This window comes from Malus sylvestris, chromosome 7 (genome assembly GCF_916048215.2).
Source record: "Malus sylvestris chromosome 7, drMalSylv7.2, whole genome shotgun sequence".
Taxonomy (NCBI): domain Eukaryota; kingdom Viridiplantae; phylum Streptophyta; class Magnoliopsida; order Rosales; family Rosaceae; genus Malus; species Malus sylvestris.
In genome coordinates this window covers 20326465-20430568 of record NC_062266.1, presented here as the reverse complement: position 1 = coordinate 20430568, position 104104 = coordinate 20326465, and the positions used below count along the sequence as shown (strand labels likewise).

Below are 104104 nucleotides of genomic sequence, written 5' to 3'. Positions count from 1 at the left end.
AACCCTAACTAAGCAATGAAAATGAAAAATGAATTTAGATTTTAGTTTTGAAAGCTTAAGTAACTTAAAATGCAAGACAAGATAAAAATGAATAATAGATTAATTCAGAAACGATGGGAATGGAGCTAGGGATACCGAATTCACCATTACAAGCCAATTCCATAAAAATTAAGTCAAAATGCATTCAACTCACCAATCTGCAACTAGGGTTCGTTTTACTCATTTATGATCATCCATTTGATGTGTGGTTGTGATCAAGTACTCCTAATATGCAACCTAGTTGTGATGTTCAACTTAGATTACCAAATAAGAATCCATTAAGAACAAGAAAACTTCAAAGAACCAAAGAAATCACATGGCATGATGTATGCATAGCAGTTTCTTCATTCATTCACATGTTTACCAAGATTAAGCATGATGTGTACTATAACCTTGATTAAATAATTCACATGCAACCCTAATGGTGATCAAACATTAAGATTAACAAACAAATTAAATTATAAAATCAGTGAATGAAACAAGAACACAAATTGGTAGTTTGAATACTTTAACTTAATAACATAGAATAGTTTTGCAAGGCTACATTGAAATCCCCAGCTATGAACTTAATTACACAACATGATTACAGAATATATAAATATCATGAACAACATGAGTGAAATTAAAGTTCATAGAAGAAACCCCTTTAAAGCAATTATGATGTTGAACTTCTCCAAGAACAATGCGAATGCATGGTTTCTTTGGTGGCTGCAGATGGTGAATGGAAATAGGGTTTTGTTTCTGGAAGAAAGGCTAAAGAAAGAGAAGAGAGAGAGCTCTGGGTGACCCCAAGGGGAAGCTTATGTAAAAGTGGCTGAAACTCTCTGTTTTATAAGGTTAAAGAAGTTGTTATAGAATACCAAGACATCCCAGTAATAGAGCATTTATTTTAGACGTTTTTTTTATGTTACTAGTCTCTTTAAAGGGCCATATTCATCACCATATTCAATTTCCACTTTTAATTCTTTGTCTACATCAACATCCTTATTCAATTCTCCACTTTTAGCATCATTTTGCCTTATTTATCCTCAACCGAGCTCCAAAATACGATTAGCTTCACACTAACACAAAAGAGAGTAAAATACAACCAGTTTAACTCAAAAATATCACAAAGGGAATAGGAATGGATGGTATAAATGTATGAAATGTATGAGTTATGGATCTGGCCGTGGCTCGTTTCAGAATCGAAGAATTCTTCCTACACCCGCTACTGCTTTTCCTCGCTCTTCCTATCTTCCCAACCATATTGCGGTTGCTTCTTTATCTTCTAGATATCGTAACATTGGTTCTTTTTCTAATGGTAATAACTATTGTGGTGATCTTTGTCATTCTACTATAAACTGATTCAAGTCTCCTTTCTCCGAAGGCTGATATCCGTCTTCACAATCTCATGTTATAATGGCTGCCTCTCCTGCGGGCAATGAACAGTCTCCTACATGATATGCCGACATTGGTGCATCGTCACACATTACCAATGATTTAGCTAATTTGGGCCTCTCCACGGAATACACTGGTTAAGATCAAGTCGTTGTTGGTAATGGTGCAGGTTTGTCTATTAAGCATATTGGTTCCGGTTCTGCGTCTAAATTTCCATTAAATTATGTGTTGCATTGTCCTTCTGCTTCCGTTAATCTACTTAGCGTTCATCGATTTTGTTGTGATAATCATTGCTACTTCATTTTCACTCCTACTGATTTTTTTGTGAACGCTCTATCCATAGGGTAGACGTTTTTCCATGGCAAGAGTGAGAATGGATAAGTTTGGACAAATGCGTAAAAACTGAAAGGTCCAGTTATTTCTGCATGCAAGCACTTTAATACTGTTATTTGGTGGTTTTCTTTTTTGGCTATTAATCAACTTTCTAGTTTTTAGGACTACGATTAGCAAAGATAGGGAGAAATATCGTATGGGGGATTTGAATATGTTAAATGTGCCAAGGCTACAGAGTTTCTGGTAGATAAACCAAAACCTTTGTATTGTGTGACTCTCTGAATATATGAAATTTAGTAAGTTTTGATTTTTTTTTAATGGAATCCTTCATTTTGATTCCGCTTTACTTGAAACCTCCAACCAGTTTAGTTATTTCCTATTTTCATAGTACGTTTAGGTTAGATCTTGGATTGAAGAAGTAATTCCTGGTGTTAGCAGCCATGAAATCTCATATATAATTGGGCTTGATAGCCTGAAGGCAACCAGTCTCAGTGACAATGCTTCATCTCGGATGGTTAGTGACATTAGGTTACGTATGGATGCCAACAATGAAGAATCAAGAAACCAGAAATGTAGAGAGATAAAGCTTCAAAACAAATATATGAAATACTTCACTTTCTTATTACTTTCTTCACTTTGTCATAAATACATCCATATGGTATTTATAGCTTATACCATCCTTTATATTTGTAACAAACACTTTACCTCAACTAATCATAATATGACACTTGTCATAATCCTAACCATTCTGTTTTACACTAAGTACATGTTACAACCTATCATCCCCCTCAATCCCATGCTTGGAGTAACCAAGCATGAGATTGGAACAAAAATAGTTAAATTGAGGAGGACACAAGCCTTTGGTTAATATATCTGCATACTGATCAGCAAAAGTAACAAACTGTAGTTGAATGGTGCCTTGTTGAACTCTTTCATGAACAAAATGACAATCGATTTCAATGTGCTTAGCTTTAGAATGAAGAACTGGATTAGTGGCAAGAGTCATGGCTGAGATGTTATCACAGAGTAGCAAGGGAGCATCAAAACAGGGTACATGTAAATCTCAAAGAAGCTGTTGTAGTGGCCATTACTCTATACTCAGCCTCAGTAGAGAATCTACTAACAATATGCTGCTTTTTAGAACTCCAAGATATTGGATTAGACCCCAGAAAAATAACAAAGCCAGTGGTAGACCTCCTATCATTAAGATCACCAGCCCAATCAGCATATGTATAAGCTTTTACAGACATAGAACCTGGTCTAAAACACAAACCCAAACCAGAAGTACCTTTGAGATACCTCATGATTCTCTTAACTGCAGTAAAGTGAGATTCAAGAGATTGATGCATAAATTGGCATACCTGATTAACAAAAAATGCTATATCAGGTCGAGTAAAGGTTAAGTACTGCAATGCTCCAACTAAACTTCGATAATAACTTGGATCTGTTACTAGAGGACTGCTATGATTCAAGAGTTTCTGATTGGGATGGCAGGGGGTATGACAAGGCTTACAGTCAACCATATTTGCTTTCTGTAGGAGCTCCTAATTATACTTTGTTTGATGAACAAACAATCCTTGAGTGTCATATTGAATTTGTAACCCGAGAAAAAAATGCAGAATTCCAAGATCCTTCATATCAAATTCTTGAGTTAGTTGAGATATCACAGTTTGTACCACACCTTTATTACTCCCAGTAAGTATGATATCATCAACATAAAGTAAGAGCACAATGACATCACTACTAGTTTGTTTCACAAAAAGAGAAGAATTTGCATAAGATGACTTGAATCTCAAGGAAAATAAGAACTTGGTAAATCTTTCATTCCAAGCTCAAGGAGCTTGTTTAAGACCATAGAGTGATCTCTGTAGTTTGCAAACATAATCAGGGTGGTCAACATCCATAAAACCCTGAGGTTAAAACATGTATACTTATTTTTCAAGAAATCCATGTAGAAAGGCATTCTTGACATCCAATTGTTTGAGTTTCCAACCATTAGTAGCAGCAAAAGACAGAACTAGTCTAACAGTGGTTGGTTTAACCACTGGACTAAATGTCTCATAGTAATCAAGACTAGCCTCTTGAGAAAACCCTTTAGCTACCAATCTAGCTTTATACCTTACCACAGACCCATCAGAGTTCTTTTTAGTCTTATAGATCCACTTACACCCAACCAGATTCTTATTTGGAGGAAGAGGAACAAGTGTCCATGTGTGCTATTAAATCAAGGCTAACATTTCCTCTTGCATGGCATGTTGCCATTGAGGAGACTTAGAAGCAGAAGAAAAAGTCTGTGGTTCATGAAGAGAATGTGATTTAGTATGAACTTGAACTGTGAAGGCTGTCTTTTTTCCTTACAATACCAGACTTGGATCTGGTTTGAATTGGATGACAGCTAAGATTAGAAACATGAATTGATTGAAGATTGTCAACCTGAGATGTGCTTGCATCTAGATTCAACTCTGTATAGTTAGATGGTCACTCAGTTGATGGAGAATTGGTAGATGCTTGATGAGAGACAAGGTCACTAATGTTATTTGTTGTTGCAGGAGACAAGGAATGGGAACAACTGCAGGATGTGAAAAGGTGTTTGGATGTACCACAGAAGATTCAAAAGTTGTACCAGAGGATGATGGGGTACTAATTAATTAGGAATGCGAACCAGAAAAACTATTAGGTAAAAAAGAACATGTCTAGAGACAATGAGTTTATTTGTGCTAAGGGAAAAACAAATATAACCCTTGTATTATGAAGCATACCCCCAAAAAATACATTATGTGGCTTTGGGATCTAATTTGTTATGTCTATAAGGTTTCATTGAAGGATAACCAACACAACCAAAGACCTTTAAGTGATCAAGTCAAGGTAAAGCATGAAAAAGAAGTTCAAAGGGTGATTTCATATGAAGAACAAGTGTTGGCATCCTATTGATTAGATATGAGGTAGTAGCACAAACATGAAACCAAAATTGAGAAGACAATGATGCTTTTTGAAGAAGGGTAATTGCAGTTTCTAGCAAATACCTATTTTTTCTCTTTGCCAACCCATTTTGTTCAGGAGTATAAGGGCAAGAGATTTGATGAACAATACCTTTACCCTTAGAAAGTTTGTGAAAGCTATACTGACATATTCTCCCCCACCATCACTTTGGAAAGTTTTAATAGAAGTGGCAAACTGAGTGTTAACATAAGCAAGAAACTGAGCAAAGATATTTAACACTGCAACTTTATTCATGATTGGAAATATCCAAGTATACCTTGTACACTCGTCAACAAATGACACATAATACCTAAACCCTTCTAAGGAACTAACTGGAGCAGGGCCCCATACATCTGAATGAATTACTTCAAAAGGAATAACAAATTTTGAAGCAACACTAGGGAATGGTAATTTGGAAAACTTGCCTTGCAAGCAAGCAATACAAGTTGTTGAATCCGTATTACATGAAATAGAAATAGATGAGTTCTTAAGTGCTGCAATAGGAATATGATTGGTAGGATGCCCTAGTCTACAATGCCATAGTTCAGAGGACACTTTTTGACCAAGAAAAGCAACTGGTGAGGACACATGTGATCTAGAAGACTTGAAAAATGGAATTGGGTAGATAGCATTATTACTTAGTCCACACTTTCCTTGTGACCTTGTCCTGTATACAAATAGAGAATTCATCAATAATACATTGACATGTATTGTCCTTACACAACTGATACATTAACAATAAATCTTGAGACAACTGAGGCACATGTAAGACAAAGTTGAGTTGAAAAGTATAAGATTTAGTTGGAATTGAAGTTTTGCCAACATGAGCAATACTTAAACCTTCACCACCAGCACCAGTGACTGTCTCAATAAAGGGATATGGAGCTGCAACTTGGAGATTAGTGATATCTGAAGTCATGTGATTGGTAGCACCTGAATCAACCAACCAATACTTTTGTTGAGGTGCATTTGGCGACCCATTAGTCCTTACTTGCATAGCCATTGGTTGTGAAACCTGATATGGAGTAGGAGATATGACTTGAGGAGTATGAAATGGATTTCCAAAAGCATGGTACATAACCGAACTACCAGATGGTTGATGAAACTGTGGAGAACCATTCAATGGAAACTGTGGAGCATTAGAATTGTTTATGTCAAAGCAGGTGGCAGTAGTGTGCCCTTTCCTGTGACAAATCTAGCATCCATTCTAAAAATAGTTTAAGGCAAAGTGACCCTTCCTATCACAAATTTGACGTATTTGAAAAGGATTATATCATTGTCCAATGCTTGTTTGTCCACTTGAAAAACTTTGTGAATTGTTGCTCCCAAACGGTTGTGCATTCTGAGATGACTGAGATTCAGAATAAAATTTCTTGCCCTTGTTTTTAGGCTTGAAATTGTTGCCGCGAAAGTTGTTGAATGAGCCAGATGCATACTGTGAAGAAAATGCAAAGGGTGCAAAAGACATATTTGGCATATATGGCATTGGATTATGAAAACCTTGCATTTGCATTGGTGAAAACCCTGGCTACATTGGTGAAAAACCTGGCATATTCATGGGTTGAAATAAAAAAATATTGCTTGAACCAAGCATTCTAGTTGTGGATGTTGTACCAGATGATGACCCTTGGTCATATACATTTCCATTACCCTGAACATTTATAGCAGCCATGAATGGAATTTGCTTATTAACTTCCTCTAGAGTGGATTCTTCAGCTTTCAACTTTGATCGAAGTTCTTTTAAAGACACCAAGTTTTCTCGACCACAAATCACTGCTTTGATAGTGTTGTACTCTGATGGCAAGCCGCTTAGAGCAATTATAGCAATATCCTCATCTGAGATAGATACTCCCACAGCAACCAATTGATCTCTGGACTCCTTAATTCTTTGAAGATATTTATCTATAGATTCAGGCCCCTTCTTAATATTCTGCAAATCTATCTTCATTTGAACAATGCTAGTTCTAGTAATGCTAGCAAACCTTTCACGAAGATTATTCCACATTTCCTTGGAACTCTAACATCCAATTATGCATGATAATGCAAAAGGAGATAATGTAGCAGCAATGAGTGTCATTAGGGCCTTATCATGAATCATCCAGATTTTATAAGCATCAGAAATTGACTCAGTGTCATTAACATCACCATCCGCAGAATATGAGTCTTCAAACTTGTCAGGACATGGAACTGTACCATTAACAAATCCAACTATACCATTTCCCTCCAAAAGAAAATTTATTTGAAAACTCCAAGTTACATAATTGGAATCATCAAGTTTAACAGTGACAATATTCCCCACACTTGGAATTGGAGATGAAATCGATGACTGTGTGAGAGCTAACCGAATAGGGTTGACCATTATGCAAAGAGTAATTACTTCAACACCAAGTAATCTTAACAAATTCAATCAAACACTTCGAAAACAATTCAACTACTGAACTCCAGAAGTAACGAAGCAAGATATAGACAGTCTTGGCAACCACAACAACAATTCAAGAATTCAAAATCGAGAAATCGAAATCAAGAATCAAAAAGTCACAATCAACAGAAAGAATGTTATAGGAAGAACACCTCACAATTGTCGAAGAGACAATCAACAACAACGACGTGAAACACCAACTTAAAAAATCCCCAAATCTGAGGGTTTACGCACCGACGACAATCAACAACAACGATGGGGAACACCAACTTCAAAAAACCCCAAATCTTAGGGTTTGTGCACCGACTACAACTCGAATCACAACCACACCGACCGACGAGCAAAGAGCAATACTACAACAACAACATGAAGCAGATAGGTGAGCGGAAGCGAAATGATCATCAATCAATGGCGGCGGCCATGACCTGCGAAGATACCATGTCAACAATGAAGAATCAAGAAACCAGAAATGTAGAGAGATAAAGCTTCAAAACAAATATCTTAAATACTTCACTTTCTTATTACTTTCTTCACTTTGTCATAAATACATCCTTATGGTATTTATAGCTTATACCATCCCTTACATTTGTAACTAACACTACCTCAACTAATCATAATATGACACTTGTCATAATCCTAACCATTTTGTTTTACACTAAGCACATGTTACAACCTATCAATGGACGGGTTATTCAAGCTAAAGGAACATGCAGTCCAATTCATTAGAGAGTTTACTGCTTTGTATACAAATGGACCAACTGGCGGCGGTGGTATCAGGTAGCTTTCCCATCAGCTTTTCCATAAATTTTCCTCCCAAATTAGCATTTTGTTGCTTAAGAAAACTGAACTTTGCCTTTCTTGTTTTTATGGCTCGGCACCTTTTAAATCATATGTTACATGACCATACTGGTTTAATCAATGCAGCACCAGACACAAGAAAGAGATCATCCTTGATAATTATTTGGTATTCTCTTGTTCTCTCCTCACCTCCACAATTCTTAATCCTTTTGGTTTTCTCTTTGACAACCTATTTGATGAACTTGAAACTTTGACCATAAGTAGCGTATTGTCGTCATTAGTTTTTGACCCATTTCCCCTTTTTTTCGTGTTGATCTTTTTTTCTTATTGCATCCCTTGAAGTTAACTTAAAAATTTATTCCAACCAAAATTGTAATAGTTTTGACTGATAAGATCAGGTTCTCAATGAAAATGGTGACATATTTTTGAATACGTGGCAGACACGAAGAACTTCTGAAAACAAAATAATTTGTCTGATTGGAATGGTACCAGGCCTGTAGTTTATAGGTTGATTTAGTTATAAAGATTGAACGTTTGTGATAGAAAATAGTCATAAAAAAGTGAAGAACACAGGGAGAGGAGAATACTGCATATATTGTTTAATGAAATTGAAGAACATTTACAAAGTTAAAACCCTAACTCAGTCAATTGCTCAGATCCTACATTTTAGGGATCAAGGACACATCTCCAGCCATTTAGGCTATCAGAGGCTACGATCCTTCCACTTGGGAGAGGATTGAAAGACACAGTACAACTCCAAAGGATAAGAATACCAGTTGTACTACTTACTAAAAAAAGAAAGAAAAACTAGTTGTCGCAATTTAAAGTTTAATGGCTATTTCTAAAAATAGTAAGTTCTTCACTTCCTTCGATTTCAACATTCTCTTCAATTTCAGCTGCAGGGTAATCATCTATATTGGATTTCAAGCTAGTATGCAGCTTAAATCTCAACAGAAAAAATAGTTTGTCTGATCTTTTAGGTCAAGTGTGAACACGTACTCTGGCAGACTATAGTAAAGCACACCAAAGTAACATAATCAAGTAATTTAGGAATCCGACTTGAAGGTGGCACAAATATCTGCCCTTATTATGAGTCTGCAGACTGTAGTAAAGCACACCAAAGTAACATAATCAATTCTTCTACAAATTTGGATAACCGATTTTTTGGAAGTGCAAAATCTCATGCTCCATCTGGTTGGAAGATTCCACACTATGATGTAGTACATATCCAGGCTGGAGACAAAGGAAATGACTTGAATTTTTCCATCATCCTCATTTTCCTCCATATGTAATGAGGTTAAAGTCGATTGTAACACCTCAGTGGGTCAAGCAAGTAGTCTCGGCCCTCCTAAACTCCTCTTTGTTCCTCGACATGGATACCATCAACGAAAGAGACAAATAGGTCCAAAAAAATGTAAAGGTCGCAATTTATGAAGTTAGGGGAATCCGATCATTAAACGTTGTGGTTCGAGACATTCTTGACAGTGGTGTAAACTGCTCGAGAAGGATTGACCGGCACGAAAAAACCATCTTAGATCTCATACTGTGCCAGCAAATTTTGTTGCCTCCATGGTTGGGTCGTTCAAATACTCATATAGCATGATTTTCTCTAATGGGGCGAGTTATGATGTAATTCTTGTTATGTGAAATATTTTTATTCTCAGAAGGGTAAATCGTCAAAATGGTCCCTGAGATTTGCTTAACTTATCACTTTGGTCTCTGAGATTCCACATTGATAAAAGTGGTCCCTAAGATTGTCCACCATCCATCATTTTGGTCATTCCGTTAAAAACTCCGTTTAAGTGTCCTGGAGCTCTTGGCCGAAAGTTTGGGCAATTTTCAAAGCTTCGTAACTCAATCGTTTATTAACCAAATTCCCTCAAAGTTGACTGGTCCGAGTGAAAACTTGAAAACTCGCCGGAAACTAGGTAAACTTTAAAAGTTCATAACTTCTTCAATACTCAACGAAATCAAGTGATTCAAAAAAAAAAAATCATACTTCTCGACAAGAAGAAGAGAATGGTACCTTTTTGATTGCTAAATCGGCCGGAAAATGGCTCGAAAATGGCTAACTCAAGACCAAAACAGCCACTTTCGAGCTGTTTTCCAGCCAAACCAAGATGATTTAGCCATAAAAAAAGGTACCATTCTCTTTGTCTCGTTGAGAAGTATGATTTTCATTTTTGTATCACTTGATTTCGTTGAGTATTGAAGAAGTTATGAACGTTTAAAGTTTACCCTGTTTCCGGCAAGTTTTCAAGTTTTCACTCGGACCAGTCAACTTTGAGGCTATTTTCCGGCAATCTCCGGCAACCATTGGGCTTTGAAATAGGTATAATCTTATTTTACACCTTCCTATCTTCATTTTGATATATTATGGGTCGAATTTGGTTAAGAAACAATTGAGTTACGAAGCTTTGAAAATTGCTCAAACTTCCGGCCAAGAGCTCCAGGACACTTAACGGAGTTTTTAACGGAATGACCAAAATGATGGATGATGGACAATCTCAGGGACCACTTTTATCGATTTGGAATCTTAGGGACCAAAGTGATGAGTTATGCAAATCTCAGGGACCATTTTGGCGATTTACCCTTCTCAGAATTCCTGGTTTTGATGATTTGTAAGCTATGTTTTATTCAGATATAGCCCTATAGGAAAAGAAAAGGTCAATGTAATCCAACTTCCTGCAACAAATGTACTGTTTGACAAATGTAAACAATTTCATATCGGAAAATTGACAAAAGAAGAAACAACATATGGTAACTGGTTTTGCAACTAATTATACTCATATATTTTATAATAAAATCTCATACCTGATGCGCTACCAAATAACAATACACAAGTTGAGAACAACATCAAGGCAATTAGTATGGGGCGCTGAAAATTTTTGACTTGTACTTATTTGTATTGATTATATTCTGGAAATAAGTGTAATTTTAAAACAACCCATATTTTCCAGCTAAGATTATCATTCAATCGTTGTTTTTCTTCTGGCCAGGGCCACCTAATTGCTTGAACACTATCTTTTGCCATTACTAATCAGATGGTTGGCCCAAACAAATTTGCAATTTCCTGCATTGGACAATTAAGAAAAATACTATTTTTAACCAACATAACTACCAAACACCAAATAGCTAAACATTTGGTTATCATTTTGTTATCTCAAATTTTTATGTGTTTTTTCTCTTGAAAAGGTCAGATCACCAACCTTGTTTTACTCCAATCCAGTCGGATAACTTCCACAATTAGGGCAATAAATTACTCCATTCACTTGTCCTCCGTTTAGCAGCATTTGCAAAATCCATTATAATCTGATATAAATTAGGTTTTGTTTAGATAGATCAGAAACTTTACTCAATCCCCTTTTGGAATTGTCTGAGGTAACAGTAGCAAGCACGGTGCTCCCCTTGTTGAACTTGTCTCTGATCCCTCAGGCACCTGAGTTGAAGACAAAGACCGCATAATTTTTCGGGGTTTTTTGTTTCAATCTGTTAGAATAAGGAGAACAATGGCGTTTACAGGAACTTTGGATAAATGCAAGGCCTGTGATAAGACTGTTTATGTAACTGAAATGTTGTCCCTTGAAGGAGTACCTTATCATAAATCCTGCTTCAAATGCAGCCACTGCAAGGGATTTCTCTCGGTACATACATCTCTCGCTTTTCACCTTTTACCTTTGTCTAGGTTTGCAACAGATGTGTCTAAGCTTTCTTCAGTTTTGGGGACGATTCTCAACCATTGATTGATTTGTAAAACTCATGTCAATGGTGGACAATCGCTCATGCATGTGTTGTTTTAACTTGCGTATACACGTTATATATATGACTCAGAAGTTAGACCTAACAAAGAAAGATGAATTTAGCATAATTTCAATGCTAAAGAGTCATGAACATTTCAAAGTTAATTTGATAACTATAATTGAGTCTTCATTTATTTGAAAGACCATAAAACTTGGTTAAATATTTCCAAATATGAAAATGATTAAGAAACATACATAATTTTGACAGATGAGCACCTATTCCTCCATGGATGGAATCCTCTACTGTAAACCTCATTTCGAGCAACTTTTCAAGGAATCTGGGAATTTCAGTAAGAATTTCGGTGAGACATTTTTTTTCCTAGCTTTAATTATTATATTTTATAATTATTCTGCAGCACTAAGCAACTACTTTTTCTCTTTGTTTCCCTTCTGTTTGCTAATAGTATTTTGTTTTCTAATGAATTTTTGCAGCAAAATCTGCTGAGAAGCAGGGTGAACAACTGGTATGAATAAATTGTCACATTCAAATAAGGTTGAAATTCTGATTTTACATTTTGGATATAATGTCAACCACTGGATTCTGATCGAGTGATTTCCGCCTAAGGAATTTCGTGATCTGATCAACGGGGACCAAGTGATCAAAACTCTCTATATATATGTACATACACATATATATATATATATATATATGTACATACATACATACATACATACATACATGCATACATATATATAGATATATTTGCTCTTAAAATGCAGTACTGTAAACAACTGAACTGTGATGATGTTCTACAGAATAGGGTCCCCAGCAAGCTCTCTGCCTTGTTTTCTGGAACCCAAGACAAGTGTGCAACTTGCTCAAAGACAGTCTATCCGCTGGAGAAGGTGAGTAATATAATTCAGGGGATTAATTTGATTTCAATGAGCCTTTTTTTTTTCTTTGACAAACTATAGTTCTATTCCATTAAAATTCATATAAATTACGGAGAGGGGATTCAAACTAGGGTGCAGTGGGTGGAACACATTGTTCTATATAGCCAATTTAATTTCAACGAGCCATTGAAAAATATAACATTTTCCAAGATTGCATATGAGCAGTTACCAAGTTTATGATCATGTTGGATAGCTAGCAGATACATAAATATTAATAGACACTACTTGACTTCTTACATACGAGGAACCATTCCTTTTTTTCTGTAAATCCACAATCCGACACAAAAACAAACGTAACTCATTGAAATAAAAAAAAACAAAACTTGTACACTAACGTTAGACGTGAAAGGTAAGACTTATGGATTTGTGATGGTAATTTAAACAGGTGACATTGGAGGGAGAAAGTTACCACAAGTCATGCTTCAGGTGTGCTCATGGGGGCTGTGCCCTTACACATTCATCGTATGCAGCTCTTGATGGAGTCCTTTACTGCAAGCACCATTTTTCTCAGCTCTTCCTAGAGAAAGGGAACTACAGCCATGTCCTCCAGGCTGCTGCAAATAGGAAAAATGCCACATCTGCCGAAGCAACTGAGGAGGCAGCTGCCGCTGCCAGCGCCGCCCCCAAGGAGGCACAACCAGAACCAGAACCAGAAACAGAACCTAAGGACCAGACTGACCAGCCACCTGAGGAATCTTAAAAATGTTTTGCGCTACATCTCTTCTCTTGCCTTTCAGAGTGACGGGGAAACTTCATTTTTGTTCTTTTGAGTGCAAAACCCTCGTCATCTTGTTCAAATATATGTATAACTTGTTCACATATTACTTTCAGACCGTCAGCTGATTTTGGTTGGTTGTGTTTAAAATCACATGGATATTAATTGTATCCCTTTTTTTTCAATTTTCTTGAGAAATTAATGTGGGAAACTTGACAATTGTAACAGTTCGAATAAGTATTCAGTTCATGATTGTTAAGAATTCGGGGATTCAAAGAAGTCCTATATTCACTTTTTGGTAAATTACACGAAACTACCTCAACTATGGGTCGAACGACACTATCATACCTTATCTTTTAAAAATGACAATGTCATATCTCATCTTACGAATTTGCTCCAATGTCAAACCTCTGTCAGTTTTTCTGTTAATTTCTCTGTTAAATGATGACGTGGCTAGAGAAGGGGCTCACTCACTAATCCAACTGGATTAAAAAATAACAAAATATATTTTTAATAATACAATATTAAAAAATTAAAAAACTAAACAAATAAAAAATGTCCTAGGGATGCGGGCCTTCCTTTTCGTCCACCCACACCAACCCTTTTTCTTTTTCCCTTCGGTAGCCACCAAACTCTTCCCCACCCGTCCCCCCAACCTTCCTCCATCACCCTCTCTCTCCTCTCTATCTCTCCTGTCGTGCCACGTCTCACTCATCCCCCCACTCTCTTGGACACTCTCTCTTCTCTATATCTTCTCCCGCATCTCTCTCTCACTCTAACTCTCTCTTCTCTTTGCAACCACCGGCATCAAGGCTAGAGTCCACCAACTCGCCATCTTTCTCTATCCCTCTTGTTAGTCTTTCTCTCTCACACTCTTTCTACTCCACCAAACCACCAACTCACCACCCTCTCTCTCCAATTTGTAATGGGATTTTGGGTTTTGGGATGTAGATTGCAGGTTGTCCAAAAGGGAGCGAAAACAGAACAACCAAATTGGACCTGACAGCAATCGAATCACAATTTGAAAACATACATGTTACCGGATTGCAGACCACGGGGTCCCAATCGTAATCGTGCACGAGCTAACACAAGGAGGCAACAAGGTTAGAAGCCCGGGGTGGCAACAATGGGTCGTGGCGAAATGCGGGGAAGGATTGAGGGTTTGGGGGGGGAGAGTTGAAAGATGGGCTTGGGAGGTGGAAAGATAGGGGGAGGGAGGTGGGGATCTTGGAAGAGGAGAGCAGCGGAGAGAGGGAGGAGAAAAAGGGTCTGAAGGCGAAGAGAGCGGATGAGAGAGGTGGGAAGGAGATAAGGGTTTTGATGGCCGAAAGGAGGGTGGTGAGAAATGGAGTTGCGTTTTGGAGGTGGAGAAGTGGGTTGAGTTCTAGGAGGAGGACGATGCGCTGCGTTTCGCTGTAGTTAGCGATTGGGTCGTCGGAGCTTTGATCGGCCATCGCATTTGGAGGGATGGGTGAGCTGTCGAAGAGAAGAAGAAAAAGGGTTGGTGCGAGTGGAGGAAAGGTTAGGCCTGCATCCTAGGCCATTTTTTATTTGTTTATTTTTTAATTTTTATTTATTTTTATTTTTTTAATATTTAATTATTAAAAATATATTTTGTTATTTTTTAATCCAGTTGGATTAGTTAGTGGGTCCCGTCTCTAGCCACGTCAGCATTTAACAGAGAAATTAACAGAAAAACTAATGGAGGTTTGACATTGGAACAAAATCGTAAGATGAGGTATGACATTGTCATTTTTAAAGGAAGCAACAAAAACTCCCCCTAATGTTAGAACCATTAACTAGAATGGAAGCTGATCCCCATGCAAAAGGTGTAACGGGTGCACAGTCAACGTTGCATCCCAGGCAAATAAAACAAGGGAAATAATAAAAATTAAATCTAAATGTAATTAATACATTAAAATAGGAATAACAAGATAAAATACACATCAAAATATAACTAATAAATGAGATGACTAAAATTGGATTTTAATCTTACACACGGTTATAGTCTAAAACTCATATTTTTTAAGGATTAAAATGAAGTTTTCTAAAAACTTAACCTTCAAAATATGCATGTATAAGTCATAAGTAATTGGTAGAATTACGTAGAATTGTTAAGGTGGCGGCAAAAACCTAGTTTACAACTTGATTCTTAAATTCTTTTATGTTTCTTTGTTGTTGCCGATTTCTTTAATATTTTTAGTTAAATTCATCTTTCTTATTTTAGGTCTTAAAATTAACCTTTTCAAAAACTTTGCTTTAATTAATTAATTAAGATTTGATTTTATTATAAATTGTTTTAACAGTCCATGTGGAGAACGACCTTAAATCCTATCAACCTTCACTTAGTTTGAATGTATAAACGTGATTCTACTCAATATATATTTAATTATGTGTAAGAAAGAATGGAAATTTTACTGTGTATATTATACTTGGGATGTTGAATATGTTGGATTTAAACTCAAAAGTTCAACCCTAATTGGTTTGCATAGTTATATCCAAGAAACATTAGAGCTGGAGTTCTATTTGGTGAGCTATTCCTTGTGCTTCAGTAGTAGTGATGACCGATTTAATTACTCAGGCAATAAGGGATTCTTGTAATGAAAGTAATCTTATGGGCTTTAGTATTCTAGTTATAGGCTTATTAGGGTTTCTTGAATACGTTTGTGGGTAGGATTCTAAAAGCATTGAGCACTATATATAAGGTGGAGGTCCATGTGCATAGTGCTAACACCATCACAAAACCTAGAACTCCCCCTCAGTTCGTGATCAAGGAGCAGTGGTGCATAGAAGAGCTTTCACCAACCCTTGTCCTCGTGTTTGTGTTTTCTCTGCAAGTCCAAGACGTCTTCTCATAAGTGATTAAAGTGATAAGAATAACCTATTTTACTTTCGGGTTAGATACTATGATGGGTTAAGTGATGGGATTTTCTATGCTATTAATTCCAATAGTGGTAGTCCTTACAATAATAGAACTACAGATGTTAATTAGGGAACCCGCCAACGTGGTTGTGAATGATATACCAGATCCTATATGGATTATATGTGTAGGGAAGGATTTATTGTATTTGCACTACTATGGAACCATTTATTAGTGTCGCTATAGTAACCGACAAGAAACGTATATTACTGTCGGATATTAAGCAAAATCCGATAGAAAATAGATGCAATGACGGATATAATAAGCAACAAAATTGCCAATGTCAAGAAATGAATTTTCCGACAGAAATTGTGTCGGATATAACCGACAGAAAATATATTAATAATGAATCAATAAGAGCATTCTCTATCTAATAAAACCGACAGAAAATACTCTAAAACCGATAGAACTTGTGTCGGATATAACCGATAGAGAATTTATTAATAATGAATAAATAAGAGCATTCTCTGTCGGATAAAACCGACAGAAAATATATTAATAATAAATAAAAAAAACCACTTTCAAGAATAAAACTCGTTGGTTACGATCAAGAATAATGACCGATTCAGTCAATCTATTCTACAGAGTCCCCCCCAAAATTTATTTATTTTATTATTAATTTGAACCTGATTAACTACTAATAAATTTTTTTTGAAATAAAACACAAAGGTGATGAGATTTGGGTATAGCCACACAATGAGCTAGTCATAATTAGTAGAACAAAACTCGTCGGTTATGAACTTACTACTTACAATATTCGAATCTAAGATCTTTCACTTGCAAATAGAGAATCATACAACTAAACCATAGTAGTAAGTGACATTTGAAAAAAAAAATTAAATAATTTAATGTCAAATGATAAAGTTACGAATTTGATAAATGGATCATTTGAAATCCATATATTTCTTCAATACATTTTTTTTTCACGCAAATACAATTTTTTTTGGGTATTTATAACATTATATATAAGCAATTTAACTATAAAATCCCTAAATATCTTTTGAAAAAAGGACTATAATGAACAAATAAATCCCTAAATATCTATGAAATCCCAATAAGATGGAGCCTTTACTAATATCTTCCAAAATATGAATTATTCATATCCAACAAAAACATAAATTAAATCATACGTGGAAGTATGTGGAAGGACTTACAGCGCTTTGCTTGTCTCTGTGCTCAAGGGCTTGCATAGCTTCTGCCTTGTTCATCCATGGTGATTAAAGCGAGAAGGAGAAGGGGAGAAGAGAAGGAGAAGGAAATGCGGAGAGGAGAAAAGGGGGAAGGAAGGGGGAAGGGAGAAGGCACCGGCGCAAGGAAGAGATTGAGGGGTTTTATTTTGAAAAATTTTCATTATTGTCGGTTAAAAATGACAAAAACATTTTTTTAAAATAAACACGACAGAAAATTTTCATTACTGTCGGTTACAACCGACAGAAAAAATGGCAACAAAAATCCCCCCAAAAGTTTGTTACAAGTTTAAAAAATAAAATAATAATTGTTTGGTTTAATAAATAACATGTATTTAAATAGAATACGTTTTTAAAAATTAAATAAATAATTGTTTGGTTTAATAGATAATAACTCATGTAAAATATGCAATAAAGAAACAAAAAGAATAAATAATTGTTTGGTTTAATAGATAATAACCCATGTAAAATATACAATAAAGAAACAAAAAGATAATTGTACAATGAAAATGTCATCACACAAACTAAATATTGTCTAATCAATACTTGAAAAACATAAATAAAAATTTAGCACAAATTACTTTTCCCACTTCAAAATTTAGGCAAATTTAACGGAGATATGCATTCTACAAAACTAGTTTCCATGATCTAACCGTCAAACTTGTTTGTAGATACTACAAGATCACATATGTAAAAAATCACAAAAAAAAAAAGAAAAATTCATAGATTAGGTAACGGAACAAAAGTTTTCAACGATTATAAACAAAAAATCACAATTTAACGTTTATTTTAGCTCCGGTTTTAATGATTTTTTTACAGCTACACTCATCGACCCTATAAGAATGCAATGAACGAATTTGATCTTCAATTTAAAATATTTGCACTTGTGGATACCACAAAATCTTATTTTATACTTAATGAAAGTATAATATTAACTCTAAGTGTTTGTTTAATCTACCATTTTGACACGATATGCATTCTATGAAACTTTTTTCAACGATCTAACCGTCAAACTTATTTGTACACAATCCGAGATTGCATATGTAAAAAATCGTAAAAAAAAAACATTTAGAGATTACGTAACGGAACAAAAGTTTTCAACGGTTATAAACGAAAAATCACAATTTAACGGTTATTTTAGCTCCAATTTTAATGATTTTTTATAGCTACACTCCTCGACCCTATAAGAATGTAATGAATAAATTTAATCTTCAATTTAAAATATTTACACTAGTGGATACCACAAAATATTATTTTATACTTAATGGAAGGATAACATTAACTCTCAAGTGTTTATTTAATCTACCGTTTTGATGCGATACACATTCTACAAAACTTTTTTTAATGATCTAACCGTCAAACTTGTTTGTACACACTCCGAGATTGCATACGTAAAAAATCACAAAAAACAAACATTCAAAGATTAGTTAACGGAACAAAAATTTTCGACGGTTATAAAAGAAAATTCACAATTTAACGGTTATTTTAGCTCCGATTTTAATGATTTTTTTTTACAGCTACACTCCTCGACCCTATAAGAATGTAATGAATAAATTTGATATTCAATTAACATATTTACACTAGTAAATACCACAAAATCTTATTTTATACTTAATGGAAGTATAACATTAACTCTTAAGTGTTTATTTAATCTACCATTTTGACGCGATACACATTCTACGAAACTTTTTTCAATAATCTAACTATCAAACTTATTTGTACACACTCTGAGATCGTATACGTAAAAAATCACAAAAAACAAACATTTAGAGATTAGGTAACAGAACAAAAGTTTTCAACAGTTATAAATGAAAAACCACAATTTAACAGTTATTTTAGCTCCGATTTTGATGATTTTTTACAGCTACACTCCTCGACCCTATAAGAATGCAATGAATGAATTTGATCTTCAAAAATATTTACACTAGTGGATAAATCTTATTTTATACTTAATGGAAGTATAACATTAACTCTTAAGTGTTTGTTAAATCTATCAATTTGATAGGATATGCATTCTATGAAACTAGTTTCAACGATCCAACCGTCAAATATGGTTGTATATACTTCGAGATAGCATGTGTAAAAAATCGCAAAAAAAAAAAAAAAAAAATTCAAAATTTAGATAACGTGACCATGAGTGAAAAAAAAAGAAACATTCAGAGATTATTCAGGTAGCCGCCCAAAATTTTTCTTTGTTCATGTCGGTTATAACCGCCAAAATACTAAAATAATAACCCCCAGAAACTAAAATAATAAAATAGTCAATTTATGTCGGTTATAACCGCCACCATTAACTTAAAAACCATCGGAATATGTTAAAAATATTTATAAAAAAAAGAAGGAAATACTGGCTGTTATAATAATTTTATGGTTGTTGCATCCGACACTAAATATCCTACAGGAATTTATGTCGGATATAACCGACATGGTTTCATTGTTATTCGACACTAACTGAATGATGTGTCGGATATCTTTTATCCGACATAATGGCTTATTAAACTGCCACCATCATCTGACACCTAAAGGTAATATTGTAGTAGTGTTGGCGTATTTATTTTTCACATCTCATTGCACTATAGTAATGGACTTAATGGTGCAATGAACACATTCCATTTAGGTTATCAAAGTAGTTACCATTTTTATTTTGCCTTTGTTTTATGTGAAGTGATTTCATTCTTTTTATTTTCTCACACATCTCTTTTTGGTTCTAGCCATCAGATTGTAACAATACCTACAAATCCATTCCATTTAAGTTATCAAAGTACTTACCAATTTTTATTTTGTCTTTGTTTTATGTGAAGTGAATTTCACACACACTTTTTAACTTCTCACACATTTTTTTGTTTCTAAACATCGGATTGAATATGTCAAACAAAGTGTGTAAAAGGCTTAAACATATTTGTGTTTATTATTTTAGAAAACTTCATTTTAATCCTTAAAAAAAGATGAGTTTTAGACTATAACCTTCTATAAGATTAAAATCCAATTTTAGTCCCTAGTACATTTAATCATCTCATTTATTAGTTATATTTTGATGTTATATTTATCTTTTTATTCTTATTTTAATGTATTAATTATATTTAAATTTAATTTTTATTTCATTTATCATAATATATTTTAATTCTACATTTAGGCAACTAATTTTTTATTTTTTAATATATAGTTTGATAACAATTTTGTATGTTCTTCATTTAGGTACATTAATACATTTGAATATTTCGGTATATCCATCGATACATACATATAGGTACATTAATTCATCGATATAAACATATACATGCTTTTTGGTACGTATATTATGGTACACACATTTGAGTTTATTTTTTTATTTTTTAGTACAACGATATATTTTACTTTAAGGTCGGGGGGAGAGGGGTTCGGCTAAGCCACACAATAGACAACTTAATTTGGTATCGAATTCGCCATCCACGAGATTCGAACCTAATACCTCACATTTGAGTATTGACGTTTAGGTACATTAATTCAATATACTATATTTCAGTACATACATTTCAGTACGAATATTTTGGTACATACATTTCAGTATTGACATTTAGGTACATTAATTTAATATAATACATTTCGATACATACATTTAGATTCATTATAATATATTTCGGTACAATCATGTAGCTACAAATATTTCAGTACAAAAAAGTCAATTTTATATATATCAGCTGACACACCCTGACCTGGAATGTCCATTAGGACTCCGAATCGAGCTGTGTTGGCCGACACCTAGAAGGTAACAAAGCCATAAAGTATAGTGATGTGGAAAATGTGAATAAATTTAAACCTAATAATGTCTAAAGACAAGGGTGCGCTGTGAGCGGGAATGAACCCATTTCACACGCGACGTCAAAGCATAAGTAAAGTACAGTAGTGTGGGTAAGGATCATACCCTCAAAGATAGCCACCTATACTGCGATTCGCCAAGAATCCTCGTCGATACGAACTTTCAGCAGCTAAAACCTGGAGGGACGAAAAACAGAAAACATGAGTGGGCAAAAACAAAGCTTTTTGAAACCATTTCTCTTTCAAAAAATAATAAACCCTCACCGTAAAACCCGTATAATTTCCCAGAAAATAATAATACATATATATATAGAAATCATGCTCGAGAGTAGTGAAAACCAAGTATATGCCATGTCAAGTATCTTAGTAATAAAATAAGTAAGCCAGGTGAAATGAATCAATGTGAAATGATATGCCAGCCGGAGTCACCTAACGTGACTTGTACGGCTGAACCTATAGCTCATCTAGCAATTCCTGCACACAAGTCGGGACCACTTAATGTGGTCTGTACGACAGGCTGGGTGTAAATAGATACGCTCAAGTGCTACGATCACGTGAAGGATGTGCGAAGTATCGCAAGTCACCTATGAGTTAGAACCACCTAATGTGGTTTGTACGACAGGCTGGCACTTGCCTTGGATCTAAGGTGAGCGTGTGGTGCAGGAGGTGAACGATCACGTGAAGGCTAGACCTTGGCCTCGGGGCGAAGCACTAACACCGGAGTGCAGGATAATGCGCTCTAAATGCATCTAAACATAACCTTACCCACTGCAATTACTATCATCAATATGTACTCACCTGAAACTTACCTGGGCGTCCACAGCGACTTGCAATAATATGCATATTTATACTAAAGCATATGCTAAAATGCAATGCAATTGACATGACATTTAAAAACGTAAATCCATTTAAAACAATTTCTTGGAAAATGTAAAGCATATATATATATATATATATAACCAAAATAACATCTCAGAGCAATTATCAAACCACATCCCAGAATCCTTATCAATATAACTCGTAATTTACGTTAAAACACATCCCTAAGGGCGTTTTAGAATGATTTGAGACCCATTGACCAAAAGTCAACCGTCGGTCAAAGATCAACAGTAGGGTCTACAACCCTACGTAACTCGATCTGGAAAATCTGCACCTTGGATTTCTAATCCGTAACTTCCAAAGATCCACATTATGCTTCTAAAACATCATTCTAAAGTTTCATTACGATCCAACAAGTGGATCTCCGCCAATTGCAAATTCAAGAGTCGGTCAACGTTTTATTTTATGAACTTACAATTCTAATTCGGGAAGATGCCGAGCATCGGATTCCTGATCCGTAAGTTCCTATGCTCTTAAATATTACGTACTATAACGTATTGAATTTTGGTGACGATTCAACGGTCAAATTGTCGATTGCTATAATAATCCAGCGGCGGACCTTAATGGAACTACGTTCAAACGATGGAAATTCTTCAGTCAGATCTCACAAATGGAATCAGGGTATTCAAATTTAACCTAGGAAGGTCAAGGGACGTCTCGATCCACACGCTGCCTTGACTCGTTGGAAAAATCAACTATTTCAAAAAATTACCAAATTTTATAGACAAGTAGATCTCAGTAAAAGGAACAATTTTCATACCAGTGGCCAAGTCCAATTTGGCCGAGAAACACCTCAATTTCACAAAAACCTGTCGGAACCCTAGGTTTGGGTGTGCTTTGATTCTCCTTCCTCGGTGTTCCACCACCCCTACAACTGATTAGACTTTGTTATAGAGCTCAAGGGAAATCTAATGGTGGTGGAGATCGACAGGATTTCATTCAAAAATGGCGAATCACCGGCAATGATGTCGTCAGCATCGTGCTTCTTCTTTCATGAAATTAACTCAAAGGCCCTCAAATTTGAGCTAAGATGGTAGATAGGGAGTTGTGGAATAGCTTTTGGGTGATGGAATGGTAAATTTTAACTAAAAAATGGTGGAAATCGGCCGGAATCAAACCAGGTCACCGTCAGGTACACGGGTCGGCGGGTGAGCTCGTTTCCCCCTTTTCTTTCCTCTCTCCTTTCCCTTCATTTTCCCTCTTTCTGATTCGTCTGTTCCTTTCTCTCTCCTCTCCTCATTCCTCCATTTCTCTGCCCTGTTCCTCCTTTATTTCCTATCTCCACCGCCCATCACCATTTTCTTTAATCTGGGCCACACACGTGGCTCTATCAGATTTTGCTCAAAAAATCTGGAGCATTCTAGAAAATAATAAATTTACAATTTTTCCCTTGACTTCATTCGTTAATAACTCCAAATCGCGTTTCGTTTGCGGCCACGCGTCTGTAGCGACGAGTACTATGAGGATACACCAAGAAAACGAACCTTACGTGTCATGACAAGACAATCAACACAAGTCAATGCATTCGCCTCGAAGGGCATTTTCGAAATTTCACATTTTAAAATTATAAAAACCGTAGTTTTTGGGGACGGGTTGTTACATTGGCACAATCATTTTTGTACACATACGTATTTAGATATTTTTTTATCACAAATTTCTTTTAATATTTTCTCATTTATGTTCATTTATAAATAAAGAACTAAATATGTGCATATTAATAAAATTAAAATTTAATGTGAAGAGATTAAATAAAAATACACATTAAATAAAAAAAAATTGAATATAAATTTTGATAAAAGTTCACTTCAAGGGATTAAATTGAATATGTAATCTAGCACCAGATTTTTTTTTTTTTGAATTTTAATCTTTTGCAAGGACTAATGTTCAAAAACCCCTTAGGTTTTCCTAAAGTATGCTCCATTTGGACCCCCAATTTAGAACGTATATGACACATGCAACCTGTCTATGGTATTTAGATCAAATCTAAACATGCAAGACTCATTAAGTTTTGTAAAAACCCTTTGAAAAACCATGCAACCATTAAGACGTGGTATTCATCTTAAGTGAAATTACAATTTAACCACAAGAAGCCTTCGTCAATTTCAAGGACCGCCCTCCAATCAAAATTGCGTCAAATTACTTTTCTAAATATCCTAATGGTCCCGAATCAACAAGACACTTAGATAGTTTAAAACAGTGATTAACAATTCAAAACATGCATGCATAATATTAAAAGAAAATTGAAAAGAAACTACATATTCTTACTAAGGCTCGTGGCCTCAACCTAATAAAAGAGATTAGTTACGCATATTCTTAATTAAAACCCAAAGGAATTTTATTGAAATAGAAAAAGATTGAAAACACCTTGAATGTAAAAGTCACTTTGGCTGAATTCCTTTCTCGAAAATCGATAGAGAAGAAGAAGATTAGGGCCGGCCAAAAGGCTTATTATACTACTTAGATTGTCAAATTCTTCCTAGAAAAGGTCTTAGAACAAAGTTAGGAAACAAAATAAATTAAGAGAAACTATGAAACATAATCCATAGTTGACAAGGAGAATCTGCCAGCAGAGAAAACATCCATGTTTTGGACCCTAGACAGCTTCAAAACAAGCCCAAAATATCTTATTTAAAAGCTGAAGACATTCTCAACATATCTCCAGAAGGGTCCGAACCCAAAATAGACCATCTTGGACATCAAAAAGTTCAAATAAGCCCAAAGACGTCACTTTGGCTACACTGCACGCTGGACCTTTATTTCATTTTTGTAAATGTTCGGTAGAAAAATCTAAAACTTGTACACGAACAATGTGAGAGACCCACGAATATCCTTCGATTGGAATCACTCCAAAATTCATCTGTTTGATCACTTTTCACTCAAGAGGAAGTCGCATGTCCTACATTGAAAATATTTCACAAAGTATCAAAATTTCACCAAAATAATTACATAAACATATTAAAAATAGGGTAAATATATAATATATACTCGACTCATCAAAGATACAAGCAATATTTTGATTTCCTCATCTCCAATATCGCAATTAAAACAACATTTGCACTCAAAGTCACAATATCACTAGTTTGCGACCCCATTCCCCGTTGGCGATGCATGCAAATTAACCGGGTAGTGCAGAGTCCATAAATATTATCATAGCCAACAATTTTTATTTTGTCTTTGCAGTCTGAGTTACCAATTTCAAAAGCTTAATTAGTATTCAATTATAAAAACTTTTAATATTTACGATTGAAAGTTAAGTCGTTATAGAAACTCAATTGACTTTGTATCATGTAATCGAAAGTTAAGTCGTTATAGAAACTTTTAATATTTACAACCGAAAGCTATGAAGTTCGATTCCTCCAGCTGTACTCTCACAACATGTCCATGCACTAGTAAAAAAAACACTTTACGCGATGCAGGTCCTTCGTCGCGTAAAGTCAAAAAACGTTGCGCAAAACTTTGTCCAACGCACCTTCGTCGCGCGCAAACTGTCGCGGCAAGGTAGTGACAGAAGGCTTTGCACGACGCATGTAACCCTTCGTCGCACAAATAACTTTGCGCGACGTAATCTGCATCACGCAAAACTACTTTGCGCGACGTAGGCTGCGTCGCGTAAAATAGTTTTGCACGATGAAGGGTTACATGCGTCGCGCAAATACACTTTGCGCGACGTAGGCTACGTCGCTTGACTTTGCGCGACGTAGCCTACGTCGCACAAAGTGGATTTTCGGTTTTTGGTCAAATTTTTTTTTTTTTTAAGAAATGGTCAAAAATATTATTTTCTTAATTTTTTAATAATATTGTAATTAAAATTCTAAACAATAATTAATTAACCAAAGAAAAATATTTAATTATAATATATATATATATATATGGAAATGTATTGTATATGTCCGAATGAAAAAGAAAAAAATTACAAGTAATCTTCATGGTGAAATGGCTACTGGGTATCAGTAGGGTGAAGTGGTTAGAAAGTCGAAGGTGTAGCAAGATCAGGTACTGGTAGCGAGATTTAGAGGCCAGTCATCTGTATGGATCGTACAAGGTCTCTCATGTGGCCAGCATAGGCCTGCAGCTGCTTGCCCTGGGTCCTTATCTGCTCGCCTTGGACCTCAAGCTGACCCTGTAAGGTTGTCATTTTCTCCTTTAATGAATCGACCTCTGCAGTGTTCGATCTGGAAGAAGAGGCACCAGTCTCACGAACTCGTGCTTTCCCCATGCCCCGAACAACCTTGCCGTGACGACGACCGAGGTTCTGATCCAAGACATCAGTCAGGATTTGAAAACCTGCATCCTCGGGTACCGGGATGTCCTCAATCGGGGTCTCAGGGGGAAGCTGCGATGTTGCTTCTTGGATAACAGCAGTGCGCTTTTCCACCATAAGAGCCTGTAATAACAAAGAAAAAACATATATATAAATAATATTTGAACAATTCATGCATACATATAAGAATAATAACAATTACATTTACTTACATGAAGATGCTCAATGTTCGCATCTTCAGATCGAACATAAACGTCCTCGAACATGTCGATCTCTGAGAACTTAAAACCCTACTGAAGAAAAAAAAAAACATTAAGAAAATTTTATTAATCAATAATAATAAATAAATTGTATAAAATTTCTAAATTAATATACTTTTACCTGACGTCGTGCCTCAAGCCTATACGAAAAGGGATTCGAACCAGAATGGTGAAAAAGTGTCTTTAACTCCCGAGCTATCTTGCTAGCAATAGATTTCTTCTGTTAAACACACAATGTACATGTTAGTGCGACTATTTGAAATAAATTAATAAAAAAAGCTTAAAAAAATAACTAAAACAATAAGAAATTATTATTAAAATATTATGTACATACCACAAATTTTGGGTCCGTAAAATGTTTGCAGAGCCACTCCCAATCCTATGGCCGGTCCTTCAACTCGTTTGGGCAACCACTTAGGCAAGCAATCTCCGAAGTATCCCATAGCTTAAAATGCGTGTGAAGATAGTTCTTCCAATGTTTGTACCGGGTTGCTAAGGTCTCATCTAAGTAGGCCTTGACCTCGGGGGATATATCATCAAGATCAAAAATGACCTACGAATATGAAAAACAACAAAAAAATAGTAAGAAATTTAATAATATTAAGATAATATATTTTAGTTTTTAATATTTGTAAACAAAACTAAAAAAATGATAGTGAATCCGAATTTGTTTATTTAGATGAAGAAAAGAATGCAAGAATCACAAGCAACTCAGACATGGCATAAAGTACAAGATTATAATAAACAAGAATCGATAAGATTAGCTTATGAATTTGAAAAAGAAACAGAAGAGTTAATTTCAAAAATTGATGAAATAGATCAAAATGAATTAAATAACCAGATAAAAGAGTTAGATGACTGAATTTCATTACCAGATTCGAAACATACCTAAGTAATCCAGTAAGTCAAAATGAATATATAGAACATCAAGAAGAACAATATTTTTATGAAGAACCAAGTAGTTAAAGGCTAAAAATTAATATACTAACAGACAACTTCATTATAAAGGCTAAAAATTAATATACTAACTGACAACTTGTCTCGCACCAAATCCTTTGTCATATCCGGAATTTCTGCCCACTTCTCCCACTGCATAAGACAATTTTGTTTAATAACAACACCACAGCTACTAACAACGATGCTATGCTGTTGTGCTGTAGTAGCTCTACGATGTACCGGGTCATACTCAATCTTGATCTTGGAGCCAGTCAAACGTACACTTGGTGCTGGCTTCAGCATTCGACTAGGCCCCCTAGTTTTTTTTTAGCTGGCCAAAAATACTTAAATGGTGAAAACCCTAAGCTTAAATTTGCACAGAAAATTCAACATAACTTCCCCTAATAGTATAGCCTTTCCCAAAACCTTAAAACATTAAAATAACAGTAATTCACAACCCACAACACATTTTCACAATCCAGCAAATTTTTAGCATCATAAAAATAATAATTTTAAAATGAAAAAAAAATACAACGTAGTGATCGAGAATTAGAAAAAAAACTACCTGGCTGGGAGGCCTCACCCTCAACTTTGGATGCTAAGGAAGTGTGATCAGAAGGGTCTGGCTTGCGGCGGCGCCGGTGAGGCCGCCGTGCACTGAGCGGGTGAACGGACACTGATGACATTGATGAGATATGCACCTGGGACGCCGTAGGAGTAGCCTCAATAAAGGGAGTAGGCTCCCCATTCAATGGAGCACTCATGCATGGAGCAGTAGATGCTGATAATGTGGGAGGCGCATTGGTCACACTCCGACGACGAGTGATCAAATACGACATCTATACACTTTTTGAACCATAAAATTATAACATTAGAAACTAATCAATTAGCAGCCAAAGTAATAAGTAGGTTACCAACATTCTTAATTTCTTAACACTCGTTCGGTTATATGGGTTTGTATCAAACCAAAGACACTTAAACAGTATCACTTGACACCTGTCTTTGTAAAGCAATTGTACTACACAAGTTAGTTTGCCATAGAAATCAACGTCTTCACTGTCACCCGCACCCGGGACATGGACACCACTATTTTGAGCAGACAACTTGTCATCACGTGTTGCCCCGTTTACATGACAACCCGAGAACAATTCAACATGAAGTGGTCCTCTCGCAAAGTTATATAATTCTTCATCGTAAGAGGGTGAATTCAATTCCTTCAATTTGTTCATCTAATATAACATATACAAAAAGTTAACTTGTTAGTGTAACCAAATTTAAAGACAGGCATGAACAAGTTGGAAAATATGCTCAATTCAAACCACATACAACTTACACGTGCGTGAAACCATAAAGGAAACAAGTCACGATGCTTCTTGGCATATAAATGTGAAAGATGTTCCCGCTTCATCAACCGTTCATGCTCTTCAAGTTATGGCAAAGCCTCGTGACAATTGTTGAGTATGAACCAATGCGCTACCTCCATGTCATTTTTGGTAACGATTCGCCTTTTACAGGATCGCCGAATGGTCACGAAATTTGGGCAAAAACAGACAGTTTCTCTTTTCTGACACCACCGTCATTATTGTGTTGAGGACGATTGAAAGTTATCTCAACATCTTGAAGATACATTGCACAAAAAGTAAGTGACTCATATGCGACCCATGCCTCCACCAATGATCATTCGGGCTTTGCCCTGTTTCAGACACACTTTTTCAACTCACCAATATATCTGCACAAATAAAAGGTATGCTACAAATTATTCAAAGCGTTCGCTGATCATGAATATGTTATATATATATACACGCTTAATTAAGTACCTTTCTATTGGATACATCCATCGACAGTTCACTGGTCCGGCAAGCAATGCTTTATCTGGCAAGTGAATCATACTTGTAAAGAAAGTTGGGGCGAAATATCTGTTTGAATTTGCATAAGACGCTTACAATGTCGTCCTGCAATTGTTTAACATCCGACTTTAGCAAACACCTTGCAGTCAACTGCGAAAAAAATCTCGACAACAACACGATTGGTTTCACCACATCAAGAGGCAATAAGTGTCGAATACCAACCGGAATAAGGCGTTAGAGTATCACATGACAATCATGACTCTTTATGTTTGAAAATTTACACCCCTTCACGTTCATGCAACCCGAGATATTAGAAACATACCTATCTGGAAACTTTACAAAAGAAATAAAGTTGAAAAACTCTTTCTTCCCATTCGGCTTAACTGTAAAAAAAGGATGGCATTTCTTCAATGTACCACCGACTCTCTGCATCCATATGGATGACCTAATGCCCATTCATTCCAAATTGAGGTGAGCTTCGATCGTGTCCTTCGTTTTTCCTTCAATGTCTAGAATTGTCCCGACCAAAGTATCAAACACATTTTTCTCAATATGCATAACATCTAGGTTGTGTCTCAATTTTAACTTTGACCAGTACGGGAGCTCAAATAACATACTCTTGTGCGTCCAGTTTAGATATGTAGTTGGTCTGGGCTTACTGACCCCTTTGCCGAAATGACCAAATTCAAACGATTTAACTGATCCAAAATCTTATCTCCGGACCATTCTCTTGGTCTTAGCCGAGTCTCTTTTGTGCCGTGGAAGGCTTTATCGTTCTGACGCCACTCGTTGTCCCAAATGAGCCATCTACGATGACCAAGATAACAAACTTTTCTCGCATGCCAAGACGATGTTACGTTCTCCTTGCATATTGGACATGCCAAATAACCCTTAGTCATCCACCCAGAAACCATTGCATACGCGGGAAAATCGTTTATTGTCCACATCACTGCCGCTCGCATGGTGAACATCTGCCCAGTATACTTATCGTATGTACGAACACAGTTTTCCCATAAATCTTTTAGCCCATCAACCAACGGCCACAAATAAACATCAATGGATTTTCCTAGATCTTCGCTCATTAATAAAGTCGACATCATGTATTCTTTTTTCATGCACTTCCAATGCGGCAAATTATAAGGAAACACGACAACCGGCCAAATGCTGTGGTTTTGATTTAAAACCCCAAATGGATTAAATCCATCGGTGGCAAGTCCCAATCTGACGTTTCGCGGGTCAGCTGCAAAATCAAGGTACATCCGATCGAATTCTTTCCATGCCTCTCCATTTGCAGGATGCCTTATAACATCGTCATTTACTCGTCCTTCTTTATGCCATCTCATGTCGGTTGCCGTATGCATCGACATGTACAATTGTTGCAACCTAGGCTTTAATGGAAGATAACGCATTACTTTTTATGGAATATTGGTCTTTCTATTCTGTGATGTCATTTTAAACCTCAGCTCATTGCAGATAGAGCATTTATCCAACTGTTTGTTCCCTTATAAAACAATATACAATTATTTACACATGCGTGCATTTTTTCATACCGCAATCCGAGACCCTTCAACAGTTTATGGGCACTTTTATGATCTTCAGGTAAACAATTCTCCTTTGGAAGCATCATCTTGATAACTCCCAAAAGTAATCAAAACACTTGTTTGACAAATGAAACTTGATCTTGCCATGCATCAACTCTACAATTGCTGAGAGCATCGAAAAGTTCTCGCAACCCGGATATAATTCTTACTTGCCATTTTTCAATAGTTTTTCATAGTTTTTAAATTCCTCACTGTCCATGGTTGGACGACCGTCATCTCCCCCTTCCTGATTGGTGTTGCTCGAGGTGTATGGATAAACGTCATTTACAATATTCATAACTTGTTCACTAGGATTCACATTAGATTCAACAGTCTCCACTTGTGTCACATATGAAGACGAAGCTTGGTCTAATCGTTCTCCATGATGATACCAAGTAGTATAGGTCTCCATCATCTCATTTCTTACTAAATGAAATCGAACATTTTCGAATGTCTCCCACATTAAGTTGTTACACCTTCTACATGGACATCGGATATGAGTTGAACCTGGGTTGTGTCTAGTTGCGAATTCAGTGAACTTATCTATCCCATCCAAGTACTCAACATCACATCTATTATGATTATGTATCCACTGTTTGTCCATTTTGTCTGCAATCCCAATAAAAGTACAAGAGTTACAACAACTTCAACTACTGTATTGTCATCTTATTCCTCCGGTAAAGGCCCTATCCCATTCAAGATTGCACAGTTATGTGTCGTAATTTACGATTCCAATGGATTAAATTTTGACGTGGGCTAATTTCGGCAATATCTCCTTACAGTTCTTCAAGTGCACGTCGTAGATACATAATATCCACTGTGTACTCAAAGAACAACAGGAAATGTTACCAAAATTTTCACTATCGAAACCTAATCCGTAAACCGCAAACTACAACACATAACTATGCATTCCCAAACTGTCCATAAAATGGGACAATTCAAGAATTAATTGGACCGCATTCATGCTTTTGCATCCATACATGAAATCCAACTAATTCTCAAACGGGAAACTAAGCTTTTCTTCAAAAAAGTGTACAAAGTTAAGTAGTATTAATTTCGTACAGCACAAAACAATTTTGTACGTGATGTACAAAAATTTGTGCATACAAATAAATTAAATCACAATAATTACTAAAGCTAAATAAAATAGATAAAATTAATAAAGATCAATTACAAATTCAATCCCAAAAAACTCCAACATGACCAAAAAAGGGCATAGCACGCAGGCAAAGGTACACAATAACAAGTATAAGGAATCTGAAGTTAGTTGCTAAAAAATTGGTGTTCATATGTGATCAGGGGAAATAATATAGCTATAGAAAATAGGTTAAAATGAAAACCAAACTCTTGACCGAAATTTTAGATCTTTACAATCTTCCTTAAAATATTGCTTTTGCTTTTATTTTTTTATGGTAATTTTAAAATTTTCCTATCCATGAGGATTAAAAGCTCCTTTGCACCATTAATAGATTCAGTAAATCTTCATAGAGGGCATGATATGATATGTTATAAACTGTAAAGATGAAAGGATTGTTCATAAATTTCCAAAGAGTGTCCTGTTTGTCGACCCTTCTTGTTTCATATATCGAACTAGACAACTATTTTATAATGTCAGTTTTGATTTATCAGTAGTCCAGTGATCATTTCGTTTGATTCAGATTGTTTGTTCATGTAATGGTATTCGACAGGTAGATTTTCTTGAGGGACACTAATATGTGTCATATGTGTGATTTTCTTGTTGGTGAAGATGCGAAGGCCTAAAGGATGAGAAACTTTGATATCCTTAAATCCCACATAGGCTATGACTAGGTAGATTTATATCCATTATTATTTGTGCCTTTTGTGAATAAGCTTTTAGCTGTTTAGTGGTTGCTTAGTTTTATTTGTTTCTGTGCATTATGTGTTGCAGGGCCTTAAGTATGTCATGCTATTGTCTTTTGTTTAATTGAGTTACGCAAACTCAAAAGAGCCCATTATTTGCAATCACATTATTTTTCAAGACTTTTTCAAATCAATTTAATTTATGATGATTTGAAGTAAACGTCATTTTAATTTCCATTGTTGGTAGATTCGCAAAAGACATGCATGATTGTATTAGGCTATAAAATGAAAAGTTGTCCATTTGATCAATTTCACGTTTTTGCTCACGTTTTAATCTCTCTTCCTTGTGTTGCCTCTCACGTATCAACCTCTCTTTTCTTTTCGTCTCTCACGGTCTTGTTTTTCCATTTCCTTCCTTATTCTATAAACAGAAAAATCAAAATATCAGCATATTAATTGCTATGCTTCAGAAACAATTGTTTAGGACTTAAAAAAAGAACCTTTCTCCTCAGAATTTCTTGTTTCTCCAGCTCCTTGTGGATCCGCAACTCATGAGCTTCAACTTCTTTAGCGATTCTCGCTTCTTCACTCTACAAGGTGCAACTGTTTAAGTCCTTGGTTGAGAAAATATACTATTATACTAAAGTTAACTGAACAAGTATACCCTGTGTTTCCTCTCAATTCTCAGGATAGAGTCATTAATTTGGGCTTCAGATAATACGTTAGAGTTTTCTAGTGCAGGTGCAACAACAGGGGGATCACTAAACTGAGTATTTACCCTCACATTAGAGAAGGAGTCCCTTTGTGCTACACTGCCATCATCAATAGGAGATCAAATTTTTCAATATATTGGGTATTTACCAAACTGAGTATTAACCAAAATTTCAATACAATCATATATATAAAAAAATAGATGAATAACATATAGGTTTTTAAATCACCTGAGTGTGATCAGGCTGCTATGGAGGTTTGCAGGTGAGGAAGAGGGGAAGGCAGCTATGGAGCTTTTGACTTGTGTTAGAACACTGGAAAGAAAGACAAAAAGGTATATTTTCGTGTTGACTTTGCACGACGTAGTTAACTTGTGTCGTGCAAAGTTGGAAAAAGCAGTAAAACAAGCTTGGTTTGGCGCCAAACTCTTGCGCGATAGGACGTCGCGCAAGTGGTCTTTGCGCTACAGTACTTTGTGCGACGAAGGAGTGCATAGCACAAAACAGTTTTACGCAACGTAGTTGTACCTTCGTTGCGCAAAGTACCGTCGCGCAAAGAACACTTGCGCGACGTCTTGTGTGTTAGTGTCACGCAAACATAGTTTGCGCAACGAAATTTGCTGCATCGCGCAAACATGTTTTTGTACTAGTGATAATGAATTACGTGTAGCATACATACCAAGAAAAAAATAGATAAAGCAAGGATCGATAGCCATGTTTTTTAATTACGTGTAACATAAGTAATTATGTGCTAAATATAATGTGCACACTACTACCAGGGCATTTAATTTTTAGATTTTGCTAACCAAACAAAAAACCCTACCCACCCCAACCAATCTGTCAGCCACCATTTTTTCTCAGGTTATGTGTTCATTCATCACCTATAACACATGGATCGGAGTTTAGAGGAAACAGAAAATCTTGGAGAAAGGATATTGGGAGTAGAATTGGGACTAAGGAGAAGTAAAAAAACCCAGTGGTGGAGAACTCAAATCTACACATGACTCCGACCAAACCATCACAAAGAGAGTTTTTCTCAGCATGACGAAATCTATGGATGAACGAAGAAAAATATAATAAACTATTAGGCAAAGAGGCGCTCCCTAACACACACACACACCCCCTATTGGGTAGGGTTTTTCAAGCAAGAATAAAATACAGGCTTATTTTAGTTACACACCTTATATCTCACTTTGCCTCCTGTAACTCAAAAGTCATCACTTTACTCTTTAAAACTCAAAATTCATTCCACTTTAACTTGTGGACTCTCTCTTCTCCCTGAAACTTATAGATCTCCTCCTGAAAAGTATGTGGGACCCAATAACCCATAAGACTACGCCACATGTGCAATAAATTGATTATAATTCTCCATTATGTGTTAACATTCAACAATCAACGAATATCAAGTTTAAAGGAAACTGAAGGGATGGAAAAAAAAGAATTGATTAGCCTAACGCACCCAAATCAAACCCACTTAAGAAATTAACACATCCAAGGCAATGTAGAGCGAATTTTGAGCTTTATAAAAACTACTACTGTCAAGCTTTAGGGGGCAAATGGGATCAAAATCGAGTTCGGGAGGGGGGGGGTGGCTAAGAGGAGCGAACAATGAATTTCAAGAAGTAAAGAGGCAACGTTTGAGTTTAAGGAGTTAAGTAAGATTAAAATCGCATTCCTAAGGTGTGTGTATATATATATATATATTTTTTAAAAGAAAATACAATATTCATTAATACGAAAAACACGTACAAAGAGAGAATAAGGTGCTAAAATGGACCTCAATAAAAACGTTGCCGATGATTTCAACCCGGTCTAAGGGAAAAAGAGTGTTCCGCACAAATAGCTATCCTCATCGTAACGTAAACGGTTACACTTGATTGTCTTCTAACAAAGAATCTAAAATAAAAACTAGGGGAGATTCAACCCATCTATCTTCACTAGAAACACCCAAACCAGCACGAGCTAGCCTGTGTGCTACATTGTTTACTTCCCGATGCACAAAGTTCAACGATCTTCCTTCCATGCTTCGTAAAACTCCTTTGATGTCGTTAATTATCGGTCCCAATAATGAACAATCATCCTCGGAACGATTCACGGCTGCAAGCACGTGGACAAGTTTGTCGTTATTAAGAATCATTTAACGAAGGAGAAAACATTAAGAAAAGATTATGGACAATTCCATGGTTGTTAAGAATTATTTAAGGGATTATAAAACATTAAGAAAAGACTGACTATATACATGGAGAGGTCTATGGTTGTCAAGAATCATTTAAGGAAGGAGAAACATTAAGAAAAGACTAATTATGGACAAGAAGAAGTTTGTCAACTCTACTAAGTCTTTGTTTTTAATTCCTAATTACCTGTGAGCAATACAAGTTATAAAATTAATTGAATCCGTGCAACGCTCTTTTCCATATTGGTTTCTAGCAGCTGGCTAAGAATCCCAATTTTTGTTTAAAAGTTAGAGTACCCTACTTCTCCAATCAATTCTGCCTTACGAGTTCTAGTTTGTTGCTTGTTTTTGTTTCTTCTTTTCGTTTCATTATCTGGGTGTTGATTGGTTCAAACAGAGTACTAGAAACATAAAAAATGAATATTAGTAATGAGGATCTGGAAGATCGCGACATTAAACTGAGGTTAGATTCTCTGAATTTACTTTTTCTTTTCTTGCGGTGTCTCTTCTTCGTGAAACTTGATCCTCTCCAAGAATGTTTTTATTCTGGTTGGTGATGTTCATTTGAGAATTAGTATAATCCTCTCCACGAATTATTAAGTTTTCCTTTTTTTTCGTTACATTGAAGGGTTTCGAACTCTGCACTTCACATACTCTTACTTAGTATTATACGCTCATCCTCACTATTTTAACTCCAATGACTTTGATTTTTGCCTTTTGTATATCAGCTTTCGACGAACCGTGAATTCTACTCTCACGGAGGAGATAAAACATGAAGAAAATATTCCATGGATGAATAGGATATTTGTAGTTGCATGCATGGTTGCAATCTCAATAGATCCCTTGTTTTTGTACATTCCTATCATCGATGGCGAAAGTAAGTGCCTCGGAGTGGACAAGAAGTTGAGGATTGTAGCTCTTCTTTTCCGATCACTCATAGATATCACTTACATACTGCATATTACATTTCAAATTCGTCAAGCTATTAAATCAGCGTCACCAGACCACCAGTCTCATCTCAACGAACAAACAATTACTTGGAAGGCGAAGTGTTTCGATTTATTTGAAAGTCTTCATAAAATATTTGAGAAGTTGTCGTGGCCTTCCATCATAATTGACGTTCTCGCTGTTCTTCCAATCCCACAAGTAAGATTTTTATGTCAGTAAGTTTGTCAATTTTGTAAGTTAGAAGGTGAAATCTAACTCATTATTTATTTTTTTTCCAGGTGTTAATGGGAGCTGTTTATTTCAAAATGGGTGGCTCTAGATATTTGGATAAGATAAAGATTGTGAATGTCTTTCTTCTCGTCCAATATTTGCCAATGTTATATGGAATTTACCTGGTGGATAGGAAATTTAGGAAAAACACTTCGGTGTGGATTAAAGGTGCTTTCTATTTTTTTCTGTACATCCTTGCCAGTCATGTAAGTTTCATCCATACCGCTTCTGCTTTCCTCATTTTTTAATAGCTTTTATTCTAGTTATTGATGCTTTGTTAAATTTTAAATGAAAAGTGTTGACCTAGTAATTTGGGGTCTTTATTTATTTGTTTTTTTAGTACATCGATATTTTTACATTAAAGGTAGGCGGAGTTCGGTTAAGCTATTCTTTACTCTTTTTTTTTAGTACATCGATATTTTTACATTAAGGATAGGCGGAGTTCGGTTAAGCTATATAATGACCAACCTAATTTGGTATCGAATTCGTTATCCATGAGATTAGAACCTAAAACTTTTCACTTTAAGCGAAGAGAAATACAACCAGACGGTAATACTGAGTGTCAATTTAGGATCTTTACTATTAAATTATCAGAACCCCCTTGCTTGCTGTCAGATATCACATGTTATCTTATGAATGGTCCAACAATCTCATAAGCTTGCTGCATATGTCACATGTCATAAGATTGCTGTCATAAGCTTGATGTCATAAGCTTGATAAGAGCACCAACCAGATAGTTTAACAATTAATCTCGATGTCATAAGCTTCATGTTACCGTTGTCACATGTTAGTTTTATGAATGGTTTAGCTTGGACTAGAGTTCAAACATTTGTCAGCACTACAATTGAGAAATTTCAGATCTGATTTGTATAGACTCTGTGACAACGAATTATTATCAATGATCTATTATTTATAGCTTATTTCAAATTCTTAGCCCTAAGGATAAATATCATAAAAAATATTTCGTACCACCCCACTATTTACTCTCTTTTGACAATTGGAGAATTCGATATCAATTTACCTAACTAATTTTTTTTCTTCTAAGCTTTATACTTTCCTTTTTCTTGATGATCTATTTTTGTTACTTTTCTCCTTCGGTGTGGTACACTTTTTATTGATTAACCATATAGTTTGTTGGTGATTTTTTTAGATGCTTGGAGCATTTTGGTACCTTTTCTCCATTCAACGAGAAACAGATTGTTGGCACCAGGCATGCAGAAATACTGCAGGATGTAAACTAAGTTTCTATTGCGATGACAATGTTCCAACCAATGTCACAACATTGCTTACTGAATTCTGTCCCACAAGTCCCATAAATTCTACGGTATTTGATTTTGGAATGTTTTCCAACGGAATTGAGTCTGGTAACACCGGACCAATAAATTTTTTGACAAAGCTCTTTTACTCTTGGTGGTGGGGTCTCCTAAATCTAAGGTTTGCTTTTTGAGCTAATGAAAATTTTATGATGTTCCAAAGTATTCAATATAGTATTGATGTCTTGAGTGACCCTGGTTTTTTTTCCGATTGGCAGTAATTTTGGCACCAGTCTGCAAACAAGTTCGTACGTTTGGGAGAGCCTCTTTGCAATTCTGATTTCCACTATTGGGTTGCTACTAATTTCTTATCTTATTGGAAACGTACAGGTTGGTTTTCGATCGATTTCCCTATGTGAATTGTTTTTCCCGCTGAGGGATGCATAGTTAGGGTTTATTAGGGTTTTACTGACCCAAATTATGTATGTCCTTTTTATTGTGAAAATAGAATTGTCTACTGTGGGAGGAGGAAAAGAAAGTGCAAGAACCGAAGCTGAAGATCATAGAGGAAGGTCTAAGATTGTGGGCCTTCAAAAATAATCTCCCTCAACATTTGGAGAAAGAAGTCATAAAAAACATAAAACAAGCAATTGAACTAGACAAAGATGCAGACGTCGAGAATCTATTCTCTCTTCTTCCATGGCGTACCAGGCGAACTCTAAAGCGTTTTCTCTTCATGAACCGAATGATGGCAGTATGTTCCTCAATAAAACTCAAACTCGTCTCTCCTCTTTCTCTCTACACACACACATATATATAGGCAGGGAATCTTTCTTAAGAGGGAAATCAAACCAAATAAAATTAAAAGAAGGTGACGTCTAATCAAGAAAAATGAACTTTTGTATGATATGATCATTCAAACGATTGTCCCTTGGCACCTCATGCATTGCCTTCTTAGTTCACACACACGCGCACGCACACACATATTATTGATCAGTTTAGTAATATTGTAAGCGCTACTATGCAGATACCAAGGCTTAAAAATATGGATGATAAAGTTCTGAAAATGATATGTGACTATCTCAAGCCAGTGGTCTACCCTCAGAATACAATCATCCGTCGGATGGGAGAACCATTTGATAGCATTCTCTTCGTTGCAGAAGGCACTGTGTGGGTTTACTCGACTACTGATAGAAGTCAGCAGATCGGAAAGATGAAGCAATTCCTTCAGAAAGGTGATATTTATGGAGCCGAAGAACTGCTGAGTTGGGCAACATCCCACAGTAGCAGCCTCTCCTTTGTCGACCTTCCTTTCTCGACGGAAAATGTGAAATGTCACACAAAGGTACAAGGTTTTGTTCTCAGCGCTATGGACTTGCAAGCTATAGTTTCCAACTGCGGACATTTGTGGAGCCCTAGTAATTCTGATGAGGCGGAGGTACCCCATACCACTACTTTAGTGATAGTGTAGCTAGATAGTCGCATTGGCCTCCTCCCATTCTGCAACAAAAGTGACACAGTTAAGAAGCGTGTGACAAGTTTAATTTATTACCATTTCTCCCTCAGTTTTCAAATTTTAAGTTAAAAAAAAAACTATTTTACTTGTTTCTTTCTTTCTGTTTTTCTTAATTAATGTAATAATATTTTACGCTAATAGTTTGAGCTAAGTACAAAATAGGTCAACTATAATAATTTAGTATCAAACACATCATTCACGAGAGTTTTTTTTTTTTTTTTAACAAAAGATAATTAACAGGGTTGGGGAGTTGGCAAAACCTCATAATAGAATAGCCATAATGATGTGGTTCAAATTCGCATTTGGCAATAATCGAACTTAAAACCCCTCACTTACCAGTGAAGAGGAATACTACTAGACTATAGTGCTAAGTGGCCCCTCATTCACTAGAGTTAAACGCAAGACTTTTCATTCAAGAGGAATATCACAAGACAATAGTACGAGTTGAACTCTTCTGAATAGAAAATTTGACTTTTCTCCTCTAAACTCAACTTTTTCACATAAAGCCAACAATGTTCTTTATATTGGCTATAGCTTGATGATTATGATCCAACTAAACAAATTTCCTAATCGAGCTTGGAAGTGTCAGATAGTATCGTGCTGTTTAGTTGGTGGATGATAACATTAGTATCCCCTTTTGATCAGTAGCATATATACTCGATAAAGATACAACGCACTACCTACAGGTCAAGCATATTAGGTTGATTTTTGTTAAGGTGAACAAAATCTACATGCGCAAAAATCTGAGAGCATTAGGACATATGGTTATATGGACCATAAGTGGAAAGGGCCTGAATTTGCGAGTGTAAATTTGAAACCCCATAAGGCATGCGGTTGAGGCGGTAAACGGCAGTCACGATTGCATCACCCTAAGATTAATGTTTAGGGCCATGGATTTCAATTATCAAAACTCTGACGATCTTTAGAATATGTATGCTCTTTTGTTGTACCACACCATTTTGTTGCGGTATATGTGGACTTCTTGTGGATTATGTTTGAATTTCTAATTCGCATATTCACCACCGATATTCAATTGACGTATTTAATATGACTTGAGAATTGAGTACAATAACCATCTTGTTCAAATATATGTATCTTGTTAACATACTTTGAGACTAATGGAAGCCGATTTTTGGTTGGTTGTGTTAAAACAAAATCATGGATATTAACCGAGTCTTTTTTTTCAATTTTCTTGAATTAATATGTGAAAATTCACATGCATACCAGTTCAAGTAAGTTATTGTGTTTGATTCACAATTCTTAAGAATTGAGGGAATTTAATCCTTGATGGCTCCTTGCAACTTGCAAGTCTATGAAAAGATTGATGTATTTTCTCCTCTATCGATTTCTTTTTCTTTCTCTCGCAAACTTTGATATCGGCATGTGATTGTGAAGTGATGGTACATGTTAATTAGGATCCATGTAGCTAGCTGAGGCATAATTTCTCATTTCTATGTTTAATTACATTAACTGACACATTCATACCACATTCATAAATAACTACAAGGGCCTTTCAATTTGGTCACTAAAATTGTAATTAAAAATAGTCTTCACCCCTCTAGGACTTCAAAAGTTTGAGGTTGATTGGTTTATAAAGGACAATATAAAACACACATATGTATATATGTAGCATATATACGAGTGACATGAACATGTTGAGTGTTATTCTTCAGTTGTGCAGGCAGGAAGGTGCATGCCTCAGACATGGCCTTCTTTGAGCATTACAAGTGGCTCTCTTGACCGAACTTGAACATTAGTGTCATCAATATCGTATTAGGTAATACTAAGGAGATCAAATTTTTATACCAAATTTTGTAAACCAAATGATGTAGATGTTGATAATTAGATAATTACTTAAGTGTTGATTAATATGCTTATTTCATATTGGTGATACATCATTTGGTTTGCAAATTTGGTTTGACAATTTGATCTCTCTAGCATTATCTGTATGTATTTGTTTTCCACAGTTTTCTAACTTCATATCTGTTAAAATCTATAGAGAATCCTAATTGTAGTCGATGTTGTGAGAAGAATTGTTGATTACAATAGCCAAAAGGGATCCCTTGATTTTCTTTCTTTCCACTTATGACTTGTCATATTTTCCACTTGTATCCAGCTGGTCTGCAACACCCCTTGGCACTTTTTGAATACGCTTCTTCATTTTACTTGATAGCCAGGAAACAATAATCTTTACATTTATGCAGATTGGGGAAATCCAATTTTTATTTTCTTTGATTTTGTAGTATATAACGCTTAGGAGGGTGCAATTATTACTTACCTGACACAAGCTGCAGCAACCATTTGGGTAACTTGGTGGGAAATGTGAGTTTTCTTTGGCCGCAAGCAATGTGGGTTGAATATGCCAATCCATAGAAAGTGAATAATATTTATTTGAAAAGAAGTGGTAAGGAGACTCTCTCAAATTGAGATTATCTATAAACTCTTTTGCATCTCACAGTTTAACGTAAATTTCCGTGCCAATATTATAAAACACTGTGTAAAATAACATAATTAAGATTACATAGAGTCCATGAAAAGTCCTAATTTTAAGAAAGTCTCATGTTCATTTCTCTTATTTGAATGTAAAGATGATTTTAGCTGAAATTAACAAGTGGTTTCCTTCATGCTCAAGTAATAGCTATTTTGCTAGCCGTCTACATCAAAATTAAGGAATCAATATGTCCACTCTAGCATCTACAAAAGGTTGAGAGTGCAAATGTGTTTTATCAACCACTTATATTTTGAAAGCATATTCTAAATATATTTACAAGTATATTTGCTACCTTTGTAATTTACTTTTTAAGTAAAACCATGGAAAACAAATACAAGGGTCTACCATTACAAAATTGCAAAACCTTCCTTTGCGTTATTTGATAACCATTCTATTTATAATTTTCGGTCTTTTTTTTTTTGGAAACTATTGACACACCCCGATCCGGAATGTCTACTAGGACTCCGAATCGAGCTGTGCTGGTCGACACTTGGAATGTGACGAAGTCATAAAGTATGGTGAAGTGGAAAATGTGAATAAATTTAAACCTAAAAGTGCTTAAAGACAAGAGTGCGTTGTGAACGGGAATGAACCCATTTCACACGCGACGTCAGAGCATAAGTAAAGTACAGTAGTGTGGTTAAGGATCATACCCTCAGAGATAGCCACCTATATTGTGATTCGCCAAGAATCCTCATCGATATGAACTTTCAGTAGCTAAAACCTGATGGGGCGAAAAAAAAAAAACAGAAAACATGAGTGGGCAAAAACAAAGCTTTTTGAAACCATTTCTTTTTCCCAAAAAAATAATAACCCCTCACTGTAAAACCCGTATAATTTCCCAGAAATTAATAATACATACGTATATAGAAATCGGGCTTAAGAGCAATGAAAACCAAAGTATCTACCATGTCAAGTATCTCAGTAATAAATAAGCCATGTGCTATGAATATAAAATGATATGTCAGCCGGAGTCACCTAACGTGACCTGTACGGCTGAACCTATAGCTCATCTAGCAACTCCTGCACACGAGTCGGAACTATTTAATGTGGTATGTACGACAGGCTGGGTGTAAATAGATACGCTTAAGTGCTACGATCACGTGAAGGCTTTGCGAAGTATCGCAAGTCACCTACGAGTTGGAGCCACCTAATATGGTCTGTACGACAAGCTGGCACCTGCCTTGGATCCAAGGTGAGCGTGTGGTGCGGGAGGTGAACGATCACGTGAAGGCTAGATCCTGGCCTCGAGCATAGCACTAACATCGGGGTGCAAGATAATGAGCACTAGATGCATCTAAACATAACCATACACACTACAATCACTATCATCAATATGCACTCACCTGAAGCTTACCTGGGCATCCGCAGCGTCATGCAATAATATGCATATCTATACCAATGCATATACTAAATGCAATGCAATTGACATGGCTTTTAAAAATGTAAATTCATTTAAAACAATTTCTGGGAAAATGGAAAACATGTATACGTATATAAAGAAAATCAAAAGCCTACTCACCTGGAGTCCGTGCTACAACTCCATAGCACAAACATCAAGGCGTCATGAACGATCGGCACCTAGAGCAATTATCAAACCACATCTCATAATTCTTATCGATAAAACACGCAACTTACATAAAACATATCCCCCAAGGACATTCTAGAATGATTTGTAACCCATTGACCAAAAGTCAACCGTCGGTCAATGGTCGACGGTAGGGTCCACAATCCTACGTAACTCGATCCGGAAGATCCGCTCTTTGATTTATGATCCGTAACTTTCAAAGATCCACATTATGCTTTTAGAATAACATACTAAAATTTCATTACGATCCAACGGTTGGATCTCTGCCAATTGCAAATTCAAATAGCGGTCAACGTTTTATACTACAAAAAAAATGAGCACTACACACAATAAATTATATGTGCCCTTTGAGGCCAAAAAGCACCAACATTTGTGCTCATAGACCAATAGCAACAGTGCAGCAACTAAGTTTATATATGTGCCCTCTATGGGCGTCACCATTGCTAAAAGGGCACAATAGACTGTTTGGTGCTCAAAGAGGCAGACACAAATAAAGGCCTTTTTTGGTCTATGTTCTAACAAACTTGTCAGATGACCTTCTCCATCCATGTTTGCACTATTTTTGTTATTGTGCCCAGTAGGTTCTATTTAAAAAAAAATAGAAATGTAAAATTTTGAAATAAAACCAAAAATTTAAAATTTTCATAAAATCCAAGATGGTAGTCTCGGCTGTAAAAAGCAATCCAATAGTAGGAACGGAATGTCTATAATGAAACTACAGAAATATTCCTCATAAAGAACATGTTTACAAGTGTTCAAGATAAAAGACCAACAAAATAATGAGATTTTCCTATCAATGTATCCATGCATTCCTACATATAGCCACCCATAACTGATTTTACCCTTTTTCCCAACTCGGTGGATTATGCAATCACCTTCCTGAAATCCAAACCAAAGGAAAAATAAAAAAGGGAAAGGATCACATATTTCTAGTGATGTTTAACTACCCAAACATCTAATCAACCTTGAGAATTCATTAGCTTTACACATATTTGATAACAATAAGAGTTTCATTTTCTTCGACAAAAAAGAGAACATTTTACTATTGGTAAAACTAAATGTCCAATGTACCTTAACAAGACAAGGAAGCAAATTCATATCGACACTGTGAACCATAATTGTAGAAGGAAGTTCATCCTCTTCCTAGAAAAGAAAGAAATTTAGTAAATATAAGTTTCGTTGATGCACAAAACTGGAGGGGTCTTGGAACAACATCAATCCGACCGTAAATCTGCTAGAAAGTAAAGAACAAAAGATGTATCATGGTTCACCTCAATGTTTGGGCTACATCCACACTGATATTGTATTTCTCTGTTTGTGAAAGGATTGTGAGAGTGAGAGCCTCCTCTTTGGGGATGTGAGGCCCCCCCATTATGAGGATGAGAAGACCCTTTTATAAACTAAGGGCTCCTCCCCTTTTTACATATTTGCCCCTTCATTTATTACATAATTAGATTTGAGTCCCCCGAGTACTTATACGAGATCTAAATATGAAGGCCCTAAGTATGGTACAAATAGTAGTCCCCCAAGTCTTCAATCAAGAGAGTATTTTGGCTAGAGACTTGAAATTCAGTTCATGTGTGAGCCGAAGTAACTAGATGTCGTCTTGAACTAATACTCGATATGAGGCGGTGCTCAATCTGAAATGATGCTCAACTAGAAGTAGCACATGTTGCGAGGCTGCTCGGTTTGTGGCTTGTGTTGCCTTGGTTGGCTCGGTTTGTGGCGTTGAAGGTGAGGGAGTCCCTTTTATAGAATGAGGGCTCGCTCCTCAATACATGAATGATGGGCTAGAGTTGATGCTTACGGCGAGGCGGTTGCTCAGCAGGCGGTAATGCTCTCTATTGATGTTGAGGGAGTCCCTTTTATAGAATAAAAGTTCGCTCCTCAATACATGAATAATGGGTGCTCTTTAATTGAGGGAGTCCCTTTTGTAAAATAAGGGCTCGCTCCTCAGTACATGAATAATGGGTGCTCTCTAATGAAAGTGAGGGAGTCATTTTTATAGAATAAGGGCTCGCTCCTTAATACATAAGTGATGGGTTAAGTCCCCCAAGTATTTTCATGAGGCCCAGTTGTGGAAGCCTAATATATGGTACATAGTGTAGTCCCCCAAGTCTTCAGTCAATAGAGGCTGTTGGCTGGAGACTTCAAATTCAATCCATGTATGAGCTGAAGTGGCAGTTGTTCGGAGGCGGTCTTTGTATACCATGCACTGAAGCTTTGTAGGTGAAGCTTTTAAAGTGAAGCTTTGAAGCTGGAGCTTTTGTAAATGAAGCTTTTAAAGCTGGAGCTCTCGAAGCTGAAGCTCTGTAAATGAAGCTTTCGAAGCTGATTGACATGAATGATGCTTATGAATGTTTATGTTAATTGACATGAGTGATGCTCATGGATGTTGACATGAGTGATGCTCATGAATGTTGACATAAGTAATGCTCATGAATGTTAACATGAATGATGGTCATGAATGTTTATGTATGATTGACATAAGTGATGCTTATGAATGTTTATGTATGATTGACAATTTTGGAGTACTGGACGTACTTTTGATCACCTAGTTGGTGATAATAGCGGCAGGCTGCCGAATAATTTTTGGAGTGCTGGACGTACTTTTGATCACCTGGTTGATGATAATAGCGGCAAGCTGCTAAATAATTTTGGAGTACTGGACATACTTTTGATCACCTGGTTGGTGATAAGCAAGTGGGTGTCCGGTCAGATAAGAGATCACCATGAGCACGTGGCTTATCAGTCTATAAGTTGGTAGACTTCTTTAATCAGTAACAATGTTGATTAGTGGATCTAGTTGCTCAATAATTCCTGACAATAAATTATAGTATAAGTACGACCGTATAATGAATAAATCAAATTGACAAAGTTTGTCAAGGCAAAATATTGTACTATGTGCCTTCTATAAATAAATAATTATTCAATCGTGTTGTAAATCACATGTTGTATAAGTGACATAGTTTAAAGGCAGTCACAATATTCTAGGCCATGAATAAATATTGCACATGTACTTGGGTTAAATATGTGTCACTAAGTGATGAATAATATATATATATATATATATATATATAATTTTTTTTTTATTCAAGTTATTGATATCCAATTTGGTCAGACTTGTCGCATGTTATGGGAAATAGTCATGTGATAAACCATTAATAAGATACAAAGACTAATGATATTATGACAGAATTAAGTAGTGCGTGAACAGCTAGTATGTAGCCTGTAATGATGTTCCTAGTGTGTGTGATATAAAGACACCGTGCAGACTCACCTGTATATTTTCGACTGCCAACTCACCTCCACTTTCAGCAAATAAAATAAAAAAAGTAAAGTAAAGATATCATCATGCTGTTTGTGGGGAAGATTTAAAGCAAAAGTTGGGATATATTCACTTTAAGTAAAGATACTCAATCCGTGGAGATAAGCTCCACTTTCAACTTTATTACTCCATTAGCAATAGTTAAAGCTTTCGTGAAGTGTTAGCAATCATGTAATAAATAATATTAAATAATAATAAGATATTTAAATAAACAAAAATCATTTGTACGTGAAGTGTTAGCAATCATGTAGGAGATGGAGTGCTCATCCAACATAAATAATATAAAATATGTAATAGGCATCTTCACTAGCAAATATGTAATAAATAATATAAAATAATAATAAGATATTTAAATAAACAGAAATAATTTGTAGAAGATGGAGTGCTTATCTTCTCCGATGGATTGTTGTCGGAGACGACACCTTTCCTGCTGAGAAATTGAAGCTCCACCATAAGCAACAACAATCTTCACCCCACTCTGATAACCAAACTTCTTAGCTTTCTCATGAATCTGACCAGCCAGCTCTCTCGTTGGAGACAAAAGGAGGGCGGCATGGCACACATCACGACCTCCGGCGCAATCCGGCGACCACTCGACGCCATTCTTTAAGACCCCATTTTGTGAGGTTTCACGTATGTTTCAGTTAAACCAATGAACAATGAGCCAGGAAAGACAAGCCTGTTATGCTCTTGCAGCAGTATCAGGACAGTTTTAGAAGCTCAGAAGCCGGAACTTCAGTGTGTAGGCACTGGTGCTGGATCAAATTTTTATCTTCTTTGCATGTTGTGCCGTTTGTGGCTGACGGTGAGGGAGTCCCTCAGATATCGCCTCTCTCTTTCTCTTTCTACTCTAACTGCTGAAATTTCCGCAGTGATAGCGTTTATGAATTTGGAATCGGCACCCCTGACTCCTGCCTTAGCAGCTATTTTCTTCACATCCTTCACTTCATCCTGTATCATTCTATGCCTCGACGAGGTAGTCAGCACCGGCTCGGAACGCGTACCAGCCGTTCTTCCTCAACCCAGAAAACCGGGACCGCCAGTACACCTTGGCACCCAGAAGATCTTGAGGATTGTCGTTTTATTGTTGACGAAAGATCAACTGTCCATAAGGACCTTATCCTGACTCAAGAGGCAGAGAAGAGCAATGGAAACACCATCCTTCGTTCTTTGTTAAGAACTTGCAGACAGGGTCGAGGCCGTACAGCCGCTCGACATTGTCGTTGGGTAGCATGCGGAGGGAGTAAGTGAAGATGGAGTAGCTGGCCAGGAGGTGTAACATGCAGTCCAGCATGATAAGGACGTCAGCGTTCTTGGTCGGCGGCTGCGAAGCTAAGTCCGCCGGAGAAAAGAAAGCGCCAGGCCCGGCTTTCATCATGATCTCGATGAGGTCGAGCTCGAGGGCTGTCTTGAGAAAAATGGGGAGAGCGGGGGCGTTGGCTAGCTGCATGGCGAAGAGGTTTGTTTCTTCATCTTAAGCATGGGTTGGAATCATCTGAGTCTTTTCGGTTGAACCTATTTTTTGGATTTGGTGTTGGTAGAGAGAGAGAGAGTCTGCGAAGGTTTTTTGGAAAAGCCAAAGAGGGAGGTTTTGGATTCTTGGGTTGTTCAGATTCATGGTGGACTGTGGTGAGGTCTCACGGTGGTGAGATGAAAAAATAAAAAAGAACCGACATAGCTTTTCATGTCGATTCCCACAAACGGCGTCAAATGTTGATGCACAAAACCGGAGGGGTCTTGGAACAACATTTATCCAACCGTGAATCTGCTAGAAAGTAAAAAACACAAGATGTATCGTGGTTCACCCCAATGTTTGGACTACGTCCACACTAATATTGTATTTCTCTGTTTATGAGAGGATTGTGAGAGTGAGAGCCTCATCTTTAAGGATGTGAGGCCCTCCTATTATGAGGGTGAGGATGCCCTTTTTTAGACTAAGGGCTCCTCCCCTTTTTATATATTTGCCCCTTCATTTATTACATAGTTACGTTTAAGTCCTCCGAGTATTTATACGAGATCTAAATATGAACGCCCTAAGTATGGTACAAACAAGTTTTATAAAAAATAAAAAAAATTGTTATTTTATATATAATAAGAGCAAAACTTTAATAGGACCTCTAATAATGTTGTATATATTTCAAGCAAATAAAAAACCAAACTTATTAATGTATGGTACATAAACCACTTACAAAGATGAGAAATAGCACGAAGGTAAAGTACACCTCTACAACATAATATATTCCCATCAATCCTGTAAAAATATGTATAATCCAAAATGAAACATTATATACAAATACCAAGTCATAAAAAAATAATAAATTGAAAAAACTTCTGTAATAACAGAAGCAAAATTTTCATCAAATGGATGAAGGCAAGGGCCATGTCTTTCTGATCCAACGGACAAAGTCGAGCAAACTAGAAAACAAGAGAAAAATGTGTGATGTTTAGGGGAACAAACATTGATATTTGAACCTAAAAATGCCTCTACTAAACTGCGATTTACCACTTCTAAATCTACTACAAATTTGTACTCCTAAGTCACAATCAATTAGTAAGGTAGACGAAAATTCAGGGCATACAGATAATCAAGTTTGGGAGGAATCACGTGAGTCACAAAATTGAAATACACTGAGTTTTTTTTCTTTCTAATTATTCAGTGCAGGGAGCCGGTTTTATACCTTCACAACCTCGTGTTCAACATACATAGTCAAAATCTTTCATAAGAACGCTAAATCAAGAAACGGGTAGGAGTTTTACTATAGTCACTTTATAGCTCAAATAGAATCCTAATGGTGATGGTGTAGATTATTATAGTCACCTGAAAGTCAACTAAAGCCTAATAATTCCCGTACACATATACAGCTTATAACTATCTTCAGATTGCGTGTGCATGTCAAATCAAGAAACAGGGAGAGTTGCAACATTATTCAATAGTTCAAGCAGTCTATCAACAAACTAACCTTTTATTACTAACATTCTACCCATCACCTTATATCTTTTATGAGCATCTGCAATGACGAACAAGAAGAAGCAATAAAAGGAATTAACTTTTCGAAATCTTATCTATAATTCCAAGCAATAATCACAAATAATTTTCATTAAATTCCAGAAATGAAATGTATAGAGCTACAACTAACAACTACTAATTGATCTTTTGACACGTCACAACAGGCCACACCGTAATCAAAATTTAAGTCCAGTGACATCAATGGCACTCTAGATTAGAATTTCATTAACCTTCAATGTTTATCGTGTTTGAACTCCAATCCAAATCAGTCGTGACTATGTGTTCGATATATGCAAATGGATTTGAGTGTCTAAAAAGGTTAAAGGCAACTACAGAAGAAGATGGGATGGTGCTTAGACAACTACACAAGCTTAGAAACAGAGAGCTATTCTTCCTACTATCCAATCAACAAAATTTGAAACATCAATTTGTTGCTTTCTTAATTTTATTATGCCAATGCAAAATGCAATGCCAATTAATATGCAGTAAGCTGTGTTTAAGGTTCAGCAATTCTTTACCGAAGAAACATGCCAAACTCACTAGGGCCTAGCTCGTCCCATAATCATAGCAAAGATTAAGAAATAATTAGATGAAATTAAAACTCATAACCTCATGTATTCCACACACAAAAGTAATAGAAGAAAAAAACACAGCAGATATGCAGAGCTATAAACAATCAACCTAAACAAAATTAAGAACCAAACAGATTAGTGAATTGTTTCCGCACCTTAGAATCGCTTCGACTATGTAAAATTTAGAGTCTTGGACATAACCTACGAGTAACTAACAATATGGAGTCAGAAGCCATGCAAAAATTTAAAATCCGAGACACCCAAATCATAATTTGAATGGAATATGCAATAACATTGAAAACCCATGAACCATTTTTCCAGAAAATGGGAAGAAGATGAACCAAAAGAACTATATTCTCGTACAACCGGAATAATGGACGCATTTGTTGCGTGCTTTAGAGCGATATTGGGCTGACAGAACCGAACTTTTGTGAGCTTGGTGCGGATCGAGGTCGAACCCAAAAGCAGAAGCTTGTTGAGGTGGCAATGGAGGTGCAGCTGACTTCGAATTCGAAGGCTTCCACGACGGTGACGAAATAGTGATGAGGACCACGACTCCTCACTCCCTTTTCGACTCGTACCTGCTCTTCCCTCACCAACACCTCCTAACCCGACGCACCTCCCTCCCATGATCCCTCCCTATCGGACTCGGATCCCAACGCGATTTTTTATTCAAGCTCTACATTCACTGATCTTCCCAAACCCGACCCACCCCCTCCCTTGATCCCTCCCTACCAGACCCCGATCTTCCCATACCTTCCTCCATCGCGTGCATAGGGTTTCTGCTAGGGGATTTTGGTGATGATGGAGCTCAAGAGCCTCCACGATTTGTTTGGAGATGGTAGAGAGACAGGGGTTTGAGAGAGAGAGAGAGAGACAAAGGTGAGAGAAAGAATCTGAGGAAGGCAGAGCGGAAGAGGAAAGTAAAAGGAAAGAGATAGAAGGGACCCGAGACAGAATTAGGGTAGAATTTTAATTATTATTATAAGAGTTAGTGGGCACAATTGTGTAATGCGTTGGTGGAAACTCAAGTTTTTGAATTTGGTGGTGGGAAACTCAAACTTGCACCATAAAATAGAGGGAGAAGTCCAATTTAGAGAAGGGGAAACTTATATAAATCCAATTTTATAAGCTTGTCACTCCCCAATCCCAACATATGTCTCGAATCGACATGTGACATCATTAAATATCCATACTTTTATCATACCCCGTCTCCGGGATATGGCAAAGCACAACTTGAGCATCGATTCCCATAGTAATTTTTTTTTCTTCCTGATTTTTGATTGGTTGCTCAACCACACCCCCCCCCAACCCCCCAAAAATTCTGATTGGTCCTCCACCATTTAACTTATTGTTTCTTTCCCTTTGACCTGAATGGCCTCTTTCCCACAAGGTATATTCCTTTAAATTTATAGTTTAGTGAAATGACTTCAAATGTCCGTAAATATACTGTTATAATCCGGACTCGCGTTCGTGGTCTCGAGATCTATTTGAAAACATCAATTGTGAACTCGAACGGTCAACAAATTTTAAAGATTGATTACGAAAATTCAAACCCGATAGTTATTTGATTTAATTCCAAAAATCAACGGAATTAAAATTAACTAATGAAAATAACGTATACGTGAAATACAAATTTAAATAATGAGATATGTAATTAATAGTGAAATTCCAGGGACGGGATTTCACAAAGCCATTATTAGTTATAGTCCAATTTTGTTTTAATTTTGAAGTTCTATCAAAGGTTAATTGTGTTTAGCATGATAAAAGGCTTGTGTGTTAGGCTTGCGTTGTTCTTTTATTTTATTTTCTTTTTTCTTTTCGTTTTTCTTTTCTTTTTTCTTTTCTGTATGAACCAGATGGGGAACATAATTATAAACCAAAAAACATACAATGCTGGGAGTATCTATATCATGGGCCAATTAGAAAGAAAACATTATTATATTGTAATACTACATAAGTTGATAAAAGGACCCAAGAGGAGTCTAGCATAGCATAAGATAATTATATTTTCACACAACGGTGAAATATAACATAATACAAAATATATTAATTGTCCTCATCATCGCTGCTTAAAATCTCAACGTAACATTCTGCATATTTCATGAGCTCATCTGTGGGAGAGACAGGCCTCTAGGACGAATTTGTGCTTGATAAGTGTGTGGTTCTTCAATAGTAACGACAGAACTAGTAGACTCTTCAGTTGTTGTTTCAACAGAAACCAAATTGACAGGGTATTGTTATGTTCTACCTGGGTTTGCCCATGCTGGCAATACACGTCCTTAAGGTGCGCGTACGCATATGTTATTGGAGGGTAATGCGTAGCCAAGGTGACCATCAGCAACAGTAGTAAGAATGTATTGATTATCAATAGAACGATGTATGCGCCCGACATTAACAGGTTGTCGTGGATGTTGAGCTGGAGGATTCGTTGTGGAATTTGCTGTTGTAATGTTGGAAGCAATAGAAGAATGTGATGCTGGAGATTCAGTTCCAATTCTAACTCCACGACGACGCCTATCCGCCATTCTCAATGATGTAGAACTTGATCAAATTCAAAAGAAACACAAGTGTATGAAGCAACCTTCTAAATTTCCATATACAAATTAGTAAGGGAGTGTGGATGTTTTATACTAGAATAAAGGCACAAATCCATAATTGTGCCAACATATTCTTTTGCTATAGAGTGATTTATTATTTATTAATATTTATTGGACACAATTTCTAACATTTGTGTCAGAAAAAGGAATTTATATTTATTAAGATATATTCTCTATTTGAAGACCCAATGAGAAGTAGAGTGATTTATTATTTATTAATATTTAGTGGACATAATTTCTATCATTAGTGTCATAAAAAGGAATCTACAATTATTAACTCATTTTTCTATCTGAAGACCAACTAACTTTTGCACAGAGACCGACCCTAAAGGCACAATTGTTGGTTATGTGTCACTGCAGGTAGGACTTTTAATACAGTATAAAAATAAACACTTACTATAAAACCAAAAACCATATCACCAAGTATAAAAAACAAACATGTAGGAAGATAACAATCTAAAAAGCAGTTCAAAAAGATATGAATCTAACAAACATTCATTGCACCTGGAAATGATCCTTTGTAAATCTAAAACACACCACTTAGTACTACGGTGTAGTGGTATTCTTCTTTACTTATAAGTGAGAGATCTGAGGTTCAGCTTTCGCAAAAAAAAACGAATTTGAACAACATTATTGCTAACTTATTTTGAGGCTAAAATATTGTACAGTAATAAACAGCTCCATACCATTATTTACCACAATTTTATAAATTTTAATTATTGGTGTGCTAGAGGAGGTAAAGACAAACGAGAGAGAACATATAGTGCCTCTAACAAATAATTTTTATAGACACAAAATGTTTTTTGTGCCCATTTTCAGTAAAAAAGTTGTCATCTGACCCCACTCGACACGATTTCTGTGCCTATTACTGTTTTGTGTCTGTTTTTTTAACATTGGGCACAATAGATGGTGCCCTCTATGGAATGGGAACTGATTAAGCTTTTTGGTGGTCAAACCGAGACAAAATTCTCAATTGTGCCCTTTGTTTTGTACCCAAAGCTCATTTTTCTTGTAGTGTTATTTTACAAACTTACAAGTCTAATTCGGAAAGATCCATAAGTTGGATTCTCGATCTGTAAGTTCCTATGGTCCTCAAATATTACGTGCTATAGCGCATTAAAGTTTGGTGATGATCCAACGGTTAGATCGTTGATTACTATTCTAATCAAGTGTCGGACCTTAATGGAACTTCGCCAAATTCTGCAGATTTTGCAGATTACCTGGGCAATCTTTAGAGCTCCATATCTCACTTGTTTCTCAACCACATTCGACTCATAATATACCAAATCGAAGCTAGAGATGTATTGAGAATATTATATCTGCTTGGAGTCCAAATGGTCACCGGAGAAGGCCAGAAAATGGCCTGAAAGATGGCTGTCTGCCGGAAAACAGGGAAATTCGCCAAAATTTCTGGGCAACCTTTCAACGTCCATAACTTTGTCAATACTTAACGAAATCAAGTGATTCAAAAACAAAACTCATAGTTCTCTATGAGATAAAGAGATTGGTACCTTGGACAATGGCTATCTAGTCGTTATTTGACCGGAAAATGACTCAAAAATGGCAGAGGTCGCCGGAAACTGGACAAACTTTAAATTGTTATAACTTTCTCGTTTCTTCACCAAATTAAACGATCCAAACATGAAAATTTTTCTAATCGACGAGAGGAATCGATTTATACCTTTTTAGAGTTCACAATATGGCTGGAAATTATCTGAATCATGCCTAGAAGTCTAGGCCTAAAACCTTGTTTTCGAACTCATGTTTCGGGTTCGTTTTCAATGAAACAAAACTCAAAACTGGGTTCATGGCGGTGAAGACATGCAGATAATGATGTTTTTGATGTTCAACAAGCCGAAAGATATGGTGATGATGGTGGTTTGTTTCACGGGAGAAAGGAAGAGCTGGGAGAGAGAGAGTTAAGAGAGTATAGAGAAGAGCTACGGAAGAAAGAAGAAAAAGAAAAAGAGAGAGTGTTCCAGAAAAGTGGGGGTGGCCCCACGTTGCACTCATCCAATGGTGCGACAAAATACTACATGTTCAATTAATTATTAATTTACCTAAAATATCCTCGACATTTAAAGGTTCGTATAATCTTCGTTATAACTCCAAATTACAGTATGTTTGTGCCCATGCGTTCGTAGCGACGAGTACTATGAGAATACGCCAAGAAAATGAACCTTACATGACATGACAAGACGGTCCACAAAAGTCAACACTTTGCCTCAAAGGGTATTTTCGTAAATTCACATTTAAAAATTATAAAAATCAAAATTTTTAGGGACAGGTCGTTACAACTATGAAATGAAAACTTATTTGATAACTAATTTCAATTTTCAGACTATAAATAAAAATTTGAAAATTACTTTTTTGACTTTTCAAAATTTAGCTTTCAGTAATTTTTAGCTACCCAACAAGTTTTTTATTTTTATTTAAAAAAAATACAAACTAATTTTGTTTTTTTTTTATTTTTCGAACAAATGATATTAGCTTCACTAAAGGGTGGGGGAGTGGGTTAAGCCTCATAATGGATTAGTAATAATGTGATTCAAATTTCCCTTTAGCGAGAGTCGAACGTAAGACTTTTCACTTAGACTGTAGTACTAAGTGGCAATACAAACTAAAAAATTAAAGTGATAGACCAAAATGGGGCCTAATCTTCATACTCATTCTCACCATCGTTTTCAAGTCAAACAAGGCACCACATGCCACTTAGTACTACGCTCTAGTAGTATTCCTCTTCACTTGTAAGTGAGAGATCTTAGTTTCGATTCTCGCCAAAGGTGAATTTGAACTAGATTTTTTTAGCCGATTGTGAGGATTAGCCCAATCCATCACCCTCTTAGTGTAAATAATATCGTTTCTTAAAAAAAAAAAAACTGGCTCTCGTGATCCAAAAGGAAAAGAAAAATGATCGTTTTTAGGGCACTGGTTAAACGAAGTCCTTTGATACTCTCAATGTTACTATTTTTAATTAAAATGAGTGGGAGATTTGTGTTAAATTTCACAATAAATCAACGATAATAATTGAGTATCAAATTTGTCATCTAAGTAAGTCAAACTAAGATTTCTCATTTACAAGTAGAGAAAAATATCACTACATCATAGTGCTAGTGTTAAGCAGTTAATAGTATTTAAGTGTTAATTACTTTTTCGTGTGCTAATTACATTTGTTTGGCCCTTGATTATAATCTTTATCTTTTAAAATGTAACAAAAAAGAAAACCCTAAAGTTACAAAGTATTTGCACTATTGGCTCTTCCGTCAAGTATAACCTTTGCTTGTGTGACAAGTGAATCAACAGGTGTAATAGGAACAACAAACAACTCTTGACCAAGTGTTGACGGATGGTAACAACAAGACCACTGTATTACTTGGCAAACCGCAACTAATTGGTATTATAATAAGTATTGGTTTTTTAGCTAAAATAATCTCTGAGATTGTCTAACTCTTCATTTTAGTCTCTGAGATTAAAAATTAATAGAACTGGTTCCTAAGTTTGTCCACCACAACTATTTTGGTCATTATGTGAAAAATCTTCGTTAAATAAGGAGAACAAGACAAAAATACCTCAATTTTTGTCAAATCATTTTGGCATTCTGTTTATTAAATTAAGAGTATTTTTTGCTATTTTTGTCCTTATTTAATTAACAGAGATTTTTCACAGAATGACTAAAATGATTGATGATAGACAAACATAAAAACAATTTCTATGGATTTCAAATTTAAAGGATCAAAATTAGGAGTCATGTTATCTCATGTATCACTTCTATTAATTTTTTACATATTCTAAAGTGAAGGAGCACATTGTACATGCCCTCAACCAAATAGGCATAAATATATAATCCATAAACCGACTATTAATGTTCGAACTGTACAAGCACGAAGACAGGAGCCGACAGCACAAGAAAAACAGACCATTCTCAAATCTCAAGACTGTTCAGTTTCTTTCCCTTCCATGTCTCGCTCGTCTCTGCCATATGTATTGCTTGACCCCTCCACAGTGGAGGCTAACTCACTCGCTACAAATCTAACATTTCACTCTCTCTACCCAGTACATACCAGGCCACCGCCCAGTACTACCGAGAAAAACAAATAACATTTTCATATGAAATTAACATGAAACAAAAAAGGAGCAAACAAGCATTAATAATGTATGTATCTTATTTATTGCTACCCTCAATGTGTCGTTTTACATTTGTGTTCTTATCCACCTATGTTTATCACCCCTTACAAATTGTTTTCTTAAAAGAAGCTATGATTATCGGTTGTGTATAGCCATGTGCATGTTTATTCCTATTGTTGGACTCATCACATGACATATTGATTAAGATTTTAGCTCTAAGTGTATGTGTAATCATGTGTTTATCACTCATACACATAACATAGCAGTTAGGTTACGTTTGGGTGAGAGACTTCCAGATCCTAAGGGGTTGAGGCAAGTTAATCATGAACATATTACAAAATGTTAGAAATGAAAAATTAGAAATGCACGCCACATGAGCATACAAAGGTATTTTAGACCAGAAGGATTTGTAATGATTACAAAGACCTATGTGAGAGGAATTTGTAAATAATTTCTTAAGAAGTCATTGGCAAATCTTTTTTACATACCTTTATAATGGTGATGCAATGCATTTTTAATGTCTCATATCTAATGTTTTGTAGTGCATATTATAATTCTTCACTTGAAAAATCCCTCGTCGAAATAGTAGCCTTATGATTAAGTCTTTGTGGTTGTAAATAATTATCTAGGTGTCTATATATCGTACTACACTCATCACATAACATATAACGAAAGAGACAGAAACATAATCTTACACGGCCTATAATTTTATCACAATCTTGCCTACGTTACTTATGTTGTGTACACTTTACTTGGTATAAATGTTTGCAGCATATGAAGAGTAGAAATAAATGTTTATCGCAATGAAGTACATAAGTTCCTAAGAGCAATTCCACCGGGGAACTGATAGGCCAGCACCCAGCCAAAAAACCAGCTAGGCACCCAAGCTATCCACTCCAGCCTAGCATTTTGACCGGCACCCAACGCAAGCCAGGCAAGAGACCAGCCTAAAATCGACAGACCCACATGCCAGGCCATCTAACGTTAGCCGGGCCATCAACCTCCCGCACAATCAATGCGTCGCAGAGAGTTCTTGGTGCAGAGCTCCTAGAGGTTGAGGTTGAAGAAGGCCAATTGCAGGCGGAGCAAAGGGCGGCGAGGATGGGGGTTTGGGGGCCTTCGACGCCCTCCTCGAGGCTGAGGTTCAGAGAGAGAGAGAGATCCCTTCCATTGTGTTCTTCCCATATCCCTTCATCTTGTTAATGGGTTTCTTTCTTCTGCTCATTGGAGGGGAGCGATGGGGGGAGCTTCTGAAGCAGAGACAAGGGAGGGGAGCGGAGATGCATTTGTTAAAAATTAAATTATTATTTTATAATAAAAATTAATAATATTTTAATAAAATTGACTAGACTATTTGGTTTTAGGAGTGGAAATGCTTTGGCTTATTACTGTTTACTGGAGTCTATTTCTGTTCACTTGAGTAGATAAATGAGCTGGGTGCTAGCGCAAAGTCTTTAGGGGTGGAATTGCTCTAAATGCATGCTGGGAGGATCCAAGACTTGCACTACGCCATGTAGATTTTATCGCATCATATTTACATCAACATCTATAGCTGATCCTATTTAGTGGAAAAATGTTTTGTTGTTGTTTTATATTTATATGAACATGTCACATGACTCTCACGTATGTATTTTCTGTCCAAATTCAAAAACCTTCTTCTTCTTTTTCCAAATGAAAAGAAAAAATACGGTTCAGTTACAAGGTACATATTAATACTAATAAGTGGTATGAGTTTTGTGGATTCAAATTTCCACCATCTTCTCATTTGACGAAAATGCACCTACAAAATAATAGCATATAAGATTGAGGCCAAAAGCCTCACACGCACACGATAAATTGGGAAGGGGGCTTTGGTTGAAGAATCTTCGATGTCAAAGTTATAATTATGAAAAGAATGTGTTTAGGAGTTTGTGGGTAGCAAATGACTTTGCTTTTTAGTGGGATAATAGAACTATTTATAGGGGAGTTGCCGTCCCTATTTGGAGAATAGTGGCCGGCCATATATGGTGTAATTGGGTGAATAATTACAAGATATTATGTGAAATAATATCTTGCAATTAACATGACAATTAATCCTAAATTAAATAGGAAATTTGGGAGTTACCTTTTGAATAAAGATTTGATGAGAGATATTTGAACAAATACCGTTTTAATCACCTTTGACTTTTCCTTGATTAAACCGTTATTATCCGTTGCATGCGCGTGGGAATTCTGGTATGTCTCGAGGGTAATTTTATCCTTTTAATCCAAAATTTCATGTGTCACCTTCATAATTTTCTTAATAATTTTTTGCTCCACAAATTTTATGCAAAATTAACAGTTGACTTTTTAAATCAGGATAATTAACATGAAAGAAAAACTGGAATAAAATGAAGTAAAAAGATCATAAAAAAAAATTGGAATGAAAACACAGCAGTAAGCATGCATCATGGACCATGGTTCCAGTGCAAACCAGACCAAAGAGTAGAAGAGTATTGGTTGAGTAACATGGAGGGTTGGCAGAAACTTGAGTTTGAAAGTTTTCAATTCATCATCACATTTATTAGATTTAGACTGAATAGAGACTTTGCACTACTTTTTCCAATTTTGACTTCTCTCTGACTCTCCTCTGCTTCCTCAAAACCCTGCTTCCTCAAAACCTAAACCAAACAACAGATATATATGGAAATTGATTCAGTTACATTTTACAGTGGGTCTTTATATGAAAAAATATATATTATTCTACTACTAGTAATTATGTAAATGGAAATTATAAGTAGTGGAAAAGATGTAGGACTGATTTAGTGCATTTCAGATCAGTGAATTCCTGCATGAATTGTGATTCTAGCACGAATAGCGTTTTGTATGACCTAAGAAACCTTTCTTAAAATGGAATGATAAGTTTGATTCATGTCATCGTTTTCTACTACTTAAGATGAATTTCAAGCGTAAGAGATCGTTCAATGGGGTTAAAAATAGATTTTAATTATTTTGGGTATTATGTACTTTCCCGTTTTATTTCCTTGTGTTGTTAGAGTTTTGTGAAACTATTTAAACAATTGTATTTCAGTTATCTTTTCATTCTATTATCAATAAAATTGGGATTTTTTTTTCACAATTTTTAGATATTCCGGAACTTTATACAAGCGATGCAAATAGTGTCAATCTTTTCTTCCTAAGTATCTTTTCTGAGCTAAATAGTTTTTTGCTCAACTTTAGAGGGGACCGGAGTGATGGGTTTTAAGATTCTGGTCCCAACCCATTTGACCTCGACTTAATTGAAATTTTGTTTTATTAGTTTCTCTTTTATTATTTTCAGTTAAAATTAAATAAAATATACCAAATAAGTAAGATATTATTATATGCAATTAATATCACAATATTAGCCACTTAATACTACGGTCTAATAATATTTCTCTTCATTTGTAAGTGATATGTTTTAGATTTGATTCTTACCAAAAGCAAATTGAAACCATATTATTGTTAGTCCATTATATGTCTAAGTTACATTTTTTTTCAGTATAGATAATATCGCTGGTTAAAAAAAACAAAACAAATGAACTTTAACGAAAAGCTCCTGGTACTGTTTACGTTAACGAAAAACCACATTTTTACACTAAAAAGTCAATCCTGGTACTATTCACTTTACCTTTATTTTGTCATTATCGTTAAAACTCAAAGTTTTTAAACCATTTTCATTAGTTTTCCTAAAAAAATATCGATTACAATATTGAGATATCATATTAAGAAAAGTGAAAATTGACCAAGTAGAGTTGAATTCTACGTTCTTATTATGACGTGTGAGCATAGAGTTCTCCGAGTCAAGTTGCTATCTTTACATGCATTGCCAATATAAAACCTAACTAGCCTTCATGCAAACGCAAGATTTAAAACCTAACTAGCCTTCATGCAAACGCATGATATAAAACCTAACAAGCCTTCAGGCACGTGCTCACGTGCGTACAGAAGATATTTTTTGAATCACGGCATGTTACGCGCGACTTACACATTTTAAATGTATTTATATACGTGAATTGACAAAAGAAAAGTCAATTATTTAAAGATAAATGAATAATCTTAGATCATGCTAGAAAAAAAAAACCCTCACAAACCAATCAAAGTAGCTGAATTGACATAATAAAATCGGTCTTTCAATTTTCATCTACATTCTATTGAATTAAAATTAAGAATATAGAAAATAATATTTAATAAACAACTAATTGAATCACATTATTGCAAGCCTATTATGAGGCTAAGCCCACCTCCTCCCCCTTAGGGTAGATAATATCGTTTGTTAAAAAAAAAATCATTTGACAACTAATTTAATCACATTATTATGCGCATGCGTAAGACATTTTTTATAACCGGCATTATACGCCTTTTAAGATGTTCTGAACGTGTTTAAAAATAAAGAAAATAATATTTAATAAACAACTGATTGAATCACATTATTGCTAGTCTATTGTGAGGTACTAATTGAATTAATTATTAAAATAACACTGTTAAAATGATGAAATTACCCCTGCATTATTTGGTGCATTATTTTGGGTTGCTTTTGAATTTTTTTTTGTTTTGGGACATTTTTGTCCAAAACTTTTTTGGAGAAGCCTATGACCCCAAAAGGGGTTATTGGTTTTATATATAAAGATTATTACGTACGATCACGTATTGATCTTTTAAACCCATGCAATTATTCATAGGAGAAAACTAAGCAAATGTGACATCCCACATCGACCAACGGAGAGGGGGTGATGTGTCTTATATGTACATACTCCCCTCCCTATAGCACGAGGCATTTTGGGAACTCACTGGCTTCGGGTTCCATCAAAACTCTGAAGTTAAGCAAGTTCGAGCGAGCATATTCCCAGGATGGGTGACCCACTGGAAAGTTCTCGTTTGAGTTCCCAGAAACAAAACCGTGAGGGCGTGGTCGGAGCCCAAAACGGACAATATCATGCTACGACAGAGCCGAGACTGAGATGTGATAGAATGGTTTTAGAGCCACTCTGCCGTGTGATGCAAGTATGCCGACGAGGACGTCAAGCCCCTAAGGCGGGGTGGATTGTGGCATCCCACATCGACCAACGGATAGAGGGTGATGAACCTTATATGTACATACTCCCCTCCTTATAGCACGAGACCTTTTGGGAACTCACTAGCTTCGGGTTCCATCGAAACTCCGAAGTTAAGCGAGTTTAGGCGAGAGCATTCCCAGGATGTGTGACCCACTGGGAAGTTCTCATCTGAGTTCCCAGAAACAAAACCTTGAGGGCGTGGTCGGGTCCAAAGAGGACAATATCGTGTTACGGCGGAGCGGGGACTGGGATGTGACAACAAATCACTTAGTTAATTTCTTCTTTTCCTTCCACTTTCTCAAGTTTTCTATCTGACTAAACGGAGAACAAAATGATTTGAAGTTCTTATATGTTAATTAATCTTCTTAACAAGATACCAAGATGATGCATTTTCATCTATATTATTTTTGTCTTAGACTATTTTTAAAGGAAATATCAAATTATAATAGTCAAATTAAAATTGATGACTGATGTGGCAATCTGAAGTCGTTGGGGTACTTTTAGGTCGAGCTAGACTTGGGCTTTGAGAGCGTCCTTATGTCTCCCTTGGTGAAGATTCGTACCAAGTCCTAGGATATCTCGAAAGAGTTAGCCTGTCTTAGGAAATACCCCGGTAACATCAACAGCTCGAAGATAACATGATTGATCAAGATAATGGCTTACTCAAGTGAAATGTCGTGTGGAAGTGAGAAGATTATCAGTTTAACATGAAAGAGAAGGAATTAGGTAGCTCCACTGTTGAAACCTGTAGTTTGCTTCTTCTCGAGGCATGGTTTTCCCAGGGCGGCCTTCCGTAGACACTACTTCTAGTAGCGTGCTTCACGGCTTTCGCACGTTGGTTGTCTCTGCAAGCTGGGAAAGGAAAGTCAACATTAAATGCATGACTTGCTAGGCTTAGTATACATTAAATGCATGACTTGCTAGGGAAAGAGGTAAACTAGGTTAGTTCTCTCTCAATGATGCCTGCGTGAAATGCAAAGGGTATTAGCTTGGATCTTTGGGCCTCCAAGTAGCCCAAAGTCTTTCATGACCCTGATTCCACGTAGGCCCAATAACCATCTGTAATCATCACACCACAATCCACTTGATAAGCCCCAAATATGTGTCTTGGGCTTAGCATGAATAATTACTAGCATGAGGAAGCATGGCATGATATCCAGTTAATCATCGTGGCATGGCTTATTTGTAAATATATTCCTCGTAGATCTCGTGCCTTGACATGTGTTTAGGCTTGAATGTAGGCTTTGCATGACAATTAGGTCTTCATACTTGGTTGGATTAGTGTGTGACATTTTTTTGCCCCAACAGAAGTTTTATGTCAAATTTTATACTTCTCCAACCAAGTTGTCAAATGTTATTTTCTTATTAAAATAGAGTTTTAAATGGTTGTAATTATTACAAAAAATGTTGAAACAAAATTTTTATTGGTTGGAATGTTAGTGGAATAAATGACTCACCATTAAAATTAATCAAAAATAAATGTGACATTGATGTTAAATTTGACTCCTATTCACAAAGCCTTTTAATTCAGTCAACAGATAACACTTAAGTTAGAAAGATTTTTTAATATTAAATATGCACAATATCTCAAATTAAATTATTATTTTAACATCTCCCTTGGTACTTTAACATCTTTTAAATTTTTGAGCTCCACCCAATATGTCAAATTAAATTATTATTTTATTACATTATTTTCTTTTCTTTATTTCTGTTTTATATTTTCAAGAAACATTATATTTTTTCTGTGAAATTAATAGAAAAATATAGTAGTTTGAAGCAAAATGAACACCTTCTGCAAACATAACAGTGACATTGCCCTTTGCATATTTCACCAGAGCAAATCTTGAGCAAATATTGTTCGAGCTAGATATGTTCCTCGCACAACTCCCCTGGATCTTGCCTATCTGGCAAGGTTTGCTACTTGGTGTACTGCAATATGAGTTTGTTATTAGTTTGAATGATGCATTTGTGGGGCCTTTTTTACACCTTGAGGCTCACAATCAAAATTAATATGGGTCTGAGTGTGCCACTGTTATCTTTGTATAATAGATTGTTCTTTTTTGGTTATTAAATGGGTTGATTACTTGCGCCACAAGTTATTTAGACTTCTTAGTTCAATTGGATTGTTTACAGATAGGTTACAGCGACATGGAGTTTACTATGGTCAGTGCAGTGTCTATATAAAGTTCTTTTTCTTGCCTTGTAAACAAGGACTTTTACTCATACTATCATATGTCCAATTAAAGGGAGTTCAAGGCCCTTCCAATTATTTCTTTGGTTATGGTTAACACTGAAGCAGTAAGGTTAATTAGTTCAACAAGATTAATCATAGATGAAACTTTGAAAAAAAAAGTAGTAAAAATGATGTAGGATACAATGAAAGATGCATAAAACAACAGATCTACTTTATGTAAGCACAAACAAAAGAGACTCAGGCAAGATCATGACCTTGTCAGGCAATGTTTGTCTTCTTGCAACCACTTCTCTTTGTTTTTTACAAGGGTTGTAATCTTTGGAGAATGAAAATAGAAATAGTGTTTACTAAAGGGATTTGATACTACAATACAGGGGAAAGGTAGCAGAGCTTCTAAAACTTGACAAAATATGGCTTTCTATGGTGGACCCCGACTAAAAGGGTAAAGTTTGAACAAACTAAAGCTTTCTAGTTTCTTGACCGTTGGAGCGCAAAGTTGGATGTCTTTTGATTAATTGGTTGAGTGTCCTTCTTCCTTGTATCATTTGTCACACCCCGATCTCGACATACGTCCAGGATCGACACGTGACGTCACCAATTACTCATACATCTAACACACCCCGACTCCGGAATATGGATAAAACACCACTCAAGGTTCAAATTGTGTAGTAATTTTTCGTATGTTTTATGGCTACATCTAACCTTCTCATTAGACTGCCTACATATCCTCAATAGGGATCAAGTCATTCGTAGTTCGTCATTCACTACACTCGAACATCCATCACACAAATTGCTATGTCTTAACAAGATATCACAATGCATACCATGCAATATGTCAAAGAACCAATGACAAAGCATAATATTCTTCTCAAGCCACATTGATCAACTCAAATAATCATAATAACAACATCCATATCCAAAGTCATTGCAATCCCATCAATTAATCAATTCATGAATAAAAAATGCATTATCTTAGCATTTATTTACGTTAATCAATCAATGCGATAACTTATCATTTCATGGTAATTCTAATTTATATTCACAACGTCTATTAGGGGTAATTCCCATTCACTCGAATCTAGGGTTCTAGACTAACCTTATGGAAATGAGCAAGAACAAGGATTCCAGACCACTCAACGGAATCCAACAATCTCAGGTTCCGGACCACTTAATGGAACTAAAATACCAGGCTGCTTCTCGTAATTGACCAAGACCTGTCATATGTACAATCATGCCTACATCAAGGATATGCGCACTAGGCAAATCATACACTCGGATAAGCTGAGAAGCTCAGGTGAGTGACAATAATACAAGTATGTGATATTCAATTAAAACAGATCATCGATCACAATCTATGAACATCAAGTATAGAATCATGCTTTATGGAATCATAATCAAGTCACTGAAAACTCCGTAGGAGTCACCTAGACATCCAACGATTTTTCTAATTCAAATCACAAGATTCTTAAAAACCATTTTTCATATATACATTAAAAACTAGGGTTAGAGGGACGCAGTTCGGCCGAAGCCTACTTAAGTAACAAAACAGGAAGTGGCCCCCCAAAGCCGATTAACCAAGCAAAGCCACCCCTGAGAAAGTAACCAAGTAGGTAGTGACCCTCCAATGCGGATTAACCAAGCAGAGTCACTCCTACAGCTGTTAGAAAGTGATCACCCAATGCGGATTAACCAAGCATGATCACTCCTAAGCATACATGACCATAAAGATCACCCAACGTGGATTAACCAAGCGCGACCCATATATAGTATGGTCCCCCAACGCGGATTAACAAAGCAGGGTCAAGATAACTAAGTAGGTAGTGACCCCCCAACGTGGATTAACCAAGCATGATCACACCTATAGAACTGTTAAGCAGTGATCACTCAATGCGTGATCACCCCTAAGTATAAATGGCCATAAGGATCGCCCAATGCGGATTAACCAAGCGCGATCCATAAATAGTATGATCCCCCAACGCGGATTAACTAAGAAGGACCATCCATGTACCACTGCTACATGGTGCAGACTCGATGTCATTTAACCCCGTGACACTAGGGTAATGGTCCCCTACTAACCCTCAGGTTTAACAAACTTTTCAATATGCATTTCAAATCACTTTTTTCACAAATATTTCCAATCCATGAGTCAAATCAGATTTAATAAAAATAGATCGATGGCCAATTATAAAATAATCACATTTTTAACAGAAAACACATTTATAAAATCGAGTCATATCCACAAAGGATACTAACATAAAAAAAAACAAGGTAATAACCATATCACATATATTAGAGTTACTCACCGAGACAAGACCGCTAAGCCTCACTAAGTCTTTAGTAACACTAATTTTAGTTGTATGAACGGTTCATGTTGACCAAAAGTCAACTCTGGGTTTTTTCGGTTTGGAGGTTTTTCGAAAGTGAAGAATTTTAGTCGAAATTGTTCCACAGAGTGTGATAGATGGAAAATCAAGATTTTCTTTGTGATTGCAATTTGTGAGCTTGGTCTTGGTTCGGCAAAAAGATGGATAGAGCGGGAGAGGGAAAAAAAATTTAATAAAATTAATTAATAATTAATTAAAAATAATTTGAAGTTGCTATCAAATTTTACAACAACCCCTGCTGTTGTCTTTCTATGTCATGTCACATATGATTTGACATTTCGGTTAAAAAATTATAGTGCTGTGTTTTTATTGTTATTGATGATGTGGACCTTTTGACATCTCATTGGAAGGGAATAGGATCCTCTCTGGATCTTCTTTGTAGGGATTCAGAGAATCAATCAATCGTGTTCGTTCATCGTACATCGTGCGATTAGAAATCATTTAAATTTTAAATTTTAAAATTGAATACAAATAGTATCTAACGAAAACTAACAACATGATGTATAATAAATAAACACGATTAATTAATCTCTAAATCCTCACAAAAAGAATCCAAGGATGATCCTTATTCTATTTGGAGATGCTCTTAGGCATCAATTTGCACTAAGACGCCTAAAGGGTTTGTTTTTTCTTTTTTAAATTTCTTATAAATTGAGAAAAAAAATGTAGAGGTAAAAGCAAATCCAGGAGTCATATCATGCATGTCCGTACTCTGCAGACTGCATGTCAATGTCTTTGACATTAATGCCGACCAAGTCCTCTCTCTCTAAAACAAATGGATCACACACTGTCTTTCTGTGTGAGAATCCAACATAAATGCTTTCACCACCATCTTCCCTGCATTTGGCTTTTCTCTTTCTCTCTGGACCTGGCTTTTTCGTCCTTCCACTTCTTATATACTATCATTCCCATTTATTTATACGGTCACGATTAAGTCACATTAGCATTTTATATTATTATTATTTTATATTTTATTATTTTTATAAAAAATTAATAAAAAATATTAACGTGATTTAATCGTAACCGCACAAAATAGAAAGAGATGAAAATGTATAAGAAGTAGGAGGACAGAGAAGCCGAGTCTTTTCTCTCTTTCCAGTTAAGTGTAAATGCAAACCTCAAAAAAAGAAATCCCACCATTACATTCTGCTGCTTAATTTCACTGTTTGATGTCAATGTCTCTCACCATCAATGATCATCTTTTTCTCTCTCTCCACCAAACCCCAAGAATTTAATGCGAAGACAGCTTGAAGCTCGCTGAGCTTGTACTTTCCCTTGCCTTTCAGACGACCCCATCCATAATTCTGTAAACTTTTATTAGAACATCACATTTCCCCTTCTCCTTCTCCAGATAGAGACCAAACCCCTCCAGCATTAACTCTCTCTCTCTCTCTCTCTCTCTCTCTCTCTCTCTCTCTCACGTCAAAGATCAAGCCTTTTGTGGAGGCTTTAAATTCGGTTTTTCTTATTCTTGGGATCTTTATTGTTGGTGTTCGGTGAGTGGCGCACTGGTGGCGGTGGTGGTTGGTGGTTGTTTCTCTCTCTACCCCTCTCTCTCTCTGGTTGGGAATTAAAAGGGTGTGAGAGATGGGAAGGACTCCATGTTGTGACAACAAGAAGGACTTGAAGAAAGGGCCATGGTCGCCTGAGGAAGATGAGCTTCTTCTGAACTACATCAGCAAGAACCATGGCCACGGAAGCTGGCGTTCTCTTCCCAAGCTTGCAGGTTCATTTGGGTTTTTCTTACTTTTCTTCTAAATTTTAAACCAAAACCGAATGATATGGAGTTTACCAAAAAAAAAAAAGAAATTGATATGATTGTTGATAATTAAATTATCAATGTTGATTAATGTACTTATTTTTTGTAATAAAATCCTATTTGATATGCAAATTTTGTTTAAATTTTTTTTCTTCTTAACGTTATCCTTTTAAAAAATATACTGCCTTTTGAGCGCAAAGTTTTTTACCTTTTTGAAACCTAAAAGCCAATAGTTGGTTTTGTTTGATTTTGTTGCTTTCTCAAGTCAAAGAAATGTGCTTTTGTTTTCTTGTGAAGCAAATAGTGCCTCTCTTTTCTTCCTGTATAATCTCTCTACTGAGCCAGATACTTTATTTGTTTAGGTTTAGAGGGACTGTGAGGGATGGGTTTTAAGATTCTGGTCCCAACCCTTTTCGCCTCTTGAGCTAATTGAAATTTTGTTCCTCTGTGATAAGTTAGTAGCATCTGTAATCAAAATTTTTCTTACTTTTATCCATGTTCTTTTCTTCCTTTCCTCACGAGTTAAAATTGTGCTTATTTTCCTCTTACATGCTGAATCTGAACATTTCCCCCCTTTTTAACACTATTGAGAAAAAAAAATACAGATATAATCCTTCTATAAGGAGAGAAAAATGTCTGGTGGTTTTGGAGCGTGCCATTGTTAACATTTTGTATGGTTTGCAGAAAAAAAAAAAAGTGTATTAGAATGCTAATTTTTCTTGGATATTATGCTTTAAACATCCTAGGAAGTGGGAAAATTCATGTTACCCAGTCTACCATGGTTTTCTTTTTTCAATAGGTCTTCAACGCTGTGGGAAGAGCTGCCGGCTAAGGTGGATAAATTATCTCAGGCCGGAAATCAAACGAGGCCCCTTCAACAAGGACGAAGAGCAACTCATCATACAGCTTCATGGCATGCTCGGAAACAGGTGGTATATTATGCTTCTGTGCTTGCTTTTTAGCCGTGAGACACTGTTTTCGGAGATTTAAAACTGACTCACTCTTTATTAACTGTGTTAAACCACACGGGACATTAAGTCCACAAAGAAAATTAAACCTGCTTTACTTCTGTAAACAGATGAAAAACGGTAGATTTATCATTTGCCAATGAATTGGCCCGGATTCGATCAATTGATGCTTGTGGTTTTATAATCTTATTGGATGAAAAACACTGGGAAGTTTTACAACTTATGATCTGATTGGAAAATGTCTTATATGCAGTTAATCTGTTGTAGAAACTTTGTCCTGTTTCTAACTCTCTTTTCACTTGTATCGAACAATTTTCAGGTGGGCTACTATAGCTTCTCAGTTGCCTGGAAGAACTGACAATGAGATCAAGAACTTATGGAACACGCACCTGAGGAAGCGCCTTATCGCCATGGGGATTGATCCACAAACACATGAGCTTCTTGCCTCTAACTGCTTAAATCACAATGCATCTGCTTCCGCGGCCACCCGTCACATGGCACAATGGGAGAGTGCCAGGCTTGAAGCTGAGGCTAGGCTTTCCAGGGAGTCATCAATCTTCAGCCATGCTCCAGAGAAATCTGAGTCTGACCATTTTCTGCGCTTGTGGAACTCCAATGTTGGAAAATCATTCAGAAAGCTTACGTCGGATAAATTTGCGTGCCAAAGCCCCATTTCTCAGGCATCTTCGTCGACCAAATGTGGATTGCTGTCAGCCGTGACAACAGAAGTTGGCAACAACTTAACAGGGTCATCAACCATGGCAGGCAATCAAAATGAAGATTTGGCATACAGACCTTTCTTGATCAACACTGAAGATGTAGAATATAAACCCTTCCAGTTCAACACTGAAGAGGAAGGGCACAAACTCTTCCAGTCCAACACCGAAGCGGGGGAATTCAAGATCTGCCAGTCTAACACTGAAGACAGGATGGCGGGGTCTGTCTCCTCGTGCTCAAATGATTTGGAGAACTCATCCGATACTGCACTACAGCTGCTGCTGGATTACCCAATTAACGATGACATGAGCTTCTTAGAAAACAATGCGGATGACTAAGCAACAACCCCTGCGAGGTTGGCGCCCAATTCTTTCATTTGCCCCCTCTGAATCCGGCGTCGAAACTTCTTTTGTATTCGAATCTGCTGCTCGAATTTTTGGTGGTGGTTTTGTATAAGCCGTCGATTTAGTTAGAGAGCTAAGATGAAGGGTCCTGTGCTTAATTTTTGGCTTACAGTTAGCGGCAGTGCTGTTACCACTTAGTAGGGTTTCCACAACAAACCTAGTTTGTTCAGGATCCAGTATATATAGTACATAGAGATTCCTCAGTCGTTTGAGACATAAATTAACTAGTTAAATCTTGCTTACTTTGTCTGTAATGGCATATGTAATTTAGATGCTAATATGTACAAAGTTCCATGTTTTTTTGGTTATTCTGTAATCTACAACATCATCATACCATTCAATGGTCTAAGAGCACACCTAGTGCTCGAGAAAAACTTGCTTACACTCGTGACTCTTGCACATAAGCTCACATGCCACTCACACGGTAGAGCATGTGTGAGACTCGTTCCTTTGCCTACGCGGACATGTGAGATTCATCGCATGAAAAGATGTAAGCAAGTTTTTTCACCATGTACTCAGCTTTAAATTCTTATGATTCCTTTTACAAGCTTGTTATTTCTCACTTGGTGTTGGCCAACTAAGATTCTGACCTGGTCTGTTGGCAACTCAGTGTAAACTGCAGAATCCAGTGGTTAAGTTTTAAGAAAAACACAGTTCATAAACAGTTTTAGGGATGAATGTAAATTTTCCAACTTACCGCGCAAGAAAATCAAAGATCCGTAAACAATCAGCATTGCCGAGAGCGAAACAAAGATCTTATAAAATATGAAGAGAATACAAGGTAGGAATATGAAAGATGAATAGTGTAGAATTATCCCATTACTAGAAAAAGCTTCCTGAAACAAATAACCAACTTGGAATTCACAAGTCAAATAGACTTCCTATACACACATAGACGAGAAAGAACAGTTGCTGATTTTGTATCGGTCTTCACATAATTTAAAGAACACAATGAACAAATCAACTCGAACCCCAAAATGCAAAAAGAGCAAACAAGAAAGATATACACATGACAAAACCCAGAAGTTACATAGATTGTTTTCAAACCGGTTCAAAGCACTACTTCAAAAGCAACCGAGGAACTTCTTTGGAATGCTTCCGGTCGCACGGTACTTAGCAGCGGTCTCTTCAGCCTTGAGAAGTTCTTCCCCTTTCTGGGCTAAAACCATTGCTCTCTTTTCATCTGCTTGTTTCTGAAGTAAGGCAACCTTGTTTTTCATTTTTTCTGCATACTGTGCCTTTTTCTTCTCCAATTGTTCCTGAATAACAATTGACTTGACATTAGTAAAGTTGAATTAAACTGAAATGCCTTGTTTCATGGAGTAAAGAGAAAGTGCTTCTTGCTCATTTTTTTATAAAACTACGGAGAGCGGGATCCGAACTTGCAAAACAGAACTTAATTTTAAGTGTATAATTTTCAGGTTAAGAAATTGTCCTGAGGAAATCAAAAAAATAGCCCACCATCCCACGTTCCAGCATTCTAATCATGAAATAATATTAAAAATGGGGTGTTGGATGGACCATAAAATCCAACATTCCACCGATATACCTAGAACAAAGTGTAAAAACAAATGTTCTACCTCGATGCTTCTGAGTTTGGCTTCCACAGCTGCTTTCCTGCTGCTTTCCCATGCAGTAACATCAGAAAGCTTCTTTTGGGCCCTGTATTCACAGTTTTATAAGCCATTGGAAGAAAAGGATCACCCACAAAACAACATCATCAAACTTATCACAAGATGCAGCTCTTCTTTCGAAGAAGCATTGACTCAATGGTTTTTTTGTTTTAATGTGGTTCAACTTCGCCTGAGAATCGAACCTAAGACCTTTCAACTTCGACTTTGGTGAGAATCGAATCTAAAACCTCTCTTACCAGTGAAAAGAAATACCTCTAAATCATAGTACTAAGTGGCCCAATGTCTTTTTATATAAAGAATAAAGAATTTACTTCCTGTATTTTTCAAGACAATATTCTATTCTAAACTACTCTAATTTAGAATAATTTAGAAGAAAGACAGTTTTTATTTATTTTCCTCAAATTAATTAGTACAATTCAACCATATTCTAAATCCAATTATCCCACTTGACTTATAGGAATCCAAAATCATGGCATACATATATTGTGGGTAGAAAGACATTAACACATATTAAAAAATCATTAACAAAGAAAGCAGTGCTATCCGTGCATCCATTTTTATTTCCCTCACACCCCATGATTGAGAAATTAGCCCTTACTTGTTCTCTGCCTTAGTTTTTTCACTTTCTTCCCATGCCCTGATAAAAGACATACTCTTTTCTTTCTCCAGTCCTGCAAGTGCTATATCTGAAATTTAAAACAAATTGACAAGAAATTTTTAGTTGTCACTAATTCAAGTGTTATAATACAAGTCGAGGACATAATCAAACTTCAGATCGAACATCATTTCACTAATTCAAATTAACATCAATTACTCACCTCTGTCAATTGATCCTCCTGATGCCTTTTTCACCAGAGTTTCCGGAACCTCTGTTAAAAAAGTAAAAACATTTCACCGCAAATGCACTACAAAAGTTTGTACCTTTTTACTGTTCACTGCTTTAACTAAGGAGAGAAACGCAGAGACTTCACTTACTGTTAACTACGGCGAGAGCCTTGACATCATCACCGCCCTTAACATCCACATCACTCCGCGGAACCACAGCCGCCTTCTCCTCAACCGCGACGTCGCTAGGGGCCGAAGCCAGCGGAGGCTCAACCTCTAGAGGCCGCTCCACCGGCAGAGACGGTTCTGCCTCCTCCTTCCTCCGCTGCTCCTCCATCGTTGCTCCCATTATTTCTTCTGAAAAAAATATCTTTAACGGATAACACTCAAAGAGTTAATCGCAATACGCAACATCACGTCCAGCGGTGTCCATCATTTATATTAGGGAAGAGGGAGCTCAGTGGACACGAGTATTATTAGCCGTTGGTTTAGTAGACAGCTGGATCCGACGGTGAGTGTGCGTTTTGTGTAAATGCTATAGTTCGTGCCGACATGTAGATTAACTGACACGGAGATGCCACGTATGCACTGTTGAGATATGATCATGTCGGCAAAGGCGTGGGAGCGGAACCGACAACGTTTTGGGTCGGGTTGTCCTTTCTTTTTCCTTTTTCTAACTTTGACCTTAGTCAATTTCCATAATTCCATACTTTTTCCAAATTTCCCAAAATTCGTTTAGCTATGCATTAAGTCCAATTAGTAATTACAACGGTTCATGAAAACTCAACCTCCACTGGATTTTGAAAAGATTTCCAACCCTAACCAGAATGGTGCACAAGGTTCTAAAAAATGCTAGGCATTAGTCGAGCGGCAGGTTAGAGTTTAGCGTTTAGGCGGTTAGACATGGCTTAAACGGAGATTTAGACGGATTTAAATAAATTTATATATATTGTATAAATAAGTGTTTATTTATACTTGAAAAACACATATAACTATATTATGATACATAAATTGCAAGTAATAATAATAATAACAATAATGAAAAAGGCTTGAAAACTTTGAATTTTAACTATAAAGACAAAGTAAAGGGTAAAGTGAATAGTACCATGATTGATTTTTTAGGGAACGTTTGTTACACCTCCTCAAGAGGGACTAGCTTGGACTGGCTTAAGTGGGATTCTAATTCTATGTTTGGAATGGTATTGGACTACAATTAATGAGACTCGCCTCGACTAGGGGCTGGTTTGGTATTGTTGTGCTTTGAAAAAGCTGCTTCTGCTGTACTGTGAGAATAAGCAGCTGTGAAATAAAGCAGCAGAGTGTTTGGTAAACTTTTTTGTAAAAGTGCTTTTGAAAAAAAAAACAGTATTATAGTGTTTGGTAAACTTTTATGTAAAACAGATGTGAAAAAAAAAACTGGTTTTTCAAAGCTGGGTTTTGTAGCTTCATGTTTTTTGCTTTTTTTCACCCAAAACTGTGAAAAAAAAGCTGAAACTGAATGTTTACCAGACACAAAAAAGATGCCAACTTTTTTCAGAATCACCTTAGTACCAAACCAGGCTAGGAGGATCTGTCTCCTTCACTAAACCACGCTATCTAGTCCCTTGATTTACCTTGGTATTAAGGGGGACTAAAAAGGAGACGAGGCCGAGATCCAGAGCCAAGCTTTCTTGCTAAACCCCAACACCAATCCCTGGGCTTTGCCTTCTTCTTCTTTGGCGTCACTGTGGCCAGGCAATTGGCGGTGCTTGTTCTTCCTTTTTCCCACAAAATTCTAAGACAGCTAGCTTTAGGGACAGACAGAAAATTCCCAGAAAATCCATGAGCTTTGCCTTCTTCTTCTACCTATCTCTAAAGAACTCTTTTCTTTGTTTCAGATGAAGCTCAAAGCTTCATTCTGTTTGATCAACACTTTTGACCAAATGGCCGGCAAAAAAAATTCAAGAAATACCCAATCAATGGAGTCAATCAAATTATTGATAGAGATGATGGTTGTATAGATTACATAGGTCAAAGGAAGAGATGGAAAGGATTTGCGATCTCCAGGAATAAAAGGTAGAAAATGAAGAGAATGGGGACGGAACCAAACGAGAGAGACAAGGAGGAAGGCATTTTTTTTTTATTAATTATTTTCAAGTCAGAAGTAGAATAGGAGAGATGTTTCCAGAAAACGTTAGTTTTTTGGGAGAAAAAAATGAAAAACGTTGAATGAATAGTAAAATATTATTGGACAAGCATTAAATAATATAATATTGTATTTGTTAATTATCCTGTTTTTTAGTCCGACATTGCTCCAAACGTTTCACTAGGTTAGTTCAGCTTAGTCTAGTCTAAACCGGTCCAACTTAATCCCTGAAGATAGTCCAGTCCGAGATAGTCTGGTGCAACAAACGCACCCTTAGTGTAAAAATGTGGTTTTTCGTTAAAGTGAACATTACTGGGAGCTTTTCGTTAAAGTTCCCCAAAAAAAAAACATATAAATTATAAAGTATTAGAACATGTTGAAAACATGGGGAACAAGTATGTAATGAGTGTTTATCCAAAAATTCAACATGTCTCTTACATTTTATTGAAAAAATTAAAATGCAAAATGAAAGTTATTGATTTTCTGTCTAAGTTAAAATTGTGACATAGGGGGGCTAGGCAAAGCCTAAGCGAGTGTAGGTGCACTTTTTTAATTTTCAAATGCCTAGAGACTAATTGGACCAGTGGCCAGCCAGAATTTTTCGAACAATGGTGATGCGTCTTAAGTATAACTTAAAATCACAGTTAGCAATGTGTAATTATTTTGTATCACACAACTCTTTCTTAGAAAATTATGTATCTTAAGAGCATCTTCAAAGGAGATGTCAAGATGTCAAAATGTCAAAATAAGTAACAACGGTAAAAAAAAACAGCAACAATATTTTTCAAATTGAGAAGCCAAATCTGATGTGGCATGACATGGAATGGCATCTCTCCCCCTTGCTACCAAATTTGACAGCAACTTCAATTTTTTTAATTAATTATTAAATACTTTTTATTGGTTTAAAGTCTTGCCTTTTAATTTCTTTTGATTGCCAATGCAATGTTTAAATATTTTTATACATTTTAGTTCATTTTATTTCATTAGCAATGCAAAGAAAATAAATATGAAATTATATTTTATGTTTAAAATTTAACATATTAGGTAAAGTGAAATTTTAAAAAATATCAAAGTACCACATAAGCTGTTAAATTTAAATTTATATTTAAAATTTAATATCACCTTTAGAAATGATATAAGAAGACCAACAAACAAAGCCAAAGGCATTCAAAGTTCACATCCCCATAAACGACGCCTCGAAATGTGGTGTGAGCTCTTTTTTATATGTTGTACGGGAGAAAATTTGAATTTAATACATTTTTCAACTTAGGAAGAAAAAACCAGTATAACAAATACTTATTAGTATTGTATATTTGCTTATTCATGTTAGATGCTATATTATCAAAGATCCATGCTTAGATAAAACCATTTTTTATACATTAAATAAGATCGAATTGTTAATCAATTCTAATTTAGCTCCCTCCAATTTTTTGAAACTACATGGACTAAGTCGAAGAGCAATAATCTTTATTTTTCTTGGTACAACAATATTGGTTTTAAATTACAATTGTTGGTAACGGGTCACCCAGATTGAGTGCATGTGATACATTCTCTCTCTTCATCTCCTCTGTTCTGCTACTTTCTCTCTCTTCTTCTGTTCTGGTATTAACTAGATATACATGAAGAAAAGGTATATCTAATTTGTCATAATCTAGATAGAGATTTCAATAGAAGTCTTTTCGTTTCGTCTGTAATTATAATTGTAATTATGAATTGAACATTGTATGAATTTAAATCATGAAAAAGAACAAAGTATGATGTGACAGCCCGTCCAGAATATATATATTATTTTATCCTCCATACCGTGAAGTGACGGTTATGCCCTTGAGCGGTTAGTGGTTGTGTGTGTAAATGGGCTAAGGATTTGGACCATGACATGTTTTTCTAACTTTTTGGACCCAATTAGATTTTAGTTTATTTGTTTTTGTTGGTAGCCCAAAGTTGGACCACACACACACCTCCACACTCCCGTTGACTCTATCTCGGCTTTCATCCATATTCCGTACAATTGTACGAACAACTCTCAACTTACCCTTGCATGCACGGATCGACGTCGAGAAGGTTGTCTTTATGTTCCTTGTGAGCCCAGGAGCTCATCCATATAGTTAGTTCAACGTGAGACACTCTAAAACCCGAGAACCAAAAACCCCCGATGAGGTGCACAGTGACTCCGTCGTGATCGTGGAGGTTTCATAGAGTTTTAAGGTTCTAGTGAGCCTTAGGAATCCTTCGCGAAGCTTAGGGAAGGATTTTGAAAGGTTTTGGACATCGGGAAGACCAAGTTCGTGGAGTTGCAGAGGTGGCCGGAGTATCAAGGTTTTCCCGGTGAGATGCCATTGGTTTTAGGTTCCCAAAGTGGTAAGGAAGTGTTCCTCTAGTCCTAAGCTTCATTTTGATATAAATTTCATGGATTTTGGTGCTAAAATGAGTGAGAAATGATGGTTTGAAGTTTTTCCCAATTTCTAACGACGGTGACGGAATCCGATGACTCACCGGAGAAGAAGACGAATATTCCGTCAACTTTGACGGAATATTCCCTAACGCCGTTAGGGAATCCGTTAGTGTGCCAGGCACGTGCCTGCGCGTGGGCGGCGCGTCTGGCCATGCCTTGGCCTGTGCGTGACGGTGCATGAGTGGTCGAAAAAAATTTCTAAAAATTTGCGGATGTTCGTAGGGTTGAGTAGGTCACGATGGTATATTCAAATACCCCAATTGAGCAATGTATGAGAAGTTATTAGCTAGTTTTGTTTATGTGCTTTAAAATAACGTTTAAATAGTTGTTTCGCATATAGGTGAGACCTATCCTGAGGACGAGCATAGTCAAGCAAGGCTTGGGGGTTACGACCCTTCCACATATCAGTGAGTGGGCTTTTGGTTTTCAGTATATATATATATATATCTATATACACACACACACACACTTGGTATTTTTCCCAGAAAACTTAATTAAATGGTTTGATATTTTGAAATGACATGTCAAATGCTCCCTATGTTTAATTGTGCATTAGTATGGTTATATATATAGTGTTGCTCGACGATGTGGACGTTCAGGTAAGCTTCAGGTGAGTATATTGATGGTAGTGATGGTAATGAGTATATTAATGCTAAGATGTATTTCGAGCTATTTATCCTGCACCTCGGTGTTAGTGCTTCGCCTAAGGACAAGCCTAGCCTTCACGTGATCGTTCATCTCATGCACCACACGCTCACCTTGGATCCAAGGAAGATGCCAGCCTTTCGTACAGACCACTTTTAGGTGGTTCCGACTGGTAGGTGACTTGCGATACTTCGCACAGCCTTCATGTGACCGTAGCACTTGAGCGTAATTATTTACACCTAGTCTGTCGTATAGACCACATTAGGTGGTTCTAACTCGTGTGCAGAATTTGATTGATGAGTCGTGGACCCAGCCGTATAGGTCACTTTAGGTGACTCCGGCTGGCATATTATTTCATATTGATTTATTTCACCTAACTTACTTATTTCTTTCTGAGATTTAACATGGTATATTCGGTGGTTTTGCTATTTTGAATATGATTTTGGGATATAATCGTGTATGCTCTTTTCTAGAAATTATACAGGTTTTACGGCGAGGGGTTACTACTTTTGATAATTGAAATGGTTTTGAAAAGCTTTGTTTTTGCCCACTCACACCTTATGTTTTACACACCTCCAGGTTTTAGGTAGGAGTGCTCGTTGGTGGCTCACAAGGAATTCACGGCAGCCCTAACAGATTATCACTAATGTAGGACCATTTTTGGTATTGTATACATAGTATTTGTCCTACTGGACTGCACCTAGGATACCTACGCTCTGGTTATGTTTAGTCACATGTAAATTCATCCTGCACTTATTCTTATCTAGTGTTTTAGTCAATTTGGGTTTTATTTATTCTTATATCCTTATATTAATATTGCTTCCGCACTGTACACATGGCTACGTTACCTTCACGTGACGGCCAGCATGCCTCGATTTAGGTTAGGGAGTGTCATATGGTCCATGGCTGTTCGAATTTTGCCGAAATTTCATAGAAAACGAAATTATACTGAACAATAATGGGCCATGGGAAATTGCAATTTATAGAAAATTCTGATGAGAATAAGACATATATGGTTATCGGAAGAGATGAAATTTGGAGAGAGATTTTTTTAGGAAGGGGGACTTGGTAAGAAAATAGTGGGGACAGTTGGGTCGGGGATCCTCTTCTTCATAATGAATTTTACATTGATGGAATGAGAGATTTTGCATGTGCTTATAAGTAAGTTGGATTATTCCCCATATTGTCAATTAGTTTTATGATGGAACCCCAACTTTCATCATGGTATTAGCGCAGATTATCCCACGTGTGAAGTCAAACGGCAACACGCGCTTTTCCACGTGTTAGTCTTGAAAATTGGTCATACATGAGGGGTCGTGTTGATAATAAATCTCACATTGATGGGATGAGGGTACTTGCATGAGCTTATAAGTAAGTTGGCTACTCTTTATATTACCAATTGGTTTTATGGTGGAACTTCAAACTTACTTATAAACCCATGCAAGGTCCATGCTCCCATTAATGTAAGATTCATTCTCAACACACCCCCACACGTGTGGCGAATTTCCAAACCTAACATGTGAACAACACTTCAGATGAAAATGTCGATGACTTGGTAAGTTAAAGGTTGTGTCCAGTGGCGAAGCCACACGGAGGCGAGGAGAGGCCCTAGCCTATCCTGAAATTTTACCAATATATAGCTGTTGTTTGCCAATTCTTATAATAACAAGTTCGTAATGTGTTGATGCACAAAATCAGTGAGGACTTTGGTACAATAGAAAGTGTTAAGTTTGTGACTTTCGTTAGATTGCTCCGGTCACTAGTGTGGATAAGTATGCAAATGGATAGAGACAGGGAAGCAAACACAAGATGTATGTGGTTCACCCATATTAGCTACGTCTACGTAGTAGAGGAGTTCTCATTAATTGTAAAGGGTTTACACAAGTACATAAGTTCAAGCTCTCCTTTAGTGAGTACTAGTGAATGATTTAGTACAAATGACATTAGGAAATATTGTGGGAGAATGATCTCCTTTTATAGAAGAGAGTTTCTAGCTTTGTTTTGACATTGGTCAGATTTTCCTTGATTTTCCTTGATTATAAGAGGTTTATGGGTTTGTTCCAAAGACATTTATTGCCTTCGTCTTCTGGCATGTACCACATAATGAAGCTCCAAATGATCAATCTTCGGTGCCTCTTCCTTTTGGGGTTCTGCCCAGTACTAAGACTCCAAATGATCACCCTCCGGTGCCTCCTCTTTCTAAGGCTCTGTCGACTGCTGAGACTTCTCCTAAGTAACCTTTGTGAAGGCTCCCTCTTGTTTGTTTATTTTGATTCAAGTATATGTACATATTTGTAACTTATCGGAGATATCAATAAATAAGCTTTGCTTCATTACAACGTATTGTGTTAAATACACCAAGGCCTCATTCACTAAGTTCTTTGATTTTTTTTTTGTTGAAGCTTGTATGTTGAAGCTTTGTGAGTGAAGCATGTAAGTTGAGGTAATGCTCCCTTAATTTCCCGAGTGAGGAAAACTTCTCGGTTGGAGACTTGAAAAATCCAAGTCACTAAGTGGTCGTGAGACTTCCAAGTATCAAGGTGCAGTAGCATATGGTAGGAGTCCCCCAAGTCTCCGGTCGAGGGAGTTGACGAATGAGGTGTCTTGCTAGTAGCCAAGTTTCCAAAGTAACAAAACTTCATCGTATTCATTTCTAAGTGGTAGCCCAAAACTCCTCCTTCATTTATATTTGTTATGAAAGTTGTTAGGCCCAAATAAGAGAGGCCTAGGTTTTTTTTTTTTTTTTTTTTGAATTTTTGAATTTCCGAATATATATATATATATATATATATATTAAGCTTTATAGGTGAAGCTTTGGTGTTGAAGATTTGTAGGTGAAGCTTTGAGGTTGAAGCTTTGTTGGGTACCATGAATTGATTTTGCTTCACACTATCTTGATCAAGAGTGTGTGAAGCTTTTGGCATTTGTAGTTGAAGCTTTGGTGTTGAAGCTTTGTAGGTGAAGCTTTTGTGTTGAAGCTTTGTAAGTGAAGCTTTTGTGTTGAAGCTTTGTAGGTAAAGCTTTGCAGTTGAAGCTTTGGTAGGTAAAACTTTGAAGTTGAAGTTTTGTAGGTGAAGCTTTTGTGTTGAAGCTTTGTAGGTGAAGCTTTTGTGTTGAAGCTTTGTAGGTGAAGCTTTGGAGTTGAAGCTTTTGTAGGTGAAGCTTTTGTGTTGAAGCTTGGTAGGTGAAGCTTTGGAGTTGAAGCTTTTGTAGGTGAAGCTTTGGAGGTGAAGCTTTGTAGGTGAAGCTTTTGTGTTAAAGCTTTGGAGTTGAAGCTTTTGTCGGTGAAGCTTTGGAGTTGAAGCTTTTGTAGGTGAAGCTTTGGAGTTGAAGCTTTGTAGGTGAAGCTTTTGTGTTGAAGCTTTGTAGGTGAAGCTTTGGAGTTGAAGCTTTGTAGGTGAAGCTTTGAAGTTGAAGCTTTGAAGTGAAGCTTTGTAGGTGAAGCTTTTGTGTTGAAGCTTTTGTTGGCACCATAAATTGGTTTTGCTTCACACTGTCTTGATCAAGAGTGTGTGAAGCTTTTGAGAATTGTAGTTACCCTCTATTGATGAAGCTTTTGTTGGCACCATAAATTGGTTTTGCTTTACACTGTCGTGATCAAGAGTGTGTGAAGCCTTTGAGAATTGTAGTTGCCATCCATTGATGAAGCTCTTATTGACACCATAAATTGGTTTTGCTTCACACTGTCTTGATTAAGAGTGTGTGAAGCTTTTGAGAATTGTGGTTGCCCTCTATTGATGAAGCTCTTGTTGGCATTATGAATTGGTTTTGCTTCACACTGTCTTGATCAAAAGTGTGTGAAACTTTTGAGAATTGTGGTTGAATTCCTTTGATGAAGCTCTTGTTGGCACCATGAATTGATTTTGCTTCACTCTGTCTTGATCAAGAGTGTGTGAAGCTTTTGAGAATTGAAGTTTGCCCTCCATTGATGAAGCTCTTGTTGGCACCATAAATTGGTTTTGCTTCACACTGTCTTGATCAAGAGTGTGTGAAACTTTTGAGAATTATAGTTGAACTCCTTTGATGAAACTCTTGTTGGCACCATAAATTGGTTTTGCTTCACACTGTCTTGATCAAGAATGTGTGAAGCTTTTGAAAATTATGGTTGAACTCATTTGATGAAGCTAATGTGTTCACCTCGTCCTTTTTATTTGGGGGAAAACTGGAAATTTGAAAATGTAGGAGATACAACATATACAAGCCACACCTTGTAGTAGTCGAAGGTTTGGATGAACCATATAAATTGGATTTGCTTCGAACAGTCTTGATGAAGAGTGTGAAGCTTTCTACGAGTTGTAATGTTTGCATTGTTACAGAGGAGAAATGTCTAAAGTAAATGCAAGAGAGCTGAATAGCTTGATCTTCGTATACCATGCACTAAAGTTGTGGTTGGCTTGCGATAAGACTTTGCTGGTGACTATAACTCTTGTTGGGCATAAGTGTTCCCCTAGTTGAGTTGTAAAGCTTGAGGGTTTTTTTATTATTTGTGAATGCTAGGAGTTCACATGTACAAGTTGTACCACTCGTCTTCTAGTTGGTGGAAAGAATGGTGAGCTGCTTTCATCACCTGGTTGGTGGTACGAAGGTGAGTTCCTTCATCACATTTCATCACCTGGTTGGTGGCACGAAGATCAATTCCTTCTTCACCTAGTTGGTGATAAGAGTGGCAAGTTGCCAAATAATATTAGAGTACGGGTTATACATTTCATCACCTGGTTGGTGACACAAAGGTGAGTTCCTTTTTCCCCTGGTTGGTGATAAGAGTTGCAAGTTGCCAAATAATATTAGAGTATGGGTTGTACATTTCATCACCTGGTTGGTGGCACGAAGGTAAGTTCCTTCATCACCTAGTTGGTGAGAATAAGGGCAAGGTGTCGAGGCACATTGTAGCAAGTGTCGAATGACACAAAGTATGTTGAACCCTTTCGAAGCACAGTTGGCTTATGTATGAATGTGTTGGAATGTATGATTGAAAGAATATACTATGAAGCTGTTCGTTTATTTGTATAGTCTTGTTAACATATACTTAGACTTTGTTTCATGTTGGAAGCATTCATGTTGAAGCTTTGAACCTGAGTGTTTCATTGTTAGGAATGTAAAAGGATTAGGATCGAGTTGTCTAAATCACCTCTTTATTGAATTCATGCCAAATGGTCTTCGTTATATAGGATGCCAAGCAGCTGAAACTTAACACTTATACAGTGTGAGTTTACTTGTAATAGTACTTCAAGTGATCAACGTTCCATAGATGGCTAAGGGTCTTGCCATTGGAGCTTCTAAGCTTGTAGGAGCCAAGACGACTGATGCCAACAACTTCAAACGGTCCATCCTAGTTTGGACTAAGTGTTCATTCACTCGGGACTCTGTCGTAGAGTAATATTTTCTTCAATACCCAGTCCCCCACTTTCAAAGAACTAGGTTTGACCCTTGAGTCATAGTAGTTGGAGATGCGCTGCTTGTAGACGACATTCCTCAAGTGAGCCTGGATGTCTTTTGAAGTTATCGGTTCCTTGATGTCGAGGATTGTTTGGATCTTCTCGGGATTAGCTTCAATGCCTCATTGGCATGAAGCCCAAGAATTTGCCAGAACCTACGCCGAAGGCATATTTGTTGGAGTTCAACCTTATTCGATACCCCTTCAGAATGGTGAAAGTTTTAGATAGGTTGGTGATGTGTTGGTCAGCATGTTTGCTCTTGACTAGCATATCATCAATGTAAACTTCCATGCTCTTCCCAATCAGTTCAACAAACATTGAATTGACTAGTCTCTGATAAGTCGCCTCTACATTCTTTAGGCCGAAGGGTATGACTTTATAGCAATATAGTCCCCTATCAGTAGTGAAGGCTGTGTATTCTTGGTTCGGAGGGTTCATGAGGATTTGGTTGTATCCTGAGTAAGCATCCATGAAGCTCAGGAGTTCACACCATGTTGTAGAGTTTATAAGTCTGTCAATGAGAGGAAGAGGAAAGCTATCATTTGGGCATCCTTTGTTTAGGTCGGTGTAGTCGACACATATTCTCCACAAGACCTTTTGAAGCAGGAGACTTTCTTTGGTCTGATTTTTCTTAAAAATGACCACATTTGCTACCCATGTTGGGTAATTGACTTCACAGACGAAGCCTATGCCTTTGAGTTTTTCAACTTCTGCCTTCATTGCTTCGTATTATTTAGCGTTATAAGATTTTCGCTTCTGTCTCACCGGCTTGGTCTTGGGGTCAATACTCAAGCGATGACAGATGATATCGGGAGAGATGCCTGGCATGTCTTCATATGACCAGGCCAAGACCTCAGTGTTCTCTTGCAAAAAAGAGATCAATGCCAACCAAATGGGTGGTGACAAAGTGGTGCCAATCTTCACCATACGATTCGAATAATCTTTTGAGATAGAGACCTTCTCCAACTCTTCAGTGGGTTGTGCTTGCTGGGTGAAAGAGTCATCTCGAGGATCGTCGGGTTGACGGTTGCCACCGTGAAGTACAAAAAGGGTTTCTTCAGGCATAGACATGTGTTGTTGCTTGACTGAAATGTTGTAACTTGACCGTGCACTAAGTTGATCTCCTCTAATGTATCCATTGCCATAGGGGGTTGGAAATTTCATCAACAACATATGTGTGGATACCGTGGCCTTAAGATCATTGATGTCTGTGCGTCCAAAGATGACATTGTATGCTGTTGGGCAATCAACCACCAGGAAGTTAATGGTAATGGTAGCTATGTAAGTGCCTGTACCAATGGTGAAAGGTAAGTGTATGCTCCCTAAAGGTTGCACGATATCACCGGAAATGCTTATCAGATGAGAAATCGAGTGATCGAGCAAGTGTTTAACTACATTAAGTGCCCTGAAGCTTCAGCAAATATGATATTGACTGAAGCCCCCGTGTCTACCAGGATTCGTCGTACTTCAAAGTTGGCTATGTGAGATTCCACGATCAGTAGGTCATTGTGAGGGTAGATGATACCTCTTTCTTCCTCAGGGTAGAAACATATTGGATCCCGGTTAGGCTTTTAATACTTGTCTCCCATGATGTTTTCCACGTGAAACACTTAATGACCAGGCCTTAAAGCTCGTTCGCTGTTTTTCATGGCCCTGTTGGAAGATTCAGATATGGGTGTGCCGCCGCTTATGAAATATATCACATTCACTTGGCGTTAGTTACGGTTATCCCTTGAAGGGTGAAGAAGGAATTGATCAATTTTTCCTTCACGCGCCAAAGCTTCAATATGATCACGAAGGGTGATACATTTCTCGCCATCATGGCCGTTATGCTCGTGGTAGCAACAAAACGTACCCGTGTTCTTCATGGGCTTGTAACCTGACTGCATCGGCATTAGCTTCGGTATCAGGTGTGCTATGCTGGGGTAAATGGCCACGCATGTGGCGTTCAAAGGTGTGTATGTCTCATACCTCGGGGTAGGGGCTATCCTGACACGTGTTTGGCCCACTGTGTTAACTGCCTGAGGGCGGGCATTATCGTGGTGATACCCTTGGTTATCGCGATAGTGTCCCTTGCTCATTTTACTAAAATGAGACTGTTGAGGATGTAAATCTTTCCTTTTTCCCTGAGATTGATATGTCTATTGACTTGGCGAAGTATTAAGTAAGGTAGAGGGAGGCACCGCTACCGTTTGAAAGGTCGAGGTCTTCTCATTTGGTTGGATCTGGCTTCCACTCCCTACTTGCTGATAAGGGGTGGTTGTGGAGTGTTTCCCTTAATATGTCATTGCCTCGGCGGAGGCATGGTTGTAAGCCTGTGCCATCATTTCAGAGTAAGTCTTCCAAGTGTTGGCAATGATCATGTACTTGAAGAAACAATCACGTAGGCCTGCTGTGAAAACCTTGAGGGCGGTCTTGTCATCTGACTCAGCGCAGTGAGAATACTCATGGCTGAAGCGACTGGCATACTCTCGTAGTGACTCGTTCGGCTTATGGTGAATAGTATACAAGTCATCTGCAGAATGCAAGCGATCGGTCTGAAAGATGTGTTGAGAGACAAACAGTTTCCTCAGTTCCTCAAATGAGTCAACTGTCTCAGGTGGAAAACAACAATACCAGTTTAGAGCTCTACTAGAGAGGGTGGAGGGGAAGAGAAGACATCACTCTTCGTTGATGTGCATCTGATATGCCATGATGGACTCAAAGAGGTTAATGTGTTCAATCGGATCCTCCCTTCCAGTATAAAGTTGTAAACTAAGTTTTTGTTTTATCTTCGCTTGAAGGGGGTGTCGAGGATCCTCCTTGTGAGAGGGCCAGACCTAGGTTGGTTCCAATCAGGTATCTTGCCTTGACGTTCGGCCTTTAACTTGTTTACTTCCTCAAGGAGCTGCAGGACAATGAGGTCCTGAATGGAGTCATGTACCACTGGAATTTTCTTTTGTAAGCAAGGGCGTGTGGTTTTTCCTTAGACTCACCGTACTAACTTCTAGGGCGAGTATGTCGGAATACCTCCGAGTCCCCTGTACCTTTATGTTCCTCTAGAACCTGTCGTTCCTTCCCTAGATTGGCAGCTGGCCTGGGTCGTGAGAGGGGACCGAGTCTTTGAAAAACCCTTGGGTCATTGATCTTCGAGCATATGTGGAAGGGATTCTCTCGACGTTGCTTTAGGAAGTCTCGACAGTCACGATAAATGGCTTTCAATCCTTCCAACCTTTTTGCAAGGAGGTGTCTTCCTCCATTTCTCCTGCTTCGGGTCGAAGCAACTGGGTTGAGAGAAGTCTCATGTTGATCAATGTTTTGATGATTAGCTCACTCCTCATTAGGGATACCCATGTCGAAGGAAGGTGACCCTCCTTGTTGGGGGGCACCCAGATGATGGTTGATGTCCACAGGGGTAACGAGCTGGCGTGTTTGAGTACGCCTAGTTTCATGGAGCGTCTCAAAGAGCTTCTCATACTGCTCTTGGAGGACTTCATTCTTCATTGCTATCTTGTTGTTCTGAGCTTTTAGCTCATCGACTTTAGCTTGAAAAGCAACCCTCTTTCCTTCATTCTTTCGTTGCTTCGCACTAGGTGCAAGAGGGGTGTCATTTTATGTGCTGTGGCTTCCTTCGCTCCTTATGTTGGAGAGGGATGCCTGGTCAAAAGAGAGTGTACGAATGGTGGAAACCAGCTTGACAAAGCTGAAGAGAGTGGGAATAAGTGTCGCTCCCATAGACGGCGCCAAATGTTGATGCACAAAATCAGTGAGGACTTTGGTACAACAGAAAGTGTTAAGTTTATGACCTTCACTAGATTGTTTCAGTCACTAGTGTTAAGTTTATGACATTCACTAGATTGGCTATGTCCACAGAGTAGATGAGTTCTCATTAATTGTGAAGGGTTCACACAAGTACATAGGTTCAAGCTCTCCTTTAGTGAGTACTAGTGAATGATTTAGTATAAATGACATTCGAAAATATTGTGGGAGAATGATCTCCTTTTATAGAAGAGAGTTTCTAGTTTTTTTTTTACTTTGACACGTGTTATGTTGTGATTGGCTTCTGATGTTGATACGTGTCGCGCTATGATTGGCTTTTGATGTCGACACGTGTCGCGTTGTGATTGGCCTCCTGATTGGAGGGAAACTCTTTTGGGTCCTTGATGGTATAACGTTGACCGGTGCTCAGTAGTTTCGGGATTGGTCAAGTATGGTACAAACATAGTGTATTGGGAAATGGGACTTTGGCAATTCCGTTAGGTCATGGGTTCCTAAAAATTTACCAATATATAGCTGGCCAATTCTTATAATAATAAGTAGACTTGTAAATGGGTCGAGTTTATCGAGTTTGGATCGGGTTCAATCCAACCCGTTAAGTTAATGAGTCACTTGAACCCAACCCGTTTCACCCGTTAACAATTATTATTATTATTTTGCATAGAGTTTATTTTTTGTTGTTAAGACTTTACTGAAATTACTAAAACATCCTCAACTAACGGGTGCTAATGGGTCTAACAGGTTGGCCCAAAGTGACCCGTTAGCGACCCTATCCGTTAAGCATCCACCCAAATACTAATATTAATGGGTCGGGTCCAAAATGCCAGGTCTAATAATAAGTTCGTGGTGTATTGGGAAGTGTACTTCGGCAATTTCGTTAGGTCATGGGTTCAAAGTTCTTTGACGTCAAGAGTCTTTTGCCTTTTTTTTTTAAACAAAACCTTATAATTAGCCTTCAGTTTTACCATGTAAAAATTATTTCTTTTTTTATTCTATTTACATAAAACAAGGTCTATAAACCTTATAATTAGCCTTTTGTTTTACCATATACAACCTAATTTCTTTTTGTTTTGTTTTGTTCAGTTCATATAAAATAAGGTCTACATAATTTAGAGAAAGATCCAATTATGTTGAAAGGAAAATCTCATTGTAATAGTTGAGTTATGATCTTAAGGCTCGTAAACAAGTTATGTTCTTATGGGATAATCATCTCAATACCAAATTTCCATCACTTTTGTTTGATAATTTTTTCATGACAATAAATAAAATAAAGGGAACTGTTATTAGCACTCCAAAAATCTTATTCTACACTCCTCACAAGTGTATTTTTCTTTCTAATTATAGAAAGTTTAGAGTGCCAAATGAGATTTTTTGAGTGCTAATAACAATTCTCAAAATAAAAAAGCCTTAAATATTTCTACAATTGATTATATTGCTAAATTTAGTCTAATTTTTTTTACGACAACCAAATACCTTTCACACCTAACAATTCTATCAAAACCCCCAAACCGCTCTCCGTCTTTGTAGAGCTCTCCTTCTTCCCCACTTTGCACAGACCAAATATTTTCACCTAACTGCAACCCATGAAAGTTTCAAATTCTACACCCAACTTTGCCCTTGTATTTTCGACGAGTCGACCAATTTTCTTTGTCTTATTCGAAATAGTCGACTTCCAACCAAATTTCGACATAAAAGCTGTTTTGCACTGAAGAAAGTTGAATTTGGTGGCCCAAAATTTCCATTATATATTTTTGAGTGAAAGAGTCCATGATAAAAGTCGAACATTAAATGTGTATCTTAAACAACTTAAGAGACTACACATGTCAAAAGAACATCACAACTCCATCATAATTACACACACATCTAAATATAATATGAATTTTAGTCACATAAGACCTTTTCTCCTATATTGAGAATTTGTGATTGCTTTATTTCTGTGGCATCTTAATCTTTCCTAGTATCTCAACTAGTGCCTTTATTCTCAGTTCTTTTATTAAATTAATGGAAAAATCAACAATAGTATGATGGAGGACTTTTATAATATTGCCTTTATTCCAAGCTAGAATAATGAAGGCTCTTTACACCTTAGTAATTCACTCTGTTTTTTTTAATGCTTGTGCCCCCACTTACGATTAACAAACCTTTACTGTCCGAATTTCATAATTGAAACCATCCGTTATCTTTATAATCATCTAAGCATCATATTTGCAAACCAAAAAAAATCATTTAATGTGGAGATTGTTTAGTCATCTATACTTGTTAAACCAGTCAACGATTTTGCTAACAAGTAGCATCCTCATGATGAACCGTTCATTTGTTTTTGCATAAGAATAACTAACAGATCTTCAAATTGAATAATTTTTTTAGTCATCTATACGTGTTAAACCAATAAACGGTTTTGCTAACAAGTAGCATTCTCATGATGAACCGTCAATTTTTTTTTTTGCATATGAATGACTAAAAGATTTTCAAATTGAATAATTTTTTGCATATATGATCTTTAGATAATAGTAAAGAAAATGAACAGTTTCTATTATGATAATCAGACAATAAATGTTCGTTAATTGTAAGTGAGGGGACAAGTAAGTACTCCCATATGAAACACAAGCATTATCTTCTATTTTTTAAATAAAGAATCAATAGTATTAAAGACAACAACTTATTACACCACATTTTTCTCTTAGAACAATAATTTTAATAGATTAAATAATTAGTTGTTAAGAAAAATAGAATTGATAGGGATTAAACTCGTGGCAAAATGCATAAACATAATTTCTTTCCGTTAATGTATTGCAATCACGTGGACTAAATGGAGGTGCACCTTGATAGGGGGAAGGGTGGGATACATCTTCTGTGCAATGCATGAGATTTTAGGATCAGGATCAAGATATCATATATATATATATATATATATATATATATATAATTTTTTTTTTAAAATGACCGATAGCGGTACTAAATAGTTATTTATTAGAGCGAATGAGAATTATTAAGATTAAATCCAGATTATAATTTATCTATAACCTTTCCGCAATTACCTTGCAAAACGCACCAGATTATTAAAGGCAGAAGATCAAGTTCGAAACGACACCGTCTCAACCAATGAAAGAAATTTGGTAACGGAGCCTCTCTTGTCCATCACCGAGTCACTGACCCCCCTATCCGCCACTTTCCAAACCATGGCGTCGCCGCCCTGCTCCGTAACGCCGTCTTCTCCTTCTCCTTCTTCCTCAGAAACAGACTGGGCAACTACGGTCTCAGACAAAGTGTTGTCACTCTACAACTCTCTTCCCAAGAAAGGCAAGCCTCAGGGCCGCGAAGTCACCGTCTTGGCCGCTCTCTCGTCTCCTCCCCTTCTCAAGGTCCTACCCTAAACCCCTCCTTTTCTTTTCGCGAATTCAAGTTACCTGCATTTTCCTGGACACCAAACAGTGCTTTAAGTAACCATGCTCAATTGCCTCAGAACTTGAAGTCGTCGCATTCGGAACTGGGACCAAATGCATCGGGCGGTCACTGAGGAGTCCCCACGGCGATGTCGTCAATGATTCCCACGCCGAGATTATAGCTCGAAGAGCTTTTCTCAGGTTTTTGCTTTTCCTCAAATTTATTATTTTTTACTATATTAATTTCGTTTGTATATTTAATTAATGTTTAGTTGCTAATTTATAGAAAAATGCTTCATGTCACAAGAAATACATCAAAATTATTTGTGTGTAAGATTATAAGAATACAGTGGAACATTGTGCTAATATGTTCTTCTGGTTTTGTATGCTTAGCTGAAAAGTTACCATTTTTAGGGGGAATCTGCATTTACCCTTGTTCGTAACTATATTTGGTTAACTATATATGTACCTGATGTTTGTAATGTATGGTGTTTTTTCATATATGTGGGTTTGGTGGACCTAGGTTCCTCTATGTCTATGCACAGATTCAGTGTTCTTGCTCAAATGTATAGTGAGCAAAGTGATAACAACGGAAGCACGCAGTTTCAAAATGGTGATGCCAAAAACTTTATTTTTGAATTGGGCCCGGATGGTGATGGCGAAAGAAAATACTCAATGAATAAGAATTGGAATTTGCACTTGTACATATCACAACTACCATGTAATTTTCTGTTCATATAAATGTACTTTTTATTTCTTTCTCTTGTTTTTGCTCTAATTAGATTGTTAACTTATGTCAGGAGGTACCTCAGTTGCAATTGTTTATGGTTCTTGCAGGTGGGGTTGCTTCTCCGAGTTCACTGTTGTCTCCTCCAAAAATTATTGGACCAAGAGAACGGGGTTCATCTTTGTACGAGCTTAACACTTCCATTGCAGAAGAGGCTCTGCCAAAGACTAATGGTAGTGGAATTAGAACTATTCTCTACTTTGTTTCCATTTCTTACCCCTAATGTGGTGGGTTGAGTATTTCAATAGTTGTTTCTCACCGTGTCTTTTTTGGAAAAGAATTGTCACTTGACACGGGACTCAGAGTCATGGAGCATTTGTATGTTAATTCATTTTCAGGTGATGCTTCACAACTGGTTGGCTCATTACAAAGAAAGCCTGGTCGTGGTGATACAACATTATCAGTTAGTTGCTCTGACAAGATAGCCCGCTGGAATGTTGTTGGAGTTCAAGGTTTGTCATTTGATCTATCATGTACCCAACGTAGTCATTCATTCAGTCAATCCTGTATAGTGACACTTTGTTGTAAAATGCATGCTTGACTGGCCACTACTAATTGTAATTGTAAATAAGTTGATGAGGTCATTTCATATTCTTATTTCAGGAGCCCTGCTGTCATTCTTTCTAAAACCTGTATACCTTTCTTCCATTACCATTGGACAATCCCCTAACAGCTCAGAAACCGTTCTCGTGGTTGATTACCTGAAAAAAGCATTGCATGATCGCATCCTACCGTTATCAAATGAGCTGATGAGTCCCTTTCAAGTGAAGCAGGTCTGTGAAATGTGTACTCTGTGATATTATAGAGAAGGTTATCATACATGTGTATGCTAATGCTACTGGCAGCCACTTCTATGGGCAGCTCCACCACCGCCAAAGGAATTTCAGCATTCTGAGACAGCTTTGACCACTTTAACATGCGGGGATTTTGTTATCTAATCTGAGCAATTATTTGGTTAGTACTAATTTTGTGATGCTTTATGTTTTTGGTACATGATGCTCTAATGCTTTAAATCACAGGTATTCGATATGTTGGAATAAATCTGGTCTGCATGAAGTCATTCTTGGAACCACTGGAAGAAAGCAAGGAACCGCTGCCAAAGGGGCACGTTATCCATCTATTGAGTCATTATTATGCAAGTAGGGTGATAAGTATGATACAACCTTTATTTAGAAAGCCATTGATTAGCATTTTCATATTGTCTCATTGTTTGACAGAAAGCGACTGTTGGAGATTTTCTTGTCCCTAAGACATGAATGCCCTACCAAAATCCCTGTGAATGAGATTTCGTACCAGGAAATCAAGGTATGGTGAATACTACAGATACCAATTTGCAGATTTCCTTTTATTACATTTTATTGATCTAGGTGATAACGTAGTTGTAAGAATATTATCACAATGTGATTACTAATGTTCATGACAGTAAATTATCTACCAGCTAAGTTGCACAAGCGGCTTATTTGCATTAATAGTTAGAGGTCTTTGTGCTTAAAGTGACAAACGTACTTCAAAATATGTATAGAAAATATAGGAATTTTTTTTATTTGCGTGTAACCGAAAGATTTTTCATTGCTTGTTTAGTAAAATGAGTGTCCTACATAATTTCAAATATCTGTAGACGTCACATTATGCTCAACATCTTTAAGTACAAAGTTCATGAATTACTTATGCATCTATTACACGTATATTTATATTGTGGGACGGCCAGAAAATAGAGAAAGAAGATGAAGTGGTTCATTATTAACTTGTAGCAAGGTGTGAATAACTGGATAACACTTTTTTTGAACCATCAGCTAATTTCACATGGTTACCTTATGCAGGAAAGGGTGCAGGAATACAATTTGACCTCAAAATTTCTAAAAACAAGACATCCCTTTGGTAATTGGCCATTGAAACCGCCACATTCTGAGGCATTCTCAGCCATGGTATAGTAAGGTCAGTGCATATTGAAAATCAATAGTGGCCTGTCATCTGAGTATACTAGTCTTCATGGTCGAGTAAATTTCGCACTAATTAGGGTTTTTCAGGATATCATTGTGGTTAGATATTGATAACTTCTGCACTTCAGGGGCGTAATATAGATGGAGTACGTTGTGTTAACCAACTGAGGAGCGGCCATTGCATCACCCGTCGCTGCTTTTAAATGACCGATCTGCGCATCCTCGCCTCTTGAAACATGTCGGTAGTAGGCTCGCAGTTAATGCTTAGGTTCTATTGCTTACTACTGCCAGTTGTGTGAATGCTTCTGCCTGCAGCCGCCGCGCAACTTTTTTCATGAACTTTTTATTGTGGCACTTGATGAGAGTTCCTCTACTGGTTTTAAACTTTTATTTTATCTGTTAGAATGACTATTTGAACAGACGAAAAATTAGCGGAACCTAAGAATATTATGTTGAGCTTTTAATCTGTAGTTTGTGCTCTTCTAATTCTGTCAATACCACACTGTCTCCTTGTAATTACAGCTTTGCCCGCATTTAGTTGTCAACATTTATTATTAATGATGGCGTTTTTATCCTTGATTGGGATTAGGAGGGCAAAAAAGCAAGGATTTTGCACTAAATAGGGAATTTTTTTACCGGTCTTATGAACTTGTACACATTTTTCAAAATAAATCATGTACTTTTCACATGACTTGTTCGTGGCTCCCGTCTTTATTAGAGAGATAGTAAAAATGGTGATACTACTAGATGATAAGAGTAGTATTTTCTATGTGTTCCGTAGGCTATGACTTGTAATTTCATGTCCTATGCTAGAATGAAGAGATTTGAACTTAAGAATCCAAAGTAACTTTGCTGATTAATAGTACTTAAAGTTTTATTGTTATTTGCACACGACCATTTAGTGACTGACAGTATTCACTTTGTTGGATCAAATAAGGTTTTATCCTTGATTTTGGCTAAACAACACTCCCTTAAAGTTGACAGGAAATTTTAAACACATTCTAACAATATTTTCTTCAAGTCTCAAATACGAAAAATCCCAAGATAAACTTAAGTTTTACACCAATACAGCAGAGGAATGTATCAATCAAATTAAGTTTTAGATCTGAATGCACAACTGATCTGAAAAATAAAGTAATTAATAATTAATTTAAAATAACTCACACGACTAGGAAAATTGGAAGATAGATCATATGACAAAGTGATGGATCAATGCTCTACAGGAATGTTCAGAGTGCCCGGCCTTTTATGATATCCAAGCTCATCTCACTAGGATCTGTAGCCTGCAACTCCACTTGAATGCCTTCCAACTCCCTCTTGAATCTGTCCTTGGAGCTTGCATAAAGCATCTTACTTCTGACCCTCGATGTATCAGGTGCCCTATATATATACATCCACAAGAAGCCAATAAAATGGTCTATAGCTTGCATTAATCAATTCTATTAGTTTTACTTTACTTTGAACGACCTTGATTGTCAACAATGCACACGTGTTTGAAGAGAAAGTTTCTCTTATTAGATATCTCTGGCATGTTATGCTGGTGAAATGATACCAAGATTCTTCTTAATCATTAGTTCAGTTTAACTTTTAGCCTATCAGATATATATATATATATATATATATATATATATATATATATATATACATGTGTGTGTATGTCATCTGATAAGAAAACATCTTTGATTACGTCGTGTTATATGCACAAAAAAATAAAAATAAAATAATGAACCATACATAAATAACACGAGCAACTTAATTAAAATCAATTTTGTATACTTTTGTTTGAAAGAAAATAATCAATTTATATAATTACTAACCATGCAATGAAGAATATTTTGCTTTTCTGGCAGTTCTCATTGGTTGTAAAATCAAAATCATAAACGGCATAGCGGCACTCATCGGCAGGCAAGGAGGCACTGAAATCATCGTAGCTTTCATCAGGACCTCCTAGCTTCTCTACAATCACCTGTTGTATCTTCTCCTCGATCTTGAACACAATAAATCGGAAATTTCTCTTCGCTTTTAGTTCCAAGAATTTGAGCTTACAATCATCGTGCACAGCCATTCCAGACGCTGCGTTTGCCTACCCATCAATGTCATCGAAAAGTACAATGTGATCATAAAATTAAAATAGTCTAACCACATAACATGTTATGGCTATCTAGCGGTCATAGAATAGTTAACAACATAACATGTCATGCTATCTGGCGAGCGAGGCATGCTCAAAGTGTTACACATCCCAAACACTATGATGATTGGAAAACAAGGTAGCAAAATAGGTTCGAAAAAATGTTGAATTAGGCCTGAAATTTCCGTACATCAGTGTATCCCAAGAAAATGAAAACAGTTCCATAGCATCAAATTCGAAGGTAGAGATAGATTCGAAATCTGATATGATCATAAATATTAAGAAAACAAATGATAATTAAACATAGATTACTACATTAGTAACTCAATCCGATAACATTTATGATTTAATCACGTTTGCGTTTTCATAATTATGTTAGATTCTCCCTCATCCTATATCTTCACAGACAAATAAAAAAACTTGTAGCTAGAGAGGAGAATGAGGCATGCTTACCATGGTGATCCTCTATAGGAGATGAACCTTGTGGAATGAGAGAAACAAAATGAAGTAAAAAGAGATAGATGCAACAGAATTGCAAAAATCTCTGGTTTTGATAACTGCATGAGAAAGTGAGTTTGGAAGGAAAAGAAAGGCAGGGGAGGAGAGATTTTTGTGGGAGAGGTGGTTAAGGGGAGCATTTGGATGCCTTTTTGGCCAATAATTAAATGTGATTAAGATTTTGTAATCAAAGGGGTACATTGTTTGGGCGTTTTGACCATGTTTTCATCTCCCATATAAAGATTTCCCAAACCTTGGTCTTCCATGTACTTCGCAATTCAGTTATGTTGTTAGAGGTGGCCACTATGGGGATCCAACTAGGGTTTGAAACTGCATGACTTATTAACTTTAAGTTTAAGGCGCTTGCATATGATACCCATTTCATGTGGGGGCTATGATGATGTGGATTGTTCTCGTGAGAAGCTTTGTATGTACTTAGGAAAAGTTGGGGATACTTTTTAAATTGTCGATTAGTTTTATGATGAAATTATATATTTTTATATCAGAGCAGATTGATATACGTGTAAAGTTCAATGTCTACACACATGCACGTCACTTAATTATGCGTTGTCTATGTGTTTGGCTTAAGCGTCATCACACATAAGAAGACGTGTGAGAATGTAGAATGTGGTCTCACATCGAAAAGTTAAGAGACCTTGCATATGCTTATAAAGAGTTGGAATAAGGAGTTAGACTAGCTATTCCCCTATTGATATTGGCTTACTGTGAAACCTCAATTTCTTAGGGCTTGTGTTAAAAACCACTCAATTTCTTTAAGGGCTTGTGTTAACCAAACAAGCTACGAATTGATCATAGAATTGAAGACTAGTTCCCATCATGTGTGTACATGTTATTTTTTCCAAAGAGTCCAACACATTGTAATATTACATAGTCAATAAAAACCTCACGTTTGGACAACGTATTTTTGACAAAATTAAGATCTTGGTTGACAATCTAATATTATAATATATCATATTTGAGTGTAAAATTTACTCTTGAGTCATGACATATATGGACATGTATGATTTACTTTTCTTAACGTTACTGGGTTTTCAATATGAATTATGAGTCACAAACTCAAGATATAAGTTCATTTATTTTATAACTAGTGAAGTTAAAAGAGGCACTATGTACATCTATGTACATCTCGCGGATATACTAATTAGGCCAACAAGAACTATTTGTACTATACTTGACCAATCCCGAAACTACCAAGCACCGGTCAACGTTATACCGTTAAAGACCCAGAAGAGTTTCCCTCCAACCAGGAGGCCAATCACAGCGCAACACATGTCAACACCAAGAGGCCAATCACAGGACGACACGTATCAATATCAAAGACCAATCACAACATGACATGTGTCAAGGCCAGAGCAAAGCTAGAAACTCTCTTCTATAAAAGGAGATCATTCTCCCACAATAATCCCTAATGTCATTTGTACTAAATCATTCACTAGTACTCACTAAAGGAGAGCATGAACCTATGTACTTGTGTAAACCCTTCACAATTAATGAGAACTTCTCTACTCTGTGGACGTAGCCAATCTGGGTGAACCACGTACATCTTTTCTTTGCTTCCCTATCTCTATCCATTTGCATACTTATCCACACTAGTGACCGAAGCAATCTAGCGAAGGTCACAAACTTGACACTTTCTGTTGTACCAAAGTCCTCATTGATTTTGTGCATCAACATTTGGCGCCGTCTGTGGGAATCTGACTTATTCCTACTCTCTTCAGCTTTGTCAAGCTGGTTTCCATCATTCATACACTCTCTTTTGACCAGGCATCCCTCTCTAACATGGGGAGTGAAGGAAGCCACAGCACACAGAACGATACCCTCCTTGCGCCTTGTGTGAGGCTGCAAAAGAAGGAACGAAAGAAGCTTGCTCTTCAAGCTAAAGTCGAGGAGCTGGAGGCTTAGAACAACAAGATAGCAATAAAGAATGAGATCTTCCAAAAACAGTATGAGAAACTCTTCGAGATGTTTCATGAAACTAGGCGTACTCAAACATGCGAGCTTTTTGCCCATGTGGACATTAACCATCATATGGGTGCCCCCCAACACGGAGGGTCACCATCATTCGACATGGGTATCTCTGATGAGAAGCGAGCTAATCATCAAAACATTGATCAACATAAGACTTCTCTTAACCCAGCTACCCGAAGCAGGAGAAGTGGAGGACACCTCTTTGCAGAAGGGTTGGAAGGATCGAAAGCTGTTTATCGTGACTGCCGAGACTTCCTAAAGCAACGTCGAGAGAATCTCCTCCACATAAGCTCGAAGATCAATGACCCAATGGTTTCTGAAAGACTCGGTCCCTTCCCACGACCCAGGCCAGCTGCCTATCTAGGGAATGAACGACAGGTCCCAGAAGAACATGAAGCTACAGGGGACTCGGAGGTATTCCAACAGACTCACCCTAGAAGTCAGTACAACGAGTCCAAGGAAAAATCACACGCTCTTACTCAAACTTTCCTACTTCCAAGAGGCGATGGAGACTTACGGAAGAAAATTCCAGTGTGACATGACTCCACTCAGGACCCCCTTGTCCTACAGCTCCTTGAGGAAGTAAACAAGTTGAAGGCTGAACATCAGGCTGAGATACCTGACTGGAGCCAACCCAAGCCTGGCCCTCTCACAAGGAGGATCCTCGACACCTCCCTTCAAGCGAAGACAAAACAAAAGCTTGGTTTACAACTCTATACTGAAAGGGAGGACCCGATTGAACACCTTAACCTTTTTTAGTCCACCATGGCATATCAGATGCACACCAACGAAGAGTGATGTCTTTTCTTCCCTTCCACCCTCTCTGGTGGAGCTCTAAATTGTTATTGTCGTCTTCCACTCGAGATAGTAGACTCATTTGAGAAACTAAGGAAACTTTTTGTCTCTCAACACATCTTCCAGACCGGTTGCTTACATTCTGCAGATGACTTATACACTATTCGCTAGAAGCCGGACGAGTCGCTATGAGAGTATGCCGGTTGCTTCAGCCATGAGTATTCTCGCTGCACCAAGGCAGATGACAAGACCGCTCTCAAAGACTTCACGGCAGGCCTGCGTGATTGTTTCTTCAAGTACATAATCAATGCCAACACTTGGAAGACTTACTCTGAGGTGATGGCACAAGCTTACAACCACGCATTCGCCAAAGCAAGGACATACCAAGGGAACCCCCATATGGTTAACCCCTATCAACAAGTGGGAAGTGGAAGTCAAGTTCTACTAAGTGAGGAGATCTTGGTCATTCAAACACCCATTACATCATCTCCTGCCTCATTTAGCTACTCGCTAAGTCACCAAACGTATTTGTCTCTTGGTAAGAGGAAGAATTTTTACTCTCAGCAAGCCCATTACAACAAGAGGGATAAAAGTTCGTATCAAGACAACCAGAGGTGAACGTACCGTCGCCTATTATCACTATGAGGCCAAGCCTTACTCTTTCAAAGTGGAGGACTAGGTACTTAAGGAAATGCTATTATAAGAAGGCAAACACATTACAAATGTTTTGACCTTCAACCGCTTGAGATCTTTTGTCACACAAGCCATTCGGCAAATATTTAAAGAAGAGGGAATTCAGACAACTTCTTCTGAATCTTTTGCATTCCTAGCACTGGAACACTTGGTTTACGCTGACCTACCTCTATACTCAAACTCAGAGCTTCAACATGCGTACTTTGACACAAAGTATGTGATACTAAGTGTTACAACCAACATGGTTCACATATTGAAAGCATAGATCCCTTCATGTATAGAAAAACATTCATAAGCATCACTCATGTCAATCAACATAAACATCATACATTCCAACACATTCATACATAAACATCATACATTCCAACACATCCATACATAAGCCAACTGTGTTTCAAAAGGGTTCAGCATACTTTGTGTCATTCGGCACTTGCTACAATATGCCTCGACACCTTACCCTTATTCTCACCAACTAGGTGATGAAAGAACTCACCTTCGTACCACCATCTGGGTGATGAAATGTACAACCCGTACTCTAATATTATTTGGCAACTTGCCACTCTTATCACCAACCAGGTGAAAAAGGAACTCACCTTCGTGCCACCAACCAGGTGATGAAATGTACAACCCGTACTCTCATTCATGCCACCAACCAGGTGATGAAATGTGATGAAAGGTGATGACAGAACTCACCTTCATACCACTAACCAAGTGATGAAAGAAACTTACCATTCATTCCACCAACCAGAAGACGAGTGGTACAACTTGTACATGTGAACTCTTAGCATTCACAAATAATAAAAAACCCTCAAGTTAACTCAACTAGGGGAACACTCATGCCTAACAAGAGTTATAGTCACCAACAAAGTCTTATTGCAAGCCAACAACGGCTTCAGTGCATGGTATACGAAGATCAAACTCTTCAACCTTCTTGCATCTATTTCAGACATTTCTCCTCTATAACAATGCGAACACTACAACTCGTAGAAAGCTTCACACACTCTTGATCAAGATTGTTCGAAACAAATTCAATTTATATGGTTCATCCAAACCTTCGACTACTACAAGGTGTGGCTTGCATCACAATTTCTTGCTCAACATTGGAAGTAAAATTTGTATATATTGTCTCTCCCACATTTTCAAATTTCTAGTTTTCCCAAAAAAAAAAAAAAAAAAGGAAATTGGGAAATTCAACAACTTCAACAAATGGAGGGCAACTACAATTCTCAACAGCTTCACACACTGTTGATCAAGATAGTATGAAGCAAAATCAATTCATGGTACCCAACAAAGCTTCACCACAAAAGCTTCAACAAATGGAAGGCAACTACAATTCTCAAAAGCTTCACACACTTTAGATCAAGATAGTGTAAAGCAAAATCAATTCATGGTACCCAACAAAGCTTCAACCTCAAAACTTCACCTACAAAGCTTCACCACAAAAGCTTCAACAAATAGAGGGCAACTACAATTCTCAAAAGCTTCACACACTCTTGATCAAGATAGTGTGAAGCAAAATCAATTCATGGTACCCAACAAAGCTTCAATCTCAAAGCTTCACCTACAAAGCTTCAACACAAAAGCTTCACCACAAAAGCTTCAACAAATGAAGGGCAAGTACAAATGCCAAAAGCTTCACACACTCTTGATCAAGATAGTGTGAAGCAAAATCAATTTATGGTACCCAACAAAAGCTTCACCACAAAAGCTTCACCAACAAAAGCTTCAACAAATGGAGGGCAACTACAAATGCCAAAAGCTTCACACACTCTTGAGCAAGATAGTGTGAAGCAAAATCAATTTATGGTGTCAACAAAGCTTCACCTACAAAGCTTCAACATCAAAGCTTCACCTACAAAGCTTCAACTCCAAAGCTTTACCTACAAAAGCTTCAACAACAAAGCTTCACCTACAAAGCTTCAACATCAAAGCTTCACCTACAAAGCTTCAACTCCAAAGCTTCACCTACAAAGCTTCAACTCCAAAGCTTCACCTACAAAAGCTTCAACTCCAAAGCTTCACCTACAAAGCTTCAACTCCAAAGCTTCACCTACAAAACTTCAACATCAAAGCTTCACCTACAAAGCTTCAACATCAAAGCTTCACCTACAAAGCTTCACCTACAAAAGCTTCAACACAAAAGCTTCACCTACAAAGCTTCAACTCCAAAGCTTCACCTACAAAAGCTTCAACACCAAAGCTTCACCTATAAAGTTTCAAATATATATTCGAAAATTCGAAAAAAAAAAATCAAAATCAAAATTTTGAAATTTCAAAAAAATAAATAAAAAAGAAAGGAGAGCCTAAGCCTCCCCTTCTTTGGGCCTAATAACTTTCATAACAAATGTAGATGAAAGAGGAGTTTTGAGCTACCACTTAGAAAGGAAAATGGTGAAGTTTTGTTACTTTGGAAACTTGGCTACTACCAAGACACCTCCTTCGTCAACTCCCTCGACAGGAGACTTGGGGGACTCCTACCATATGCTACTACACCTCGGTACTTGGAAGTTTCACGACTACTCAGTGACTTGGATTTTTCAAGTCTCCAACCGAGAAGTTTTCCTCACTCGGGAAATTAAGGGAGCATTACCTCAACCTACATGCTTCACTTAACCAAAGATCTTTGACAAAGTTTAGACACATAAATTTTGAAGGTCCAGCTACCCTACTATTACCCGCAAGGGTAAAAGAATAACACCACTGCTTGATAACTGGAAAGTCCCTATGTGTGTCAACCTTTGTGCTCCGTGGCAAGGCAGACTGGCAAAAATGCCCAACCTTTACTCACATGCGAGAAAACACTCCCAACAGGATTACTTGCTCAAAAATCGAAGAGGCACCACTATCCGAATCTCGAGAGCCAGACTCCCATCAGGATTGTTTTCTCAAAAATCGAAGAGGCGCCGCTTTCTGAATCTCGAAAACGAGACTCCCAACATGATTGCTTTCTCAAAAATTGAATAGGCACCGCTCTCCGAATCTTGAAAGCCAAACTCCTAACATGATTGCTTTCTCAAAAATTGAAGAGGCACCATTATCCGAATCTCGAGAGCCAGATCCCCAATAGGATTGTTTGTTTGAAAACCGAAGAGGCACCGCTTTCCGAACTTCAAGAGCCAGATTTCCTTGGATAAAGCTTGTTTACAATCTTCACACGCAACATCAGCTTTCCAGATACCACAGACCACTTTTTCAAAGTGCTCTGACAAAGTTAAAACACGTGAATCTTATAGCTCCCATTACATTGCTATGACTGAGAAGGGTAAAGGAACAGTGTTACTACTCGCTGTTAGGACAATTCCTATATATGTCGACCTTCATCCTCCATAGCCAGGCAAACCTGCAAATGAAAAAAATGCTCAACTTTTCTTCATATCCGAGAGGTTACTCTTAGCAGAGTCTCTCGAAATACTCAGCTTCTTTTCCCCCCGATAATACCTCTGCAAACAAGCCACACCAAAGCAAAAGTATCTCATATCATCAGGGTTAAAAGCAAGAGTATCCCATATCATGTTTTTCCCCCGTCTTTTCCTTTACCCTTATTCTTACCTGCAAGATAAGGAGAAATAGAGTAATCAGTCAGCACTTGGAATCAAGCTTCCAGTTAGGAACTGACTGCCTGGAACTCCTTGCCTGATTACTTACATGTTATTGCTTTTGAGTACTCATCTTTAACATCTTATGCTTCCAGAAAAGATACCACATTTGTCTGACGAACAAATAAGGCAAGTGAGAAGGATACAAGGAAGCATGTGGAGACAAGCGCAACAGAACACTTGCCGATTCATCTATTACTTTGTCAATAGCAAAAGTATCTCATATCTTCAAGGTCGAATGCACTCTTAATTTGATGGACTGATTTTGACCCTCAAATTCTTGAGTCGGCATTATACTCTAGAGGAAACCAGAAAACCCTCCAGCCCAGTTCAAGAATAAGCATGTAGAAAGATACTTCTTCAAAAGCAAAAGTATCTCATATCATCTCATCTCCATGTCCTTTTCTTTGTCCTTGTTGATGTCTACAAAACAAGGAGAATGAGAAAAATCAGTCGGAACACGATATCAAACTTTCAATCTAAGACTGACTGCTTGGAACTCTGATTGCTTACTTTGTCTAT

The 104104-nt window shown here is 36.9% G+C and overlaps 5 protein-coding genes, 1 long non-coding RNA gene and 2 pseudogenes across 8 annotated transcripts; 4 read left to right on the top strand and 4 right to left on the bottom strand.

Annotated features, from left to right (window-relative positions):
* Positions 1-11234: 11234 nt before the first annotated feature.
* Positions 11235-13645, top strand: LOC126628130 (LIM domain-containing protein PLIM2b-like). Its single transcript, XM_050297717.1, has 5 exons — positions 11235-11589; positions 11954-12047; positions 12178-12209; positions 12502-12591; positions 13025-13645. The coding sequence occupies exons 1-5, from the start codon at positions 11455-11457 to the stop codon at positions 13337-13339; spliced, it is 666 nt and encodes a 221-aa protein (XP_050153674.1). The 5' UTR covers positions 11235-11454; the 3' UTR covers positions 13340-13645.
* Positions 13646-26082: 12437 nt separating this feature from the next.
* LOC126630159 (uncharacterized) lies at positions 26083-28435 on the bottom strand (annotated as a pseudogene).
* Positions 28436-36059: 7624 nt separating this feature from the next.
* On the top strand, positions 36060-39665 carry LOC126630158 (cyclic nucleotide-gated ion channel 1-like). Its single transcript, XM_050300286.1, has 7 exons — positions 36060-36186; positions 36452-36869; positions 36950-37147; positions 38092-38375; positions 38473-38584; positions 38703-38948; positions 39222-39665. Exons 1-7 carry the CDS (start codon positions 36140-36142, stop codon positions 39663-39665), a joined length of 1749 nt encoding a protein of 582 aa, XP_050156243.1. The 5' UTR covers positions 36060-36139.
* A 4793-nt stretch (positions 39666-44458) lies between these two features.
* LOC126627727 (uncharacterized) lies at positions 44459-44932 on the bottom strand. The gene is made up of 2 exons (XR_007625119.1): positions 44861-44932; positions 44459-44668 (listed from the first exon to the last, which is right to left on the bottom strand). It is a non-coding gene; the product is annotated as an uncharacterized LOC126627727 (long non-coding RNA).
* A 23295-nt stretch (positions 44933-68227) lies between these two features.
* Positions 68228-70886, top strand: LOC126629564 (transcription factor MYB17-like). Of its 2 annotated transcripts, none has more exons than XM_050299643.1 (3): positions 68228-68779; positions 69612-69744; positions 70100-70886. In XM_050299643.1, the coding sequence occupies exons 1-3, from the start codon at positions 68641-68643 to the stop codon at positions 70833-70835; spliced, it is 1008 nt and encodes a 335-aa protein (XP_050155600.1). In that variant the 5' UTR covers positions 68228-68640; the 3' UTR covers positions 70836-70886. The 2 variants fall into 2 exon arrangements, with proteins under 2 accessions (XP_050155600.1, XP_050155601.1); XM_050299644.1 differs by having other exon boundaries at positions 68231-68779; positions 69612-69741.
* Positions 70887-71691: 805 nt separating this feature from the next.
* Positions 71692-73774, bottom strand: LOC126629565 (remorin-like). Its single transcript, XM_050299645.1, has 5 exons — positions 73511-73774; positions 73354-73404; positions 73134-73221; positions 72482-72563; positions 71692-72160 (listed from the first exon to the last, which is right to left on the bottom strand). Exons 1-5 carry the CDS (start codon positions 73707-73709, stop codon positions 71966-71968), a joined length of 615 nt encoding a protein of 204 aa, XP_050155602.1. The 5' UTR covers positions 73710-73774; the 3' UTR covers positions 71692-71965.
* Positions 73775-90831: 17057 nt separating this feature from the next.
* On the top strand, positions 90832-94462 carry LOC126630711 (tRNA-specific adenosine deaminase TAD1-like; annotated as a pseudogene).
* A 491-nt stretch (positions 94463-94953) lies between these two features.
* LOC126630710 (actin-depolymerizing factor 1) lies at positions 94954-96621 on the bottom strand. Of its 2 annotated transcripts, none has more exons than XM_050300862.1 (3): positions 96465-96621; positions 95701-95956; positions 94954-95263 (listed from the first exon to the last, which is right to left on the bottom strand). In XM_050300862.1, the coding sequence occupies exons 2-3, from the start codon at positions 95946-95948 to the stop codon at positions 95113-95115; spliced, it is 399 nt and encodes a 132-aa protein (XP_050156819.1). In that variant the 5' UTR covers positions 95949-95956; positions 96465-96621; the 3' UTR covers positions 94954-95112. The 2 variants fall into 2 exon arrangements, with proteins under 2 accessions (XP_050156819.1, XP_050156818.1); XM_050300861.1 differs by having other exon boundaries at positions 95701-95966; positions 96465-96616.
* Positions 96622-104104: the final 7483 nt, after the last annotated feature.

Excerpts from the sequence above, each read along its gene's own strand:
- LOC126628130 (XM_050297717.1), top strand. The coding sequence starts at position 11,455 with ATGGCGTTTACAGGAACTTTGGATAAATGCAAGGCCTGTGATAAGACT. Across the intron at positions 12,210-12,501 it reads AGAAGCAGGGTGAACAACTG|AATAGGGTCCCCAGCAAGCT; the intron begins GTATGAATAAAT and ends GATGTTCTACAG. Across the intron at positions 12,592-13,024 it reads CAGTCTATCCGCTGGAGAAG|GTGACATTGGAGGGAGAAAG; the intron begins GTGAGTAATATA and ends TAATTTAAACAG.
- LOC126630158 (XM_050300286.1), top strand. The coding sequence starts at position 36,140 with ATGAATATTAGTAATGAGGATCTGGAAGATCGCGACATTAAACTGAG. Across the intron at positions 36,187-36,451 it reads GATCGCGACATTAAACTGAG|CTTTCGACGAACCGTGAATT; the intron begins GTTAGATTCTCT and ends TTTGTATATCAG. Across the intron at positions 38,949-39,221 it reads TCATGAACCGAATGATGGCA|ATACCAAGGCTTAAAAATAT; the intron begins GTATGTTCCTCA and ends GCTACTATGCAG.
- LOC126629564 (XM_050299643.1), top strand. The coding sequence starts at position 68,641 with ATGGGAAGGACTCCATGTTGTGACAACAAGAAGGACTTGAAGAAAGGG. Across the intron at positions 68,780-69,611 it reads TTCTCTTCCCAAGCTTGCAG|GTCTTCAACGCTGTGGGAAG; the intron begins GTTCATTTGGGT and ends TTTTTTCAATAG. Across the intron at positions 69,745-70,099 it reads GGCATGCTCGGAAACAGGTG|GTGGGCTACTATAGCTTCTC; the intron begins GTATATTATGCT and ends AACAATTTTCAG.
- LOC126629565 (XM_050299645.1), bottom strand. The coding sequence starts at position 73,709 with ATGGGAGCAACGATGGAGGAGCAGCGGAGGAAGGAGGAGGCAGAACCG. Across the intron at positions 72,564-73,133 it reads AAAACTAAGGCAGAGAACAA|GGCCCAAAAGAAGCTTTCTG; the intron begins GTAAGGGCTAAT and ends CTGTGAATACAG. Across the intron at positions 72,161-72,481 it reads CCAAACTCAGAAGCATCGAG|GAACAATTGGAGAAGAAAAA; the intron begins GTAGAACATTTG and ends ATTGTTATTCAG.
- LOC126630710 (XM_050300861.1), bottom strand. Across the intron at positions 95,264-95,700 it reads AAAATATTCTTCATTGCATG|GGCACCTGATACATCGAGGG; the intron begins GTTAGTAATTAT and ends GTATATATATAG.